Genomic DNA, 136586 nt, shown 5'->3' with positions numbered 1-136586 from the left:
CCCATTGCCTCTCTCCCTCATTGTGGGGAGCCCCCCACCCACTACCCTGTCCTTACCCTAACCCCATTGCCCCCCTCCCCCCTCCCCTTCTAGCCCTAACTAAGGGAGCCCTAAAAGCCTAAGCTAAGAGAAAAAAGACAAGAAAGGTCAGAAAAAAAGACAAAGTACAAAAGGAAAGGATTTACAGGAAGGGGGTGCCATATAAAGAAAAAGAAAAATACAGAACAGGACGGGATGTCTAAAAAGAAGGGGGTGCCATTTAAAGAAATATGAGAAGGAATAAAGAAAAGAACACAAGAGAAATAAAGTGAAATGATAAAGAACAACAGAGAGAATAAAGAACAACAGAAATATAAAGAGAAAGATAAAGAATCACAGAAAGAATAAAGAACAAGAATAAAGAAAAACAGAAATACAAAGAGAAAGATAAAGAAAAACAGAAAGAACAAAGAACAACAGAAAAAGATAGAAAAAGGGAGAGCTAAAGCAGAAAAAACTGAGAACAAGAAAAAATAAGAAACAGAAAAAGTTAAGAAAAACAGAAATGAAAAGCAAGAGTATAAAAGGCCCAGAGTGGCGAAATTGAACACAAGAAGCGGGTGGGCCAAGCCTGAAGAAGGCTCAGAGAAGCCGAAACGTCGCGAATGGCCCACCACAGTGCACTACACCCGCTTAGGGTAATTTTTTGATCAGGGGGCACCAATACCAGTCCCATGGATGGACCGTGCACCTAGGTTCCGGCATAGCCGGGCCTATTCTTTCCCCACACCCTAACCCTACCCTAACCCTAACCCTTGACTTTAATGCTGGTGTTTTTCTGAAATATTTCTCTCACTTTAGAAGATTCAGTTTAGTACAGTGAGTCCGCACAGCTCTTGCTGATCATCAAGATGTTTTTAGGCAAATGTGAGAAAGTTTTTGTTCTTTTTGGCCAGTCAATAAATAATTTTGAGTTTAATGGTTATAAAGTGTTTAAAGCAGGAGGCCTGAAACTGTCTGCTGTAACCTCAGTGTGCGGGTTTATTTGGACCATATAATATTTACAGTAAGTTACTGTAGCAGCACGTCTTGGTTTGAGTTTATAGACTTAGTTTATTGTTTTAATAGAACGTAAAAATGTCCTTATAACAGTCCCACCATCATTTATTAAACATTGTCATTCTGTTCAGTCCAATAATTTACTGTAGAACTCTTTAGTATTGAAAGCCCTACATATACTGTATTTTTGAGATTATAAGGCATATTGTCAATAAACAAGTCTGTTTTTAAGGCAGATTAAGCCAAACAAAACAGTCAGATAAGTAAAACTTTATTCAAGTCATTCACAAACAACTCTCAACACTGTTCAGTTGTAACACATAAAATACAGAACAATACACTCACGTTTTCAGTTCATTCCTCATCCACAAATCCATCAAACTCTTCATGGGTTGATCAGTTTGAAATCTGCTTCATAAGCATGTCTCTTAGCACGTGCCAGGCCCTTGTACACACACCATAATGTTATGTTGAAGCACCGTACGAATTACTCTGCGAGGGTCCTGACTATGGTAGCCATAATGCTCTGACAATACATCAAGCAGCGCAGCTTTGTAGCTTACCGAAGTATTACTAAAATATTTGACAGAATTTTGAGCACTGTGTACCACAGAAATCCCGCTTGAGGTCAGTAAGCATAACCAGAATCGATACACTAGGCACATTGTATGTTTTTGAGAAAATGACAGGATTTTAGGTGTGCCATATAGTCTGAAGAATATGGTAAATCCAAGCATATTGGAAATACGACTAATTCCAGTCCTTTTGTGTCTTACAGGTGACCTGCTGCAGAAGATCCTCTCTCTCTCTCTATCATTATAAGCAATTCTGTCTATCCTATCACTCTCCCAACTCTATCTAATTTGACAGCCATTCTATCTTGTATCCCTCTATCTCTACCGCTCTATCTAATTTGAAAGCCATTCTATCTTGTATCCCTCTATCTCTACCGCTCTATCTAATTTGAAAGCCATTCCATCTTGTATCCCTCTATCTCTACCGCTCTATCTAATTTGAAAGCCATTCTATCTTGTATCCCTCTATCTCTACCGCTCTATCTAATTTGAAAGCCATTCTATCTTGTATCCCTCTATCTCTACCGCTCTATCTAATTTGAAAGCCATTCTATCTTGTATCCCTCTATCTCTACTGCTCTATCTAATTTGAGAATCCAAGTTTTGAGAATCCTTTCAGAATCCAATTTTCAGAAATCCAAGTTACCAGAACTTGATCTATCTGTTACAGAATTCTGAGAGATCTCTGCTCTCATTGCTCTTTCTTTCCTGTCATTAAACTCTCACATTCAGTCATTTTGCTGGAAATTACAAGTTGAATATACAGTAGTAGAATTACAGTAGAACTTTTAGTAGAAAGTATTTACACAGTACTACATTTGTCATTTTAATTTTGCATTAGACTTTGGAATTAACACTGCTAGTTTGGCTTACTTTGATCAATTATATAAAATATCACCTCTTTGGTGGTGTTTATTAAGTTTATTTGTAATAAGATAATCTGGTTATTTTGTAATACATACATTCAGATAAATAATAAATTAGATCCAAATACATTTTGCTAGTCTGTTTCATTGGCTATAACATTTGACTGCAAGTTTATAGTATTGTTATTTAAGGACAAACCCATTTTGTCACTCAGTGTAAGTATTCAGTTAGTATTGTCATCGAGAAGCGCCTGAGGACTTCCTGTTTCCTGACTGCTGCAGAAAATCCAGCTGAAGAATCCTCATCACCTGTCATCTTATCACCACACCACCAAAGCTCCATATATTTGATTTCAATTTTAGATATCTGAAAGATTTACATAAACTCCCCTAAGAGCTAAGACTTTTATTATAGCCTGTTGATTGTTGAGATTTATTCTGCATATCATTTTACAGAAGTTGTAATTATTTACCAGTCTGGTTAAAAAAAATATAAGTAAAATTATAGTTTCTAAAAGAGCTACAATAAAACAGATCAAATTGTTTCCAGAGAACTTTGAATTTCCTTTATTTTGAGTTTGGAGTACAAATCAGCTTTTTAACATCTATTTATATATTCTTAAAAACATTTTAAGGTAGTATAATAGTACATTTCTCAGATTTAACAGTAACTTGAGTTATACGTTTTCTGTTTCAAGGTTGAGTTTTGTTTACATTTGTGTATAACCACATATAAGCTCCAGGTTGTACTTCAGCAAAATGCCAAGAAAAGGTCAAAGGTCGCAGTCTCAGAAGCTTAGACGTCAGAAGGAGAAAGAACAGGTGAATGTTTCTCAGAGCAGTGAGCAGGTAAAGGTGTGTGTTTCAGCTTTTCCCAGCACAGAAGTGCAGAGCAGTGTTCAGACAGCCACAGTGTCTTATGCAGATGTGGTAAAGAGAAGTGTTCCCTCAGTGTCTGTCCCAGAGCCTGAAGTTATGCAGGTAATCCAGACTAAACCCCAGCTAAAATGTTTGCTGACGATACAAACATTTTTTGCTCTGGTGATGATCTGCAGAATTTATTGGAGGATATGACTAATGAAATAAGTAAAGTGAAGTTCTGGCTTGATAAAAACAAATTATCATTAAATTTGAATAAATCTAAACTTATGTTATTTGGAAATAGTAGTTTAAATACTAATGCAAAGATTCAAATAAATGGTGTTGATATTGAAAGAGTCAGTGAAAATAAATTTCTGGGGGTAATAATAGATGACAAACTTAACTGGAGAGCTCACGTAAGATATATTCATTCCAAAGTATCACGAAGCATTGCAGTACTAAACAAGGCAAAACAGGTATTCGACAGAACATCACTTCATATTCTCTACTGTTCACTGGTTTCACCATACTTAAGCTATTGTGCAGAGGTCTGGGGCAATAACTATAAAACCACATTACATTCACTTTTTACTCTTCAAAAGAAAGCAATTCGAATCATCCACAATGCAGGTTATAGGGAACATACAAACTCACTATTTTTGCAGTCTGAAATATTGAAAATTGACGATATAGTGAAATTCCAAACAGCACAAATTCTATTCAAAGCAAAAAATAAAGAACTGCCAGGTAATATTCAGAGTATGTTTTTTTTTGAAAGAAGGAAGTTATAATTTAAGGGGTTTTTGTAACTTCAAAACAATGAAGGTACGTACTACAAGAAAAGGCTTTTGTGTTTCTGTTCAAGGAGTGAAACTATGGAACAAACTGAATATGGAATTAAAGCAATGTCCAAACATAAAACTGTTCAAAAAGAGTTATAAAAATATGATCTTCTCGATCTATAAAGAAAAGGAAAATATTTAAATTAAGTGAATGTCTCTATTTAAAAACAAACAAACAAAAAATTCATGATGTGATATTATAGTATATAGTATATCAGAAATCTGTTCACTATTTTTATTACAAATTATATCAGTAAGGAAGCTGACTAAATATTCACTGATAATTTATGGGACAGGGGTGGGATTAAATAAGTGTATACTTCTTCCCACTCCCTTTCAACATGTAAATTAATCAGAATGTTTTTTTGTATGTAATTTGTATAGTATATTTTTTTTCTCTCATTTCTTTTCTAAATGTACTTGTATATTGTTCACATGTTGAAATAAATTACCAATCAAAAACTTTTGATCTAAAATGTAGCATCATTCACACAATGATTTCATAATCCTCTCACACACACACCTTTTAAATAAACTAAACTCTTATAACATCACTCATGCATCTCTTAAATTAAAAACACTTTCAAACTTTAAAACATCCTACTTTACATCACCAAAGAAATACCTCTCACACCTTTATTCATCATTCAAAACCTTCTAGTCACCGCATTCACACACTTAAAGTGTGACCAGAGTTGAGGAATATAACTCAAAACACACTTTCCTAAGAGTATTTTAGACATGCTTGTCATAATCAAAAAGAGCAAGTAAAAAACAAACAAACAAAAAATTGAAACCTCCATTAATTCTCACCGCACACACAAGAAATTAAAAATAAAACACACCAGCAACTATTGCTGGAGAGAAGTTACTACTGAAAGTAATATGTTAATCTTAAGTATACACAGTGCACTCAATATATTTATATATCTACATCCAACTTCAGTCAATTACTATACATCCCCTACGGCAACTCAAAACTTTATTTATAGTCCTCTAATAAACATAAATGGCATTTTAAACACACACTCAACAATGTTTGCAGCAGTATTTGTAAAACTAACTGTGGCTTAAACAGTTCACTGCTTACTAATTTGCATTTTCACTCACACACACACATCTAAAAATAGCAGCAGGCAGTCAGTGCATTACTGACTCGACACACAGAGATCTCTCACACCAAATTTTCTTATTCTATATTACCACGACGTCTTATATTTACAACCACTGTCAGATCTGTCAGCTTTAGCGCCTACACAATTTCGACAAATTTAAAATAACCGCCCAGCGGATGAATTCCCTGAGTTTTTTGCGACCAATTAACCAGTATCTGTCCAACAGTTTCTGGCCTCATCTCTAAAGTCCCTAACACAATTTAAAAGCGTCAACCAACCCAAACTTTGCCTGAAGCTCTATTTTTTGGCGTTTCCCAGCCAAGGCTTACCCTGAAGTTTTAAGTTAAAGTTACACGCCCGAAGTCCAACTTCTTCTGACCAAAAAAGCGCAGACTACCGTTCCAAACGGTAAGGAGACTCTAACTCCTAGCTATTTTGGAGGTTCCCAAGTTCTCCCCGGTTGCCAACCGTACTAACCCTATTCGCCGATAGGTCAGGGCCAAGCGTCCTTGGCCGGGAGGGAGCATTACCTCCGAGAACTGCGCTTCCTAGAACCCCCACGGTTCCGTTCTAAGATAATTTATAATACTTTGAAACAACAGTAAAACACCCAACAAAGTGTATGACTGAAGCAGGTCCAACCTTATAACCAAAAAATAAGCAAATTCCCTAACATACTAAAATCATTAAGCAGTCCAACTGCTTCCCACGGTCTAACCGTATTAAATCCTTTTAGCGGTCCAACCGCATTCAATCATTACCAGCAGTCCAACTGCTTTTAAATCCTCAGTACTGTCATGAGATTCTCATCAAAATCAAAGCAGACATTTACCGGCAACTTTTACTGAATAGACATTTAATTTTATCATCCAATTCAGCACACTTCAGATAAAATCAACAGGCCTGTGCCTACCTCTTTTTAAAGGCGCCTGTCCCCTCAGTTTGGTTGCCGGGTCACGCCTGCCTGTCCGACCACAACGGACCATACATCACCGTCTACACCTCCAATCCTCCCTCCTCAACCACCGGACGAGCCCCCAAATGTTAAGGTTCACAATTGAGGAGGGAGAGTACAAACCACCCATGGTCCAGAAGGTCTTGGTCAAACAATGATTTTAATGAACACACGTGTGGGAAGACACTCTGTACGCAGACAGCCAGTAGTCCTCGACTTAATCAAAGCATGAACAGATATTTTATAGCATCAGGGTTTGATTTACTGACGCCCCTTCATGCGTCACAGATACATTTTATACATAGATCAGATCAACACCACAATGGCTTTTAACCTAGAAGATCATCTTCTATTTTCATGGCTGGTACTTTCCGTTCTTGTCTTAAAGTAAATTGTTCCTCTTTCTTGCCGAGACAACAAGGACGGTTCCTCTTTTACCGAGACACTTTTGCAGTTACAACCAGACATGACTAATCTCTCCTCTAAATAAATTTAACTCATGTGTGTGTGTCACGACCTCACATGCTCTTTCTCAATTCACCTGTTGCACTTCTGACCTTTCACCAGACCAGAGGCTCACTGAGATTATGTGTATGTCTTCTACTAAATAAATGTTTTAACCAAGAACTTCTACTTAAAAGCTTAATATAAAATGATCTGATATATAAGTGTTTTGTAAGCATGTATTGCAATTCCTTCTATGGCTCCAAGTCACTTGCACAATAGATTGTCCGAACATCGCGCCGAACAAAGCTTCCGACCCCCAATTAATTGACCGAGCTCCAACTCTTTAATAAGCACAGATATGCATTGTGTATAAAATAGTCATAACTGCTTAAGGCCTTCTTAAAGCTATCTGTTACATTGTTAAAGCCTCGTCTTAGCCTGCTGCTCAAAATAACTTCCACTTCTGCAAAACTCTCCAAGCCTGTTTCCTGTCCTGTTACTTTTAGCCTTTCTGAAAGACACACTGTTTAACCCCTGAATGCAATATAAACTCCAGATTATATTATTAATGCAATGGTAATGATGACAATTATTTAACAATAGCAGTAAAATAATTTCCCTGCTCCACAGCACACTTAATAAATAAAAAGATAAAAATGAGGATTAAAAAATAACTTAAAAAAATAAAATAAAAAGATAAATAACTGCAAATAAGTACAAATAAGTAACTGAAGACACGTGTGGTCTGCAGATGTCGATGTACATGGATGTACAAAGGAGTTTAATGTGCAAAATGAACTTAGTGTGCAAAGTGACCTGATGTGCAAACTGCAGTTTGAGGTCGGTCAGCTGTTCAGGAGTCTGATAGCAGTGGGGAAGATGGAGTTGTTGAGTCTGGATGTTCTAGATTTCACACTTCTGAACCTTCGACTCGAGGGCAGAGGTGTGTCTCTCCTCTAGACTCTGTGATGGTAGCTGCTCTGCAGAGAGGGCAGCGGGGTCCTGATGATCTTCTCCACAGTTGTTTTCACTCTCTGCAGGCGTTTGCGGTTTGCAGTAGTACTGCCGTACCATGCAGTGATGCAGCTGGTCAGGCTGCACTCCACAGTGCAGCTGTAGAACCTGCTGAGGATCTTGGCCAACATACCAAATTTCCTCAGCCTCCTCAGGAAATACAGCAGCTGCTGAGCCTTCTTGACCAGCTGTGTGGTGTTCAGTGTCCAGTTGAGGTCCTCACTGATGTGGACGCCCAGGTACTGCTGCTCCACCTCTCCACTTCACGCTCCCGGGTAAACAGCGGCTGGTGAGGCCTCTTCTTCTTCCTCATGTCCACTATCATCTCCTTTGTCTTATCAGTGTTGAGGGTGAGGTTGTTGTCCTCACACCGTGACACCAGACCAGCCTCCTCTCTCCTATAAGCCACGTCGTCCTCTCCAGTGATGCGACCGATCACTGCAGTGTCATCCGTGAACTTCAAAATGATGTTGTCTTTGTTGGAAGCGACACAGTCATGGGTGACCAGGGTGTAGAGGATGGGACTCACATACAAGGTCTTAAATAATCAGGCCCCATCTTATCTTAATGACCTTGTAGTACCATATCACCCTATTAGAGCACTTCGCTCTCGCTCTGCAGGCCTACTTGTTGTTCCTAGAGTATTTAAAAGTAGAATGGGAGGGAGAGCCTTCAGTTTTCAGGCCCCTCTTCTGTAGAACCAGCTTCCAGTTTGGATTCGGGAGACAGACACTATCTCTACTTTTAAGATTAGGCTTCAAACTTTCCTTTTTGCTAAAGCATATAGTTAGGGCTTGACCAGGTGACCCTGAATCCTCCCTTAGTTATGCTGCAATAGACGTAGGCTGCCGGGGGATTCCCATGATGCATTGAGTTTTTCCTTTCCAGTCACCTTTCTCACTCACTATGTATTAACAGACCTCTCTGCATTGAATCATATCTGTTATTAACCTCTGTCTCTCTTCCACAGCATGTCTTTTATCCTGTCTTCCTTCTCTAACCCCAACCAATCACAGCAGATGGCCCCGCCCCTCCCTGAGCCTGGTTCTGCTGAAGGTTTCTTCCTGTTAAAAGGGAGTTTTTCCTTCCCACTGTTGCCAAAGTGCTTGCTCATAGGGGGTCATATGATTGTTGGTTTTTTTTTTCTCTGTATCTATGAAGCGCCTTGAGGCGACTTATGTTGTGATTTGGCGCTATATAAATAAAATTGAATTGAATTGAATTGAATTGACTGACGACGCAACCCTGTGGGACGCCAGTGTTTGTCTGCCAGTCAAAAAGTCCTGTAGCCAGTCACAGAGGGTGGAGGGTGCAGGCTGAGTGTAGCCAGTCACAGAGGGTGGAGGGTGCAGGCTGAGTGTAGCCAGTCACAGAGGGTGGAGGAGTCACAGAGGGTGGAGGGTGCAGGCCGAGTGTAGCCGGTCACAGAGGGTGGAGGGTGCAGGCCGAGTGTAGCCGGTCACAGAGGTTGGAGGGTGCAGGCCGGGTGTAGCCGGTCACAGAGGGTGGAGGGTGCAGGCCGAGTGTAGCCGGTCACAGAGGGTGGAGGGTGCAGGTCGAGTGTTGCCGGTCACAGAGGGTGGAGGGTGCAGGTCGAGTGTAGCCAGCTTGTGAGTGAGTTTGTGTGGGATCACAGGATTGAAAGCCGAGCTATAATCAACCAAAAGTACCCTGATGTAGGAGTCATTGTTTTCCAGGTGGGAGAGGTAGTAGTGAAGGTCAGCTTTCCCACAAAACAGCACAACCAAGGACTCAGAAGCACAACATAAAATACACCAAGTTAAAATGCTGGGTCACAAAGACCCGTGACAGACTCACCTTTAACTGCCCAAGACTTTGAATCTTTGGACCAACTTCAGGGATGAACTCAGTGATGTCAGTAAAACAGAAAAGGTTTTCAAATCAAGCTCACTGGGTGTGCTGCAGAGTATATAGTTAGTGTAGTTGTTGTTTTGTGTGTCAGTTCTACTACTAAGTGTCACAGTTGCTGCAAAAAAGCCACCAAGTAATAATAATTTACCTTCAAATCGTTCCTCCAACTCATTTAGTCGCCATTCAAGCAGTTTGTTTCTTACAAAATCATCCAAGAAATGAACCTGAAAGATAAACTGTAATATTTAACCAGACTAGATCTTTGTAACACATTTCTGTGTCATGTTGCTGTTCCACACAGGTGCAGACTGTGGAAATCTCTGTGGCCATGTAGTGGTGAGGTTGCTACCCAGTGTGGTTATGGGGTTTAAATAGAGCGGCTATTGGACGAGTTTCACCAGTGTCACCAATTTTCTAAAGAAATATATTTCAGAAGGTGCTGTTGACATGAAAATCTCACCAGATGTGGCAACAACCCATCAAATCCACACATGCAAAGTAATCAAACCACACGTTTCCATAGATTATGTGTAATAAAGAGAAATAAGACAAGGAAAAAGTCTTGAACACACTTGCTGCAGTTTGTTTAATCCTTTGTACAAAAGCCTTTGTGTATGATGACAGCATCAAGATGCCTCCTGTGTGGACAAATTAGTCGTACGCATGTATTCTGTGCGCTGTGGGCGTGGCTCTACACAAAGTGACAGATAGTCTCCGAGGTAACCACCATGAGATGCTCAAATGCTCTTAACTTGCACATCACATGTGCTCAGATGTTTCTCCACATCAACAGGGCCCCTTCTATAAACTGTGAGGATTCAGGTCAATGGCCGTTCTATCAGCTTTATCTTCTCACTCTGAACCCAGCTGGCTCTGTTTGGGATCATTGTTTGCTGAAATTTCCACCCTTGTTTCATCTTCATCAACACAAATTTTCCACTAGAGGGTGTATTTACAAATGTACTTAAAATGTCTCAGAGTTTATGAAAAATCTAATATTAAACAGTTCCTAAAATAAGCACACTGGTCAACTGGCTAATTCATTTCTTTTATTTTATGTCTTCAGTCTCCTATGAATGTGGAGTCAGTGTTTCTTCCCCCAGATTTATATTTGAATTTGAAGTTGCTTTCAGATCATCTGAATGATCAAAAAGATCAGACTTGGTGCAGATACATTTGAACGATCCCTTTCCACATCTGATCTCTGCTCTTGTTACAGTCACAGTTTCCAGGAACCTGCACAAGTGTGACGTGCTGGAGAAGAGGTTTGTTTGGCAGCCTGACAGTCACACACTTCACAAGACCCTAACATTTGCCCATACTAATAAAAGAAATACACAATATATCATGAACTCAAAATGCTGGGTCACAGATCCAGCCCATGACACTGACAGTCACACACTTCACTAGTGGCCAATACGTCTTTGCCTTATTATCTCTTTGTCTTGAATCATTACTTGAAGAAGAAATGACATAACTAAAAGTTTATATTAAATAAACTGAAAGTAACAAACCCAAAGCAACAAATGAGTTTTGCATCAATCATTGGTTTTTCATTTGAGATCTACGTAAGAATGCTAATCACAAACTGCTAATGAACTTCTACCATGGAGAGCCTTTGGCTGCACACTGTGGTTCAGCTGCTGTGGAGGACAAGAGGAAACTGCAGCGGGTGGTGAGGGCAGCAGAGCGGCCCTGGGCCCAACACTAACCCCCCTCAGAGACATTTATATACTGGCAATGTCGTCCTCAAGGACCCCCTGGACACTCACTCCACCCCCCACCCTTCCCTCTGGTAGGTGCTACAGGTCAATCAGGTCAATGACAAACAGACTCAATAAAAGGTTTTACCCACATGAACTTACAATGCCCCACTGTGTGTGTGTAGAACAAAGATGTGAAGCAGCATAAGACTCACATGTGATGCTGTCCTACATGCATAGAACTAAGAGACAAGGTGATCATGAAATAAAGAAATGTCCCATCACAGATGTTTTGCTCACAGCTGTGTTCAGCTCACAGAATAAAGAGTTTGAGTCCCTCACTGACTCAAACTCCTTCAGTGACACTTCCAGCCTTGCAGATTAGTTTGCTGATCCTGATGCATCTCTGGAGCTGATGCTGTCCCCCAGCAGACAACAACAACATAGATGCACTCACTAGTCCACTTTAACCTCTAATCACATCTCTGACATCTGCAGGTTGCTCCATAGAGACTCTTGTGCAATGCCAGGTGTTTGTGTTTGTATTTGTCTATAGGTACACATTAGATATGACCATAGACGCACACACACAAGTGAACACAGGAGCACAGATGGTTTCCACCTGCTTCCCTCTTTCTTCACACAACTGTGAGGATGATGAAGAGGTTTCAGGACGAGGTGGTCAGCAAGCACAGGATAAAGCAGGGCCATGAAACTCTCTCGTGCAGCAGATGTTTAATCAGACTCAGCTTTAGGCTTCTTTTTCCACCTGGCAGCAAAGTAACAGCTTCACTAATGTGAACAGTCACAATGTTAAACGTTTCTATATTTTCATATATTTTATACGTCATCTGTTGATGCTGCAGAATAAAGTCTGTTAACAGAGTGCAGGATGTGTAGAGCAGGTCCAGCTCTCCCTTTACTGTGTCCACTTTCATCAGCCCCTGTGAAGTGACACAGAGTGCATGTGTGTCTGACAGATGGAACAAATGAACACACACTTTTAGAGAAATCTGAAAAAGAAACACGTGCTTGGGCTCCTTCTGTGCTCGTCTTTATTAATGCTGATCTTTCTTTCCTGTTTGTTCTTTGGCACAAGCTTCAGTCTTTTCTCCCAGGGCTCCTTCACACTTACCGTATAAATACACCTACATTCATTTATACACAAACATCATGAAACAAAGGGGCGGCTTTGTAAAAGAGGACATAAGATCCTCTCTGAACAGCACATATCAAACACAGGACTAAACAGGATATACTAAGTCTGTGGTGTTTTCATTATTACTTGCTAAGTATTTTTCCAGTGGTTTGAAATGTGACTCAAGTCTGATTCTTCTACTGTATGTGAACTCTAAGCAGCTGCATTAAACAGCTGCTTTTCAAACGAGGCTCAATCCTATGACTCTGTGAATGTAAACTTTTGTCACCTGCATAAATAACAATACTTGATCTAGTAAGGACTGCAGTGCTCCTATGATCCCAGCTTATAGATGGAGGCTAGCATAAGAGGCTCACCAGCTAAAGCAGCACACCTGGGTCTCCCAGCCTATTAAAAGCAGCCCTTTGCTTCACCTGCTTCACTAAACATTATTATTATTATTTAAGCAGAGTGGTGTGATTTATGTAGGCATCGCTGTGTGACAGGATGGCTTTTCTTGCACACCCACTGTTGTGGATAGGCGTAGCTTTGGGTCACATGGTGTCGGTAATAGTAATAGTGATCGCTATATCACCTGTTCACGTCCCGAGGGAATTTTTGTGAATGAGTGGGTGATGGGAGAAGTGGACTTTTGCTGAGCGCTCAAGCTTAGAATGTTTATTTATTTGTCACATGCATAGTTATACAAGTATAACACACAGTGAAATGTAGCCTGACACGCTCCTCGACATGTGCAAAAATTGGGGGGGGGGGGGGGGGTGTAGAGGAAGAACATTATATATATATATACATACATATAGTATATACACTGGGTGAATGTGCAGTAGTAGCAGCAAGCAGGTGAATTCTGTACATTAATATGAATAGACATCTGACTATTTTACAGGATAGACAATATAAACATATTTAAAATTAAAGGAATTGAAATGTACATTGTGCCTTGGTTTAGTGTCTGGAAGAGTCCTGTCTCAGTCAATTATAGATGATGTGAGAGGGCAGGTGTGTGTGTTTAGGGCACGGATGGCTTGGGGATAGAAGCTCCTCTTGAGTCTCTCTGTCCTTGCCCGGAAGATGCGGAACCTTCTACCAGATTGCAGAAGTTGGAACAGTTTGTTGCCAGGATGGGACGGGTCCTTCAGTATCTGCGCTGCTCTAGTCCGGCATCTCCTGGTGTAGGTGTCCTGAAGCGGGGGGAGAGCAATCCTGCAGCAGCGTTCTGCTGTACGGATCACTCTCTGGAGAGCTTTTTGGTCCTTCGGATTTCCTTTGGAGTTTAAGGATTTGATAACAAATAAAGATGTTTTTAATCTGGAACTTTGACTTACGTTTTGAACAGCGGGCGCGTCAACATTATTCCCCTATTCAGCTGCTCGGCGACTCAAAGGCTTGACAGTCGCCAATACCCACCAAATGAGGGCGCACATGCTTCCACGCCCACTGGTGGCTGCACACATCCTTTCAAGGAAGCATTTCATTCATCCCTAACAAATGGACCAAAACACTGTGCAGCGTGTTCAGGTTTGAATGTGGCCCTGGCCTCTCTCTGCATCCACCTGCATCGGCCTTCTTGTGTGTTGTACCTCCAACAACCCAACAGCACATCCACTCCCTGCTGAACTGCTTGGTAAAGTTTGAATCAATTCTACTTTCTTTGTAGGTACATTTCATCTGTGAACTCCTGAATTCCTTTACAGCAAAGGCTGAAACTCATTGGAGGTTATGTCACATGAGAAGATTTGATTATTTTCCAGAATCTTTTAGGATCATTCAGATGTTTAGTTTTTGAAGGACAGGATTCTGATTTGGCCTTTTTAATGAAGGAGGCTGAACGATTTCCGAGCTGCCACAAATCAGCCAATCTGCTCCAGATTTAGTTTCTCTGGCCTGAGCAGCATCCCTGTTTTTAAGGAGACTGCATAGCTGAGGAGGAAACCAAGGATTGTTTCTGCATTTCACTCTAAATCTGAGCATGGGGGCATGCTTATTTATCATTTTGATAAACGTGTCATAAAAATAATTGCATGCCACCTCACCATTGGTGATCAGGTAGATTCTGTTCCAGTTATAGTCCCATAAATCATGAAGCTTGCTGACAGAAAAGCTTCAAATCTCCTTTGAAAGCTATTTGTGGTCTTGATTCTGGGAGCTTCAGTTGTCTGACTCCAGCTGCCACACAGTGGTCACTGATATCATTTGCAAAAACCCCAGTGTGACAATATTTATCAGTGAAACAGAAATCAGGAAGTTACGACTTTTCTTTGAACATTAGCTAAGGCTAAGCTGTGCTTTATACCACAGGTGGGAAAAGAGGAAAGAGAGTATATTATCCTTAATGTGTTAGGAAAAAAGAAATCTGATACCAAACTGATATAACCACAATAGTCACATATCAAGTAACCAGAGTACAACAGTCACTGTGCAGGACTTTTATTGTGAAAAGTAGGAAGAGGAAACAGTTTTCATGAGCAAGCTTTTCTGACGTGTGTATTCAGTGGTTGAGAGGAGGCGGCAGACAGCAGGACAGTCAAAAACTCCCGACCACACTGGTGCTGGGAATCCCACAGTGCTCGTCCTTTAATAAACACTCCTCACCAACAAGGCCCAGCTGAACGGCTGCTGTCTTATCATACATGAAGCGAGCAGCGTTCATACAACAGAGGGCAGGGCACATGCTTGTGACATCACTAAACATTAAGTTGTCTTAAAGAGACACCACACTATTGCGACTGTTACACATGGAAACTTCTAAGCATAACTTCTCTCCAACAAACGTGGAATAACAGGAAGATCCTTTATAAACACAAGTCACTTCTTCTTCTTTATATGGAGGAATTAACTGGAACCAAACTTGGCTGCATGGAGAACAATTTAAAGGAGTTTCTTATAAAATACTACAGAACTTTAAAATTCAGAGACGAAGCCAAGAAGACACTGCAGAGGTTTCAGCCTGATGTGAACTGTTCTGCTTCTTTCTGTGAGTTACGCACTGAAACTATTTATCATCTATTTGATCAGAATATAAACAGCAGCATCAGAGTTATTTCTAACAGCAGTCTGTTTCATTATTGATCCAACAGCACAGATTTATCACTGATCTGTTAAACCTGATCACTTAACCCTTTCACACACAGTTACAGCTATTCAAAGGCTGTATTTGTGTCAGTCTTGATGGTATACTTGCACATAAACCACTACACTGGACACTGATGTGTCCCTCCATACCCTGTCAAAACCTGTCATCCACCTAACTGGACATGTAAAAAAAACTCTTTGCAAAGTACACGTTTAAATGAAGTTCAAAAATCTTTTTTCATGCCTAAAGATGAATAAAAACACTTAAGAATAAAATCCTGATTGGGGTTGTCATAATTCATGCGTGAAAGGGTCAAAACTAGAAAATAGATGGGACAGACATGACTGAGGGATAGGAGAGGGAGAAAGAAAGATGAAGGAAAAGAAAAACAGAAGGGGAGAGGGACAGTGAGAAAGGAAACTTAAAAAGAGAAAGAAGATATAAAATCTCCTGGATCACCTGTTGAGAGAAAAAGAAGAGAAAACAAGCAAAAAAAACAGAGCAACATACTAAACACAACACCATCATGTTAATCTAGCTAAGTGTAAACAGCAGTAAATACTAAATATTGAATGTTGTTGTGTAGCACACAGGACCGACAGCGCACAATGTGCTTGGAAATAGCAGCCAATAGAGGTGTAGTTTATGTCTATGAACAGTGAACACCCGTGTGCACACCTGTGTGGATCAGCGCACTTGTATTCAAATGGTTTCCACATGTAATGGTCTGCTAGAGAATGTAGAGAGCCATAGCCCCGCCCCCCAAGGCATGAAGCAGGCATGGAGGAGATCCAGCCTCCATGCCTGCTTCTGTCTGTCCCGTCTGTAACAACTGAAAATAAAATAAATAATAACAGCAAAGGTCGATCAAATGGACCAATAAAGCAAGGCCGTGATGATCTATTTGGCAAAGTAAATCCATTGGGTCTCCTTGTTGGTCTTCAGACAACAATTCTGACGGCTAAAGAACCAAATGGGAGGCAAAAAAACAAACAAACAAAACAAAAAAGTAGAAAATAAACGATCACGTTTTGAGTTTTGAGGAAACCGCACACCCAGAGGCAGCGTTTATCACAGCCGGAGACTTTAATAAGGAAAACCTGAAGAAAGTCTCACCAAAACTCCATCAACACATCCTTTTTAACACACGTGGAAACCGGCTACTCGACCACTGTTACACCTCTTTCCGGGATGCGTACAAAGCCCTCCCCCGCGCCCCATTCGGCCAATCAGATCACTGCTCCATCCTGCTCCTGCCCGCCTACAGGCAGAAGCTGAAACAGGAAGCTCCAACCCGGAGGGCGGTGCACTGTTGGACGGACCAATCGGAGTCTGCGCTGCGGGACTGTTTTGATCACGCAGACTGGGAAATGTTTCACGTGGCCGCCAGAGACATTGATGAGTACACAGACTCAGTCTGTGGATTTATCAGGAAATGCGTGGAAGATGTCGTCCCATCCAGAACAGTTAAATCCTTCCCAAATCAAAAACCCTGGATTAACGGACATGTTCGCGCGGCACGGAGCACCGCCTTTGCCTCCGCGAACACATCGGACTACAAACACGCACATTACCAACTCCGGAAGACGATCAAAGCAGCCAAACGTGAGTACAGGGACAGGGTGGAGCAACAGTTTGACAACCCTCGGAGTATGTGGCAGGGACTAAACACGATCACAGACTTTAGAGGGAAAACCAGCACACCGCAGACCACGGCCTCTCTGTGTGAGGATCTAAACGTATTCTACGCTAGATTCGACACAGCGAACACCATGAGACCGGACAGTGTGCGCACCGCGGATGACGTCAGTGCGCACACTGTGTCTGAGAAGGATGTGCGGAAGTGCTTCAGGAAGGTGAACGCACGCAAAGCTACTGGTCCGGACGGGATTCCCGGCCCCATTCGGCCAATCCTCAGGTCATGCGCGGCTCAGCTGGCTGGAGTGTTCACGCACATCTTCAACCTTTCCCTCTCTCTGTCTGTAGTCCCAGCCTGCTTCAAAATGGCCACCATCGTCCCTGTACCCAAATCCTCCACCATCTCCTCATTGAACGACTGGCGACCTGTAGCCCTGACCCCCATCGTAAGCAAATGCTTCGAGAAGCTGGTCAGGGACTTCATCTGCTCTGCACTACCCGACTCACTGGACCCTCTACAGTTTGCATACCGCCACAACAGGTCCACTGATGATGCCATAGCCCTGACACTACACACTGCCCTGTCACACCTGGAGAAGAGAGACACGTATGTGAGGATGCTGTTTGTAGATTACAGCTCAGCATTCAATACCATCGTTCCCTCGAAGCTGGACAGGAAACTGCAGGATCTAGGACTGAGCAGCTCCCTCTGCAGCTGGATCCTTAGCTTCCTGTCTGACAGACGCCAAGTGGTCAGACTGGGCAGCATCACCTCATCCCCCGTCACACTGAACACTGGTGCTCCACAGGGGTGTGTACTGAGCCCTCTCCTGTACTCACTCTACACCTACGACTGCACAGCCACTAACAGCTCCAACATCATTGTGAAGTTTGCGGACGACACTACAGTGGTGGGTCTTATCACCAACGGTGATGAGACGGCTTACAGGGAGGAGGTCAGCGCCCTGACCCACTGGTGTCAAGACAACCATCTCACCCTCAACGTCGCAAAGACAAAGGAGTTGATAGTGGACTTCCGGAGGTGCAGAGAAGTACACACCCCCATCACCATCAACGGCGCTGCTGTGGAGAGAGTGAGCAGCTTCCGGTTCCTTGGAGTACATCTGGCTGAGGATCTTACGTGGTCAGTACACACAAACAAAACAGTGAAGAAGGCGCAGCAGCGCCTCTTCTTTCTCAGGAGACTGAAAAGATTCGGCATGAGCCCCCGCATCCTCAGGACCTTCTATCACTGTGCCATTGAGAGCATCCTCACTGGATGCATCACCACCTGGTATGGCAACAGCACCGCCTACAACCGCAAAGCTCTCCAGCGAGTAGTGCGGTGCTCTGAACGGATAATTGGAGGTGAGCTTCCCTCCCTCCAAGACATCTACAGGAAGCGCTGCCTGAGGAAAGCGGGGAGGATCATCAAGGACTCCAGTCACCCCAGCCATAAACTGTTCAGACTGCTTCCATCAGGAAGGAGGTTCTGCAGCATCCGGTCCCGTACCAGCAGACTGAGAGACAGCTTCTTCCACCAGGCCATCAGACTGCTGAACACTTCATAGACACCTCAGCTTCACTACTGGAACTTTTAACATTATGCACTCCATACTGTACAGTAATGCCACTGTTTTGCACATATTCAACTCTGTATATTTTATATATTTTATTATTATTATTATTATTTTTTTTTTTTTTTTTTTTTTACTATTTAATTTGTAAAAATGTGTATACACACACACACACACACACACACACACGCGCGCGTAGGAAAATATTTAGTATACACATCCAGAAATGCATACAGTATTATATATTGTACATATATTTATTAGTTTCAGGTTGGCCATTCTTGTATTTTGCTCGTTTGTGTTGTTGTGTTTGCACATCTCTGTTGCTTGTGGGGCTCGCACACAAGAATTTCACTCGCATGTGCTGTGCCAGTGTGCCTGCACATGTGATGTGACAATAAAAGTGATTTGATTTTGATTTGATTTGAGTTGAAAACAGTGACAACAGATACAAAATCACATAGTTCATAATAAAATGACTGCTGTGAATCTTCTAAATCCAGTGGATGATGTTCAGGTTGTGTTTGTGCTGATTACAGAACCATGTGATGACTGCAGTGAAGAAGAGCAGCATATACTGTCACACAGCCCCGATAGCAACATGACTCTGGACCAGATCTGTAGACCAGGTCTGGACTGGAGTCCACCTGTGCAGTGGAACAGATCAGGATGGGATCTGTTTGTTGTTGTCACCTCTGAAGAGCTTTGACGTTCAGTTTTAGACAGATAAAATCATTATTTGCGCCTAAGAAAGATCCAGTGTTTCTGGTCTAAATGTGTCATATAAATGCATAAACCACAGGATTTACCACTATGAGCTCCTGTCTGGCCAGAGTGCCGTTAGCCCCCTGTGTGGATGTTATAGCGTGGACAGGGTGAAGGCCAGATCAGTGAAAGATAGAAGAAAGCAGAGGAATAGAAGAAAGAAAAGGGACAGAAAAGAAGGGTGGTGGGGGAAAAGTCGAGGGTGAAGCAGATGTACACAATGGGTCTCCACCTGCTGCCACAGATGGAGCTCCCACAGCCAGGGGAAGGAGTACTAGTGGTCCAGTGCAGCGGCCAGCCAGCCACTGCAGAGGCCGGCCACTTCAGAGAAAGCCAAAGACGGGACCCTGGACCCCAAGAACCACCCGACACCTGGGGGAACCCCGACCGTGCAACTAAGAGGAACAAGCCATCCCCAGAAAACAACCCTCATAGGAGCAGGCCAGCAAGTCTCGCACCAGTTGTGACATCACATCCTGTGTCGTGCGACACAGTCGTTGTGGTGCGTTGGTCAGTATCGCTTAATGTTTGTAACTTGATGCATTGTGCCGTGGTCGTTGCAATCATGCTCATTTTTCCACCATTTTAATGATAATCCTGCACCGAAGCTCAGAGACACACGAATACACAGAGTGAGATGTTGAAGCAGTTTGAAAACTTGAATTTGTAGAAAGACCTTTGCATAAAACACCCTCAACAAAGTCGTGGCTTCCAGTTTTGGCTTCTCCTTATCAGCTCGTGTGACGTGATCCTGTCTGAATGGTCTAATTTAGGAGAATAGTGCAGCGCCTTCTCCCGCCTTAACGACAGTTAGAAACGACTGCATCTGTGTGCTGACGAGATGAGTTAAATGACCATGTGGCGGGTATGATGGTGCCAGGAGTGGTTCCAGGGGTGGCGCCACAGGGGCACTGGTCCCAGCTGAAATTTGATTGGCCCCCTGAAGTGCCCCTGTCCTGTCACTCATCTGTCCTTTGCGGGAGTGCTCATCAGATTCAAATCCAAGTCCCAACACTAGTGGTGCTAATGAGAAAAATAGGAATTTCCAGTGTGAAATCTTACAGAAGAAGAAGATTTGAACATCCTGCAATGAAAGCTTTTCAACCGACAACTGGTTAGAGTCTACATTTTGAGAAGTTTGTTGGTATGTCATAAATCTGTATTTACCCACAGCTGTCATGTAGCTTAAGTCTGACAAACATTAAATGAGCCCCAGTGCTCCCGGTATCGGTGCAGAGATCCCGTTTAATCGACTGTAACACGAGCTTTGTAATATAAGTCCCGGCGTGTGTGGTACCTAAAAAAACCTGAATCTCAGCTAAAAGCTCCTTTAAACCATTTCTGCAACCACCAAATACAGCAAAAGCAACAAACAGTTAGGAGCCGTTATGTCATTTCACAACAAACACAAAGCAGCCTCGTTAGTGCAAAACTGCGGCCAGGAAAACATTGTTTAAAAGCTGAGATCTCAGATTCCAAAACTGCAAGTTTCATCACACTCTGACCAAAATTCATCGAACCAGCTGAAAAAGCAGACCACAAATATGCACAGCGTTCAATAAAATATAACGTAAAATTCGCTCCTTCCAACGTGTGAACATCCAGTCGGGACTCCAGAACCTTCCCTTCCTCACTCGATCTCCCACAATGCCTCAGAGCCGTTTCCCGTCAAAAATCACAAATTTTGCCTGGCTACAGACATTTGATTGGACCAGGGTGAGTGTTGTAAATTTATGGTTACGTGTATTTATTGCTCTGCAACTTCTGATTGGTGGACCTGACGTAAAAACAGTGATGTTAACTTGATTCTCTTGGCTAAAATTATTTTAAAAAGAGGGTCAATCATGCAAATCTGCCAATAGAAGCCAAAGTTACAGCCCCTCAGAGTTTAAAGAGAAAAGGCACGTTTCCAACACTCGCTTATGCAAAGGGAAACAGGCCCACAGTGCCTGAGTGTGTGGGTAATTCTTCAAATAATATTCAAAAGCAAACATTTTTAAGCATGTAAATAAAATTATTCTTTAATACCTAAGAAATGAAAACTGGCAGATGGTACCAAAATGTGAAACGCCTGGCTATCTGTACATTTAGTGCTGTAAGTTTTCAGTGTTTACCTTCAGAAGCATAAATCTTTGCACAGATAATGTTCATATGTGGATTCCTGGTTTTCTGGAGTTAATTGTGACCTAAAGCGTATTTTTAAAGTGGTTCCAGGCAATAAAGCCTAAAAATAAATACATCTACTTCCTTTTTCTGTGTTCCAGCCTCAGTGACTCTGACACAGTGCTGTAATATTTACACCTCTCATGAAAACAGAGTTTGTAGTTGCAGAGAAATACTCTACTCATTTTGGGCATTTACGAGCAGGAACCTCAGAAAGCCCCTCGCTGCTTCACTGGTTAAGAAGCAAAGCAAACATTAGTTCACAGTAATGTTAATTAAGGCCCAAAGTTTAGGAAAGAATGTCAGCACTTCACTAATGAATGTAATGCTGATTCATGTACTCGTTTTGTAATGTGCATGTTGTGCGTTGCTATTTCCCATATTCTTTGGCACTGTAACAGGGCGGCCCTTAGCGGCTGGAAACACAGTGAGACGGACCAAGGCAAGTGGAACAAAGTATTTATTTGCTATACAGCTCTCCTTACAACAATTAACTTGTCAAGCTTCTTCACAGCACAAAAATCCATCCTCTAATGACAACTGGCAGCCTTAAATATGTTCAGCTGTCACAGACTTAACCATTATTCCACTCTCAGGTAAATTCTTAAATCCCAACCTTCCACCACAGTATACAATATATTAATTAGAATAAATACATTTTCACATTTACATATTAATAAATATTTCACACTTCAATGTTACACCAAACCCAATATTATAAAAACCCAGAAACCCAAGCACAAAAAGATTCACCACACTCTCTTTACCAATGGTCTCTCCCGGAACCTTTAAATGGTGTCTGGACCCCCGGGGAAACATTTGCCCAAACACCTTGAAGAGGACACAGGCAAGAAAGGTGAGTAATCATTAACTTACACTTATTTGCACCACTTTTATTCCTAGATTTCACACACACATTTGCATTAGTTTTCCTTACTGGTCAGTAGTGATGGCCAAATGAAGCTTTCTGAAGCACTGAAGCTTGTATTGAAAAACGGTTCATTACTCGAAGCTTTTCAACACAGTCCTCTCTGGTGACATCTGGTGGCCAAAAATATGAAGAGCAGCTTGAATCCACAAAATAAAACCAACCGCTTCATTATGACTGCTCACTCTACAGAGTGGAATCCTGTCTGATATTGGGCCTCCGTTGTGTTGCTTTGAACGTGTATTTTTTGGTGGTTAAGAAAATGTGTTTTATTTGTTTAATAAATAGTTTTGACCAGTAAACTCCTTGTTTAAATATGCACCATGGTGTGGTCTTTCTTTGCTTGTGACTTCTTGATGTTGGTAAATACAATAATTGAAAAATACCACGTTACATATATATATACACATATAATAATGTAAAACACATTATGGAGTATGCTTCCGCTGTGAGGTCAGGTCAGGCCTCCATGCAGGTATGCAATTAATCGCCGGAGGGGTGTATTTATAAATAATATTATATTAAGGAAATTTTCCCAGACATATTTTTGACCTGGGGGTAGAATTGATTGTGAAATGGAAAAGGAAAATGCTTATGAACTTGCAAATTAAAAACATGATGCATTTAAGGTAACCCTTTTCCATTTGTATTTAAGAAGAAAATTTGTTCCACTGTGCGATGGCTGAACCTGTTCCTTTTCGTGGAGACAATTTCTCCTGCCTTAAGGGAAATCCCTTCACATGGCACAGAGGAGGCTGGAGTGCAGAGAAACTGGTAGAGATGCAGTTATACAGTCTACCTGGGCCCCACCAACTATCAGCTAAAGAGAATAAAGAAATTCAATTGCTGCACATTTGGCAGACTAACATTTTCAGATTAATTAAACAATAAAATATATATTTTTACAACATTACATGTAAAGAGTCAAGTGGAAGTTTTTCTAAAGTTATTTAATGATATTTATATTATGGAAGCAGATTTTTGACATTTTATCTTTTTCCCGTTTTCAGATATAATAAACACGCACAAACAAAAGCAAACAGCCAGAACACAAAGCTGGAAAACCCACCCGATTGACAAAAATCAACTCAAAATTCTCCCACACAACAGAACCTCCTCTATTCCTCACTGGCTCCAAATCTCTCAGTGGAATGATCAGTGGTTCGCTATCTGTCACCATTAAAACACTCCACAAATCCCGCGAATGATTTGCTTCCTTATAAACCATTGAATCAGATACCGAAGCAGTTCGAAAGTCACTGATCACGTGACTCTGGCCAAACGAATCAAGCTTCGACACAGTGCTTCTGAAGCAGTGTGTTGATTTTTTTGACACACGCACCGGAGCTTCAGCTTCAAGCGGACCATCACTACTGGTCAGCCTTAATCTCAATCACCATTCTTCTCTCCTGACAGACAACCACCACATTCCTTGACGAGGAGCAGCTGTGCAGGATCTGAAATAAGGCTACCAACTGATTTTAAAATTCCCAATAAATAGTCAATAAATATTTAAACTTCTTGTGTGCAAATCCATGCTTAAAGTGCTTGATAAGGTGCTTTTAATAAAGTGAAAGGTGTGCTCTAAAGTGCTATACAGATAATATAAATAAATATAGTAAGGGAGTCCTCTTCCTTACAGGCACTGATAGATGACATGAAGAGTCTCAGGCAGGACCTGAGCCTGCCAGCTGCTGACAGTGAGCAGGGAGAGAGCAGCAGAAGCTGGTCAAGAGCAGGGCACCTTCAGCCCCCTTCATCAGGTCAGAAATCATTTGGGTGTCTGTGTGAAATGTCTGATTTTTTTAAAATCTTTTTTGTAGACATATTTATTAAATGTTTAACAATTATATAGAAGAAAGACAATGTAAAGAACAAAACCTTTGGCCCCTAAACACGGTCAGGAGTCACAGTCGAGTGTGAGCTGCATGTATACAAAGAAATAAGAAGGAAACAGCAGTTGGAATGAGCATTGTACATGCTGTTGGAGTAATACTTTGCTCCTCTATGAATACTGTGGCCTCTTGATGGCCCCACACTCAGAAACATAGATCCACCACTTTCTTTTCTACTGCACTGAGGTCTAGCAGGACAAGCACAGAGATGAGTCCACTGTCACCACCACTTGTCTTTTCCAAACCATTAGTCCTGTTATTGCACCTGTTGATGTGGGTGTGGCCAATGAAATGTCTCCATTACTTGTGTTGACACCAGGGTGTGACATTCTACAGGTGATGGTGGCACACTGTTCAGTCTTGGTTTTGGATCCTGATGTGTGGAGTCAGGGCTTTGGCCACAGCTACTTTCCCCTGTAGAACAGGCTGCTTACAGCACCCCCTGGTGGTGTTAAAGTGGAGAAGAGCCATGAGTGAGAGATGATCTCTTTCCTTTGGCTCTGCTGTTTGTCCTCATATGATCCTTCTTCCTGGCAACAGTGGGATGCATAAGTTGGTTGTCATGGTCACTGCAGTGTCCTCTCCTGCTCAGCCAGAACATTGAGACTTCTGATTTCTTGGGGACGGGAATGATGATGAAGGATGTGGGGACCACCAACTGCTTCAGGAAGAGGTTGAAGATGTTGGTCAGCACATGCTCTAAAACAGGGGTGCCCAATCCCGGTCCTCGAGAGCTACCGTCCTGCAGCTTTTAGATGCATCCTTGTTCCCACACACCCGAATCAAATGAATGGCTTGTTATCAGGCCTTTGCCAAACATGATGGCATGCTGAAGAGATCAAACAATTTGATTCAGCTGTGGTGGAGTAGTGATGCATCTAAAAGCTGCAGGATAGTAGCTCTCGAGGACTGGGATTGGGCAGCCCTGCTCTAAAACATGACCTGGAACACCCCCAACACATCTGGAGAGCACTGAACTCTGAGAAAGCACCAAGTGTGTAAATCCTTGACTCCATAACCACAGACTGGGCCCTCTTTAAAAGCTGGAGAGGAAATTCTCACTCACTGGGACACCGATCTGCACCACGGAGCGGTCCCATCAAAACATTATCTCAGGACACCACGAGCAACACACTGGAGGGGAATCATAGCCAGAGACTCAACTTTGTCTCTGTTTTCTTTGTACTGTTGTAGGGTCTTTACCTTACAAAGGAACAAAAACAGAAGGTAAAGAGGCGGGAACAACAATCCTGGGAGATTGCCAACAAGCCGACTGTTTTCTGAAATCACACCCTGCACCGCACTTACGGTGTGTTCACACCGACGCGACCAGAGTGTCAGGTTTACATGTAAAGTCAATGTAGCCTGTAGTTGTGTTTGTAGACTTTCTGCCCAGTTTGACCCATTTAGCAGAAGTCAGCCTGTTTAAGGCTCTGATATCTATTCTGTGTGACTTACAGCAGTTATGACATGGTCTGGTTTGCTAGGCAACCTGAACAGCGCGACGAAGGCTAGACCGTCCCATTTCACAAGCCTCTCACTTCCGCACTTCTCGTACTTATAGTACGCGCCGTATGTAGTACGCGTGCGGTTGCTGGATTGGGACACAGCCTGGGCCTGCCAGAGTCAGAAATGAGGATAAAACAGGAAGTTTGACAGCAGTGATCTGCTGCGACCGGTTGGGGTGAGAGAAGGAAGACAGGATAAAGACATGCTGTGGAAGAGAGACAGAGGTTAATAACAGATATGATTCAATGCAGAGAGGTCTATTAATACATAGTGAGTGAGAAAGGTGACTGGAAAGGAAAAACTCAGTGCATCATGGGAATCCCCCGGCAGCCTACGTCTATTGCAGCATAACTAAGGGAGGATTCAGGGTCACCTGGTCCAGCCCTAACTATATGCTTTAGCAAAAAGGAAAGTTTGAAGCCTAATCTTGAAAGTAGAGATAGTGTCTGTCTCCTGAATCCAAACTGGAAGCTGGTTCCACAGAAGAGGGGCCTGAAAACTGAAGGCTCTGCCTCCCATTCTACTTTTAAATACTCTAGGAACAACAAGTAGGCCTGCAGAGCGAGAGCGAAGTGCTCTAATAGGGTGATATGGTACTACAAGGTCATTGAGATAAGATGGGGCCTGATTATTTAAGACCTTGTATGTGAGGAGCAGGATTTTGAATTCTGGATTTAACAGGAAGCCAAAACAGGAGAAATCTGCTCTCTCTTTCTAGTCCCTGTCAGGACTCTTGCTGCAGCATTTTGGATCAGCTGAAGGCTTTTCAGGGAGTTTTTAGGACATCCTGATAATAATGAATTGCAGTCGTCCAGCCTGGAAGTAATAAATGCATGAACTAGTTTTTCAGCGTCACTCTGAAACAGGATATTTCTAACTTTAGAGATGTTGCACAAATGGAAGAAAGCAGTCTTACATATTTGTTTAATATGTGCGTTGAAGGACATGTCCTGGTCAAAAATGACTTCAAGGTTCCTCACAGTGTTACTGGAGGCCAAGGTAATGCCAGCCAGAGTAAGAATCTGGTTAGATACCATATTTCTAAGCTTTTCAGGACCAAGTACAATAACCTCAGTTTGATCTGAATTAATACATAGTTGAATTCAAAAAGTGCTTCAGTATATCATTTACTGAAACTTGGCAGACTGTTGATGCATTGGTTAGCCCAAAAGGCATCACTTAACCCTTTGACACATAATGGTCACTATAGTGCACAGCAACTCAAAGGCTGTTTTCTTGTATTTGTGTCAGTGTTGATGGTACACTTGCACATAAACCACTACATTGGACACTGATGTGTCACTCCATACACATCATTTGTCCACCTAAGTGAATGGTTAAAGTGGATTTTTTTAAAAATGAAGTTCAAAAATCTTTTTTTTATGCCTAAACATTAATAAAAATACTATTTTTTTTTAAGGTTGAGGTTGTGTTTTGGCCTTTATTTCAACAAAGAGAAACAAAAAGATGGTTGTATGATTCCTGCGGTGAATAAATCAAATTTGACAAATTTGGTAGGTTTCGATTGATTTTGATATACCTTTATTAGTCCCACAAGGGGAAATTTCATGCAAAGAGATTGCTTCTCTTTCAGGAGGAAGGAGGCTCCAGAGCTGGTTGGAAGGAGGGGGAGCATCAGATCAATAGTTGCATGCTTTGATGGTGGTTCCACCATCACTATTGCATTTGTTCTCCCACTTGGTTGGGTTTAGTCCATTTTTTGGGGCTTTTTAAAGCATCCTTAAATTTCATCAAAACACCCCTAAAAACATAAATGAACAAAAGAAGGAGTGATGTGATGTGAAGATAGACGTCATTCAGTGGAAAGGGCCCAGTAACCAAATGAGCTGCCAGCTGATACATACCTGTGGCTGCATTAAATGTGGCTGGAGTTCAGGGGGCACTTCTACTGAGCATTTAAGACATACAATGAGCTTCTCTGCAATCTGCTATGTGGTGAATTATAATACAACTTTTTAACTCAACTTATAAAGTTGGTAAATAACACGAGTTCACAAATGGGCAGAGAGCAGAGTCAAGTAATGTTAAAGCGGCTCTCTGCCCAGTTCTGCTTGTCCGGGTGGATGGAGTGAAAGTGTGATTTTTCTGTCTGTACTCAATAATGCTACTTCAGCTGATGATTGATTTGGGGGACCTGAGGGAAAGAATGTTACACCTTTCTGCTCTTATTTGCTTTAATAGTTCTTCAACTTACTTTGGAAAGTTCTGATCAACACGACTGAGCCGTTTGTTATTCTAACTTTGCATAACGCAGCACTGCGGTGAACTCATAGCTACACTCTGTGCCATCATGTCTGTTCTGGATGCTGATGGTTTTCTCTCTAACACCAGAACTGCCCCCTTGTGGCAACACACAGGAACTGAAATGTTCAAAACAATCAAATAATAAACACTCTGTTAGTCCACCGAGGACAGTTTGCCAACCTGGTTTTTCTCTCTATTTTTCCCAGTAATCTAACATCATCTATGGATCACTGTTTCCTGATGTGCTAAGAATAGTTTTCATTGTAATCCAGTGACGTGCAGTGACTTTTACAGAAAGGCAAGCAGAGACGGTGTGTATCTTCGACTGTTTAACAAGACAAATTGGACCAGGTTAAACAATATTGTTTCCTGCTGTACGTCTTTGATTCTTTAATGTATGCTGACACCCTCCTGCAGCTTACTGCAGTCTGCTTGGCTGTCTTCGCTGTATTTCTTCCACAGGCAGATTTGTGGGTCAGATCTCGTCGAGTGTAGAGCTGCTGAGCCCGGGCTTGCTTTGCACACCTGTAAGTCATTTGCTCATCTAAAGGCTCTGTATTTAGGATCAACTCTCACTGTGGGTCTCTGCCAGCTTGTCCTGTTACTATGTGGTAAATTGTTGTTTAACTGTATCTTGTTCCTGCTAAGTAGTAAGTCCTGTGTTTTCCTCGTAGTCTAACTACTGCCTCGCGGGTAAAACTGGGCTGTATATCCTCCATAACTACAGCCTTCTGCTACTTTCCAGTAAACCACTCTCTTCTGATACTCACCTGCCTGCCCACCCTCTCTTTTTCAGATTCCAGCCTGCCCGCTGACATTCTGTCTCTCAAAAATACCTCCCCAAAGCTAGTGATGGCCAAATGGAGTTTTGAAGCATTTTGTCCATTTGGTTAAAAAAGAAGTTTATTTCTCACAGCTATATGTGCCCACAACCCCCCCTGCTGATCAAAACCTTTATTGTCATTTTAACAATTTGTGATGGCCTCTTGGTTGTCAGCTGGGGAATAATCATTGCCAAGAATAGAAATAAAAACACCTCAGTTTGATTTTGTTTGGTTCACTCATTTGTCCAATGTGATTTTGATTAATGTATGTCTGCAGGGAAGGGGTAGTGAAGTGGGTCGAGGAGGCAGTGTCAGAGGCCAGTGAGAGGTTGCCCTGGGTTTGGTAGCACCTCGTTCTTTTGGGGCAACCCAGGCGCAACTTGGGCACGTGCGTGTAGTAAACCCCGGGCGGAAGCATTTAAAACAATGCGGTTCTTTCACACCAGCTACACTAGAGGACTATACCTGGTCTGAACCTTCATGTTCAGAGAACACTCTCAGGTATATCTTGAGGATCTGCGTGTTCATGTGATTTATATTCTTTGCTATATATATGCAACAACGTCCAATGTTACATGTTAGTCAACTTCATTTACATTAATTAACCTCCAGCTTTCGAAACTTAAGTTTTCATATTTCCTTGAACCACTTCAATGCACCTTTTCTAATTCGTGTTTTACCAGGGGTCCGCGAAGGCGCTTCGTTGGCATTTTACGGCCTCCGATTGGTTCGATTTGTGTTATTTGCACCACGTGACACCAGACATGGCCGCCAGCGAGCCGAGTAAAGACGGTAAGTGTGACTTTTTAAACGTGTCCGCGGCTTTATTGCTGATATCTGGTGGTCTGCGTGCAAAGCTTTGGGTGTCGGTGACTCTCCGAGTCTGTGGGAATTCACAATCAGCAGAAAAAAGGCTAAAAAAAAATCAGAAAAGCAGGCGGGAACCCGCCCGGCTAAGCTAGCAGGCTAGGGAATAGCTCAGAATCAGAATGGGGTTTATTGCCAAATGTTGAGCAGGTTTACAACATTAGGAAATTGCTGCGGTGCTTCAGTGCAAACATACTGTTATAAATAGCACTTAAATAGACATGAAAAAATAAAAGTAGGGATAAGAATTAAAAGTGCTACGTAGAAAGATATATACATGAGTGCAGGTGGTGATCAGTGCCAAACATGGAATGATGCAGTGAACACAGCGTAGGGTCATGTGTTAGTGGCGGGGACAGTCGTACGTTTATTGTTCATGTGTCCAACAGCAGAGGGGAAGAAACTGTTCTTATGGCGAGAGGTTCTGGTGCGAATGGACCGGAGCCTCCTGCCTGAGGGGAGCAGGTCAAACAGACTGTGTCCAGGGTGAGAAGGGTCAGCTGTGATCCGAGCTGCACGCCCCAGTGTCCTGGAGGTGTACAGGTCCTGCAAAGATGGGAGTCTGCAGCCAATCACCTTCTCAGCAGAGCGCACAACACGCTGCAGTCTCTGTTTGTCCCTGATAGTGGCTCCAGCGTACCACACGGTGATGGAGGAGGTGAGGATGGACTCGATGATTGCGGTGTAGAACTGCATCATCGTCCGTGTTGGCAGGTTGAATTTCTTCAGCTGCCTCAGGAAGTACATCCTCTGCTGGGCTTTCTTGATGACGGAGGTGATGGTGGGCTCCCACTTCAGGTCCTGGGTGATGGTGGTACCCAGGAAGCGGAATGAGTCCACAGAGGTGATGGGGGTGTCAGTCAGGATGATGGGGGGGAGTGGGGCTGTGTGCTTCCTGAAGTCCACAATAATCTCCACTGTCTTCTGGGCATTCAGCACCAGGTTGTTGTGGCTGCACCAGGACACCAGACGTTCAACCTCCCTCCTGTAGGCAGACTCGTCCCCGTCCGAGATGAGTCCAATAACGGTGGTGTCATCTGCAAACTGGGCTGCTAACTCTGATTATACAGCAATCTCTATATTCAGTCAGTATCCTCAGTCTGACAACTGCGAAGTTTATTCAGGATTTAACAGCGTGTAAAGTCTGAGCTCGATTAATGAGTTATTTAATCAATTAATCAATTTTTTTAAACTTTTAGATCATAGTTTTGTCCCCACGGGTGATGAAAATAATTGTATACAGACAGATTTTTGTAGATCAGAGGGAAATGCTTCTTCATGCCAGGCTGTACATTCTCGCTTCCGCTTGGTTTTGACTCACCTGGTCTGGAGTAGAGTGTGTGTGTTGTATATAAGGTGTAGTCTCTCTTCTGCTTTCTCAGGTAAGGACTCCGAGCCGCTGGTCTGCCTGTTCTGCTCTGAGTCCGTCCCACCGCCGCAGAAAGACGTCCTCCTCAGACACCTGCTGATGGAGCACAAGCTTGTCATCGCCGACGTCAAACTCATGGCAGACGTCCCAAAGTACGAGCCACACATGCTCCGGCTCACTCGTTTAACTCTCGGGAACACGTTTGGATGTTTTTAGCATTTGGAACTCGATCATTTCACCAAAGACTTCCTGTAATTATTTGGGGTGATGGGGGGAAACCCTTACCTTACAAGTATACATATATACAACAAGTCCAGCATGTCCACGCCTGTTAGTGTGCTGCCTTTATGAACCGTGACGAAGTGTTTCTGTGCGCCGGTAAACCTGGCTGTGAGTCGGTTTTACTGAGGAGTTTCCTCCATCAGGTACTTGCTGTACTGGAAGGGCAGATTCCTCGAGCAGCCGCTCACAGATTTCTGCAGCGTCATCAAAACCAACTCCACGGGCCCAGTCGGTGAGTTCACTCAAACCCACAGAGGACCTGACCTTTCAAAGTGAACCACGTACACTTCCTCCAGCTCTGATTAATGACTCATTAAAAACTCTTCTTCCTCGCTGACCTGACAGAGGAGCAGGAGGACTACTTCCTGCTGTGTGACGTCCTTCCAGAAGACAGAGTCCTCCGAGAGAAGCTGCAGCAGAAACGACTGGTGAGGAGACGTGAGACTCGGAGCATCCTGAGTGAATCTTGTGCTGCTGAAAGTTTCGTTTCTTTTAAACTTTATTTTGAGGCAAAGTCTGAAAATCAGGCAAAATCAGAAAAATTGCAGATTTGAGTGATGATTTGACACGCTTTGTGTCGTTGTAACCTCTGCACTTTAAATATCTGAGCACTCTGAGGTAGTTTTCTGAAGAATTCCTCTGAGCTCTTCTTCTGTGCTCCCACAGGAGGAGGTCCTGGAGCAGCAGCCGAAGGAGCGAGACGACAGCAGCTTCCATCGTCTCTGCATGTTCTGCAGCGAAGAGTTCACGGGAAACAGGTAAAGTGCCGCAGGATTCCCATCAGTCCTGGAAACCTCACGTGTGTTAGATTAAAGCAGACAGAAGGCAGAGCTTCCTGAAATCATGTGACTAAAAGCTTCTTTGCTTCCTGTAGTCATCTCTTATGATCCAACCCCCAAAAAGCTGCTTTGATGCATAATTCCATAAACATCATTCAGTGACATGTCTGAGCCTGAACCAAGAAGCTGATCTGAGACCAGTGCAGCTCCTCATCCTTCTTCCTCTCCTGCTAAGGGTCAGGTCTCAGACCTGTGCAGGTGTGTGCTGGTTCATGAATGGCATGAAGGTGTGACTGGCTTCTCACTGGTGTTTACCACAGTTCTTGTGTGGATCTGTGTCTTTACCTCCAGTTAAGCTTCCATCCATCCATTTTCAGTCACTGTGTTGGTTCGCAGATGCTCGGCCTCCCTCTGCACAGCCACCACCTCCAGCTCCTTGTGGGAGGACGCCGAGAGACATAACCCGTGTCTATGAGGTGCCGTAAGGGACATTATTACTGAAATGCTCTCACACACACTACTGAAACGCTCTCACACACACTACTGAAAACCAAGAAGATTTCAATTGAACAGGAAGGTACTTTAGCTGCACAGGAAGGTGAGGAAAAACAAATAACACATTAATGCACAGCTAACACCGCGGTGACATCTACAACAGTCTGTTAGAGGTATAATTGAAAAATCTTTTGCCTTCATCAGTGACTATCCAAACATTGTTGTAGGGTAGCAGCCTATTGCAACAAGTCGGGGCATCCTGGCTATGCTAGCTGCCCGTATAATCTGGAAAGACTGTGTCTGACAGTACCTCATCTACAATGAAATTACATCGGATCCTTGTAATTTTTTACATACATTCTTTGTTGTTTGAGGTGAGAACCAATGAAGAAGATGTTGAAAGATTTTTTACTTGTGCTCTGCAATGTATTGGGGCGCTCCAAAATGAAAATTCGGACAATATCAGACAAGAGCGGCTTTATAGAGAGCTAGATGATCATACACGAACTCCATCAGAATTTCTTGCTGCTGTATCTCGATATGATCCCAATAATAGGGTTGCCACCAACCTACTAGGATCCTTGTATAGATGCTTTTGCAGCTTGCTACAGTGGGGCAAAAAAGTATTTAGTCAGCCACCGATTGTGCAAGTTCCCCCACTTAAAATGATGACAGAGGTCAGTAATTTGCACCAGAGGTACACTTCAACTGTGAGAGACAGAATGTGAAAAAAAAATCCATGAATCCACATGGTAGGATTTGTAAAGAATTTATTCGTAAATTAGGGTGGAAAATAAGTATTTGGTCACCTCAAACAAGGAAAATCTCTGGCTCTCACAGACCTGTAACGTCTTCTGTAAGAAGCTTTTCTGTCCCCCACTCGTTACCTGTATGAATGGCACCTGTTTGAACTCATCATCTGTATAAAAGACACCTGTCCACAGCCTCAAACAGTCAGACTCCAAACTCCGCCATGGCCAAGACCAAAGAGCTTTCGAAGGACACCAGGAAAAGTATTGTAGACCTGCACCAGACTGGGAAGAGTGAATCTACAATAGGCAAGCAGCTTGGTGTGAAAAAATCAACTGTGGGAGCAATCATCAGAAAATGGAAGACATACAAGACCACTGATAATCTCCCTCGATCTGGGGCTCCACGCAAGATCTCATCCCGTGGGGTCAAAATGATCATGAGAACGGTGAGCAAAGATCCCAGAACCACACGGGGGGACCTGGTGAATGACCTGCAGAGAGCTGGGACCAAAGTAACAAAGGTCACCATCAGTAACACACTACAACGGCAGGGAATCAAATCCCGCAGTGCCAGACGTGTTCCGCTGCTGAAGCCAGTGCATGTCCAGGCCCGTCTGAAGTTTGCCAGAGAGCACATGGATGATACAGCAGAGGATTGGGAGAATGTCATGTGGTCAGATGAAACCAAAGTAGAACTTTTTGGTATAAACTCAACTCGTCGTGTTTGGAGGAAGAAGAATACTGAGTTGCATCCCAAGAACACCATACCTACTGTGAAGCATGGGGGTGGAAACATCATGCTATGGGGCTGTTTTTCTGCCAAGGGGACAGGACGACTGATCCGTGTTAAGGACAGAATGAATGGGGCCATGTATCGTGAGATTTTGAGCCAAAACCTCCTTCTAGAGCAGGGCGATATGGCCAAAAATATTTATCACGATATATATTTGAAAATTTGCGATAACGATATAACCGACGATATAATTGATGCGAGACAAAATACAACTCCACAACATTACTAGTGCAAAAAGACAACCTTCCATTTATTTTCACTTAAACAAGAAGCTGGTTTTTATGTACATTAAAGCTTTATAAAAATGTAACAGTGCAAATGCAAATTCCTTGCTGAAAGTTTAACCAAAAGGCATTTCCAGTAGAAATGGGCTGACATATCCTGAGCATAACCATGTATAATATCCACTGAAGTTAAAAAGAGGTGCTTTGCAACATTAAACTGCAGTGTGCAGTACACATTTTTCGGACCATAAGGTGCACAGGATTATAAGGCACATTAAGCGAAACAAAGCAGTCAGATAAATCAAACTTTATTAAACTCATTCTTCTTGCTTCCTCCACTTCTGTACCATTGATTCATTAATGTTGAATTCTCTGGCAGCTGCTCTATTCCCATGTTGTTGCAGTATATTAATGACTAACCTCGTATTGTGGATGGATTATCTCAGTTGTTCTCCTGACTGAAGTTTGGTCCGTTTACAGCATCCTGCCATGCGATTGCATTTGTCTCTAACCATGAAGAACCTTCACGTTAACTTTTATAAGTGGAAAAGTGTTAGTGTTCGTCCTCCAGCTTCACTGCTTATGTTATGCTAACATAGCTGTGTCGCTAGCGATCACGTAGCACATCATTATATACCAGCTAGCCCAACTTCAGTAACCCTACAAACGTCACTGCTGTTTAGTTTCCTGTCTTCATTTATGCTGGAAGTGACAGCAGAGCTGTACGTTTGATTTTTTTTTTCAGAAATCTCTCAGTCAGAACATGCTATATCATGCTTAGGTAACTAGCGAAACTAGCGAGCTAACTTCCGCTAGCTTCCTGCTAACTTCTAACTCCGTTAAATGTAATAACTTTTGTTTTCATGGATGCCTGGAAGTTAAACTTTATAGTTACACCTGGTAAAGCAGCAATGCTGATCGTTTTATTAAAGATGAAAGAATTTAGACAGTTTTTAACTCTCAGTGATGCTGCAGTGTTGTTTGACCTGAAGCATACGGAGCTTAGGACCCAGATTACTCCCAGATTTAAGAGCATCTTAGTCCGACAAATACGACAATAACGACGGCCGCTTGCATGTTCTGCAAAAAAATGTGCTTTGTTGTGTATCTGACGGACAAACACCAAACCAGTTCCACATCACTGAAGTTGCACCATTTTTACAAACCAATTCTGGTTCATCTGTTTCACTCAACGACCGGCCATGTGCGTATGAAAACAAAGGCACTGCGCATGCGCGTTTTACTCCCATTCTATCGCGATATTTCATTTTCCTATCGTTGCCTAACATTATACCGGTATTATCGTGAACGGTATAATATGGCCCAGCCCTACCTCCTTCCATCAGTGAGAACTTTGAAGATGAAACGAGGCTGGGTCTTCCAACATGACAATGATCCAAAACACACCGCCCGGGCAACAAAGGAGTGGCTCCGTAAGAAGCATTTGAAAGTCCTGGAGTGGCCTAGCCAGTCTCCAGACCTCAACCCCATAGAAAATCTGTGGCGGGAGTTGAAAGTCCGTGTTGCTCGGCGACAGCCCCAAAACATCACTGCTCTCGAGAAGATCTGCATGGAGGAATGGGCCAAAATACCAGCTACTGTGTGTGCAAACCTGGTAAAGACCTATAGTAAACGTTTGACCTCTGTTATTGCCAACAAAGGTTATGTTACAAAGTATTGAGTTGTATTTTTGTTATTGACCAAATACTTATTTTCCACCCTGATTTACGAATAAATTCTTTACAAATCCTACCATGTGGATTCATGGATTTTTTTTTTTCACATTCTGTCTCTCACAGTTGAAGTGTACCTCTGGTGCAAATTACTGACCTCTGTCATTATTTTAGGTGGGGGAACTTGCACAATCGGTGGCTGACTAAATACTTTTTTGCCCCACTGTACATGAATATGATGCTAGACAGAGATCTGCTTATGTGACCCACAGATTGTTACCCCCAACCACCTTGAGTGGTCATCCAGGTCGGCCACGATACACTATATCTGCTGAACAGATTTCTCACTTTGTTTCCATTGGTATGACATGGCAGAGAATTGCATCATGCTTTGGAATAAGTCGAAGAACCCTGTACAGACACAGACAAACTTTGGGAGTTGAGCCATTAAGCTATGTGGATATTTCAAATCAAGAACTGAATGGCCTTGTGACGGATATCCTACAGAACACTCCAAATGCAGGGGAAGTATACATTCTTGGAAGTCTGAGATCTCGTGGCTTAAGAGTTCAACGTTGGAGGGTCAGACAAAGTCTACAGGAAGTGGATCCTATTGGACGTGCATTTAGACGTCGTCATGCGATAAGGCGAAGGATCTATAGTGTTCAGGCCCCCAACCACTTATGGTAAGTTCACTGGTTTGAAACAAATGATCAGGCCTTGTGTTTAAAAGTATTAACACAATCATCTGGGACTCTCCTCAGCTCTTACTGGGACAGTGGCGCGGCTGCCCCTCTGTTGGTCTTCCTTGGTCTCTTGTGTTCTGGGGGCCTCTGGATGTCTGGAGTTTTGATCTCCTCCATACCTGCTTCATACCCTGGAGGACGGGGCTGTGGCTCCCCCACACCCTCTAGCAGATTATTACATGGAGAAACCTTTGGAATGCAAGCATGCTGATCCACACAGGTGTACACACGGGTATTCACAGACGCGGACTAAAGCTTTCTTGGCTGCTGCCTCAAAGCACATTGTGCGCTGTCTATCTTGCGTGCTGCACAATATCGTTTATTATTTAGTATCTACTGATATTTACTGCTAGCTAGTTTATTGTGATGGTGCCTTTTTTTTTATTATGTTGCTCTTTGTTGTTTGCTTTCTCTTCTGTTTTTTTTCTCCATACAGGTGACCCAGGTGTGTTTTTTTTTTTTTTTTTTTTTCTTCTTTCTTCCCCCCCTTCTCACCGTCTCTTCTCCCCTTTGGTTTTCTTTCTCTCCCTCTCTTTCTTTCATTCTTTCTCCCTGTCCTATCCCCCAGTCATGTCTGTCCCGTTTGTAGCAACTGAAAATAAAATAAATTCATAATTATAATAAAGGTCAATCAAATGGACCAATATGGCAAGGCCATGATGATCCACTTGGTAAAATAAATCCGCTTGGCATCTTTCTTGGCCTTAAGACAACAATTCTGATGGCTAAAGATCCAAACGGGACACAAAAAAAAAAAAAAAAAAGTATTAACACAATACATTAAAATTAAAGGTCCTTCATTCAAAACATTACTGAAGTTAATCTGTATGATCAGCATAAGATAATAATAATAATAATAATAATAATAATAATAATAATAATAATAATAATAATAATAATAATAATAATAAAAAATAACGATAACCAAAAAAACTGAAATTGATATAAGTATGTTAAATATTTGGGGGATTCATAGTACATCAATTTAGATGTTGTCTAATGTATATACTGTTGAGTTGTTTAATCCTTTATTTCACATCACAATTTTAATCTCTAACATCGATTGTGCCAGGTAAACGTAGTGTGGAAAAAGACATTTTATGCCACTGTGTGTATGTGTGTGCACGTGCAAGCACGTGTGTGCTTGCACGCAAACTCCTCCAGCATAATGTGTTCATACCCTGCCAAAGCCGTAAGTGTTACCTAATGCAAAATCAAACTTTCTCCTTGAACAGCTGGTATGAAACATGCAGTGGCAGCCTAATGCAGTTAACACACGTGTTGGCAAGAGGGAAAATTGGTGTAGAAGAGAAGTCATCGTCTCCTCTATGAATGAACTCAATCGAGGGTGCTGGGGAAAAGCCAATAGGTGGCACCGCAGTTGCTCCAGTTGCAAAGGCCAATATCTTCTGTAATTTGGAAGGTCCTTCTTCTTCTGCATAAAACAGAGAAGGAAAAAAGTGTTAAAAGGTTATTTCATTTGGCCAACATAAATTGTCAGTGAGTACTAATCTAAAGCAAGAATCTTAATGACTGTTATTGCAATGACTATAGAGCATGCTTTTCATCTTTCAATAGTCTCAAAGAACTATGTAAAAATGTTACTACAACCAAGAGGGTAATGTGGTGTTATTGTTATATGAGTAAATGGTAAATGGCCTGCATTTGTATAGCGCTTTTCTAGTCCATAGGACCCCAAAGCGCTTTACACTACATTCAGTCATTCACCCATTCTCACACACTGGCGATAGCAAGCTACATTGTAGCCACAGCTGCCCTGGGGCGCACTGACAGAGGTGAGGCTGCCGGACACAGGCGCCACCGGGCCCTCTGACCACCACCAGCAGGCAAACACGGGGTTAGTATCTTGCCCAAGGACATTTGGCATGCAGCCAGGATGCAGCCTGGGATCAAACCACCGACCTTCTGATTAGTGGCTGACCTGCTCTGCCGCCTGAGCTACAGCCAGCTACAGAGTATGTTATTTAAAATAAAGATTTCAGAAATGCTAACCTATAAATCGTTACATCTATTTATTGTGCACTAAAGTGACAATTACCTTCTGCATCTTGGAGATAGTCTCTCCAGAAGGTAACAACCATCTCCTCAGCAGCTCTTCTGTTGCTTCCTTCTGGAGATAGATGAATGTTGAAAAGATCATCCACCTGGTCAGCAGTCAGCATTTGTGGCTCATAGCAGAACAGAGGGCGAAAACTGTCTGGATGCCTCCTCATTTTCTCGAGAACCCCAAGAGTTTTCAGACCTTCACAAAATCTGGATAAACAGCACAAAGAAATTTTATTCAATAATTCTGCAAAAGAAACTTGAACATAAGTTTCTTGGTGTGATTATAGATGATAAATTAAACTGGAAGTCTCATATAAATCATATACATAACAAAATTTCAAGAAGTGTCTCAATCTTGAGTAAAGTAAAACACATTCTGGACCACAAATCACTCCACATTCTCTATTGTTCCCTGATTGCACCGTATTTGAATTACTGTGCAGAGGTTTGGGGCAATACTTAAAAATGTTCGCTATCATCAATCTTTATATTACAAAAAAGGGCCATAAGGATAATCCATAAAACTGGTTACAGAGATCATACAAATCCACTATTCTTAAAATCAAAAATTCTAAAATTCACAGATCTGGTTCATTTTCTCACAGCACAAATTATATATAAAGCAATAAATAACCTGCTTCCTGACAATATTCTAAAAATGTTTTCTAAAAGGGAACGGGGATACAATTTGAGGGGGGAATTAAATTTAAAACATCCTCGTATCCGTACAACATTAAAAAGTTTTTGCATCTCTGTGTGTGGAGTGAAGCTGTGGAACAGACTAAGTAAAGATATGAAGCAATGTCCAAGCATGGCGCAGTTTAAAAAGCGGTTTAAGGATATGGTTTTTACAGGGTTTGTTGGTATGGGTATATGTATGTATGTGTGTGTGTGTGTGTGTGTGTGTGTGTGTGTGTGTGTGTGTGTGTGTGTGTGTGTGTATATATATATGTATATGTATATGTATGTATGTATGTATATATATATATATATAATTGTAGGTTGTGTATCCTTCAGGTGTTAATGGGGTTATTGAAAATGTGTATATGTGTGTATATACGTAGGTATGGATAGATAGAAACATATATGTGTATATATTAAAAAAAAAAAAAAATTACACATAACATATAATATAATTACAAGGAGGTATTTCTGTAGTCTATTGATACTAGATAGTGGAAAAGGGGTGGGATTAAATAAGCTTATGCTTCTTCCTGCTCCTTTTTGAACATGGACGTTATTTGGAGTTGTGGTTGCTCGTTTTCCTTTTGTTTGCTTTGTTCATTTGTCTCTTTTAATTCTATTTTTTTTTTATACTTTTTCAACATGTTCAAAATAAAGATTCAATCAATCAATCAATCAATCAATTTCATGCTTCTAAGTTAATTGTATATTATCAATTTGGCACAATCAATTATACTAGGTTATTAACTGGCCATTTTGATTAATAGGTAAGATTTTTATCACCATTTTAATTAATCTGAAAAACACAGAATGCCCAAATACCTTTTGAAATGGACCTTGAACCCTGTGGATGACCTGAAACATGACAATGTCATGTACCAGCAGATCCCTGTCTCTTAGTGAACGCATAGGCCTCAGGCATCCTGCATTGGCCAAGTAATCAAGCAGAGGTTCTTTTGACTTTTCAAGGTCCTCAAGGGTTGTACTTTGAGATATCTAGCATCACAAAGAGCAGAGGAAGGGCTTGTTATGGAAGTAGTCTTATAACCTATTAGAAGGAACCCAGCCAACAGTGGTCTACACAATCACAATATGCCCAAGCGTACATTGGAAGTCAAATGACTACACATATTTTTTTAATATGTTTACAATGTGCTTAAAAAAAATGAGAAAATATACTCTTTCGTCTACCCTTATCTGCTGAGTCTTAGTTTAATACAGCAGCAACATATAAAAACTTGGCATTCAGCAATGGCCAGACTGATCCGGATAAACACTCCCTGCAAAAGAAAACTGGAACACAAACTATTTCCAATTCACTATAAGATTTATAAAATAAACATATAGAGACCTTTTTGACTTTTTCAAAGAGTTCCAGGTCAGCTATGTCTTCCAGGGCTGGATTTGCTGAATTTCCAACCAGAAGGGAAAATACTGTTGGTGACAGAAAGTTAGGTGGTGGACCACCATGTACCAAGCTCACTGCAATGGCTCTGCCAGAGATGTAGTACCAGTCCCCTCTGAGAGCTGCAAAGCAACAGAATAAAAGGAAAAGCAAAATTGTCAGTAATGTTGCCTGTAAAAATAAATATCAGTTAAACAGTTCCCGTATTAATCTTAGAAAAATAGGTAATTACCAGTACTGTCAAGAGCCAAGTTCTTGCAGTTTTCTTTCCCCTCAAACATGGCTGACCTGGCAATGGTGTCCATCAATAGTCTCAAGAATTCCCTCCTTGGCCCACCTAAATCAACCCCTTCCTCATTTTTCCCCATATCATCTGAGAATTTCACACAGATCATCAAGTTGGGATCATAAGATAGCCTTTGAAAACCACGCAAGGCTCCCTCCCACACAGCAGAGCGATTTATATTAAATTTGCACTGCTGTTTTGTGCTAATTTTGCTTGATAGTTCCAGCAGTATCTCTTGAACAGGGACTTTTTGTGCACTAAAAAAAGAAAATAAAACAAAAAATAAAATATATCAGCCATGTAGTCATGTTACAGAATTTGAGAATATGTGTCACACTGATCATAGAGAGTTAAAGCTTTAAAGGTTTATATTGATTTGACAATTCTGGAAAGCCCAAATTATGTCTCAAACTCAAATTCTGTATGTTTGTTACTCACATCTGATTCTCCAAGCTCGCAATTATAGCTTGATTTAAATCCTCATCATCTGAAGAATCGCCAGAAAGCGATGCCACGAGAGTTAAATATGAAGAATAATCTTCATCATTAACGCTCATGGCAGGCATGTCTTCACTTCTTGCATTGAAATCTCTGCTTTGACTGCTTGTGCTAGGTTTGTCATCACTTCTTGCCATGTAGCCTTCATCACAAATGCTGTTCCCATCACTTCCTTGCTTTGCTCGTTGCCTTTTACCAACACTCCTTCCAATACAGTTGGTCTTCTTCATCACTGCTAGTGCCAGGTTTATCACCTTTAACATGACTTCTTAACCTTGTAGTGACTTGGCTGCTCATGTCTTGTTGGATTTTTGAACTATCAACTTCAAAACAATCATTGTCACTGTCCTTATCAGTTGCACAACTGCTTAATGCTGATTTGGAGCTGATGTGGGAAGGATCTTTGTCTTCATCTGATTCACTCTTCAACAGAGAAAGACCAAAAACATATATCAAAAGCAAGTAATTATAGCTTATCTTAAAAATATTAAAATAAGAAATATCCATATTGATTGCTCCCAAACACTTGTTTTAAATAAATATATTCTATTTTGGTAGAAGCCCAATTGTTGACATGGTTTTTTCCCAAATCATGATTACTTTTCATTCTTTTAGGAACTTACTAAAAGTGTCCTTGATGGCCTTACATAGAGGGCTTTGGTGACACCAGCTTATTGCCACAAGCCATTAGAAACTCGAGGCTACAAAAAATAAATAGGGAGAACAGCAATTGCTAATTAGTTAAATATTTTATTATATTCTGTTCTGTTTGTGTGTATGCTTTTATGACTTTTAAATTCTACTGGTATAGTTCATATGTTTTTATAATGATGAATAATATTTTAAACTTCTTTACTTTGGTATATTATCTTTAAGTACAAGTCATTACATGAATACACACAGTAACAATAAACAATAGTATTTTACCTGACATCCTCTGGAAGGCGTTCACCAAAGCTTTCCTTGAGGTGTTTCACGACAGTTTGGTTGTCCCAGGTCTTCTGGAATTCAAAAGCACTGAGGATGTGCCCATGTTTGTGTAACCATAATTTTGAACCTTGTTTGCACACTACTCCCCAGGATGGAGTTGGAAGTAGTATAACATCTTTGTTGAAATGGTCATGCTGCTGGGCCATAGCTCTGAAATATAAATATAACTATTAGATACCATAAACAACAGCAAGTGATGACTAATAATACTGAGATGCAGAACACTATCCAATCCCCTACACAGAATGCTTTCATAGACAAAATTGTTGTAGTTAGGCAAACATAAGGGTTAATTTTATATACTTTTTTTTTTTATACTTTTCCGAGAATACGTGCTTCTTTTGTGGTTCGGATTCCTGACATTTCTTTGGAGGTGGAGGAAAACCAAAGTAATTGCTTAAAGGAGCGTCTTCGACATCTTTAAGAGTTCTAAACAAATGTCTGTCCTCCTCCAGAAAATCCTATGTACGCAAACACGCGTTGCAACTTCTTATCTTGTGCGCGTCTTTTGTTTTGACAGCGAATGCTCACCTGCGGACCACTTATGTGCAGCCCTGGTTATTTAGCTCGTCATTTTGCAGCCACAGAAATTCTTTGTCCATGAAACCATAAAGCTGCACTTTCTTTTTGCCTTATAGTTTGATTTGTCCTAACTTTTCCGTTTTGTGGTAAGCTTTTCTTTGGCTGTCACTTCTTCACCCTGACCTGTCTTATTTGGCTCAGCAGAACTAAAATATATATACTGCTGCTTTTACACACACACACATAAGCTCAGCGATTCTCTGCGCGATCAACCTCTCACATGTTTAAGCTTGCTGCGGGAGATTTCACTTGTCATGTTTGCGTAGTAAGCTAACGATTAATAAGACGATGTCAGAGGAATTGGTGCACAAATTATCATCACTCACAGATCAGTGCTGTCGCTCTCTATACACAGTTCGCGCGATTGCAAAGTGAAAGCAAAAAACAAGCGCAAATTCAAACGCGACTTCAATATGTCACATATTGACAGTGGCTCACCGATGCCAATGACATAATTACCCAGCTACATTTCTGAAAGAATGCAAAAGCATTGACATATATTTTTCCTTCCTACGATAGCCCGACGGGCAGGGCAGAGAGAGATTTTGTTACCTTGGAAAAATCGCTAGCCCTGGGACGTCGGGCTAGCGATTTTGCGAGCCCTGCAGTATATTCTTAAATATCAGACTATTACATATGGCCCCATTTCAGGCAAGTGAATACAAACTCATTAAACTTTGTAACTACCTTTTTCTTCTGGTGCCTGATGTCCAGCTGCCGAAGCATTGCCGAGTTTGATAACGTGGTGCAGGTGCACATTCTCTCCTGACTGTAGATGTCGCTGGCATGGGCAAGCTGCTACGTTGACGTGAGGGAAAGAGGGATGTTAAGTGACTATCCAGTCCGTCCACACTGGTACTTGCAACAGGTTGCTGCCCCACGACTGTCGCATTTGACAAAGTTCTGATGGTCTCTGCTGAGGCTAATATACTGTTGAGTAATGCGGCTGCTTCACTTAGGCTACTAGCAGGTTGCTGAGTAGACAACTGTGTAGTGGTTTGAAGCGTACCACTTTTTCCCTCACTTTCCTGGTCTGGACACAACTTCCTGTTCAACTGAAACGCCTTCCTGTTCAACTGAAACGCCTTCCTGTTCAACTGAAATGCCTTGGATTTTCAGTAGTGTGCGTGAGAGGGTTTCAGTAGTGTGCGTGTGAGAGGGTTTCAGTAGTGTGCGTGAGAGGGTTTCAGTAGTGTGCGTGTGAGAGAGCGTTTCAGTTGTGTGTGTGTGTGTGTGTGTGTGTGTGTGTGTGTGTGTGTGTGTGTGTGTGTGTGTGTGAGAGAGGTAAAATTTCAGTAGTGTGTGTGTGAGAGCGTTTCAGTAATAATGTCCCTTACGGCACCTCATACGTGTCCGCTCCGGGTCTCCTCACATTTGGACATGCAGCGGCCCATGGCGAGGGAGGCTGCTTCCCTCTGTCTGCCACTATGGGCACGCTGCATGGATCTTGAAGTCTTGTCCAAATGGGAACTTCTGGACGAAGCCCAAAGGACTGCAGTGCAGTGCTAACAGTGATGATGTCAGCTGATGTTTTCTTTTGTTTATTAAAAATGGCTCCACGTGCTGTTTCCAGGTGGTCTCTGCTGAACCACATGGCCAGAGAGCATTCCTTCAGCATCGGACTGCCGGACAACATCGTCTACTGCAGCGAGTTCCTCGACACGCTGCAGGACAAACTGGACAGGTACGCTAATCGTTGCTTTTTATTCACAGCGTTAAGTTTTGTTTCGCGCGCCTTTTCATTTTGCTCCCCTCGCTTCAGTCTGCAGTGTCTGTACTGCGAGAAAACGTTTCGAGATAAAACCACGCTGAAGGAAAAAAGCTCACCGCCGCATCAGCGCCAAAAACCACGAGTACGACCGCTTCTACGTCATCAACTACCTGGTAAAGCCCAGCGACACACTCGCCACACGCTTCCACGTCAGGATAAACGAAGCAGTTCTGTAGAAGCAAACGCACGACCTGAATGTATTGTTCCGATTTTAAAGCGTCCCTCCTGTCCTGTCAGGAACTGGGAAAAACGTGGGAGGAGCTGCAAAGCGAAGATGACCGTGAGCTGGCGGATGATGAGGATGAGTAAGTATCCTCATGTAGCTCTGTGAGGACGGCATTAACTAAAGTGTCCTGATGCATGTCATACACACTGCTCTGTGTCGTGTTAAAGGCAAAAACCGGGCCGGGCTGCACTTGCATGTAATACCAGTTTTTTACCACCAGATGGTGCAGTTACTGGGTGTAACGTTTATTTTAAACCAACACGACATCACCAGTCTGAGCACGCTTGATCTCCAGCGCTAACCAGGTGCTGAACCAGGTGCTGTGAGCTCGGGGTAGCTGTGGATCAGGAGGTGCAGCGAAAGGTTGGAGGTTTGATCCCCGGCTCGATCCCAGATACTGAACCTTGGGTTGTCCCTCCTGAGAATATTCTCATTTATTGCGTCAGCCTGGATACAAAAGTTTAAATCAAGTCCACTTCCTACTCCTCCTCTGATCCTGTGTGAATGCTTTCAGTCTTCAGCTCGTTTCATCTCCGTATCGTCCGCAGTGATTGGTCGGACTGGCAGGCTCATCCGGTCTCTGCAGTGTGTCTGTTCTGTGATCACCAATCGGAGACGTTGGAGCAGATCTACGCGCATATGAAGGTACGGGAACGTAGAAGTTTCAGAGAAGGAAAATATCGTTTTCTGCTTTTCATCCCTGAAACGATTCTGCAAAGCATTCTGGGAGAACGGAGACAGTGCACACTAACAGGAAACGATCTGCTTCCTGAGGTCTCTGCAAACGCATGAATCCATCGTAAGCACAAAACATGGATTTTACTCAAAAAGTGCCCTCACACACAGATGGACCGAAGCTGAAGAGCCTTTTATTTTGAAAAGGTTCCAAATAAATACATGATTGTCAAAACTTTAACAAGTGTGTGTGTGTGTGTGTGTGTGTGAGACCTCCTGCTGACCAAAAGGATCATAAAAGCAGGAAGCTTACAACAGAAGAAACAGATCTGTCAGGATGCATCTGCAATAAAAGCTCCCCCAGCACAGAGTGGCTGGAGAGGTCAGAGACAAAGGAACGTCTTGATCCTATAGGTTGAACTCAGACCGTACAAATTTAAGAAACACAATGACAACATTCAACAATTAGACTTAACACTCGTGAACAATAAATCAAATCTAGGATTGGACGTCGACTGCAGTCAGATTTTGTCGTTGATTAAACGTTCTGATGGTTTAAAGTTAGAACCAGTTTCCCAAACGTGACTCTAAGTTTCTGCTCACGAGTGACGAGTTTACCTGAGAGGCAGAAAAGTTTCTCTCTGCTTTCTGGTTTTGTTATTTATGAAGTCTGTAACCAGCGTCGCGGCGTTGCGTCACCCTGACGTCTTTCTGTTTCGTGATTGTTTTGCAGGAGGCTCACGGCTTCGACCTCCTTAAGACCGAGCTCGGTGAGTGAAATCTCCGTGGTCATTCGAGCGCAGTTTCCTTCTATTTCTTCCTTCTGAGTGTTTCTAATGTTCTGTCCTCCCTCAGACCTCAAGTTCTACCAGCAGGTCAAACTGGTGAACTTCATCCGGCGGCAGATCCATCAGAGCCGCTGCTACGGCTGCACGCGGATGTTCGACTGCCGGGCGGACACCCTGCGTCACATCGCGGCTGAAGGTCACGTGATGAAACTGCCAGAGATGTCCGCCTGGGACCAGCCGCAGTAGGTTTAACGAAGCGCCTGCAGAATTGACCAATGAGAGCGCGGGCTTTAAAGCTGGCGTCCAGCTGCTGATGAACGTGGTCAACGCCACAGATGTTTACACTTCATTTGGAGTATTTTTATCAGCTGATGAAAATGGCGTCCTTTTTTAAGTTGGGACTAATTTGAGCCTGAGCACTAAACTTCGTCTCGCTCCGCAGGTATTACTTCCCCACGTACGAGAACGACGCTCTCCTGTGCACGCTCTCTGACAGCGAGGAAGGCGACGGTGGCGAGGAGCATCGCGGCGAGGAGATCCCGGTCATCGCGGAGGACATCTCTAACCTGAGAGTCCTCAAGCAGCTGCTGAAGGAGCGAGGAGGCAGCAGCTAGGACCACAGACGGACACGTGTCATACGTTTGACTCAAAGTCGTCTCTGACGTCGGCTGAGCTCAGCTCATGGTGACCACATCCCACATGGCTGGAACGCAGCCGCACGGGTTTGAGTCCGGCCCTTTCCCTCTCAACTATTTCCTGTACGTCTCTACTTAGTAGAGATAAGAAGGTTTAAAAGAAGAGTCCTCTCCACAGCAGGACACGCGGACGCCATGATGTCCGCTGAAACGTAATTGCTCTGCCTCGTGCAATGAAGCTGAAACATGCGTTTTCTTGAGTATGAATTTCAGTACTCGAGTAAAAATGATTTTCTTTTGTAACTTGTAACTGAGCTGGATTCAGTGCTGTGGTGGACGAGCAGCTCATCGTCAAGAGAAGACGAGAGACTCTTTATTGTCATTGCAGAGTCACACTAGGAACAACAGCACTACACAATTGGAAACTGTCCCGCGTCGGCACTACGCACAATCAATCAACCTTTATTTATAAAGCACTTTTCATACACAAATGCAGCACAAAGTGCTTTACCTGGTTAAAAGCAGCCCACCCCACCCCGCCCTCCAACTCACTGCCAACACAAACAACACGACACAGGAACCTAATAAATGAAAAGAATGAGTGTATGTTTTACTGCACATTGTTATTATTATTGTTGTCCCCTCAAAAAGTCCAGGGACTTCTCGTGCCTGAAACATCTGTCCTACTTGGCGTTTCTGTTGTTTTTCTGCGTCTCGTTGCCGAGCGACACCTGCGTATGGTGGAGCCGAACTGGAGCAGAGTTTCCACCGCGTCCTTCGCGTCCGGGCTCACGTTCACGAACATGCAGCACTGAGGAGAGAAACGAGAGGTCGCTGCAGGAACTCACCAGAGGTGGGACCAAGTCATTGTTTTGCAAGTCTCAAGTAAGTCTCAAGTCTTTATCCTCAAGTCTCAAGTCAAGTCTCAAGTAATGTCAGGCAAGTCAGAGTCGAGTCTCAAGTCACTGGTGTAAAAGTCCAAGTAAAGTCACAAGTCTGAAACTTTGAATTTCAAGTCCTTTCGAGTCTTTAAAAAAAAAAAACGAAAAAATAATGTTGCAGTTATGCTAAATGTAAATATTAGACCATGTAATTTTAAAATCTGTGTTTTTCTCAACACATGACAAAATAGTGAACTTAGAAAATATACACAAATTGTGAAATTGCACCTCTTTAAAATGCAGCTCAATTAAACCTAGCTCCAAGAATAATTTTCACCGACAGTTCTGAGATAAGCTGCATGTTATTCTTGGATGCGGTTGTAGGACCGGCTTTAAAATCGCATGACAAAAATATCATACATATTAAAAAAAACTGTATCACCAACGTAGCCTGGAAAACATTTGCTAGTTAGATGAAGTCAGCTATCTCATCTTAGCATATTTATATGCATATTAATAATCATACGGTTCTTGGAGTGAGTGCATACGCTCATGAAGTTTAGTAACTTCAGGTCACTGCAACAAGCCCAGGTACAGTTTACCGACGGATGGGTGCAGGACCTTGAAATGCACCGTGTAGAACGAAAGACCATCGTACGTATCATAAGTTTACCAGTCTCACAAATTGTCGTCATAAATACACATTCCTTAACAGTTTATTAATAGGACCTTTGAGCTCAACGGTAATTAATTAGTAGTGGAAATAATTTCTGGTAGCATCACAGAAATGTAGCAGTGACAATAATACTGTATGCTGTAATCGTACTGGGCAATTAGTGATACAAAAAACCTGTTTTATCCTGTGAATAAAAGTATATGTTTTTGTCAATGTACCATAATAACAGAAGCGAAACGCAATATTGTGTCAGGACAATTCACTATTTATGCACAATAAACAAAGGAGCATAGCGCGACAATTTCTGTTCAGCGCCAGACTTGCTTGTAACCTATATCACCAGTTATGTTATGAAAATGACGTATTAACTACAACAGCAGACTGACCTTTGTGTAAATGCTTGGAGCAGACTAACCTGTGAGCTGGAGGGTTCTGGGACGTTATATTTGGTCTTTGAATGGCTGCAATCCAGTCGCCTCTTTGTTACTTCGGAAACATGGCTCGAACAATTTCTCTTCAACGATGTAATCCGATAACAACCGATCTCTTTACCCGTCGGCTTCCCGTGGCTGTCATGCGACCAGCTATTGCAGTTAATAATACAACAGCTTCTTGACATTTTTGTGTTTCTTTTTATCGCTGTGTGACTGATTTCAATTGAAAGCCTGCGTGCGCTAGTACCTCTTGCCACGAGTTCCCAGAATCCTTTGCGGTTTTACCCCTGAATGACGTCACATTTTCAATCTCTATATAATATGTATGTTAAATTTTATATTTGGGGTGAAATATCAAGTCTTTTCAAGTAAACCGGTTCAAGTCCAATTCAAGTCCCAGGTCATTGGTGTAAAAGTCCAAGTCAAGTCACAAGTCTTAGAACATTTTTTCAAGTCAAGTCTAAAGTCATAAAATTAATGACTCGAGTCTGACTCGAGTCCAAGTCATGTGACTAGAGTCCACACCTCTGGCAGATGGCCCCGCCCCTCCCTGAGCCTGGTTCTGCCGGAGGTTTCTTCCTGTTAAAAGGGAGTTTTTCCTTCCCACTGTCACCAAAGTGCTTGCTCATAGGGGGTCATATGATTGTTGGGTTTTTCTCTGTATCTATGAAGCGCCGTGAGGCGACTTATGTTGTGATTTGGCGCTATATAAATAAAATTGAATTGAATTGAATAGAAGTAAGGAAAGTGTTACAGCATTTATTGGAAAATATGCTTTATGTGAAGGCAGAAAATGATGAATTCCATGTCACGTGTCTGTCCTGGGCTATATTCTAGACCGCAAACGGACCAAGAGTGACCTGGTGGCTGATAAATCTGCAGATGAGTTTCCTCTCGATAACCGCCTTGGCTAACATGTGTGATGTAGAGGAGATGGTGTTTGAAAAGTAATAACATATTAATACATTAGCAAGGAAAGTGCAAATGATGACAAAAAGGGGACAGCAGCTCTGACAATGCTCGGACTAATAAAGAAGCAAATTGATCAAGTGCAGGCTCAGGAGCGCTTTCAAATCATTATCTGTGAGAATGTCTGAATCTAATACGTTTCACAGGCTGCTTTGTCAACACTCCACCTGCATTTTTCAGGTGTTCCCTGGCTGGGCAGCTGCTCAATGGACTACCTGGTCTACCAGTTCTAGAACTAATAGATGTAAATGAGTGCTGACCCTCCAGGTATGCATTCAGCACTCTAGACAGTGCAGTACAGTTTCATGTAAATATCTGCCCTGTCAACTTTTAATGGTACTTTATGTGCCTACCATGGCGACAATGGGTAATAGTGAATTAGTTTAAATCTGGAGAAGACACTTGAGAAATGACTACTAAATCCAAGGAAGTCAGCAGCCATGTAAATTACTCACAGCTGACTCAGGATTCTTTTGAGGGCAATTTTGGTGCCACCCAGCACGTTAACGTCATGGTCCAGGGAAGTGTTGTGCTCTGGTGCTTTTGGCCTGTGTTGGGCAAAGTCGCGCTGGCCCAGTCTCACCTGCAAGCCATCGGCAGCAATCCTGCATTTAAGGCCACTCCATCCACTCTTCACCAGAGACATGACTGAGGAGACAGACTGGCCAAAACACATGGACACAAGACTGACTTTACAGGGAGATGCTGAGGGAAAGACACAGAGACAAGACAGAGACATGAAAGGGACCAAAAAACAACCAAGACCACCTAAACTAGATGTACTGATAAACTCACTACAAGACACTTAACTAGGAAACACAAGTAGACAGTAAACAATACTGAATAAACACGAGTCAAAAATCCATAAACACAAAAACACTGCATCAACGACCCAAGTACTTCAAGCCAAAGGTCATAAAAGGGGGCTAAGCAAATCACTTAAGACCCCAGCTGTGACCCCAGCTGTGACCCCAGCTGTGACGCTTGGTACAGTCAAAAGTCCACCAGGAACTGATCTTGATGAAATAACAATTAAGCTGCATTTTTTTCTGCTTGTTTTAAATCATTTTCGTTAATTGCATTTACTTTCGCTTTTTAAGTTCTTATTTTCATGGCTATGTAATTACCAAACAAGTGCGCAGGTGAGATCATTTGGTTGTTCACTTGACTGACTTGTTCTTATATCTTTATACTCTAGCTAGCCCATGGTCAAGAAATGGCCCGCCTGCTATTGCTTGTAATCTCCTTCCATCACCAACAGGGGATCACAATCTCAAAAAATTCCACATATTGATGCAGTTGAGAGACGTGTAGTCTTTTCTAAGGTAATTACAAGGTAGGGCACACTAGCGCCACCAAGGGAGGAGGGTGGGCGGCTTTAAGTGTAAAGCAAGGGTTGTCAAAAAGTGGACTGAATGTCATGGACATTCCCCATCTTTCAGTACCCAGTGAGAAAATATTGTATAATCTCTTCTATAATGTGGTTGCACATCATTCTTGCATCTAATGCTTAGTTTTCTTATCTCAGCTGTAGTTCTGTTACAATTTGGAGAACCATCCATGGAACCAGGTGGGTCAGCAGCCACGTCCCCTTTATGTTGTTTGTCCAGAAGAATAAAAAATAAGTAAACAAAAATAAATAACATTTTCTATGCACACTGTGTTTAATCTGTGTGATGATGCTGCGCTGAATTTTTAGACATTCCTGTGAACAACAGTATATAACGTTAACGTGAGGAAAATGAAGGGCTCGCTCAGAGTCAGCGATCTGAGAGCCAGACCAGCCAAAAGCACTCCTGCACCGTGAGTAGGTGGGTTAAACCATACTGACTTGTTTCAGGTGTCAACGTCTTGAATCTTTCTTTGGCACAATGAAGATGATTTGGTTCAAGTTTTACAGAGTTAATCTTGGGTTTCGTTCTTTTGGGGTCTTTTTGGGTGTTTCTGGTCTCTTGTCAGTTAGGTTCCTCTGTGTCATCCCCGTGTCTCCTGTGAGAGTCTGTCGCGTCCTCTGTGTTTGTTTCAGGCTTTGCTTCTCCTTTCTCTGTCTTTGTCAAGGTCTCTCTGTCATGTCTGCTCGAATCAAGTCCACACATCTTAGTCATAGTTTCAGTGTTAGTACTTCTGTTTTATTTTGACTGTCTCTTGAGTTCGGTGCGTTCAGTTTTGCTTCCCCTGTCTCGTTACGTCTGATTTGTTCCTGCCATGTTCCCATGTGTTTCCACTTCGCTCTTCACCCCACAGTGTCGTCTCTGTCTTCCTCAGTCCTTGGTCAGAGCATGTATTTCCGTGCACCAAGTTTTCTAGTGTCTTTCCAGTTTAGGTTTTTTTCATTGGTTTGGTTTTCTTGTTTCGTCTATGTTTGGTAATCAGCCTTTGTTATCGTTACTCCCTGCCTCTGTTTGTCTGTATTTGGGTTCTCCCTCTTTCCGCAGTTGATTTCTCATATAAGAGTTGAACATGATCCAAGTTCACAGTTTTTGGTTCTCAGCCGGGGTCTGCCTGTCTTTGTTTTGTTGTCAGAAACTTTACATTTAATTCAGTAATGTGATATCACGTTTTCATGTACAAGATGCAAACAAGTATGGTTTCAGTGTCATACTGGAACCACTGAAAGCCAAGAGGTAAATGGTCTGTATTTGTATAGCGCTTTACTAGTCCCTAAGGACCCCAAAGCACTTTACATATCCAGTCATCCACCCATTCACACACACATTCACACACTGGTGATGGCAGCTACATTGTAGCCACCCTGGGGCGCACTGACAGAGGCGAGGCTGCCGGACACTGGCGCCACCGGGCCCTCTGACCACCACCAGTAGGCAACGGGTGAAGTGTCTTGCCCAAGGACACAACGACCGCGACTGTTCAAGCCGGGGCTCAAACCGGCAACCTTCCGATTACAAGGTGAACTCCCAACTCTCAAAGTAGCTGAAGATAAAACAGAAAAACATGAATGTGATTTTCCTGGATTACAAGGCGACCTCCCAACTCTTGAGCCACGATCGCCTCGTAGGTTTTTACTGTATGATGGGCAGGTGTGTGGTCCAGTGGCTCACTGGAGGTTATCTTGGAATGAACACAGTTCTTTGTGTTAATGAGTCATTCAGCAGCTGCCATGTCCGTCGCCTGTGCTTGATTGAGAAGAATGATTCTCAAATCGTACACAGTGATCCTAAGTGGATCCTTTGTGAAGAAGATGGGTTTAAATTACATTGCCAGTCTCTCCAGAAAACCCATACTTGTAGTCCACATATGGTTAGAAAAAACAAAACAAAAACCCCACACTGCACTGCAACTGACTGAAATGAAAGGCTTGGGTGGAGCTCTGACTGAGCTGTCTGTGAGGTGGAGATGGGAAGGCGGTGGGTTGCACGAATGAGAGTCTAAGTGGGAGAATGAGGAGACTGATTGGCTCAAAGAAGGCAGGCAAGAAGAAGATTGGACTAGAGCAGAGGTGTCCAACTCCAGGCCTCGAGGGCTGGTGTCCTGCAGGTTTTAGATCTCACCCTGGGTCAACACACCTGAATCACATGACTAGTTCATTACCAGCCTCTGGAGAACTTCAGGACATGTTGAGGAGGTCATTTAGCCATTTAAATCGGCTCGATCCTGCAGGACAACGGCCCTTGAGGCCTGGAGTAATGGTTGAGAGTGAAAACGTGGGAAAGTGGTAGTGATGTGAAGAACAGATAAGCAGGCATATGAGTCATTACAGACCTTCCTTATTGAACTTACACATAAACTTCATTAGATTTTTTGTGTCTGCTAAACATTTAAGAACTTGTATAGAAATTTGACACCTAATCATTGCAGGGAACGTTGACCTCTTTCAGGTTAAACAAATATCCTGCTACAAAGCATCAAACTGATATTTAAACTGTCGCTACGAAACGTTTACCTCAAACAAAATGAGTGTAGGCCGATTACATCGCTTTCTTTTGTGGATGGGAATGAGGGCAACCATGAAATGCTGGAAATGATCTTGTCAGAACAGGTTTTCAGAAGTAGTTAAAGTTGATTGGCGATTTTCATGACAGGTGAGGGTTATGCATGATTATTTATCTGTTGTTTGTTTTCTTCCCATATGCACCCCTCCCACAAATGCACACAAAAGTACCCACATTCAGTTGTATACACACTTACATGCAGTGTGTACGTTTCTGTGTATACATGTACATGTCACGTAGGACTTCCAGTGTGCCTTGTCTTGCTCTGTCTTGTCTCTTATTTAATCTTGTTGTGTATCTGTCTCTGTTGTCTCGGGACTAGTAAACAAAAGTATAGCACAGAATACACTCACAGGCCACTTTATTAGGTACACCTGTTCAACTGCTCACTCATGTGTATGTGTCAATCACATGGTAGCAACTCGGTATGCTTAGGCATGCAGACATGATCAGTCTGCTAAATTTGAGAGGAATACAGCCAGACTCCTTTGAGCTGATAGGAAGGCAACAGTAATTCAAGTAAAAACTACAGTTACAACCAAAGTAGTGTCTCTGAACACACAATACATGGACCCTTGAAGCAGATGGGCTGCAGCAGCAGAAGACTGCACCTGGTGGCAACAAGCTGAGACTACAGTTTATATGGGCTCAGCAAAATAGCAAAAAATTAGAAAAATGTTGCAAAGTCTGGTGAGTGTCAACTTGTGCTGCAACATTCACAGTAGAGTTATAATTATGCACAAATGACATGAAAATATGATCAGGGTGCTGCTGCTGTGGTATCAGGGATATTTGCTTGTTGCACTTCAGGTCTCTGAGCTTCTATACATATATATGCAACAATATTAATATGCATTACTTTTATTGTTCATAATTATACATTTAAATATAAAAATACACTTTTAAACATGAGTTAGTTCCATAATCCATGAGGGGAAAGTGGAAGCCAAACCAGCCACTCTAGCCATTTCACGTTGACCAATACCTGTTAAACCTGAGCAAGCACACCCCTGTGCAGAGGTTGTGCAGCAGAGGACAAACAAACTTTGCTTAACCTACTTTTTTTGCATGACTGTTGGAGCTGGGATATTTGGTTATACTCAGACTGCTGTGTGACTTTCTGCTGTTGTTCATGAGATGTTTACCACCCAGAGTTCTTTCTCTCTGACTGCAGTCTTGTGATTTCACACAGACCATAAATAAACTTCAACTAAAGTCATTTTCCTCATTTACACGAGTGCTCACTCCAAAGCCGAATCCTGGCTTGCAGCACGTGTTGGTGACCAACACGGCACCGGGAGGAGGGGGCCAGGCCTGCCACACGTCAAACACTTTCTGCTTCATCATCCACCCCCTGTCCCCAAACACGAGAGCTCCCACTCTGACTCCAGTAGATGAGTGTCTACAGCGGTGTTGTGTGTCTGTAATAAATGTGCCTGCCATATTTGGTATTTGTCTTGAGAGAGAACAGGAAATGCCAGATTTGGAAAACCTTTTAGACAAAAACTGCTAAAATGTAAAGGTCCCCTTTCCTTTCTGTCTTCTAGCACTGATATTAAAGCATAGCAAGAACATAAAGTAGGCCTGCCCTTTGTTTTAGGACTACAAAGTGGGATGATAAAGACAACAACGCATGCGTGCAGAGCTACTCCCGTTCATGCGGACCGGAAGTTGCAAGAAAGTTTTACGCAGAGGGACTCATCCTGTCCGCACATCCTATCTGTGGTTTATCGTCAGCGTTTGGTGCTCTAGTTAAAGGACGTTGCCCTTGTTAAACTTCAACCGGGGAGGTCAGTTTATGTACTTGTGTTCTCCTTGAGCCGACAGCATCTTAGCAGCTGGAGGGAAACAAGGAGGATGGAGGTGAGCGAAGTGTCTTTGCTAGTATCTTTGAGTTAGCTTGTTTCCCTGTGAGGAGGTGAAAGCCTCTGTCACAGCCACGGGAGCTGCTGTAGTTGCGCTCGCCGTCGTACCTGTAGCACATATTGGCCCTTTAATTAAAATTCCGTGTCTCCGCTTTGAATTTATCAAAGCTGCTTTTTACAATGTGATGTGAGCGAGCTAGCAGAGGAGAGGAAATGGGAAGAAGCGCGAGGCGTTCAACTGTCGGCGCGAGAATGACTGAACAGGAGATTCTGCATGATAAATAAAACCTGTGACATAAGTCTGTTAATGCTCAGGACCTGTTCCACACACGGGGAAAAACAAGCAAGTGTTACTCATTTGCATATTATTATATATAAAATAATAAATATAGATTTAATAAATAATTAATGTAAATATCAAATACAGAACTGTCTTCTAACCTTTCTAACAGTCGCCTGCTATTCTCACAGTAGTTTCATTCACTATTTATCTGCATAGACAGAGATTTGATTTTTTTGTTTTTTTGGATTGACTTTGAAGGCACCATGTCGAGCTGTAATCCAAGTACTTAACCAGACCAGCTACGTGGTTCCTCTTTTATAAACGTTACCCACATGCATGGCTTTGTTCCTCGATCGTGGTCCATGATGACGTGTGGTTGCAAGACTTCTGGGAGAGAGGTTTGCCTGTAGCTGTAAAACACTGCGCACCTACCCTGAGGAAACTCTATGCCGTATGATTTATTCAGCAAACCTTTCCCCCAGTACACCAGACTTAATGCAAGCCATTACATAAGCTGGTCAGAGACCAAATATTTACTCGAAAGTTGCAGCATTGCAAATCAAACTGAAATCTTTGTCGGCATAGCAAAGGGCTTTCTTATTATCGTCACCCATGCTTGTAGAAATCATAACTATCTTGTCATGTCTTGTCCTCGCTTGCTCTGAAAAGGTTTAAGGAATGAGGATATACCAGCCGAGAAGAAAAAGCGGGAGAGAATAAACTACACGGGACAGATTCTACGCCAGCCCTCCGGCCTCTACCATGGAGCAAGAAGAAGAAGAAGTGGTGGCTGCAGCAGCTCGAGAGGATGAAGACTCCCAGCTGATTTACAGGATCGAGCGTCCTGTCTACAATGAAACTCTGATCCAGGCACAGCTTCTTAAACGTAAAGAAGACACCACCACAAATTGTCAGAAGCTGGCAGAAAAGTTCCAGTAAGTCTTTCTCTGGACATTTCCTGTTAACATGTCGTTGAACAGATCAGCATCGACATAGATCCACACACAAGATCCCAGTGTGCTGTGTAAACTGAAGCCAGAAGCCAGTGGGAAATCTGTGGGAGTTGATGTGCAACCTTCGAATGTCCTTTATTTGAGTGGAAAAATAAGACGTTTATCACATTAAAATGCAAAAAAGCTCCAACACTGATCTTCAAATAGATTATGTTGCATTCTAACATTTAAAAACAAATGAAAAAGTTATTCAGAGCTAAACTGCACAAACCCGGGATCCTCTGTCCCTGCTTTCTATTTGGGAACTGATGCAGCTGGGCAAGCAAAAAGGGGGAGAAGTCGGGGGTTAAACAAGCCGCCCGAACAAGGCTGGGAAATGACATGTTGATGCCAGCTCACTGGCAATTTGGGACTGAGACAGGTGGGAGGGCTTACTGAGGGGAGCTGAGGAGGAGGAGGTCTTCATACAAAAGCAGAGATGTGCTTTGGAAGCGTACAGCGAGCAACCCGGGAGTTAGTGAAGAACGGGTCTGCACTCATAACCATCCACAGGACGCAGGGGGTGTGACAGAGCTCAGGGTGGGAACCGACACAGTGACACGTTAGTCATTTCTAGAGATGCTTTCTTGTCATCTTGCAGAGGGAACAACAAACGTGTCATAAAGTTGTAAAACATTGATGTTTCTTAAATAACTCTTGGCTGTAGTGCAGAGTGAGGGTGAATGTTGGGGCTTAAATCTGTAACAGCAGAACAAATATTGCTACATCACTGAAATGATATTTCTGTGGTGTAAGAATGAACAAATATCTGTTAACCAGTGTGAATCACGTGGTGCTGCTATTAAAGGTATAGGAGGGATATTGTGAAGCACGAGTCATACCAAAGTTCAGCTAACACGAGGGGGCTTCTTGAATCCTGCAGCATGAAAGTGACTCCAGAAAAACTTTGTCTGTGGAGGCTTTTAAAAATCTGCTTGGTGTTGAATATCCACAGGTGTTCTTCAGAGAAGGCCAAGGCAGCAGCTCTGAGCTTCATGCCTATTCTCTCATGGCTGCCGTCGTATCCAGTCAAGAAGTACCTCTTTTCAGACGTGGTCTCAGGTCTCAGCACGGGAGTCGTGCAGCTTCCACAAGGTCAGTGAACTGTGCAGCAGCGCCGTGTGAAGCACCGAGGCTGCGAGCAGGGCCGGCTGCGGCTCCAGAGGAGCAGTTTCTGCTTCATGCTGACTCTGTTTTGGCATCGCTGACACTTTGACACTGTGATGGAGTCACTGAACCTCCAGGATTGTTTATTTGGAAACGTGTTATCTTCCCTGCTCCACAGGACTAGCCTACGCTATGCTGGCTGCGGTGCCTCCTGTTTATGGTCTGTACTCCTCCTTCTACCCGGTCCTGCTGTACACCTTCTTTGGCACGTCCAGACACATATCAGTAGGTGAGAGAGCCGTCTCTGTCCTGACCTCATGGCCCTGTGTGACCGGCTCTGCCCACGTACAAGAAAACAGTTACAATATGCTCGTCATTGTTCCATAAGCTCCGCCCTCTTATGTACTCCCTGCCCCCAACACACACACAGCAGAAAATTTCATGTTCTGTACAGAGGAGAGAAATTAAAGGTGCCGTCGCCACAGTGATCCCCGACCTAAATATTTATCAAAATATTTATTTATTGTTTGAAATCGATCCAAACAGACACACCCTGATCTGACGTCTCCTTTCAGGTTAGTGTTAAATGTAAAGTTGGTGTTAAGGTTCTCGCCAAGAAAGAAGATTTTAAATAAGATGTATAAGAAGAAAATGATTGTATATGAAGGAAACTGCTGCTTCCTGGATGTGGCACTGATTGCTAGCTTCTTCATTTTCCAGCGTGATGTTCGTTTGGAATAAAGAAACCATGGAAGCAGCTCCTGTTTCACTGCAGCTGTGTGCTCGGCCACGGCTGCTTCCTCACGTCTAACAGTATTTCCAGTAATGCTTTGCTGCCTATTATGAGGATAGGAAACTATAGCTGATTTGTTTCCAGCCTGACTCTCCTGACATTGTCCAGAATTTGTCTCTCATTGGCTCCACCTCTGTTCCTCATGTCTGCTTTCAAAAGATGGTGACGTTCAGACGCACCGAGCTGTTTTCTTTTCTCGCTTGCTTTTTGAGAGAAAAGACAAATGTAGTTAAGATGATGTCATTTTTACATGGTTGAGCTTTTTATAGATTTCTTAATCCACATTAATGGTGTCACATCGAAGTCTTGCAGGCGACGAGTCACTTTCCACACAGCTGTGTCTGTAGTGACTGTGAGGTGCACTGGGTTACACAGTGATTCAGATTATGAGATGAAAGGTGTGGAGGAAATGTTTGGATGTGTGCTAACTGTGTGCTTAGCTTTCACGGGAGGATTGTGACATTTCAGCGACCTCACCCTGTGACAGCTTCCTTTCCTTGAAATGGGTCCAAGTCTCAAATGCCAGCTGTGACCTATGAGTCCCTCTGACTGTTGGACCCAATGAAGCACCTCGCAGACAGGAAGTGTTCCTGTAAAACTGTCACATGGTGAGGAAACAACACGTCACATTATGGCAGAATAAGACACAGATGAGCCTGATGACAGCGCACACTTGATGAACAGCACCAAAGTGCTGCAGTGATGTTTGGTTTAGTGCAACTGTGTGTGGCAGAGGGTTTCCTGAAAAAGGACAGGTGCGATAAAAATATTACGTTTCATTTTGTTAAAGCCAACTGTGCTTTTATTGAACCTTCGTGGTCCTCTGCGTATGTGCGATGGTTTGGATATTTCTCTGTGAAGAACAGAAAGAGCTGAAAGAGCTCCGTGGTCCCACAGACTAAACCCAGCATCCTTTCAGACACAGTGCTTCATGTCTCTCACACTTTGCATAGTGAGATTCAGTTTCTGCCTTCCAGACGAAGGCTTCTGCTCCCACAGGGCAGATGATCCCGTCACAGCTGTGTTACTTTGTAGGTTACAGTTTGTCCTTCTGTTTGCAGTAGTTTGTACCGTGGTTCTGTCTGTGTGCACGCGAGGGTGGATGACTCTATCTACAGGTGCAGGTTCTTAAAGCAAATAAGAAAACCCCGTTATCACATGATAGACGAGGTGTGTGTGTGTGTGTGTGTGTGTGTGTGTGTGTGTGTGTGTGTGTGTGTGTGTGTGTGTGTGTGTGTGTGGAGTGACGTCATGTTAAGACTCCATTCATATTTGACTGACATCCACCGAGGTCTTCAAGCTCCACTAGTGATTTTATTGGTTAAAAACTGACAGAACCTTCTAACTTAAACTGTCATTCATACATGTGTGTTGATATTATACAGACAGTGCTGTATACATGCTGCTTTCCTTCTCACTGAGTGTTTATGGGGACTGTAAATATGACGTTATTACCTGATCTTCAAACGTTCCTAAAATGTTTTTAAAATTCTGATTAACATTGAGGAAGTGATGCTGGGGCTCACATCTGCATCCAAATGTCACCTTTGACCTCTACCTTTAAAGTAAATACTGCCCACAGAGGCTTAACCTTGTGCTCTGGTTTCAATCCAAGCAGGTTTAAATGTTTTTAGTCTCTTAGGCTGCGTTCACTCTGCAGGTCTTAATGCTCAATTCAGATTTTTTTGATCAAATCCGATTTTTTTGTCTGCTCGTTCACACTACAAATAAAATGTGACAGCAAACGCGCTCTAGTGTGAACGCTCAAAGTGGCGCATGCGCAAAAGAAGATGTCACACACAACGCGCTCTGTTTAGACCCAGAGCAAACAGTATTGTTTTTTGCTTTAAGTTATTTTCTTATTTACATAATAATGTCGATAACCTAATAATGATCCTTATTGCTGTTTCAGAGGAGCGCTGCTTCAAAGGATAGCTGCAGATTTCTGTCAGAATCTGCAGATTATACAGTACAAATTAAATGTTCACGTTTCTCCAACGTTGTCTTCCCAGCAGTTTCACTGACATCTACACTGGATGGCCAGGAAGCGTTCACCATGTCTTCTCCGGCGCTGATAATTGGCGTCTGTCTCGTGTCAGTGACGTAAAAGACGGATTTAATGCGACATGACCATCAAACAGCAGTCGCTTTCTAAAACATCGGAGATGTATTGGATTCAGGACCACATATGAAAGTGACCCAGATCGGATTTGTGCCGTTCACACTGTCACACCCTGATTGGATAGATGGTCGCATAGGGTAGAGATGGACCGATCCGATATTACGTATCGGTATCGGTCCGATACTGACCTAAATTACTGGATCGGATATCGGAGAAAAATAAAAAATGTAATCCGATCCATTAAATATCACGAAAGCACCTCACAAAACTTGCAACACGCCGTAACTCACCTCAGAACGTTAGCAGTCGGAGCAGTATGCATCACGTGATAGAGCGGCTGTGGCATGCGGGACCTGTCGGTGGTCTGGATAGCATGTGGAGCTTCGCTAGCAACCTGGCATTTCATCTCCGACAAAGTTATCCCCGAGAGAAGTAAAGCAAGTGTGTAAGTCCATCTCTGAATGTTTGTAAAGCATTCCTGCGTTAAGCTTAACAAACGATATATGGAGCGACTGCCTCTTCTTGCTGCTACTTCAATCATGAAACTGCTTAACGATCAGCTGATCAGCTTTTCTGTCGCGAGTCCGTGTCTCTTCTTTGTTTTTGGTCCACTTTGCACCAGAAAGAGGAAACCAGCGGCTGAACAACAGAAGCACGTTTAAGCTTGATCAGCTGTTGTTAGAATGTATTTAATATTACTTTCTACTCGAGGATCTTTTTCTACGTAGCTGACGCTGGTAACTGTGCAGGGGCGGATCTAGCAAAGTTTAGCCAGGGGGGCCGATAGGGCATTAACAGGGAAAAGGGGGCACAAAGACATACTTTTCTTTCTTATTCTCATTTAAAATGTCGAGCTTTTAATAAATAATTATCTGACACCCAAAGTTTTAATTTGATGCAAAATGAATAGAAGTCCATTACTGTATATAGTGACTATTAAGTCTAATATACCCTAGTAAGCTATAGTACTTTTTCCTTTGGGAAGGTACCATCTGTGCAGTCTGCAATTTTGTTGAAGAAAGATGTTGAATCTATTTAATATTTCTTGAAAAATAATTGATTTCTGTGCATTTTTTTTCACACTGCATCAAATTAAGGTTGATTACGTCGATTAAGCATCATGAGGTGGAGCGTGAGGGGTGGTTCCCTATTTTTTATTTATTTATTTTTGTTGTTGCTGGGAGTTGGAACCCTATTAGTTAGGTTGCTTAATATTTATGCTAAGTACTCTTTAAAATACCAGAATAGGGAGGATGGTGTAGGTTTAAGTTTATTAGATTGATCAGTATTGCTGAACTATGAAACATTTTTTTTTGCATACAGGTATAACAGAATAGCTTTAGTGTAGTTGTTGTTTTAAACTTGAGTATGAACTTATACAAAATGCAGCAAGATATTTTAAAAACAGTTTTGTTGATTAAAAAAACACTATATCGGATTCATATGGGTATCGGCAGATATCCAAATTTATGATATCGGTATCGGACATAAAAAAGTGGTATCGTGCCATCTCTAGCATAGGGTCAGAAAAATCGGATTTGATGCGCTTTCGCCTGCAGTGTGAACGTAGCCTGAATGATAATCAGCATGTACCCACATCATTTTTGTGAATTCGAAAGTTTAGTAAATGTTAAAACAAAACAGCAAAAACTGCAACATTATAACCCCTCAGAATGTGTCTCCTGTGGAAGGTTTTTAAAATCTGAGCTTGACAGATGTTGTAAAACTTCACTTTCTAACATCTTCCACAACTGGGATTGTAAAACTCGCTGCCTCTAACTATGTAAAGACTGACATAAGCAGCAGGACTGAGATTTCATTAAACCCAGCCTCAGTTGTCTCACCAATCTGGCTGCTTTCTTTTCTCCAACGCTGTCACGCTTGTCTCGATTGTCAGTTTAAATCCGTCCAACAAATGGGTCCAATAAACTAGACCTGCTCAACCCTTTGAAGCTGAGGAGCTAATCTGCAAAGATTGTAAATCACCGCTGGCCAAAATCTGGCCTGACATCAGGTTGCTGTGGGAATGATGACAGAGAACGAGAGGCAGGACGGCCTTTACCGTCACAGGGTGGTGAGAGGAAAGGCCGGTGCGAGCACAAGTCTGCAGTTTCTGTGCTGCGTTTGAGCGCTCGTTGTACTCGACATCAGCTTTGACCCCAGCCTATCATAGCGCTGCGTTTGTGTCGATGACCTGCAGGTACCTTTGCTGTCATAAGTCTGATGATTGGGGGCGTCGCTGTGAGGGAGGCACCAGACAGCATGTTTATGAATATCAATGCTACTGGATCCAACGCATCTGATGCCATCAACGTGGAGCTTCGTGATAAGAGCAGGGTCCAGGTGGCCGTGATGGTCACAACCCTGGCGGGACTCATCCAGGTCAGCCTCCCACCTGCAGAGCAGCCGTGGCTAATCTGTTTATCCAAAGCAGCAGCAGCATGTCTGAATCACTGTTGATGTATCAACTCGATTTTAACTGTTTCTGTATTAAACATTGTTTTTCAAAAACAGAATGACCCCCCTCTTCTTCTGCATTCCTTTCAGATTGTTTTAGGTCTTCTCAGGTTTGGCTTTGTAGCAATCTACCTCACCGAGCCCCTGGTGCGAGGCTTCACCACAGCAGCATCCATGCACGTCGTCATCTCCCAGCTGAAGTACTTGCTGGGGGTGGAAACGCAGCGTTATTCTGGGTTTCTCTCTGCTATTTATGTGAGTTTTGAGAGGCCCTGTCTTTCTCCTTCCCAGAATGGTCAATGAATCGCTAACACTCACCTTTCTGTCACTGCAGAGTGTCAAAGCAGTGCTCAGCAGAATCACCAGCACCAATATTGCCACTTTCCTTCTGGGGCTCGGGTGTATCATCTTCCTTTACGTGATCAAAGTTCTCAATGAGCGCTTCAAGAAGAAGCTGCCCATTCCCATTCCTGGAGAGATCATTGTGGTCATCGTGTCCACGGGCATCTCCTATGGTTTGTCGTTATCAAAGGAGTACAAGGTCCATGTGGTTGGGAACATACCAACAGGGTAGGCCGCACACTCTATTTGTTTAAGTGTCTTTTGGTTTAAGCTCGTGTTCTCTACACGTATGTGACAGAGGTCTACAGATGTTGTCTTATTGGTTACAGGCTTCGCCCTCCTGCTGCCCCAAACATCTCGCTGCTGCCCAATTTGGTCACAGATTCTTTTGCTATAGCGATTGTAGGATTCTCCATGGACGTCTCGCTGGCCAAGATCTTTGCCCTGAAACATGGCTACAGTGTGGATGGCAACCAGGTGAGTGTGTCCACGGGGTGAGCTGCCGATGAGCCTCTGGCCTGTGTGTGACTAAATGTTTGGTTAGGACACTTTGGGTCTTCTGGATGACGGGACGTCCTCTAGCTGTTTGCTGCAAATCTTGTAAAGTTATATTTTTATCCTGCGCGCTGATATTGGAAATGCTGCTCACAAAAAGGTTCATTGTTCCAGTTTGTTGGAACGTGTTCATTTCATTGAACACTGAGTTGTTTGGAGCGTTGTGTAGTTGCCTGACTGTACTATTCGTTGAAGACTGAGCAAAGCGTGTCCTCCAGTGACACATAGCTGACAAATAAATGCAGGTCACGCATTTAGCAAAGCACGACTGTGGAAAATATACGGGTCGCATTTTCCTGAAATTGTCCAAAGCTGACGTGTGAAAATGTTGTTGCAGAAGGACTTTCCTCTCTTTTTCACGGTTTTCCTCCACGTGTCCACTTTCAGGAGCTCATTGCACTCGGTCTGTGTAACTTCATCAGCTCCTTCTTCCAAACGTTTGCCGTCACCTGCTCCATGTCAAGGAGTCTGGTCCAGGAGAGCACAGGAGGCAAAACACAGGTGACACACACGAGCTGCAGGAGTGATTACACTATCTAAATTGGTGCTGTAAAGCTGTTGTTAGAGTGAGAGGTGTGTTGATGGAGTTATTGCTTTTTATGTGTGCTTTAGATTGCAGGGCTCCTGGCGTCGCTGCTGGTGCTGGTGGTGGTGGTGGCCGTCGGCTTTGTCTTCGAGCCGCTCCCTCAGGTGAGTTCCTGTTTGATGTTTGGGCGTGACCTGTGAGCCTGCACACACCTAAATGTCGTCTTTGGCTCTCGTTTGCTTGTGTTTCTCAGACTGCGCTGGCTGCCATCATCATGGTCAACCTCATAGGGATGTTCAAGCAGTTCAGAGACATTCCCAGTCTGTGGAGGACCAGCAAGATTGAACTGGTCAGTCTTTAAAACCAAGCTTAGCTGACTTAAAGTGCACCGTTGTTCTGAGAGGTGTGTATGTGAACCCGAGTGAATACACAGTGGAGAAGCTGAGGTTGCAGACAGAAGTGTGACTATAATGTGCAGGAGTGGAAACGATCAGATAAATGCACGTCGTCTGAAGACATTTGCTTATGTAAAAACTGCTTTGGTCTTGCAAAACGCTTCCTCTTCATGCTAGTTTCATGTTACTTTCTTTTTTGTCCTCTCAGGCCATCTGGGTGATCGCCTTTATCGCTTCTGTGCTGCTGGGACTGGACTACGGCCTCCTGGTGGCCGTCACATTCGCCATATTGACAGTCATATACAGGACACAGAGGTAATGATTCGAATATGTGTTTTTCCTTGAACTGAAGCTTAAAGGCAGCTGTGAGAGTTTTCAAAGAGCAGGTTTGATTTGTGCTCTGAGCTGTTTTCTTTCTCTTCCAGCCCTAAAACTTCCATCCTGGGTCACGTCGCTAACACGGGGCTCTACTGTGACGTCGACGAGTATGAAGAGGTAAATGTGTGAGGAGAGAAACCTGCTCCGTGTGAAACATCCACACTGACCAAGCCGGCTGTTTGTGTTCTCAGGCGGCTGAATATGAGGGGATTAAGATCTTCCACTCCAACTCTTCAGTCTACTTTGCTAACAGTGACCTGTATGTGAACAGCCTCAAGGAGAAGGTAGCAGTGTGTTTGAGTGTGTGGAAGCAAACAGAAACCCTTTTGTGGGGGAAATGTGTGAAGCACTTATTATCACCTGACTCGGTCTGAGAGGAGCAGCGTGAGCGTGTAATCATCTGGTGGTAGATGCGAGCAGAGCTCTACTTTGAGATGAGCAGGAATCCGTTTGCTTGTGTTTTCACTGTCTTGGCTACAAATGAAGGTTTGCAGTTGTAGCCTGTTCACGTTACAGCTGAAGCTTCAACAGTTCAGTGAAAACGTTTCTACGTTTGTCATTTCTGCTTTTTTGTGTGTTCAAATAACTAAGAGCAAAGAATACATTTTAACTTTACTGTGTGAATTAAAGGTTTATCCAGTATCTAAGCACCGTGTGGGAAATATTCCCAGCCTCTCCCAGTCTTAACCTAAGGAGTAACTGTGCCAGCTTTACCAGCAACACCTGATTCCTAGGGATCAGTCTCTGTTGCTACTGTGGTGGCATGTTGAGTCCTTAAAGGGGAAAAGAGTCCCGTTGTAAGACCATGGACTGAGCTCAGTGTTTACGAGTCACAGCCATGCCTGATCGCCTCAATAACACAAAGAGACGCTACAAGAGCTCAAAAAGCAACACGGTGCCACGACCAGCTGCAAAGGGTAACAGGGTCATTACGTTACTGCTTCAGAGCTTGGACAGTTGATGAAACTATGAATTCTGGGTAATTACGTTTTCACCTAGGTGCAGGTTTGGATAGCTTGTGTTGGTTAAACAATGAAATCACACGTTGAAAACTGCATTTTGCTTTTACTCAGGTTATCTTTGTGCAAGATTAACGTTTGTTTTGTGACAAATCAGGTGAAGCACAGATGTTACTGAAAGCAGTTGATCATGTGCTTCATGCTTATTGTGTTAAAGTAAAGACGTCGATATGTGTTTGTTTTGTAAACATTGTTTCAGTTCTCATTTTTGTTTTTCATATTCAATTCAGCTTTATTTACACAGCGCCAAATCACAACAACAGTCGCCTCAAGGTGCTTTATATTGTACAGTAGACCCTACAGTAATACAGAGAAAAACCCAACAATCATATGACCCCCTATGAGCAGCACTTTGGCGACAGTGGGAAGGAAAACCTCCCTTTTAACAGGAAGAAACCTCCAGCAGAACCAGGCTCAGGGAGGGGCGGGGCCATCTGCTGTGATTGGTTGGGGTGAGAGAAGGAAGACAGGATGAAGACATGCTGTGGAAGAGAGACAGAGATTAATAACAAGTGTGTTATGTAATGTAATATGAATAATTATCAGAGAAAATGCCAAAATAAGAGGTGAGGTAATGGTAGAGGTAAACGAGTGAGGGAGAATGACGTGCTGAGTTGGATGTTAACAGCTCTGTTGTGATTATGTTGATCTTTACAGACGGGGCTAAACCCTGAACACTTACAAGCTGCTCGGAAAGCCCAAAAAAAAAGAAAGGAGAAGACGAACAGCAATCGGTCGTCTCCGCTGAAAATCTGTGCCAAGGTGGGTCGCTGTTTGTCTTTTGTCTATCCAAACTTTGAGCTTTGTCAACAGGTTAAATACACACTCATGTGACGGTCGTGTGTGTGTGTATATATAATATGTTTTGTGGTGCTGCTTTGTTTCTAGTACAAGGATGAGGCAGTGACTCATGACGTTTTGTCCCAGAGCCACGTGGCGGAGGATCAGAAGAACGGCCAGTTTGGCGACAGACATGGCGACTCAGAGGAGGCGGTCTTCCTTGAGCCTTTCAGCACAGTCCACTCCATCATCCTGGACTGGACGTCTGCAACTTTCATCGACTCAGTGGGAGCTAAAGCCATCAGACAGGTTCTGGCCCTTTCTCCAGCGCTGCACTGCACAGGAGCACCAGCTGCATATTTTCACTGAACTCCAGTCACTGTTTCATGGTGTAGAGCTCAAATACTAAAAACTATTATCTCTTTGTGCAGGTCATTAAAGAGTATGCCGCCGTAGATGTCCGGGTGGTCATAGCTGGCTGCAACAGTAAGTGACTATTAAGACTTTTCATTAGATCTGAAAATATCTGTGCACATGCTCTGTTTTATACGCACTACGTACAAAACGCAATTAAAACCCATCCATCCATCTATCCTCTTATCTTTACAAATTGCTGTGGGGACTATTTGTGGACCATGAACTGTTCATGAAACCAGTTAGAGGACTGGTGCTTTGTTACACATCGTCCTGCAGGAGTTGGTACACTGTGGTCAGAAAGGCATGGACGTGGAAATATCCCTCACACTGTAGCACCACTGATTCAATGCAGGAGGAATCCATGCTGTTATGGTGTTTGTACCAAAGTCTGCTACAGAAAGCCTGTGCATACTGCAACCTCAGGTTTCTGTTTGTCGCTGGGCGATGTGGCGCCCTGTGGTCTGATGCTGCTGTAGCCCATCTGCTTTCCAACACGAGGTGCATTCAGAGAAGCTCTTTGGTGGTAACACATGGTTATTTGAGTCACTCTTACCTTCCTGTCACGCTCGACACATCTTCTCCCAGAGAACTGCTGCTCGCCTGTTACGTTCTCTTGTTCAGACCGTCCTCTGTAAACCTCAGAGATGATTGTGTTGGAAAGTCCCGGGAACTTCTAAAGCACACCTGATATCTAGTCATGCCATGTTCATTCTGATGCTCGCCTTGAACTCCAGCTGATGTCTGCATTGAGCTTCTGCCATGTGATTGGCTGATTTCGATGTTTGCATGAATGAGAACATAAGGTCTGTAAGTGGAGACCTATAATAAAGACAAGTTCCACACACTGGGGTCATAATGTAAAGGATGGAAACAGGCAACAAGCGCTATGACAGAACTCTGTTGAAAGTTTTGGTTTGAATGATTAAGCCTGTGGGTCCTGACAGACCTGTGCAAACACAGCCTGTGGTTCACAGACTGAAGCCATTCCTGCAGTAACAAACAGGACGCTCCTGTTCTGCACATTTGGGATTGAAAATGAGAAGATATCATTTGGAACCAAATGGTAAACATGTCACACGATATATTTACAGTTCACTTTCAGTATATTGGCTCACGAGCGCGCAGGATGTTTTCAGAGTGGCAGCTAGCCAGAAGAAGGCAGGGATGAAGCTGCAGCGGCTCGTTTCACACTGTAACAAAGCTGCTGTCCAACAAGTGAACACAGCAGGTTGCTTTAGTTGCTTTGTGTGCCCTGTAAATGGAACAAAGGTATCACTGCAGGAATGTCAGTGTCTGCACAGAACGTTTATTAGCCCCACTGCAGTGAGTCTTTCCTTCACTAAAGTCTGTTTGTGTTCAAATGGTTTGAAAGTGGTTGTTGTCATTGATGTAAATACTGAGCCTGCTGCATGCTTCTCTGCAGGAAACCTGCTGGCTGAACTGGACACCTTGAAGTTCTTCACTAAGGACCTGACCACAGACTTCCTGTTCCCCACCGTCCACGACGCCGTGCTCCACTGTCAGCACTCAAACTCTCACCCGTCTGTGGCTGCGGACACGACCTGAGAGGATGGGACGTGGTGGCGCTCTCACAACCTCACTGTGAACTTGTTTTCAGCTGAAATATCAGGAGTGTTTTTCAGTCTTGTTAAAGTTCCAAAGCAGCAAGAACATCGTTTTAATCAGAACCTTCAGGATGTGGCGTCCAGCCTGATTTCTCTGCAGTGTTGATGCTGCACTTTAGTCATGTTGTAGTTCTCACTGTTTGCTGAAGTACTTTTTAAAGCTGCAGCTTTGTCTACATGATGTTAGCAGGTACTGTTGGAGGCCTTGTTGTAAACATGTAATACTGACCACCTCATTATCACGCTGGTACCAAATTGTTACCTATAATCTGTCAATATGATTTTTGTTATTCTGATCTGGAATGACCTTTCCAGTCTGTTTGCAGTGTCATGTTGCCGTTACTGTACACTTGCATTGGTATGACTCATATATGAATGCAGTGGACAGCTTTAATTGTGCTGTTAGTGAACGACACAGGAGGCCTTTCAAGCTCCCTGTGCTTATTTTGTTAAACACTGAAACTGAAATCTGGAATAACTTTTATTTTTTAGTGAACAACAATAACAACAAAACAAAATCCTTTTGACTCTCTTTTTTTTGACAAAGCCAAATCAGACACAAGCACACACTCAGTTGTAGGTCATGTATCTGGGCGTGGCGCTGAACTTGGCGTATGATTTGATGACCTTGTTAACGGCTTCCAGGAAATCTTTCTCTGTGGCGATCTTCCTGCGGGCCCTGATGGCAAACATTCCTGCCTCGGTGCACACGCTGCGGATCTCGGCACCTGAAAGGAAGCACGATTTAAGAGAGTGCTCAGACTTTCAGAGAGCTATTAAACCTGTAGACGACCTTTATCCCACGCTGTCAAGCCATTCAAAACAGTTTGACTTGGCTGAAATACAGGATCGTGTTAAAGGACAGCCAAGACTCAGACTCTCATCTACTTTAACATAACATACTTCCAAGTTTATAAAGGGCAATAAGAAACCTTTCCAAGTAACAGGTTGCCCCCGTGTGGTCATACATCAGTACTACACTAAGAGGTCTGAACTCTTCTAAACTAACAAGAAGTCGATAAACAAATTGGAAAAATACTGGAAGTTTAGTGCAGCGGTCCCCAAGTTTTAATTTATCTCTGACAATATTTTCACAGACCGGCCTTTATGATGTCGCAGATCAGTAAAACAAAATAAAACCAGTACTGGTACCAAACACCGGGAAAACCAAACATTTCACACCCAAGCCTCAACTCTTACGGCTCGGTACCGGTCCGTGATTTGGGGACCGCTGGTTTAGTGTCTCTATGACAACGGCATTCTGAAGGAAAGGACAGCTGATGTATGCCACACCCACACGAGCAGGAAACACTAAAACAGATAAAGACGCAGCTGAGGGAGACTGTGACTCGACAGGAAGTAACGTCTGCTCTGCAGTCTTACCGGTGCTGTTGGGACAGAGGCGAGCCAGCAGCTCAAAGCGGATGTCTCTCTCCACACTCATAGAGCGGGCATGGATCTTGAAGATGTGGGTGCGACCCTGCAACGGCGGGTTTAAAGATGGTTGAATTGGACAGAGCTACATCAGAGAAGTGTAACACAGTCCAGTTTGAAACTCACCTCAAGGTCAGGCAGGCTGAACTCGATCTTCCTATCCAGACGTCCGGGCCTCATCAGGGCCGGGTCCAGCGTGTCCGGCCTGTTGGTGGCCATCAGCACTTTGATGTTGCCTCGAGGGTCGAAACCATCCAGCTGATTGATGAGCTCCAGCATGGTCCTTTGGACCTCGTTGTCTCCACCGGCGCCGTCATCAAAACGAGCACCTGGCAGGTTCAGAGGGTTACACGCTCAGAATGGATTTCTCTTCACGCTGGATTAAAAGGGCTGCTGCACGTCAGTGGATGTTTTTCTTTTTAAGTAATGAGACTAACCTCCAATAGCATCAATTTCATCAAAGAAGATCAGACAGGCCTTTTTGGTCCTGGCCATCTCAAAGAGCTCACGCACCATCCTGGCGCCCTGTGAACGAGTTCAGGAAAAGTCAGACGTTTACGAGAATCAACCTTCCTGATCTGAACTGCAGCTAATCTTTCTTTTCGTGAGCGCACCTCTCCCACGTATTTCTGCACCAGCTCGGAGCCGATGACTCTGATGAAGCAGGCGTCTGTTCTGTTGGCCACAGCCCGGGCACACAGGGTCTTTCCGGTTCCGGGGGGCCCGAATAGCAGCACACCTTTAGGAGGCTCAATTCCCAGATTGACAAACCTCTCAGGCTGGTGAGAAGAAAAAGACGACAAGTGAGCTCCCATGTGCAGAAGACAGTTGCTTCACTCGTGCCTCAGTGGTGGTTCTAACTTTGGAACACTCACATGGAGCAGCGGAGTTTCAACCACCTCTCTTAGCTTCTCAATCTGCTCCTTGCATCCACCAACATCACTGTAGGTCACATCAGGCTTCTCTTCCACCTAAAGCAAGTGGGCCAAGGAGTTATCACATGCAAGCAGACAGATAACCAAACAATCACAGAGTATCCTCGCCTCCCAACCTGCATCATGGTGACAGTGGGGTCGATTTTCGGAGGCAGAGGAATGTGGATCTGATACTTGTTTCTGTCAACCCTGGAAAAACAGAAAGGACACTAAACTTAGCTTACGGCTGACGGAACCTTCTGGAAACTGTAACACCTCTAAATCATGTTTCTGCCTCACCCCACTCTCATGCCCTCCTCGATGTCAGTTGGAGCCACCTGGTCACTCAGGTCCACCACAAACTTGGCAAACTGTTTGACGTTGATGATGTATTTGGGATCCTCAGAGTCTGCATTGATGATCTTTGTGCATCTTTCAGAAAGAAATAAAGAATCATGAAGCTACATAATGGAAATGCTGTGGAAGGAAGTAGGAAATAGAGCAGGGCGATATGGCCAAAAATATTTATCACGATATATATTTGAAAATTTGCGATAACGATATAACCGACGATATAATTGATGCGAGACAAAATACAACTCCACAACAGTACTAGTGCAAAAAGACAACCTTCCATTTATTTTCACTTAAACAAGAAGCTGGTTTTTATGTACATTAAAGCTTTATAAAAATGTAACAGTGCAAATGCAAATTCCTTGCTGAAAGTTTAACCAAAAGGCATTTCCAGTAGAAATGGGCTGACATATCCTGAGCATAACCATGTATAATATCCACTGAAGTTAAAAAGAGGTGCTTTGCAACATTAAACTGCAGTGTGCAGTACACATTTTTCGGACCATAAGGTGCACAGGATTATAAGGCACATTAAGCGAAACAAAGCAGTCAGATAAATCAAACTTTATTAAACTCATTCTTCTTGCTTCCTCCACTTCTGTACCATTGATTCATTAATGTTGAATTCTCTGGCAGCTGCTCTATTCCCATGTTGTTGCAGTATATTAATGACTAACCTCGTATTGTGGATGGATTATCTCAGTTGTTCTCCTGACTGAAGTTTGGTCCGTTTACAGCATCCTGCCATGCGATTGCATTTGTCTCTAACCATGAAGAACCTTCACGTTAACTTTTATAAGTGGAAAAGTGTTAGTGTTCGTCCTCCAGCTTCACTGCTTATGTTATGCTAACATAGCTGTGTCGCTAGCGATCACGTAGCACATCATTATATACCAGCTAGCCCAACTTCAGTAACCCTACAAACGTCACTGCTGTTTAGTTTCCTGTCTTCATTTATGTTGGAAGTGATAGCAGAGGTGTACGTTTGATTTTTTTCAGAAATCTCTCAGTCAGAACGTGCTATATCATGCTTAGGTAACTAGCGAAACTAGCGAGCTAACTTCCGCTAGCTTCCTGCTAACTTCTAACTCCGTTAAATGTAATAACTTTTGTTTTCATGGATGCCTGGAAGTTAAACTTTATAGTTACACCTGGTAAAGCAGCAATGCTGATCGTTTTATTAAAGATGAAAGAATTTAGACAGTTTTTAACTCTAAGTGATGCTGCAGTGTTGTTTGACCTGAAGCATACGGAGCTTAGGACCCAGATTACTCCCAGATTTAAGAGCATCTTAGTCCGACAAATACGACAATAACGACGGCCGCTTGCATGTTCTGCAAAAAAATGTGCTTTGTTGTGTATCTGACGGACAAACACCAAACCAGTTCCACATCACTGAAGTTGCACCATTTTTACAAACCAATTCTGGTTCATCTGTTTCACTCAACGACCGGCCATGTGCGTATGAAAACAAAGGCACTGCGCATGCGCGTTTTACTCCCATTCTATCGCGATATTTCATTTTCCTATCGTTGCCTAACATTATACCGGTATTATCGTGAACGGTATAATATGGCCCAGCCCTAGTAGGAAAGCTAAGAATATTCCCGTCAGATTAACAGGAATGTCGCTCGAAACATCCCAAAGGGAAGATCAGCGATATAACACCACACTTTACATTTTGGTGATGTTAAAGTCGAACATTTACCTTGCTACCTGCAGCGGCTGCTCGCTCTGCAGTGTCTGCTTGTCAGCAGCTAGATCCCAGAGAGCCGGTGGAGCCAGGCCTGTGTCAGACTCCTTGATGCCTGTGCAATTAAAAAAAAACAAATCAGACACAAAGCATCTTGTGCAGCCCTCCAAAGTACCAAAACCGTCCATATATACTCCTCTGATAAAGCTGGACAACCGTTCCAAATTTAAGATGATCCATTTTCAACAACAATGCAGCCCTTTGCATTTTTTGGAGTTAAAGTCAACTAGACATGCCTTTTTAAAATCTAAACTGGCCCCATAGCTGTGGGTTGTGGTAGAAAAGGTGATCTCTCTTTGTGTGTTAAACTAGCCCAGAGTACAGGCTGGCACTGGGTGGCTGGGAAAGGCCAGCTAGACAGCTGCATCTGAAGTGACAGGCCGTGCAAGCACCAAATAATTAAATCAAGGAGTGAAAATACATGAGATTTAACTGGCACCTAATGAAACTAAAATGTCCAAATGTATTTGTGCAACAGTGTTATTGAGTCCTGTGCATGTTGCAGGATAATCAGTTAATATGCACAGGACCATGCAGCTGCAGTTATCATTGTGTCTGTAACTTGGGACGCACAATTTGCTAAACTTGCTGATTTTGTATCGTTTCTGGATGCGACAAAATTCATTCAGGATCAGGCTTTTTAGTTCAGAAGCCTTTTCTGATTTGCGTCTCCTGCTGGAATCAACGAGCGACCTTCCACTTGTCAGCCTAATGTGTAAACCACTTCTATGGAGCTACCAAATACTTCCTGTACTACTGTTGGTTGTTAGAAATGAAACTGAGAATATCTGAATACATTTATAAGTTGTAATGGTGAATTCCAAGTAAAGAAAATCTAAGAAAGCCGGAGTAAAACCCCTGAGTTTGACCCAGTACTTGAAATCTGGTCAGACACAAGTGGCCTCCTAAGCTGGAATTTTTGAAGGTTTAGAAAGTTAGTTCGGCAAATGAGCTTTTCAAATAAATGCCGTTTTATTGCTTATGTCCGGTTTAATCACCAAGCCCAGTAAGAAGCTTACTGAGAACATCTTACTGCCCTGCTGTGGCACAAATGTACTTCTGAATTCGTCGCTCACCCGTCAGCTCGTTTATCTTCTTGAGCAGCTGCTGAATGTCATCTTCCACTTGTTTGATCTGCCTGGAATAGGTACTCTGACCCTGGTGGTGAACAGCAAGCAACACATTCACTCACTGTGGAATCATTTCCTTGACACTTGCTTGGTGTCGTGGTTTGAAAGCCATACTTACATATGTTTTGAGCAGAGCGATGTCCCCTTCATCCAAAGCTTTAAAAAAAGAATCACAATCACATGAATGCGTTTGCACTCCGACACTGTTGTCGGACTGAGCGATGCAGTATACACAAGACTTTTTATTCCACCATCAACACATATTTATAACAACATGGTAACAAATACATTCAGCAGGAGCAAACTGTTTTCAACGAGCTAAGCTAACATTAGCAATGTTGCTAGCTGATATCGGCGCTTCCTTTCGGGAAATAATATCTTAGGGTTTAAAATAAACGATTTTAGATATACCTCTAATAGGGGAGTCACCCTTCTCCTCTTCCTTAATCTTCCTTTGGTCGTCTCCCAGATAGTCCGGCATGTCTAACGTGTGAACAAACTGCCTGGTCACGAACAATCAGGACTGCTAAACTCTACAATTACACAGCAGCTTTGGACTTCCGCCGCTATGCGCAACTTACCGGAACACACAAGCGGGAATTGTAGTGAGGATGTACCAGCTTTACGGGTTTAAAAAATATAATATTATCATGTTGTTCTGTTGGGGGCTACAGGAATCTTGTGCGTATCATTTTTACATCCTAATTATTAGAGAAACTGTATGACATGTTTAGCTAGCGGGGCCAGGTTTTAATCTACAGATAAATACCAAAACAAAAACGGCGGAACTACAAGTGACGAGGCGCGATGAGACACCCGGAGGTTTTAGCGGTGTGACAGCAGAGCTCGTTCTCGGATTGGCAGTGGCAAAAGGAGGCCCATGTGGTAGAGAGCGGGCCACAGACTGTAGCACTTTCTAAAGGTCTCACTTGATCATTCGGGCATCTGAATGTTCGCGTAACCTGCTTTGAAAATGCTGCTGGAAGCGTTGGATGGGGACGAAACGGTTGTCTACAGAGCAGCTGCCGGTAAGCACTGAAGGAGGTCAGAGGGAGGCAGCTAGTTGAGCAGGCACTCTTACACACTGATTGCTGCTCTGCGTGTTAGCATGCAGCTAAACAGAGCACACAGCAGGCTAACATTGCCGGCTAATTTGAAGCTCGGTAAAGTCTCTGCGTTTGTATTAGTTAGCCGTGTTGTGTCTCGGGTTATCCAAACGGCGTTTGTCGCCGGGTTCACTCGCTGCCGCCAGAGCGTCTCACCAGCTTCACCGGTTAGTTGGCTTCTACTTATAATTATTATTATTAATGACAGACTAGTTTGGAATTTCACAGCCTTTCATGTGGAGCAGTACCTGGCTGTTACGTAAGGGCTGAACGACTGTGACAGGCGTGAAGGTGGACACACGCAGCGCTCCCTGTTACTGACTGACGGCCGTTAAACTTGACGGTGTCGCCGCACAGCGTGTCACATGTCGGTGCTGCTGATTCATCTCCAGTAATAATGCATTTTATACTTTTGTAGCTTTAAAATGACAAAGCAAGAGAGAGGCGACATGTTCAGTCAGTCACTGGGAGCGCTTCCTTTGGGACCTCTCAGCTGTGGGAGTTCTTGTTTGGAGGATCCTGAGTTCGCAGTGAGACTTTCCACCATGTTTGGGGCAGTGATGGTTGTGACACTCGCACTGTGCTTGCAGACTGTTCCCACCTCAAGCATATGACCCTGTCCTGTGTTCTCTGCATCGGCTCCATTTTTGCACTGATGATCAGCTGCATTCATGTATATACCAATCTGCTCAGCACTTTCAATTTTTATTTTATGTTTAAGTGTTTGTCTTACAGCATGTTTCACACCAAGTACCGCAGCAATTTCCTAATGTTGTAAACCTGCTCAACATTGGCAGTAAAACCCTTTCTGAGCATAGTCTGCTTAGTCTCTCTGAAGCTCTTTGCTGCCAAACAGCCTCTTAGTTTCCCAGCCGTCAATCATAGACTGTACATAAAAGACAGCCATAGCTGCCAGAGCCCTCCACCTTGGAGTCTTTCTAATGTAAAGCTTTGAAAAGTTGCAAACGCTTTAGCCCTAACATGCTAATTAACGCCTGAGGCTTTGCTAAAAATCTCTTGGCAGTGTTCAAGTTTAAGATAAGTAATGATTCGAAGTACTGAAACACTTAGTTTTACAGTGTCGTAGTAACAAAAAAGGGAGCAAAGCTGCTTCATTTACCAAAATGTCTCTTCCTCCTCACAGCCTCTGCACAGGTTCAGGTGGAGCCCGTGGGTCGGTGGTTCGAGGCCTACATAAGGAGGAGAAACAGAAATGTGTCGTCTTCCTTCCAGGAGCTGGAGGAAGAGGAGGAGTCCTCAGAAGAGTCTGCAGATGAGGAGTTTCAGCTGGAGGAGTACTCCATGCTCCGAAAACTTGATCCTAAAGACTGGAAGGTATGTGACAATACATCTCAGCTGTTTGCAAAGAGATCCCTGCTTTCACATCGGTACTAAACGGTTCTTCTGTCTTAGAAGACAAACAAATATGGATGAAACATTTTTACTGAAATGTAACAAAAACTGAAATCATCAAAGTTCTGCTGTGATCCTGTTTATTAAAACATGATGGGGAGTTTGTTCAGCTGACCTGAGGGCATGCTCTGTAAGCAAAGTAGAATGTGTTGGGAATTTCAGAGTGAGGTTCCTGACAGCCCTCTCCACTTCCCTGTGATGTGTTTACAGTCTGGAAAAACTATTCAGTTGAACCGGTGATGGTGCGTGTTTTGCAGCACAGCCAGTTTTCCAAAGCCTTCGATACTCACTGTCTGTGGACGCTTATCTTTGGCCGTGTGTGTGTGTTTGATGGATGCACTGACACGCTGCACAGACGTGCTTTAATGATGCCTGAGTCGATGATAATTCACGTTAGCAACCGCTGCTTTGTTTGAATCAGTTAACGGTGTTGTGCTTTCCAAACAGAGGAAAATAATCCAGTTTGATGGATGAACTCTTTACTTTCTGCTGTTTCAGGGCTTTGGGTTTGTTGCACACCAGGCACATGCAGCACGTCATCAGGCCCCGTCAGGGCTGGACTTGCTTTTGCCTCGTTCTCTCAGCGGAGCGTGCATTTCCAGTGTCGTTCATTTAATTGTCTGAGATTAAAATGTGGTTCATCGTGAAGTCCTTTGAGTCATGTTTCTGAAACACACAATTATCCATTTCAAGCTTTTCTGGTTGTGCTTCTCAGTCTGACCTGACGTTTCAGTGGTTACGGTGCCGTGTGCTTACAGCGCAGTAGTGCATCTAATCTGTGAGTCACAGAACATTAGTTTAATGATCTCATGGTGAGGTGTTAACACCTGTGCCAGATCCTGCAGTCAGTGCCACTAAGACTTCGATTCACTGCATTAAGATGAAGCTGAAAAACCCAATCACAGGTGAGTTCTGAAATGCCTCGCAAACTTAAACGGTTTTGGTTCATCGCTACAAACGACAGTGAGCACTTCCTGTAGTGAAATGTATTCCACGTTAAAAATAAAGCGTTAGTTACAAGTAGACGGATACATGTGAAGGCGAGTTTTTTCTTTTGACTTTAGAGTTTATCTGGAACGAAAAGGCCGCACGTGGATTGTAGAAGACGGTGCAGATGTAATGTTTTAAAGTAAACCCATATTTACTGTACGGTGTTGGGACTAAGTGATTATTTGAAGCGGTGATCTGATAACAGGTGTAGCTGTTGGTGCTAACAGAGTCAGGGGAACAGGAACCCTGAGGGACTCCAAAGAGTTTAAGAGCTGCAATAATGTCGTTGAGCGTTACTGTCATGTGACACAGCATACTCTCCTGTAACCTGTCAGAATCAAGATCACTATGCTGTGCTTGGGCTCCCACACCTGAGGTACAAGGCGACACAGAAACAGATCAAAGCTGCCCGTGAGTATGTTCCCACCTACACGCGTGTTTCATGTCTCTGGTTTGTTGTAATGACGCAGTTTGATCCCAAGTCTCTGCCGTTTATCTGCAGACAAATCGATTGTGCTGAAGCACCATCCCGACAAAAGGAAAGCTGCAGGGGAGCAGATCGTGGAAGGAGACAATGACTACTTCACCTGCATCACTAAAGGTACGCAGTGCTGCAACTAATCGTCAACACAGACATTGTTTCTGGAATCTGCTGAACTAACTGACCCACCTGTTGAACCTCAGCTGTGGAAATCTTGTCCGACCCCGTGAAGAGGAGAGCCTTCGACAGTGTAGATCCTACCTTCGACAATTCTGTGCCTTCCAAGAGTGAAGGGAAAGAGAACTTTTTTGAGGGATTTGCTCCCGTTTTTGAGAGAAATGCCAGATGGTCTTCCAAGAAACATGTGCCCAAACTTGGAACCGCGGAGTCCTCTTTTGAAGAAGTGGATAATTTTTACTCTTTTTGGTAAGTGGAAGAGTGAGAGATGCTCCTTTGAATGAAAAAACGAGACAAACACAGGGTAAAGGTTCGTTCTTTTCTCTTTGGTTAAAGGTACAACTTTGACTCCTGGAGGGAATTTTCATACTTGGATGAAGAAGAAAAGGAGAAGGCTGAATGGTAAGCTCCCGTCTGCCCTGATGAAGCAGGTGTTAGCCCTCTGTCGTCTAACGCGTCAACTCTCCCCCCGTGTAGTCGTGATGAGAGGAGATGGATTGAAAAGCAGAACCGAGCTTCGAGGGCTCAAAGGAAGAAGGAGGAGATGAACAGAATACGAACACTAGTTGGTACAGTCACACACTTCATTAGCAACACAAAGCCCTGAAGTATTGAGCAAATAGCTGCTGCACGTACAGAGATGGTCTGTAAAAAGAGGCTGCAGTGTGACTCATCGTCTGTCATGCTTCACTGCAGATACTGCCTACGGCTGCGACCCTAGAATAAAGAAATTCAAAGAAGAAGAAAAATCCAGGAAGGAGTCTGAGAAGAAAGCCAAAGCTGAGGCCAAGAAGAGAGAGCAGGAAGAGAAGGAGAGGGTAGGTGTCACTCACGGCGGGGAAGGTCGATTGGCCTAAAGGTGCGACTGTTACGTCCAACGGTAAAGCTAGCAGCATAGAATCATCTCATTGGGTTGGTGCTGTTAGCTGCTCCTCTAGTTAGACATGGTGATTAAAACAATCCATGCTGAGTTTATTCCTGCCAGTGCAGACGTGACAAAGGGAAAATAAATCAATAAATGAAGGAGGGTTACTGCAGGACAAATGTTCACACAGCTTCCTGTCCTGGTTCAGGCGCTGTAATTCCTCCATCCTCTCTGTGACCTGGATCACGAAGGAGCAGCTTAACCTGGAGCTGTTATGAAATTTAAAGAGTGGATAGTGTTCGCTTCTGTTTACCAGAATCTGAGCAGTGGACAGTATTGGACAGTTTGGTTTTCTTATTGTCATGTTTGGACAAAAACACCACTCAGTGCTTCACACTGTGGGTAATACACATATTTCCAGTCAAAGAAGCTTCTTAAAGCTGCTCAGTTCATGCTGTGAGAAGATGCTGAGCTTCAGTTGGTCACAGGCTCAGGTTCTGCGTGTCTGACAGGCCCGGCGGGCGGAGCTGGAGGCAGCTCGGCTGGCAAAGGAGAAGGAGGAAGAGGAAGCCAAGCAGGCCGCCCAGCAGGCCAAGAAAGAGAAGGAGATCCAGAAGAAGGCCATCAAGAAGGAGAGGCAGAAACTCAGGACCATGTGCAAGGTAAGCACCTACAGTGTCAGACGTGTTTGTGTGCTGCTGCTGCTTGGTGCATTTTCACTATCTGATGCTGTTCCTCTCCACAGAACTGGAACTACTTTGCAGACAACGAGGCTGACAGTGTGAAAATGATGGAGGAAGTGGAGAAACTCTGTGACCGCCTGGAACTAACAAGGTACGAGTCAGTTTTAGCCAAAGGGCCGCCGTCGCCAAAGGGCCGCCGTCGCCAAAGGGCGTGATGCTTTTTGTTTTCTTGCTCGACTTTGAAGAAACAAACTGGATTCAGGTTTCCACCATGAGATGATCCTGGATGAGCGTAAAGCTGTTGATAATGTTGGTTACATTTAAACAGCTTACCATATAATGAAAGGAATGACCTGGGATATCATCTGTGAAACATCGGGTCAGGTTTGCTCATCTGCAGCTGAAAGCTTTCAGTGTTGGAGAGGAACCCTTTGCAGCTGCAGGCAGGAGCAGTTCTCTGGCACACAGAAGAGCCTGTGGTTTCATTACAAGTGTGAAGAACTTGGTGGTTTGACATGATGTGCCAAACTACAGGCTTGAATTAAGATTTAGTGTAATTATTATTTCATAAAGCTTCAGCAGTGCATTTGATGAGATGTGACGCATGTGTGTTGTTTCTTTCCAGCCTACAGTCCCTCAATGAAGAGTTGGCTTCGGGCTCTAAAGAGGAGAACAAGGCAGCAGTAGAAAAGCAGGTAGAGGAACTTTTTCTTTGTAGCGCCTCAGGTTTGAAGCCGGAGACCATCAGGAGCCAGCACGTCGACAAACAGGTTGCTGCTGTTTCCTCAGGTGCAGGAGGTGAATGCTCAGCTGCAGAAGGAGAGGGAGGCTGAGATCCAGGCCAGGCAGGCGGCTCGCAGCTCTGAGCAGGCCAGCGGGGGAGCAGGCGGGGGGAAGGGCTGGAACGAAGAGGACCTCCAGCTGCTCATAAAAGCAGTGAACCTGTTCCCTGCTGGAACCAACGCCAGGTGAGCGCTCGGAATTACAGCCGGTGTCAATCGGGGAACTGTGTGTCAATAAAGCTTGTTTCGTGTTTCCTAGGTGGGAGGTTATTGCTGACTATATGAACACGCACTCCACCAGCGGCATGAAGAGGACGGCCAAAGACGTCATCAACAAAGCCAAGAACCTGCAACGACTCGGTAAGCTCACAAAGAAACCTCAGCTTACCACGGTTTTATCTGTAGGCGCATGGATGCTTTGACCTGCTGCTGTTTACGGTCTCATCCACAGATCCGGTGCAGAAAGATGAAATAAATAGAAAAGCATTTGAAAAGTTCAAGAAGGAGCACACATCAGTGCCGCCCTCCATCGACAACGCTGTGCCCTCAGAGAGGTTTGATGGTAAGTGAGGCTGGGGTAGACACACACACCTGATCGATTCTGATTGGCTCCATCACCAAGCAGAATGTCAAAGACGTGCTGTGGATCAAATGTTATCAAGTACGTCTCCTCCCTGTGCTGATCGTGTCAGTAATAGATTACACGCACACGTCAGCGCTTCTGTGAAATGACTGAAACACATTAGCTCACTGCATAAGCACACAGGCTACCACACATCCCAGTGATGCTCGCTGTGATCAAACACGATGTTACAGTGTAACGAGTCGGTGATCTTACTAACATCCTTTGAACTTTAAATATGCCTGTACATTTTCCTGCACCATATCAGAGCCAATTTTACAATAGTTACGGGTCAAAGTATCTCTCAAGATTTTAAGAATAATAAATATCTCTTAAATTGTTTGCAATAATGAAGCATTTCAATATAATGTAGACAAAAACGAAAAATAACACGATAGTTACGGATCAGGACTCCCCGATCCTTACTGCGCCTGTGCAAAGTTGGACCGTGCAGTACAGGGTACGAGGATACCGCCACCTGCTGACCGAGCGAATGAACCCTATTGTAAACTGAATTAGCGTCAAGCGCGTGTTAAATCTGATTTAGTGACAGTCGAGTGTGTTTATGCTCGTCTGTGAGGAGAGGATTGTTGGAATAGTGATGATGATGTGCGCTGTCACTGTCAGTTGTCAGTAAACACTTCATCTGGCTGATGAATCTTCACGTGACACATTACTAAGTCAGTATTATTAAGTCTGTAAGTAGGCGCCATTCTTTCTATTTTACGGCGCTGTTGCTCAATCGGGGGACGAGAAAAGCATGAATTTGTTTGTAAACGGATTCTCCATTGTTTAAATGTCCCGGGCAGTCGAAAAGCAGGCAGAGCTGCTGAGAAATGCTAAGAGCTAACTGGGCGCTAACCGTGTCACTTAAATACATTAACTCTCGCAATGTTGGCAACGAGAGGAAGTGACGGAAGATTTGCGCATGCGGAGTACTGATCAGGTTTCCGGTACGGATCCGGTAGTGACAGCGTCCAAATTCAGGAACCGCATCCTCCTGTGCCCGCATTTGTAGGCCGATTATGTTACAGCGACACGACAAAGGCTGCACAAATTCGAAGACTCTGACAAACGCGGCCTTCATTTCCCCAGATTTGAAGGATGGGTCAGGTGTATACTTCGTGGCCCACCTATCCCAGAATTCATAGCGTGGCCTTGCCAATTCCAGTTTCCAACAATGGCGGCAGCTAGTTAGTTTTAACTTTACTCTTATTATTCTTTCTGGGTCACAAAATAAACGTTTAACATATTTTCAGGCGAGAATGTAGCTGTGTAAACCTCAAATATCTGCTGAGTTTATCAAGACACCGCATATTTTCAAAAGCGCTCCGACGTCTTCGGAGACGTCTGTTACCCACTAGCTCGATAGCTAGCCGGGGGCTAGGCCCACTAGAGCCGTGAGAACACCGGACTCCCGGCAAATCGTCTTCAAATGTTATTGTTTGGCCTTTTTTCAGTATTTTATTTGTTCCTGAGTAAATCTGTTTGGCTGAGATTAAAGTTTTAGTTTTTACACAGCTGAATAAACGTCAAGCAGACAGCTGATTATCAGAAGTGTGAGACTCTGGAGAATATACTCCGGTGTCCTGTTATATTTTAGAAAGCAAGGAGTTTATTAAACTTCACCGAAACAATCTGCAAATTTCATTAAAATTGAATAAACTATCATCTTGTCTTTATTTTTAGTTAGCACCTTAAACACTTAAAGCTGTAAGCTAATGACAGTTATATAAGAGCAGATGCTGCTGGTGCAATAAGCTGTATGCTGTATGTCCAATGGATGATGATGTGATTAGTCGACTATCAAAGTAATAGTTTGTGGCGGCCCTAGACCACACCTACTGCAGCTGAGCTGGTCTCTATTTGGGGCACAGCTACTGTAGATGGCTCGTTTTTGTCCCAGTCGTTATTTAGTAGCTGATGTAATGAAAACATTCAGTCGTCAGCTGTGAGCTTTTGAGAGTTCCTGACGATTGTGTTGTCACGTGTGGCCCCTCAGCCTCAGGCAGTGATGGGAATGCTGCCCCCTGGACCACAGAGGAGCAGAAACTTCTAGAACAAGCCCTGAAGACCTACCCGGTCAACACGCCTGAGCGCTGGGAGAAGATCGCAGCTGCTGTGCGTGGACGAAGCAAGAAGGACTGTATGAAGAGGTATAAGGTATGCTGCTGCCGTGGTCTGTGCTCAGAAGGCTCGTGTTTTGCATTAAAGTGTTTTTACTGCAGCGTGAAACTCTGCAGCGACAAACTGAGGAACTAACACGTTTCCTTTTTCCTCTGACAGGAACTGGTGGAGATGGTCAAAGCCAAGAAAGCTGCTCAGGAACAAGTGGCAGCCAAAAATAAAAAATGACAAGAACCACGCGTTAATAGAATCTGTTATTTTAACATTATTGTGTTGGTCTTTATTTTATAATAAAAAGAAGGAAAAAATAACGTGACACGACTTAAATTTTGCATTTGTCCACTTCCTCAGCATGTCCTGCTCAGCTTCTCATCCAGAACATCCCACTGCGGATCTGGTTGTAGTCGGGCAGCTGTTCGATTGGACCTGAGAACAAACAAACTTATTGCTTATCTGCTTTAACATCAGGCAGAAACACGAGTTTGAACACAGACTGAGTTCCAGAGACGCTCTGATCTTTGACTGACTGCATCGTCACACTTGAAGCTACGCTCACTTCCTGTTTTGGCTCAAGATTTAAACCCAGAGTTCTGATAAACCATTCTTTTCTTTACAGGCGACAGAAAACTGATTAAAATTGTAAATCAGGGCTAAAAGCTAAAACATCAGTCTGCATAGTTCAGCCGTCACAGTGACGATCACTTGCATCACCAGCAGAGTTCAAACTGGGATTCACTCCCCACACTGAGCCGCCGGCTTCCTTTTATCGTACACTCCGAGTTTCGTTAGGTTCAGCCTCTGCAGGCGTCCCGTGTTTGAAAACGTACCGACAGCTGCGATGGCAGGAGCTCTGTTGTAGATGTATTTGGTGCACACGTCCTTTATGGTGCTGGCGTCGATGGCCTGTGGAGAGCCAGAGACAAACATGGTGGAGGATCAGGGCAAAAAGAGCTTTTCAAACATTATTTCAGGTCGTGCTTAAAGACACCGGCTGGGACATTACCAGATTTACATTGAGGTTTTCTCAGCCTCACACAGTTTATCACTGTGACTCTGTTATTGTTCTGGTCTTACTGCTTTAAATGTAAAGAAACCTGGCCTTATGAAAAAATATACTCTTATGATGCATTTTAACTTTAAATATGGAAGCAGCAAATAAGCACACGTGACGAGTGCCAGAAAGCTCAACGTTCCTGGGATCTCACTTCCTCCTCTGGTTGCAGTTTTTCTACGTTCAACAGTCACAAAGGTGGAATTCAGCTGCGACGTTCTGCGACACCACGCGCTAAGGACGCATCAACGTGGAGGTGTTGGAGACGCGACGCAGTCTCACCACTATAATCTGTCTAAACAGGTTACCATGGTTACCAGGTAAATAAAAAGTGAAGTACAGGCCTCAGTTTGAGCTGCAATAACAGAGGCTGTTAGACTGTAAAAATGAAAGCTAACAGAGCCAACCGTAGCTGCTGGATACTAAGAGTACACAGAGTTATGAACTTGTACAAAACGCAGCCCTCAGTTGGATTTCCGGTAACAGTTACTGACAGCAGAAGAACCTGTCGACTCACATCAATGCGGGCTTCCAGCTCATGCAGAGGGATCCTGCGACTGTAGCACAGCATCTGTCTGCCGATGTCCTCGCAGATTGGGGTGGATCCTGGAGGAAGCAGATCAACACGTGAAACCAGGCGCCGCACGACTGCACGCTCTACAGTCACGCTGCCTTACCGTCCAGATGCAGCAGCATGTTGGTCTTGAGCAGGTTCTTGGCCCGAGCTACCTCGCTCTCCGTCACACTGGTACAAAGAGAAATCCTGACAGGAAGCAGCGACACACAAGCGTTAAACACGTTCAGTCAGCAGGTTTAACCTTCTTTAAAACTGACGACTAAACTGATCTGAGCGCGCTCACCATTCCATTTGAGTAAAGTGCATCATGTCGTTGATGGTGCCGGGTTCACACACCATGTAGAGTCCCCAGAGGCCTGTGTCTGTGTAGCAGGTGTTGAAGGACTGGAAGCTATGGCACAGGTTCCCCTGACAGGCCATCTGAGCCAGCTTACTGGATAGATTCTAAACTCAGAGGACATAGAAACAAACGGTTCGCTGAATAAATGCTGAGCACGTATGTGTGGTCAGTTTTTATTTAAAGATGGCGAAGAAGAGGAAGAGCATTTAGCAGCAGCACAGAGAAAACAACACGTGCCACATCCAAGGTTTCCTCAGTACTCACCACGCCTCCACCAAACGAGCGGTCCCAGTTTCCAATGAGCGTGTTGGCTACCATGAGTGGGATTGTGTCGGGGTGAGACCATCCGACAGCCTCCATGGCGATGGCGATGTGAGCGAGTGGCATTTTGTCGTCACGGACTCTGATCTGAAACCGTAACAGAGTCCTGAAGCATTCACCAAATTAAAGCTTTTTTTAATAACTTGAAATGAAACTGCACCAGTTTCACAGTCAACGAATGATAGAAAGCACACAAATACTTAACTGAGGTCTACTGGAAGTAGAGCAGGGCGATATGGCCAAAAATATTTATCACGATATATATTTGAAACTTTGCGATAACGATATAACTGACGATATAATTGATGCGAGACAAAATACACCTCCACAACATTACTAGTGCAAAAAGACAACCTTCCATTTATTTTCACTTAAACAAGAAGCTGGTTTTTATGTACATTAAAGCTTTATAAAAATGTAACCGTGCAAATGCAAATTCCTTGCTGAAAGTTTAACCAAAAGGCATTTCCAGTAGAAATGGGCTGACATATCCTGAGCATAACCATGTATAATATCCACTGAAGTTAAAAAGAGGTGCTTTGCAACATTAAACTGCAGTGTGCAGTACGTATTTTTTGGACCATAAGGTGCACGGGATTATAAGGCACATTAAGCGAAACGAAGCAGTCAGATAAATCAAACTTTATTAAACTCATTCTTCTTGCTTCCTCCACTTCTGTACCATTGATTCATTAATGTTGAATTCTCTGCAGCTGCTCTATTCCCATGTTGTTGCAGTATATTAATGACTAACCTCGTATTGTGGATGGATTATCTCAGTTGTTCTCCTGACTGAAGTTTGGTCCGTTTACAGCATCCTGCCATGCGATTGCATTTGTCTCTAACCATGAACAACCCTCACGTTAACTTTTATAAGTGGAAAAGTGTTAGTGTTCGTCCTCCAGCTTCACTGTTTATGTTATGCTAACATAGCTGTGTCGCTAGCGATCACGTAGCACATCATTATATACCAGCTAGCCCAACTTCAGTAACCCTACAAACGTCACTGCTGTTTAGTTTCCTGTCTTCATTTATGTTGGAAGTGATAGCAGAGCTGTACGTTTGATTTTTTCCAGAAATCTCTCAGTCAGAACATGCTATATCATGCTTAGGTAACTAGCGAAACTAGCGAGCTAACTTCCGCTAGCTTCCTGCTAACTTCTAACTCCGTTAAATGTAATACATTTTGTTTTCATGGATGCCTGGAAGTTAAACTTCATAGTTTCACCTGGTAAAGCAGCAATGCTGATCGTTTTATTAAAGATGAAAGAATTTAGACAGTTTTTAAACTCTCAGTGATGCTGCAGTGTCGTTTGACCTGAAGCATACGGAGTTTAGGACCCAGATTACTCCCAGATTTAAGAGTAGGGATGGGTATCGTTTAGGTTTTATCCGATACCGGTGCCAAATCGGTACTTTTGAAACGGTGCCGGTGCTTAAACGGTGCTCGAACCGGTGCTTAAAGAATGGAGAACACAAACTTTGTCCAAAAACCTCTCATGTTCAGCTGTTTTTTTTTTTTTGTAAAAAGATAATGTTAGCCTTTTCTGCAGCTATGGGGCATATATGGTATATACTCTTGGCTGGAAGCAGTGCTTAAACAATGGAAAAAACACAAACTTTGTCCAAAAACCTCTCATGTTCAGCTGTTTCCCAGTTTTTCTTTGGTCATTTTAGCCTTTTTGGCCAGGGTGAAGGGAGTATCTGCCATCAAACAAGAAGGCAGCCGCATGTAGCTATGATGATGTTTGCTAGTTCACCTTACATGCATTAATGTAATAACGTGGTTAGCCTACTCAACGTAAATTACACACGAACAACATTAAGCTACTCACGCAGAGAAGAACGGCTGCTGCTGCATCATCATCCTCATCATTTCTGCTACACTGGCAGGGCTAGGGGCCAGGACTCTATTCTTCGGGTTTTTGGGGGATGTTGCTCCGGGTCCGATAACTGGCAACCCACCCAACGTGCACAGTGTGAGGTCTCGCAGCAAGCTATCAAATACGGCGCATTTCTCGGCTTTAAAATAAAACACTATGCGTCGCCAGGTGTTTCATCGGATTTGAGGAGTTACCTCCTTTGACAGTATCACAGTATCAGCTTAAAGCACTTGTTGCTGCTGAGTTTGCATATTTTGCTGTGAAGTACAACCAGACTTTTGACCGCTTCGCCTTGGACATTTTTAATCTGTAGCTCTGCTCTAACTGAACGTACGTACCTGGCCCCGCCTACTATCCTCGGAAACGTAAAGTGATTGGCTAGAAGTGTATCACAGCTCAGGGAAAAAAAGCACCGAAATAAAGCACCGAAATGTGCGCTGCTTTTCGGTCTGGTTACTACCGTTTGTCAGAACCGGTGCCATCATGGCACCCGACACCGGTACCCATCCCTATTTAAGAGCATCTTAGTCCGACAAATACGACAATAACGACGGCCGCTTGCATGTTCTGCAAAAAAATGTGCTTTGTTGTGTATCTGACGGACAAACACCAAACCAGTTCCACATCACTGAAGTTGCACCATTTTTACAAACCAATTCTGGTTCATCTGTTTCACTCAACAATCAGCCATGTGCGTATGAAAACAAAGGCACCGCGCATGCGCGTTTTACTCATATTCTATCGCGATATTTCATTTTCCTATCGTTGCCTAACATTATACCAGTATTACCGTGAACGGTATAATATGGCCCAGTCCTAACTGGAAGTATCTACAGTTCTCAGTGCTGTGATACAGGCCGGCAGGAGTTAGTGGGGAACTGTCAACGCTTTTGTTTTGAAGGCAGAGCTGGGTTAAAGAGCAAATCTAATCTGTGAGACGAGCAGCAGACGACAGGATGCATACGTGTATATAGAAACTGAATTCATGACTGTTTTTACACGTCTTTTAAACCACTTTAAATACAACTTGAAAGCAAACTTGTTCTGGTTACTCCTCTAAACGATATCTCACCGTCTCCCCGAGCATGTCCAGCTGCAGTATAATCGTTCATTTCAGGGAATATCCGACACATCTATCGCCTTCTTCATCTAAAAGGTTTCCATTAATGAAAGCCTGATGCCGTGTGAACTAGAAAGCACAGCCTGCATGAACCTGCATGAACCTGCATGATGCAGTCACACTGGATGATCCAAGTCCGACTGAAAATCTAAACCGTGTGCAGAGGCTTTCCCAGTCTGAATTCATTTGCCTGACTATTGATCTTATTGATCTTAGTCTTTGGCGCCAAAGAAAAACGATTACAGGTCACCAGAGAACTTCAATCTATACATCTAAAAACCACAAACCAGGCGAGAAATTTGGGTGTAGTGATGGATGCAGACCTAAACTTAGAAAAACACATTAAGACAATAACAAAGTCAGCTTACTATCACCTCAAGAATATATCAAGGATAAAATATCTGATGTCTCAACAGGACCTGGAAAAACTAGTCCATGCATTCATCTTTAGTAGGCTTGATTACTGTAACAGCATCTTTACAGGTCTACCTAAAAAATCAGTCAGACAACTACAGCTCATTCAGAACTCTGCTGCTCGAGTCCTCACTAAGACCAAAAAAGTGGACCACATCAGTCCAGCTCTGAGGTCTTTACACTGGCTGCCTGTCCGTCAGAGGATAGACTTTAAAGTTCTGATGCTGGTCTATAAAGCTCTGAATGGTTTAGGACCAAAATACATCAGTGACCTCCTGACCCAGTATGAACCATCCAGATCCCCCAGGTCATCTGGATCCGGTCTTTTATCAGTTCCCAGAGTCAGAACCAGACACGGAGAAGCTGCATTCAGCTTCTATGCTCCTTATATCTGGAACAAACTCCCAGAAAGCCTCAGATCAGCTGAAACACTCAGTTTATTTAAATCCAGGTTGAAGACTCACCTGTTCTCAGCTGCATTTGAATAAAGCACCAAATCCACACTTTAAGCTTAAATTTCAAAACTTACATTTAACTACTGATTTTATCTACTGTTCTGATTTTATCTGTTTTGATTTTATATACTGTTGTTTGTTTGTTTGTTTGTTAATTAGTTAGTTAGTTTATTTGCTTGTTTTAATCAATTTTAAATCATGCTTTTTATTTGTTCTTGTTTCTAATGTCTCTGTAAAGCACTTTGAATCACCTTGTTGTTGAATTGTGCTATACAAATAAACTTGCCTTGCCTTGCCTTACTGTGATTTGCTTTGATTCCTGGAGAGGTTGTGGTTTGTATGTGCCTCAGAATCTTGTATTGCCTGAGCTAAGTTCTGTTCTGGTTCTTGTGTACTTGTTCTTTTTGTCATTGTCTGTTACTATGAACAAAATCCTAATAAAAATATATTAAAAAAAAAAAATGTGCAGAAACTCACGTGCCATCTGACTAAAGTCATATTCACTTGTAGACCCATCTGAACTAGATTTAAGGCATCTTAAGTAATATGTGTGTTTTAAACATTTTCCAAGACGTGGACATGTCTGAGCCACCACCCTTCATTTGCATCCACCTTAGAGACAACCGTGTTACTCTGATACACTCGATCTCATTCTTTAAATAACACAGTAGCTGCTCTGTGCTGATGTGACGCCCCGTTATGCAGTAGTGAGAAACTAAAGTTAGCCTTACCTCACTTCCTGTGAAATGGCACGGAGGAAGAGCCGGGGCTTCGCCTTGATGTCTGCTGGGAAGTTTTCCAAAGTGATACTTGGCCAAATCGATGAGCTCGTCATGACAGACACCTGATCAGAGAGGGAGCGAGTCCTGGAGATCAGATCAACTTTACTCTGGTTCAGAATTTATTGCATACTTTGAGCAGTGCTCATGCATCAGTGACTGTTTGTTGCAGGTTTACAGAAAATGTTAACGAAACGTGAGCAGAAAACAGCTCTAACCTCCAGCAGCAGCCAACACTATTCTGGGTCCTTTATAGTGAGCGGTGATATACTCCACCAGGTCTCCTCTGTTGATGGTCCTGCGTCACAAACACACAGCAGGAAGCTAAGCTGTGCAGGATGCTTTCAGCAAACCTCAGAGTACTTTGTGTTTTTTAGGTGTTTGGTCTCACTTGATGTTCTCAGTGGGGCCCAGGATGGTTCTTCCCAGCGCTGTGGACTGGTACGCTGTAGCATGCAGATAATCAAAGACCACCTCTTGCAGATTGGTCTCCACTTCCTGCATCTCTCGAAGGATCACCCCTCGCTCCCTCTCGATCTCCGCCTCTCCCAGCGTGCTGTTCTGGATGATGTCAGCCAGAATCTCCACAGCTTTGACACAGAGAGATATTTTATTGTGCTTTAACACATTCCAGGTTTTTCGTTTGAGATGTTGCCATGTAACATTCAGCCCCTCTGCCCTCCCGTACCTCTCGGAAGATCCTTGGAGAAAGCTTTGGCATAGTAAACAGTCTGCTCGCGGGATGTGTAGGCATTGAGGTGAGCCCCCATGTTCTCGATCTCCAACTCCAGATCAAGCTGAGAGCGTTTCCTGGTGCCCTGTCACACATTTATACAGACAAAGTGAACAAAGTCTTGAATGTTACTTTCATTTATAAAGAAACTCTGAAATATTACATTTATGTCATTATTTTGTTATTATACTGCTGTGAACTATTAGAATGCATTCTTCCCTCTCTGCATAGGCCAGATACATTCAAATAAAGACCACTGCTTTAAAAACTTTGCTGCGTAGCTGCCATCTCACCTTAAATGCCATGTGCTCCAGAAAGTGCGCTGTGCCGTTATTTCGCTCGTTCTCATAGCGACTCCCGGCATCTATCCACAAGCCCACCTGGAACAAAGCAGGAATTAATATACGCTTCCACAAACTGCTGCTACTGTACCACAACCCCACATCTCAGCCTGTAGTGGCAAAGCTAGCAGATGCTAACATTTTTTGTCATGCCTATTACATTTGGCTGGCTGCTTCACAATGGTTATGGTATTTTAACAACATATTTACGTGCATGTATTAAAGCAGCCTGTTTTAAACTGTTTACTTCCAGCTTACTGTGCAGGTGGGGAGCCCCGAGTCCTCAGATGCCACCCGGAGTCCGTTCTCTAAAGCAGTCACCTTGGTTTCAGGAACATTTAGCGCCACCTGGTGAGCAGCTTGGGTAACCAAGAGTCTGTGCGGTCCAGCAGTGAACTACGGGAGAAGGACAGCCAGTCACCATGACGCTTCAAAACTTAGAGCGTTACGTTTGCTGCTACCAGTCAGCGATAATGAATGAATCTGCCCCATTGGCGGTTCTGTTACACAGGGACATCCAAACATCACAGTAAGAGTTGATCACGTGATAGCTAAGCTAGCTTAAATAGCTGTTCGCAAACAAGCCGGCCATGCGCAGAGCTTTTCCTCTATGACACTGAGCACTGGCAGCTGTCACGGGCATATCAATTAAATGAGAAACTCCAAACATGACTATGAATCAATTCTTCTTACCCTGCTTATCGAATTCTTCTTCAGTAAATGTCTTTGTAAGAAAAATCTCCCAGCAGACGTGAGGCACTGTACGGACATTGCCATATTGTTTATCTGTAACGGTGCCGTTCTGCTGACGCAACATCCGCCGGAGATGACGACTTACTTTTTTCATAGTAGGGAAAAAATACCACAGGATTTGATGACAACCGCACAAAGAAATCTATTCTTACACTCTCCTTAAACCAATAAAAACAGAGATAAACACACCTGAACAAATAACTTTATATTTCAGACATTGATCAACCTATTATATGGAAATATGAAAATTGCTGCCACACGACTAACTGCCTATGTGACCTATTGGTTTGCACGTTAGCTGTAAATAAAGTATTGAAGTAATATATATTTACATTTAGGATACTTCTCAACCATATTTGACGTGGTTCGTTTATAACGAACGTTCTAACGTTTAATCGCTTTTGTTTATTTTGAAAGGGTGTCAGAATTTGAAGGCGGAAGTGTCGGTTTAGCCTAGCGCGGATTTTTTTTCTGTGAGTTTCAAGTTGGTCTGTCAGCTTCTTCCTAGCAGTTCAGTGTGTGACTGAAATAGTAGAGCAAGGCTGAAGTCCAGCTGTGTACAGAGCAGAAGGCCTGCTGCTGTAGCCTGCACTGGAGGTATTTCCTCTGTAACCCGGACTTAATTAATTCTCTGTTGGGTTCAACGGTGTCGTTAGCCGCTAACGGTGCAGCGTTAGCTGTTCACGCTAATTAGTGGCCTCAACTTTAGCCGATGTAATAAAACAGGAGTGTACGGCCATTAGCTTCGGTGTGGCTTTCAGACAAGAAATGGCGGGAGGCAGAGATCTCATGGACGGTGACCTGGAAGATGGAGAGATCTCTGGGTCCAGCTCGGATACTGAGATGGGACCAGCCACAGCAGCACAAGAAGCTCGACCCCAGGTTCCCCCGGCTTTCTGCGGCCAGTCTTTCCAGAACAGAGCCTATGCTCAGACACTTCCAGCCGCAGCTTATCGCAGCACAGGTAGGACGGCAGAGTCTAGTGACAGTGACCCGGAGTCCTCTGACGAGGAGGCGGCTGTTTGGCGCCGGAAACGCCAGAAAGTGTCCAGTGCTCCACAGCCGCCTGCATGCAGCGCCCGGCTAGGGCCGACCCCTGTGCCCGCCCAGGGGACGACGGGTGGCCGCAAGGTGAATAACATTTGGGGCTCTGTAGTACAAGAGCAGTGCCAGGACGCTATCACTGCAGAACTTGGCATATTTGGCATGGATGGTGTTGGCATGTCCACCAGGAATGTGGAGACTTATAATTTCGTCCTAGCTCGGAAGATAATGGAGAAGGAGAGGGAGATGGAGGCACAGTCAAAGGAAGGAGGAGAAGTGAGCATGCTGGATGCTGAGCTGGAGGAGTACATGAAGGGTAGGGGGTCAGAGGAGAACACAGGAGGTGATGCAAAGAGAAAGAGACCTGCAAAGGAGCGGCTGGGCCCCAGAGCAGAGATGGACATCAAGGGCCGCTATGAGATCACAGAAGGTGACCCAGATGATAAGGTGATAGAGGAGATTGCGTTCAGGCTGCAGGAGCCCAAAAAGGAGCTGATCACTCGAGTTGTCAAAGTAGTTGGCAAGAAAAAAGCCATAGAACTTCTCGGAGAGACTGCCACCCTGGAGGAGAGTGGCGGTGTGTACACCATGGACGGCAGCAGGCGTCGGACACCGGGTGGGGTGTATCTCAACCTGCTGAAGAACACCCCCAGTATCACCAAGGCCCAGATCAAGCAGATATTCTTTGAGGAACAGGTGAAGGAGTACAAGAGCAAGAAGGCTGCCCAGAAGAGGAGGCGACATTTGGTGGCCAAAAAGATGAAGCAGGCCATCGGCACCCTAAACCTGCAGGAGCATGATGACGTCTCCAGAGAGACTTTTGCCAGTGATACCAACGAGGCTTTGGAGTCTCTGGAGGAAGCTGCAGAAGACGAGGAGGCTCAAGAGGAAGCTGCTGTGGGCACTGAGGAGACAGCAGTGGTCTACAACGCTGCAGACCTGGAGGTGTTTTGAAAATAGCCTGCTGTCTGAACAACGATGTTAATGAAACACTGAAAGCACTGAATATGTGATTGATTCAAAATCCACACTGGTGTCCTTTTTTGTTTTTTGTTTGAAACCTTAGCAATAAAAGCAGCGCTTCTGTTAACAAATAGTTACAGCATGAACATGTTGATTGGAGCTTTTGCCGTTCAAATGTTGTTTTGCCTTTTAAAACCAGTCCTTCTCAACAAAATGATGTTGTGAGAGTCAAATTCATAACCATTTGTTGCTGTAAGTGTCATTATACAAACAGGTCTTGAGTTATTACTTTCATGGATGCACCTCGGTCTGGAAAATAATAAAAGTGGTGACTCAGGTAAAAGAATTAAAAAACTGTAGGGTTCTTTTTTTGTGCACTCACTTCCAAACACAAAATAACATAAATGTTATATAAGGTGAGTTTTAGTATCATCAGATCAGGATTCCTGTACTGACATTCATACCAAGTGGGGCTTCTCAAAGAAAACAAAGGCATTGAATGGCTGATGTAAAAGTGCTGAAGTGTCCACTAGATGGCAGCCATGTTCCAACTTCTGCAAGAGTGGAGAGCCCTTTTAGTCCAAGGCTGTATATAGAAAGAACCCTTAACCGTTCCGTACAGCATATATAAAAACGTATAATATAAAAGAATAACTCAAGAATTAAACTGAAAAATGCAAAACTGCATGCATATGAAGTGCTGCCTGCTATAGTAAAGGTTAAACTACCAGGTCTCAGGTGTCCTGTTTAATTTGTATAACTCTGGTACAAATGTACACAGTCTGCCTGGCTCAGGCGTGTCAAACATATGGCCTGAGGGCGAGAATCAGGCACACGTGATTATGAAAATGTAAAGGAGAAATTCTGTTTTTACAATGAAAAATAAATATATTCATCCATTGAGCACCACAAATGATAAACGTCCACCACGTTAGACCTTTCACATTTGTCATTCTTTATGCAGGTGGTTAGGACAGAGTGTACTCGTAAATGACATCCTCATCTCCAACTTAAACATCTCTGCACTGATGAAAATGTCAGTTCCTGCTTTTGTTTGGGGTTTTTTTTTGCGACACCACTACTCAACGAGTGGTGTCTTAAACAGGAATCCTAAATGTCAGCTGAAGAATGATGATTTCTACAAGAAAATCCTGAAAAACCATCGGCTCACGCCCTGAAGCTGAAGCACATTTAGGTTATGCATCAGTACAATGATCACACGTCAGCAATTAGTTTTTCACATAAGACCAGGTGGGTTTGGATAGCATTTTTTTCTTTAATACATGAATACACCATTTACAAACTGCACTTTATATTTACTCAGGTTATCTTTGTCTAGTATTAAAATTAGTTTGACAGTTATGCAAAAACCAAACACGTTTGATTCAGAGGAATCAAATATATGTTTGTTTTTTTAGAATTTGTGAAACCTGTGCTGTGCTTTCAACATCTGCAAAGGCCCAAAACCTGAAATCTGAAGACACAAATCTTCGTTGAGGTTCACTAACATTTTGTTTTACAAAGTCTCGCTTCTAAGTGTGAATGGTTGTCTGTCTCTGTGTGTTAGCCCAGGGTGTACCCCGCCTCCTGCCCTAAGACAGCTGGGATAGGCTCCAGCCCCCCTATATATATGTACAAAAAAAACAAGCTCAAGCTCCCAGGCCTCTGGTAGAGGACCCGAGCTTGAGGGTCCTGCAGTATCTTAGCTGTTCCCAGGACTGCGCTCTTCTGGACAGAGATCTCCGAAGTTGTTCCCGGGATCTGCTGGAGCCACTCGCCTAGCTTGGGAGTCACCGCACCTAGTGCTCCGATTACCACGGGGACCACCGTTACCTTCACCCTCCACATCCTCTCGAGCTCTTCTCTGAGCCCTTGGTATTTCTCCAGCTTCTTGTGTTCCTTCTTCCTGATATTGCTGTCATTCGGAACTGCTACATCGATCACTACGGCCGTCTTCTTCTGTTTGTCTACCACCACTATGTCCGGTTGGTTAGCCACCACCATTTTGTCCGTCTGTATCTGGAAGTCCCACAGGATCTTAGCTCGGTCATTCTCCACCACCCTTGGGGGCGTCTCCCATTTTGACCTCGGGACTTCCAGGTTATACTCGGCACAGATGTTCCTGTACACTATGCCGGCCACTTGGTTATGGCGTTCCATGTATGCCTTGCCTGCTAGCATCTTGCACCCTGCTGTTATGTGCTGGATTGTCTCTGGGGCATCTTTACACAGTCTGCACCTGGGGTCTTGCCTGGTGTGATAGACCCCAGCCTCTATGGATCTTGTGCTCAGAGCTTGTTCTTGTGCTGCCATATATATACATATATATATATACATATATATAGGGTTTTGGAGTTGACGTCACGCCGCAGTGCACTGTGGGATCGCTGCGCCACGTCAGTAGGCCAGGAAGCAGAACAAGCGCACAGTGTTGGAGTGTTGGAATCGGGACTGCCAGAACCATGCTCAAAATCAGCGCAAAAGACTGGGGCTGTAAGGGGCTGTATCGCGACCGATTGTGCCCAGACGCCAAGAGACGGTACTTTGAAAAAATTGCGTGCATCCGTAATGTGGACCCGTATGAAATAAGGAAGTGTAGTGGAAACCCAGACGACCACTGTGACCGCGTTGTGTGGACACAGAGAGACCTTGCTGTGATATGCATCTTCCCTGATGTGGATTTCTGGGAACCGCGCTTAAAGCAAGCACAAGACTTCTTTCGTAAAGTGTGCCTTCCTGAACTTGTTGGGAAATACTTCTCCAAACAACGTGCTGCTCTAAATAACCTGTAATGTTTCATTTTGTGGTTCAAGATTAATGCCAGCTGTGTGTTACCATGTAAATAGTTTGCATTTCATTTTTATGTGATTGCTAAGTACATGTGAACAGATCAAGAATAAAACAAACAAACAAATATACTATTCTTTTTTGTTTTATTAAAACAACTTCACACAAAGTACAACTATTTACAATGTACTGTACATCCAAAAAAACAGCTTTAAGAATACTCAACAGGAGCAAGTGTCATTTGGCCCTGGTTTGACAACAACACTGGGGCACATATTCACCAAAACAGCAAACCTTAACGATCTTATCAAGAAGTGTTGTCTTCAGCCTCACATGATAAGAGTAATCGGATTGGCATTGTAGTGTGTAACATTTTGAACTTGTTGCGCTAACTACCTATTACTCGCTCAACATGAATTCTCAGGTGGGCAATTGCTCTTGTTTGTTCAACGTCCCTTGCATCAAGTGACAGTAGCCTTTTGTGAAAGCTGGAATCTTGACCTCCGCACACATCATTCCTACAGCATTTCTGATGTCAAAGCCTCTGTCAGCCAATACTACGTCCCCTGGTAACAGCTTTTGAAGAATGCCACATCTCTCTGTGATGTGTTTATCTGATGCAGGACCCCCCATCCCCTGGAAATGAAAGAAATATCTCCATGGGGTGTAATCCCGATGAGGTATTTATGGTGTGTGTACCCTTGTAATGAGAGTATGTTTGTGCACGTGCCTTTAAATTAGATGGTCTTTCTGTTCGAATCTCAAAACAGTCAACAATGTTGGCTACTCGTTTTCCAAAAGTTTCAGTAAACTGTGGAGGCATTGTCGCCTGCAGACAGTGCCTCTCAGGCCAGTGCACCAGTGCTCCTAAGCGGGCATACAAAACATCAATGGTATCGGTGAAGACAGAAGACAGTGTTTTGTGGGACACATCGAATGGATGACAAAGATGCTGGACTGGAAGATCAAGTCTCAGACGCATTAGTGTGAGTAAGAGCATTTGGAAACCTGTCAGTTTCTTCGATATTGGCAGGAAATCTTTGACAGTGTTGAAGAGGGACATTAAGACAGCATAACAATGTAGTCCAGTGTAATATCTTACTTTTTCAGTATCATCCTTTAAGAAACTTTCATTCAGCTCTGTCTTTTGCAACTGTGATTGAAGCAGTCTGTTCTCCTCTAGCAGCCGGTTTATTTCTGCTCTGCTCTGTTCATTGCACACACAATCCTTCGTCTGCCCTTTAGCTTCCGTGACGCTGTCTGTCCAATGACCACTGTCTGTCCGATGACCACTGTCCACATTTGCAGCTGCTACCTCAACCTCCACTTGTCCAACACAACTGCTGTCCACTGCCTCCATGACATTGTGATTTTGTTGTTGGTCTGTCAGATCTTCATCGATCACTTCTGCACGGGGCACACCTTCAGACTCTGCAGCTGCATAACTGAAGGCCTGTAAGATAAAATTAGACATAAGGTAAATGTACACCAATATTCCAATGACAGGTGTGTTATTCATCTGGAAGTTATGTGCGGATTAGTGTACAGTGATAGCAATTTAGTATGTTTTTAGAGGGGGGGGGGGGGGGGGTTACCTGCAATGGGTGCTCTTTTTCGCTGTTTCCGTTGCATACGCCTTGAGTGCTGGTCCAAGTCTGACACAGGTATGTCGCCGTGCCCCATGTGCAGTGTTGGTGCCCAGTCTGGATTTGTTACATCCATTTCATATGCTGGTTTGCCTGCAATAATGCCAAATCATAAGCAACTCAGTCGACATGACGTGGTTCTGCAGCATCACACATTAGCATGTTTTATCTCATTATCTATGACCTCAGCACATTGAAAGTAACACTAAAAGCCTTTCAAGAGTGATATGAATTAATTTAGAACTCACCGGAAAGAAAATGCCGTGAGCAAACCAACAAAAAGCTGGGGATTGCAGAGAACTCGATATCCCCTCGTCTCACCGCTGCAATCCAAGCCTGACGTCTTTGTTTAGTCATATCGGATACATGGGATCCCTCACGTTGCCTCCAGGATGGAAAACGATGAAAAGAGAGCCCATTATCCAGCTTCTTGCCTTCACGATCGTGTGATCTAACGTTGCAACCGACAACACAACACGTACGATCCATAGCTGAAATGGTATCCTTTGGCTGGCCTACTTGGCCTACTAGGCTGGCCACATATGTGTGTGTATATATATATATATATACACATATATATATACACACACACACACACACACACACATATATATATATGTGTGTGTGTGTGTGTGTGTGTGTGTGTGTGTGTGTGTATATAAAAAAAAAAAAAAAACACCCAGCACGCCCCTGCGGGCGGTTTATCCTTCAAGCTCGGGTCCTCTACCAGAGGTCTGAGCTTGAGGGTCCTGCGCAGTATCTTAGCTGTTCCCAGGACTGCGCTCTTCTGGACAGAGATCTCCGATGTTATTCCCGGGATCTGCTGGAGCCACTCGCCTAGCTTGGGAGTCACCGCACCTAGTGCTCCGATTACCACGGGGACCACCGTTACCTTCACCCTCCACATCCTCTCGAGCTCTTCTCTGAGCCCTTGGTATTTCTTTGTGGATGTTGGGTATCGAAGAATCCATAGGTCCGTCATCCTATTCATGTAGCCCCTGCCGCCGGGGTTACTTGCGTAGTAGCATTCCAACAACGCCCTGTTTTCGTCTCTTGCCCACCGATGCCTTCTTGTTCCAGTAGCCCACTTTTCGTCAGGGTGCCCTGGTTCCTCAACACCTGACGTGGACCTTGTTGATCCGGGCGACGTCCGAGCCGGCATGCCTTCATATTTATCTGTCCTAAGCGGGCATACAAAACATCAATGGTATCGGTGAAGACAGAAGACAGTGTTTTGTGGGACACATCGAATGGATGACAAAGATGCTGGACTGGAAGATCAAGTCTCAGACGCATCAGTGTGAGTAAGAGCATTTGGAAACCTGTCAGTTTCTTCGATATTGGCAGGAAATCTTTGACAGTGTTGAAGAGGGACATTAAGACAGCATAACAATGTAGTCCAGTGTAATATCTTACTTTTTCAGTATCATCCTTTAAGAAACTTTCATTCAGCTCTGTCTTTTGCAACTGTGCTCGAAGCAGTCTGTTCTCCTCTAGCAGCCGGTTTATTTCTGCTCTGCCCTGTTCATTGCACACACAATCCTTCGTATAAAAAAAAAAACACCCAGCACGCCCCTGCGGGCGGTTTATCCTTCAAGCTCGGGTCCTCTACCAGAGGCCTGGGAGCTTGAGGGTCCTGCGCAGTATCTTAGCTGTTCCCAGGACTGCGCTCTTCTGGACAGAGATCTCCGATGTTATTCCCGGGATCTGCTGGAGCCACTCGCCTAGCTTGGGAGTCACCGCACCTAGTGCTCCGATTACCACGGGGACCACCGTTACCTTCACCCTCCACATCCTCTCGAGCTCTTCTCTGAGCCCTTGGTATTTCTCCAGCTTCTCGTGTTCCTTCTTCCTGATATTGCTGTCATTCGGAACCGCTACATCGATCACTACGGCCGTCTTCTTCTGTTTGTCTACCACCACTATGTCCGGTTGGTTAGCCACCACCATTTTGTCCGTCTGTATCTGGAAGTCCCACAGGATCTTAGCTCGGTCATTCTCCACCACCCTTGGGGGCATCTCCCATTTTGACCTCGGGACTTCTAGGTTATACTCGGCACAGATGTTCCTGTACACTATGCCGGCCACTTGGTTATGGCGTTCCATGTATGCCTTGCCTGCTAGCATCTTGCACCCTGCTGTTATGTGCTGGATTGTCTCTGGGGCATCTTTACACAGCCTGCACCTGGGGTCTTGCCTGGTGTGATAGACCCCAGCCTCTATGGATCTTGTACTCAGAGCTTGTTCTTGTGCTGCCATGATTAGTGCCTCTGTGCTGTCTTTCAGTCCAGCTTTGTCCAGCCACTGGTAGGATTTCTGGATATCAGCCACCTCCTCTATCTGCCGGTGGTACATACCGTGCAGGGGCCTGTCCTTCCATGATGGTTCCTCGTCTCCCTCCTCTTTCTTGGGTTTCTGCTGCCTGAGGTATTCACTGAGCACTCGGTCAGTTGGGGCCATCTTCCCAATGTATTCTTGGATGTTCCTTGTCTCATCCTGGACTGTGGTGCTGACACTCACCAGTCCCCGGCCCCCTTCCTTCCGCTTAGCGTACAGCCTCAGGGTGCTGGACTTGGGGTGAAACCCTCCATGCATGGTCAGGAGCTTTCTTGTCTTTATGTCAGTGGCTTCTATCTCCTCCTTTGGCCAGCCTATTACCCCAGCAGGGTACCTGATCACGGGCAGGGCGTATGTGTTGATGGCCCGGATCTTGTTCTTACCATTCAGCTGACTCCTCAGGACTTGCCTGACCCTCTGCAGGTACTTGGTGGTTGCAGCCTTTCTAGCGGCCTCTTCATGGTTCCCATTTGCCTGCGGGATCCCCAGGTACTTGTAACTGTCCTCTATGTCTGCAATGTTGCCTTCTGGTAGTTCAATCCCCTCAGTTCTGACTACCTTCCCTCTCTTTGTTACCATCCGACTACACTTCTCCAGTCCGAACGACATTCCAATGTCATTGCTGTATAGCCTGGTAGTGTGGATCAGTGAATATATATATATATATATATATATATATATATATATATATATATATATATATATATATATATATATATATATCTGCCAAAGGTGCTACTGATGGGTCAAAGATCAGAGTACACTTTGGCCTATAAATTGATTCCATGGTTTCTATTTTAATGCCAACTGCTTATTTGTACTATGCTTTCATTTCAGAGTGCAATTAAAATAACAAATTTCCCACGTGTGGGACTAATAAAGGTTATCTTATCTTATCTTATCTTATCTTAATTAGACATTAAAATGCACCATTTTCAATTTGAAAAAAGTGGAAAAATTGAGGATTTCTAAAAGTTTTGAGTAGTGTAGCTTTTCAGTGAGAACTTCCTTTTTCATGACTGTAGCTGCTGAGTGAGGAGTCTTGCTTTCTTAACACTTGTGCTTAAATGTTAGTACTCATTCATTCAAAGTCATGATCAATCTTAGTCTTTCCTGTTTATCTTTCCTGTTTTTTCAAAGCAATTCCCAGATTCTTTGGAGGATTTTCCAGCTAATTAAATTTTTGACAGCACACGGGATTTTCATTGGAATGAAAAAATAGGTGGCTGAAAGCAAAAATGTGAAAAACCAAAACAATAAGATAAAAGAGTCTAAAAGGTTCCATAGTACTGTGTATATGTGTACAGAATATATGCTTAATAAAGCAGGTGTTTCACCTACAGAAGGAGCAGTAAACTAGCGTACAGTTCCAATATTTGCCTAACAAATCCGAGTTCTTACTTGACATAAACATGCCTGAGGAAACAAATGGCCCCCGCTAAAGCAGCTGCATCTAAATCAAAGTAAAAGTATACAGTCTCCCCACACAGCTCTGGGCAAGAATGAAAGCCTTTAATGGTGGTGGTGGATTTGTCAGCTGAAGCTCTTGGAAATGATCATTATCTCTGCTTGTGGCTGCCACATTAAAGGCCCAGTGTGTTGGCAGAAACATGTTTGATAATCCCACCACTTATGGCTGTTTTCATATTTGCTGGCAGATATATCTCCTCTGATAAGCTGTCACTGCGAACATCACGATTCCATGTGGCAATTAGGCAAGCAGATAAGGGTTCACAGAAGGTGCAGAGATCAGTTTCCTGCCATTGACTTTTACTGCCACTTCTTCTGCTCGCAGGCAGGCCGGAGCATGTGAATGCATCGTTTGGTTTAATGGGTAAAGCTGATCAAAGCATGATTTTCAAAGCCTTACTCATATGGAATTGTTACATGCAGTCTCTGGTCTCGGGACCTCTGTATCTGTCACCTGGCAACAAACTTGTTGCCTGGATACAACACGCTGTTTCCACTGGATTAAACAGGACGGGGATTGAAAGACCTGTATCTCACGACAGGCTGGGGTGGAAGTGCTGTGTGATGTTAGCACTGTCACTCCAGCAAATGAAATGTTGAGTGCTGCATATTAGCATGTCTTTGAGATCCACCCACAATCATCCAGCTGTGCTATGAATGAATGGCTCCCTGCCTGCTATGCAAAGACTTTCTTTAATCACTTGACCAGAAGTAAAATGCAGTCTCTGTTTATCAGAGCTAATTTTGGACACGCTGATGGAGAGGCAGAAATGCCACAACCACAATTACACCATGGATCTGCCATCATCCGTCCCATTCCTCTGTTGGACATTCTCAGTCTAACAGACAGTGGCTACAATTTTCACCTTCACTCTTTAACAGTTGCTCAGGGGTATATCAGGTGCCCGTTCAGTGGATTCGAACCCCCAACCTTCCGATCATGGGGCGACCACGCTACCTACTGAGCTATCCAAACCTTTAATTAACGACAGTAAATTAGATAACGTGATCAGAGTGGCTCAACACTTTGGCTGAAGCAAAGGTGAAGAGACAATGGATCACATTCCTACATGTGTATATCAGCTTTGAGGATGGCTTCTCTCCAAATATGATTCTGTTTTCCTCTTTGATTACTGAGAAATATTCTGCACATGGTTTATTACTAGTTTATTTTCTATTCATACCTCATGCGGGGTTCACAGTAACTGGCAACGATTTTCAGATTTTCTATTCTCACGTGCTTTCTAGCAACTTGGAACTTGGGGTTATATGTTGCCTGGAGCAGCTGGGGACTGGACCACCAACCTTCTGACGAGCAGATGAGCTGTTCTACAGAAGCTTAACCTGCCATGCACCTCCTTATTAAAAACCTCATCCAGTGCCACATCAGGGGCCCTGACGTGAAACCCAAAGCTCGTCCATCCAAGACTTTGCTCAACCTACATGAAACCTGCCTCCCTCTAAATGTGAATTTTATTTTGAAAATCCAGTCTGTAATCTTAACTATGATCCATCTGTATGTCCACCTGTCTGTCTGCAGTTAAACTCCTACACAGAGCTGTATTTATAGGGAGGCATGTTAGTATCAGAGAGTCCTGACTGTACAGGACAAATGGACAGCCACATTGTGGTAATGATATGACAGTCCAGTCAAACTAAGCATGATCACAGTGGCCAGAAAAAAGAGGAACAGGCAGATAATACACGTAAAAACTGATAACTTCATCATCACATGACAGAAAATAATAGTTTGTCCAAAAAGGTGGATTTGTCACCAAAGTTACATTTCCGTGTTTTTATCTGAAGTGCTGTAAAATTAGTGTTGATGTATCAAACCAATGAAAGTATAAGTTTGAAAAGCATCATTTAGTTCAGTTCAGTTTTATTTATATAGTGCCAAATTGCAGCAACAGTTTTCTCAAAGCACTTTATATTTTACAATAATACAGAAAACAACAACAACAATCCAATGATCCACCTGAGCAAGCTCTTGGAAACGGGGCGATATCTGTCAGCTCATAGCAAGAGGGTTTCTGACTTTTCTGTGTGAAATTTGAAATTTCTTCCTGGTCTCCTTTGGGTTCTCTGATTTCCTCTCACAGTAACCTAACACGCACATTAGGTTACGTGGTGATCCCAAACTGGCCACAGATACCAGGCATACAAGCACTTCAGGCACCGTATGAATGTAGTTGTGGCCTGTAGTCTAAAGCAGCGGTCCCCAACCTTTTTTGCACCATGGACCGGTTTATGCCCGACAATATTTTCACGGACCGGCCTTTAAGGTGTCGCGGATAAATACAACAAAATAAAACTAGTACCGGTACCGAAAAAAAGAAGATTTATTCATAACACACTGAAAAGACCCAGGAAAACCGAGTTAACGATAAAAACGATAACAAAATAACGCTGAAAACCGATAAAAACCCTGAAAACTATACATTTCACACCTGAGCCTCAACTCTCGCGGCCGGTACCAAACGACTCACGGACCGGTCCGAGGCCCGGGGGTTGGGGACCGCTGCTCTAAAGCATGTTCAGTCAATAGTGAGATTGGAAAAGCTGCCGGTTCATTCCACCACACATTTGACATCATAACTTTACAAAATACATTCAAAATAATAGAAGAAGACAATTGGAAACATTTCCTGATGCTGTTTGAGTAAATGACACGAACTAATCTGGATCCAGTCTCATCCATGTGGATCCACTGACTCAGCTGATGGGTAGTGTGGAGTGAAGTCTTGGTCAGCCTGCAGTGTCAGACACTTAGTAGTCAGGTTTCAGTGGTCAGCTGACTGCAGACTCCATATACCATCACAGTTTAGCGGTTAGTTTAGAACAGAGAGACTATTGGACTCATCAGCTCTCATGCTGCGATACCTTTAGAGTATACAACCAGTGTTGGGGAGTAACGGAATACATGTACCGCCGTTACGTATTTAAAATACAAAATATGAGTAACTGTATTCCGTTACAGTTACCGTTTAAAAAGGTGGTATTCAGAATACAGTTACTTTGTTGAAATAAATGGATTACACTGCGGTACTTTCCTGTTTCATATTGTGGCGGGTCAGGACTGTTTGGGTTTTGTTTGACAGCTACGTTCTTTTGTTCCAGGCGGCAGCGTTACGGTTGCCATGGTTACAGGGCGACACTCTCTCTCTCTCTGCGACTGCGTGTTTCCTGGGTGAGAGAGCGCCTTTTCGTTGTTGTTGTTGTTGTGCTAAGCTAACAGGCAGAATGCTACAAGCATAGCTCTAAAGAATGTAGCATCATGGGCAGTGTAGTCCGTGCTGCTGGGAGAATGGACTGCCATACACGTTATGGGTCTGTGAGCGCGAGGAGGGAGAAAAAGGGGAGTGGAAAACTATGAGTTGTCATCGAGGAAAAACGGGAGCTGGAAGCATGTAAATATAATAATAACCACTGCAGCCAAGAAGAGTGCCTGACGAGCCCAGCTGTAAGTAAGCTGTTAAGACTCGACTGTACACCGTGTTCGTGTTTTCCTCTGAAAACAATAAGTTCCGTTGGAGCAGCCTTTCAACGCCTCTCTCTGTCAAGAAAAGTTGACCCACACAACAAAGTAAAGCTATTTTTCGGCTACGAGCCGACAGGGACCCCGCCGTATTAGTCAGAGGTCCCTTTACTACAGCTCGGAGTCGCGGACCTTCAGTAATAGTAATAAATCACACAGCAATAGTACATTCACGTTGTTGTAAAAAGCATGATAATATATTAAGTAATCCAAAGTATTCAGAATACGTTACTGTCATTGAGTAATGTAACAGAATACGTTACAGAATACATTTTGGGGCATGTAATCTGTATTCTGTAATGGAATACATTTTAAAAGTAACCTTCCCAACACTGTATACAACCAATCATGTGCATACAGAAATATTCAATATGATCTTTGCAGTGTTATCCTTTTATCTCTGCAAACATCTCTGTGAAAAAGCAGATGCTTCACACTCGCGCTCCTTATTTCTCAATAATCTTTAGTTATTGTCACAAGCATTTTTAAGTGTATTTAAGCATTTTTGGGGGGTCATAAGTGAATTTGACCAGTTTTGTAGGTTGATTGAGCTGGCCACAGTGAGTGAGTGTCTGTTTTTGGATCAGCAGTAACCAGCAAAAAACTAAAGAGGATCACTTTTCATATAATTTTAATAATAATAATAATGATGCTGCCTGAGAACACATTTTTGAGCGAGTACAAAGCCGCTTTGTGTGGATATAACTCCAGTGTCACTGATGCAGAGGTGTGGACTCGAGTCACATGACTTGGACTCGAGTCAGACTCGAGTCATTAATTTTATGACTTTAGACTTGACTTGAAAAAATGTTCTAAGACTTGTGACTTGACTTGGACTTTTACACCAATGACTTGGGACTTGAATTGGACTTGAACCGGTTTACTTGAAAAGACTTGATATTTTACCCCAAATATAAAATTTAACACGCATATTATATAGAGATTGAAAATGTGACGTCATTCATGGGTAAAACCGCAAAGGATTCTGGGAACTCGTGGCAAGCGGTACTAGCGCACGCAGGCTTTCAATTAAAATCAGTTACACAGCAATAAAAAGAAACACAAAAATGTCAAGAAGCCGTTGTATTATTAACTGCAATAGCTGGTCGCATGACAGCCACGGGAAGCCGACGGGTAAAGAGATCGGTTGTTATCGGATTACATCGTTGAAGAGAAATTGTTCGAGCCATGTTTCCGAAGTAACAAAGAGGCGACTGGATTACAGCCATTCAAAGAGCAAATATAACGTCCCAGAACACTCCAGCTCACAGGTTAGTCTGCTCCAAGCATTTACACGAAGGTCAGTCTGCTGTAGTAGTTAATACGTCATTTTCATAACATAATTGGTGATATAGGTTACAAGCAAGTCTGGCGCTGAACAGAAATTGTCGCGCTATGCTCCTTTATTTATTGTGCATAAATAGTGAATTGTCCTGACACAATATTGCGTTTCGCTTCTGTTATTATGGTACACTGACAAAAACATATACTTTTATTCACAGGATAAAACAGGTTTTTTGTATCACTAATTGCCCAGTACGATTACAACATACAATATTATTGTCACTGCTACATTTCTGTGATGCTACCAGAAATTATTTCCACTACTAATTAATTACCGCTGAGCTCAAAGGTCCTATTAATAAACGGTTAAGGAATGTGTATTTATGATGATGATTTGTGAGACTGGTAAACTTATGATACGTACGATGGTCTTTCGTTCTACACGGTGCATTTCAAGGTCCTGTACCCATCCGTCGGTAAACTGTACCTGGGCTTGTTGCAGTGACCTGAAGTTACTAAACTTCATGAGTGTATGCACTCACTCCAAGAACCGTATAATTATAAATATGCATATAAATATGCTAAGATGAGATAGCTGACTTCATCCAACTAGCAAATGTTGTCCAGGCTACGTTGGTGATACAGTTTTTTTTAATATGTATGATATTTTTGTCATGCGATTTTAAAGCTGGTCCTACAACCGCATCCAAGAATAACATGCAGCTTATCTCAGAACTGTCGGTGAAAATTATTCTTGGAGCTAGGTTTAATTGAGCTGCATTTTAAAGAGGTGCAATTTCACAATTTGTGTATATTTTCTAAGTTCACTATTTTGTCATGTGTTGAGAAAAACACAGATTTTAAAATTACATGGTCTAATATTTACATTTAGCATAACTGCAACATGCTTTTTTTCGTTGTTTTTTTTTAAAGACTCGAAAGGACTTGAAATTCAAACTTTCAGATTTGTGACTTGACTCAGACTTTTACACCAGTGACTTGAGACTCGACTCTGACTTGCCTGACATTACTTGAGACTTGACTTGAGACTTGAGGATAAAGACTTGAGACTTACTTGAGACTTGCAAAACAATGACTTGGTCCCACCTCTGCACTGATGTCCTTTCATGCAGCCATTGATCAGCTGTTACTGGCATCTTCTGATGCATTTCCTTTCAGTGATGTTCCTCAGGGGTGACGTGGGAGGCCTCTTTTAAGCAGCCAACTATATCAGTGCTATTTATGACTGTCTCATTACAAAGCTTCAAACATGTGCGACATAACTGCGATCAAAGGCTTGACTTGAATACTCAGACATACAGTGGGTCAACACTTCTGCTGTGTCATGGGAAGACCTAAATTACAATTTCACAAGACAAAAATATCTCTCTTGATTTGTGTAAGAAAGGAAATCTGAGTTGGTGGTTTTGGGCGGGTGTCGCTCAGTTGGAAGAACACAGCCGACACAGCCGAGGTCAGCAGTTTGATTACAGCTGCAGCTTCGTATTCAGATATGAGTGGAGGTATATTAGTGGGCACTGAGTGTGAATGGGTCTGATGTGTGAGTGAAATTCCCACAGTTAACTAAAGATCAGTGGCTATTATGGAACTGTACCTCACACACAAGCAGTCCCGTGTGAGAGACCAGGCACATGGACTGTAGCACAGGACAGTCACTTAGAGATAGGGTGAGAAGTTCGGCCATCCGGGAGGGGCTCAGAGTAGAGCAGCTGCTGCTCCACATCGAAAGGAGCCAGCTGAGGTGGTTCGGGCATCTGACAAGGATGCCCCCTGGGCGCCTCCTGGGTGAGGTGTTCCAGGCATGTCCCACCGGGAGGAGGCCCTGGGGCAGACCCAGGACACGCTGGAGAGATTATATCTCTCGGCTGGCCTGGGAACGCCTTGGTGTTCCCCGGATAAGCTGGAGGAGGTGGCTGGGGAGAGGGAGGTCTGGGCCTCTTTGCTTAGGCTGCTGCCCCCGCGACCCGGCCCCGGACAAAGCGGATGAAGATGGATGGATGGATGGATGGATGGATGGATGGATTTGATTCTGATTCACAAGGTCCTGAATCGATTTGATCCACAATTCGATTTGATTCAATTCGATTCGATTCGATTCGAATCTGGGAAATTTTGCCTCAGACAGTCAGAAATATTATAATTCAGATCATGCATCAGTACATTCCCATATTTTTGTATCTATAGAAACAAAGCTGACACTTGTGAGACTTTATCAAAGGTGTGAGCATCACAGCAGATGCCTTTGTGTCAAAGTAGCTGAAGATAAAACAGAAAAACATGAAGGTGATTTTCCTGGCCTGGATTTTATAAAAAGATTCTGCATTAGATCAAAAAAGAAAGAAAACCATGAATCAACACATGAACATTACCTGATGCTGCTGAAGTGAAGCAGAGCAAAGTTACAGAGGTTTGATTAGAGACACAGCTGAGAGTTTTGCAATTATGCATAATTTAAAAAGTTTACATTTGATCAGTAGCCTATTGAACAGCAGAAATTAGGGTTTGTTGGAAGTAAGTAAAAGGAAAAAAACAGCGGCCGACAGCCTGTAAACAACGGCAGACTTGTGTAACAAGCAAGTTAATAATGCAGAAAACAGATTTTTAGACGGGAAACTGTTCTTGAAGTACACTGAGTGTCATGATTCGGCTGTGTGCAGGCTGGATGAGGACCCAATCGCAAACTCACGGAGGCAGGAATTAACTCAAAATTCACAGCTTTATTGTTGGAGAGCAAAACCATACAAACTAAACTGGGAAACTATAACGTAATAGACGGAGAAACACACGGCCATGAATGAGGGAGAACGCGACACAGAACAGAGGGAGACGCGGACATAAATACACAGAGGGTTAACGAGGGAAGTGGGAGCACGGCTGACACAGATAATCGTAACGAGACAGGGCAGGAGTGAACGCAACATGACGCATACTGACGAGAGACTGTCAAAGTAAAACAGGAAGTACACAGAGGTTCAGACAGGAGGAGAGAGAGCACAGACATAACGGGCTGGGGAAAACATTGAATAAAACACAAGGAGGGGAGACGAGGGCTCACAGATACACAGAGGGGCACACAGGGGGTAAAAGTCACAAGGGGAAGTCAAATAAGGAACAACTTAACAGAACAACCTAGAAACCAGGACATAAATAAAGAACAAAACACAAAACACACAAAAACTAAGAATACTGTGCCAACATGGCCCAGGATCATGACACTGAGAGAGAGAGAGAGCTGTGCATGAAGTGTAATTTTATTGTGGTGGAAGCAAAACAGAAAAGTCAGAGGGAATAGTGATGGGATTTCCAGCTCTTTTTAGAGAACCGGCTCTTCAGGTTGTTTTGTTGCTTTAATTAATTTATTATTAACAATAATTTTAAATTATGCACAAAAGGAATTACTAATGTAAAAAAGTGGTTTTATTTATATATGTTTATATATAAATATATGCGGTGGCCCCTAGAGACAAAACACGTACAAACTACAAAACACATTTCTAGCGTTAACTGAACTTCAAAACAGAGCTACTAGATCACTCAAATTACACAATTGAAAGCATATGTGTATTGTTTGTGTATTTATACACAAGCATTCATATATATTCAAATAATTTAAAAAAATGTTCATTTACCTGTTATTACCACACACCAAATCCGGTCGTTGGTACTTCCTGGCTTGTGTAGCCACGAGGTAACAAAAGCTCAACACTGCCCCCTAGCATCCTGGAGCACCTCTGTTGTGTTTTGTACGTGTTTTGTCTGTAGGAGCCACCGTAAATATACTTTTATTTATTCACTCCACATAAAATCTAATAAATAAATCATATAATACAAAAACCAACTATTCACATTTCAACTTTTAACTATTTAAATTTTCAGCTCTTTCCTTTTAAACAAATTTAAAGTGAAACAACACAAAACACTGCAAACCACAACACAATTAAATATAAACTAAAATATGAAAACAAAAAGAACATGCATGTTCTCTGTCATATGGGCCTGCATGAATAAACTTTCTGAATCCTTTATCATCCGCAACTGAAAATAGCTGTGGATGATTACTATAGAGATTGACAGACCACGTGACTTTCACTCATTGCATGCCGTGAACTCGTGGCAAAACAATCCAAGTACCTGCATCAAATGCAAGCATTTGCAGCACCGCAAAACGTTCATTCTTCGGTTCCAATAAATTCTTGCTTTTTCTTTGCCACCCAAAAAGTTATGTACAAAACGAAGGAGAACAATGCCGGTCCGTACAAAGACTTGATGAAAGTCAAAGAAAAGATACGAGGAAAAAAAATCAAACCAGTGCACACAGAGGGACAAAATACGTTAGCGTGCTGCCCAACTTTCACCAGCTCATATTTATAATTATACGGTTCTTGGAGTGAGTGCATACACTCATGAAGTTTAGTAACTTCAGGTCACTGCAACAAGCCCAGGTACAGTTTACCGGTGCAGGACCTTGAAATGCACCGTGTAGAACGAAAGACCATCGTACACATCATAAGTTTACCAGTCTCACAAATCGTCGTCATAAATACACATTCCTTAACCGTTTATTAATAGGACCTTTGAGCTCAACGGTAATTAATTAGTAGTGGAAATAATTTCTGGTAGCATCACAGAAATGTAGCAGTGACAATAATACTGTATGCTGTAATCGTACTGGGCAATCAGTGATACAAAACAACTGTTTTACCCTGTGAATAAAAGTATATGTTTTTGTCAATGTACCATAATAACAGAAGCGAAACACAATATTGTGTCAGGACAATTCACTATTTATGCACAATAAACAAAGGAGCGACAATTTCTGTTCAGCGCCAGACTTGCTTGTAACCTATATCACCAATTATGTTATGAAAATGACGCATTAACTACAACAGCAGACTGACCTTCGTGTAAATGCTTGGAGCAGACTAACCTGTGAGCTGGAGTGTTCTGGGACGTTATATTTTGTCTTTGAATGGCTGCAATCCAGACCATCCGTCGCCTCTTTGTTACTTCGGAAACATGGCTCGAACAATTTCTCTTCAACGACGTAATCCGATAACAACCGATCTCTTTACCCGTCGGCTTCCCGTGGCTGTCATGCGACCGGCTATTGCAGTTAATAATACAACAGCTTCTTGACATTTTTGTGTTTCTTTTTATCGCTGTGTGACTGATTTCAATTAAAAGCCTGCGTGCGCTAGTACCTCTTGCCACGAGTTCCCAGAATTCTTTGCGGTTTTACCCCTGAGTGACGTCACATTTTCAATCTCTATACCTTTCTAATGTGACGTTGTTGTCCCTGGCTCTTTCTCTCTCTCTCCCTCCCGCTCTGTTCCTGTGCTACTGCCAGTGTAACTACCGCCCCTCCCCCCTCTGCCCAGCAAAGCACAAGACTGCGTGAGGAGTGAAGCGGGAAAAAAGTGCGAGAGAGAGGGTGAGAACCCCCCCACGGCTCCCAATAAGGAGTTGGCATCGTTCACTTCAAAGAGTCAGAACTAAGAGCCGTTTCGTTCGCAACAGACACATCACTACTATCACTAAGAGTGAGTTCATGATGATGTTTATGTGAAGCGTAGTTTGGATCTTCTTTTGCTGCTGGTTCCGTTTGGAGAGAGATCAAACTAACAGCTTTAGAATCAGCAAAAAAACACAGGCGTAAACACAAAACCGCCGAAACATCAGAATCAGCGAGCTGTCGGCTTTCAGCCCCGACTGTGTCCGTGCCGTCGGTGAGAAAGGCGACATCTCACTGATCCTGATCTGTCGGCGGGTCCGAGCTTTGTGTTTACGTCTCCGTGCAGAATCCGTGTTCCTGCTCTCTTTTACTGTTTTAGCTGTTTGGTGGTTGTTGACATCAGAGGCGGAGCCAGACATTTGAAACACCCGGGGCTTAGCCCTAAAGGGTAGTATACATGTGGGATTTTTTTTTTTTTTTTTGGGGGGGGGGGGGGGGGGTGTAGAAATGACTGAAAGATTAATTGGCTCTGTTTTGAGTTTTGTTCAAAAAAGAAGGACTTCATATAGGGAAAAATATATATCACATGTGCAGGACACCTTAGACTAGTTTTTTAATTAGGCAGCAAGGCAGAACAAAGTCGGGCTGTATCAAGACACGAGGACTAAACCCCAATTCAACCAGACCCAGAACTGATCCGGAATTAACACAGGACTACAACAGTTCAAAATCAGGACTACTGAGGACTTAACCAAGACAGAACCAGAATCAGAACTAGATGATAGTAGCACTAAAAATCATCATAGACCTGCACTACACTTATTTTTTAATTCTACCAAAGTCCACTATTTAGATTGAGAAAAGTTTATATAATTATTTAGCCTTGTTGTGCAAACAAGCCTGCATAACTTACGGAGCCCCCCAGGGGACATGGGAGAAAAAAAAATTAGGGAGGGAAAAAAAAGAAGAATTAGGGAGAAAAAAAAAATTAAGACGGACTTTTGCGAGATCTCGCAAAAGTATTGCGAGCGCTCGCAAAAGTATTGCGAGATCTCGCAATAAGTATTGCGAGCGCTCGCAAAAGTATTGCGAGATCTTGCAATAAGTATTGCGAGATCTCGCAAAAGTCTGTACCATAGACCTCCAAATCAGCACTGAAACCTTAGAAACAACCACAGCGATGGAGGACACACACCCATTTGAGCGATTCATAGATTTTTACTTTGAGCTTGGACTAAACTATAAAGACATTAAAACTGTGCTTTGCATTAGACACAGTTTTCATATAAGCGAAAGACATCTGAAGAGAGTTCTTAGCGCAAGGGGACACACTCGCCACAAAGCGTACTCTGACCTGGCCGTCTTGGTTGAATTTATAGACAACCAATTGCAGTACTCTGGGCAGCTTCACGGATACCGATGGATGTACGCTAAATGCAGGGAACATGGACTACGCGTGAGGAAAGAGGATGTGCGCTTGGTTTTGAAGGAGCTGGATCCCCGAGGCGTCGCACTGAGGCAAGCAGTACGTTTCAGGCGGAGGAACTATTTTTCAAAAGGGCCGAATTTCATCTGGCACATGGACTCCTACGACAAACTGAAGCCATATGGCATCTGTATCAATGGTAGTATTGACGGTTTCTCGAGAAAAATAATCTGGCTTAATGCATACACAACAAATAGTAATCTGAAAGTGATCGGGGGGTATTACATAGAAGCGGTGCAGCGTTTAAAGGGCTGCCCTAGAGTTGTGAGGGGCGATCTTGGAACTGAAAATGGCCATGTTAGAGGCTTTCAGCGTTTCCTTGTGCCCGTGGCTCCTAACGACACCCCTGAGAGTTACTTGGAGGGAGCAAGTACCGCCAATCAAAGGATTGAATACTGGTGGCGTTTTCTTCGCAGCCAGTGTCTGGAGTTCTGGTTATCCTTATTTGCAGACATCAGAGACAACGGGTACTTTGATGGTGGGTTTCTGGACAAAAACCTCCTTCAGTTTTGTTGCATGGGACTCATCCAGGTGAGTTAATAAAATATGTTTTGTTGCGTGCCTGGATGCATGCGTGTGTGAGTGAGAGATAAAGGAAACTGAGGAAGTGAAACGTCTCCTGTACTCGTTTGTGGTGTTCCCATTATCACAAATGTGGAAGCCAACTGCTCAGCCTCTGTGTGGTGGTGGTGGTGGAGGACCCCCATCTTTTTTTTCGGGCCTCCGCTTTTTTTCTAGTGGCCATAACGGGTCACATTTGAGCATACAGAGTAAGCAAATATGTACTTGTAATGTGCTCAGATAATTTTAATAAGTGCTTACAGAAAGACAATTAATGTAGCCTCTAACTGCAATTGATTTACATCGGACAAACAGACCAAGCACTATGGCTCATAATACAATTACACCTTACCTGTTTGGACTATATTTTTATATTTCATTTTTACTTGCTGCCAGGAACGTTTGGGGCCTGTTGGGTTGCACCTGCGCTCACATCACATCACAAAATAAAATGTATAAAATATAAAATAAAATATAATAAATAACGTGTTAAATGGGTGGAAATCCCTAGATCAATGTTTAAATTAACACTCACGCATTGACTCTGTCGGCTATGTTTTGCCATGCATGCTCCCTTTCTTTTGCAGCTGAGGCTGTGTTACTTTTTTTCTGCAAGATTTGCATGTTATCGGCATATGCTGCCATCAGAATTTCGGCCTCAAGCGCTGTAAAATACATTGACCGCGCCTTCTTTCCCTCCGTCTCCATGGTGACTCGCTTAATCTGTGCTCCACTAATAAGGGCTTTATGTATCCTCGTGCGTGCGCTTAACTTGGGGTTAAAGCAACTCCACGTTGATTGAACTAATTGTTATCAGCCTTTCTGAAACCGAATATTCCGAGTTGGACAGTTCGGGGTTACTCAACCCTGAGTATCGTTTTTCACTTCCTGAAATAGGGCCCTGTACCAGGTTTAGGGAATGGAGAGACTTGCAGGAAGAAAGAGACAAGACAGGGAGAAGCGGGTGAGAGGAGCAGGGAGTAAATGAAATCAAAAATTGTGTAAATACTATAATTTCGGTTTAAGCAATCGGCCGCCTTAAGGAAGAGCTCAACAACCAAGACTACAGTAACATCTATGTTGTTTATGTTGACATGTCATATGAAATTTTCTTATCTATAATATTAACTATTTACAATTTGGAATTATTTCGATTGGGATATCAAAATAACTTACAAATACAAAATACAATGATCAGTGACATAAAACAAATTGATTATTATGAGGTGAGTAGATGAGCCAAGCAGGTAGTAATAAGACTAATAGTACTAATGTAAGATATCACAGCATAACAGTAACCGTAGTTAGTGTGTGAAACACTTGTACAGATGACATTAGGTAAAGTACATGATTACAAAAATGCACATGATTGTTTAAAAATAATAAATTGCATAAATCTAATAAACCTTCCTCTCAGTGAGTGAGTTGTCTCATCGTGATTTGCGTATATGTATATACGTACATGCGATCGCATTTCTTAAATTTCTGTATTCTTTTTAACAGGATGAGCTGGATGACACTGCACAGGTTTGGAATACACACTCCATCAGGCCATCAGCAAACATCAATATCCCCAGTGGTCGACCTAATGTAATGTATACATTACCTGAGCTCTACGGGACAAGAGACTTCCTTTGCCCCACTGAAGAAGAACATGTTGAAATGTGTAAAACTGAGTGTGTTTTTCGACTGACCAAACCATGTGACCCCGATGTATATGAACTGTGCAATATCATCATGACTGAGTCCCATCTGACTCCACCAACCATATCAGGCTGTGAACTTGTACATGCATTTAAGAGAGAACATCATGGCATTAGTGTAAATTGCATACAATGCAGCAGAGAACATTACTCAAAATTGACCTGTGATATGTGCGAAAGCTAACTTCTGGATGTTAAACAGACTGTAAACTGTAAGCTTTCTAGTACACAGTCATTTATGAGAATATCTTATATAGAAATATTTATTGTTGTGTTCCAGGAGGGTCAGTGAACTAAAGTATAAAGGGGAGTCTCTGCCTGTTAATGATATTCTGAGTGTTCTTTAGCACAAAAACACTAATGTTCTGTCAAATGTTATCAAGTTCCATGTCTATGTGTATTACTTCGAATTACTTTAACTGTGTATTTGGCTTGATACATGGATCAAAACATAAGACACATCTTAATTTAATGTGTTAGGAGTTTTAATGTACAGTGTTTAATCAGATAATGGTGGTTTATGTTGAGTATTTTGTAATAATTTTTAAATGGTGAGTTGGTTTTTATTTACACCATCTGTATTTGTTAATGATGGGAATGTTTAGTTGTTGATATTGGCTAGAATACTGTTTAAAATCGAAGAGATATGATATTATGCCTTTCTGCTTTATATATATTATAACGCCAACTGTCACATTGGCAGGCTACATGAAATGGTACTAAGGGGCATCATGATCTGAGAGGGGGCACCTTGGCATTTTGCTGAACTCCAGTTTCTCTGGCTAAAAATATAGTTATTTCATGTCATTTTTGCTTCTTTTTTTTTAAACTATTTATTCTGATTCCAGAAGAGCTTTAGTTTTTTAATGTTGGTTAAACAAAACTGAAAAAATAAAGAACTAAATAGAGACCTTTTGAACTCTTAGAATTTCTAATAGATATAAACATTCTTTTTTTGTCACTGAATTTATCTGAAGCTTATTTTATCAGCTGAATAACAAATTCTTTGCACCCACCTGTTCTGTTGATGAACAGCAATTTCATTCGAATGCTATTTTTGCAAAACTCACCACTTCTGAAAGGATGATATGTGTTGTTGAACTACCGGACAAATAAACTGAAATCTAATCAATTTCTAATTATTTTTGGACTATGTAGTACAGACAACTAAAAAATTGCAAATGACAAAAGCATATCGACAACATCTGTGTATTGACTGCCTGTGTTCCCAGGCACTTTAATTTCAGAGAAGGGTAGACAGAAGTGCATAATCTGTCAAAAATGTAGCAATACTTTATAATTAACCATATATACTATTTAATCTAATTAGAAATCCTGGCCTACAATCTTGTTTATCCTAGAAACTGTTAAATCTGATTATCATTGCTTGTTAATTTGTAATTATATAAGACAGTATAAAGAATTGTGAATCATCTGTATGTCACATTATGGCAAAGTCCTTTCAAAAAAAAAAAAACTTGTGATGGCAATATGATTTTTAACAAAACAACTAGTAAACATTTTGGAAGCTAATCAAGGGAAAATAGGACTTATTGTTACAAGATGATGTTTATAGGCCACATCAGCTTTAAGAATTTGTAAACAGGGTCTTATCATTAACTTTCAATAACTTCTTTCGCAACCATAGTGACATTCTTTACTAATATTAATGGACTTTTCACCCTAAAATCAAATTTACAAATTTTTCTGTTCGCTAGCTGTAGTATTCCTTAATCCACACTGTTTTAGTGTGAGTTGCCCAATTTTAGAGATATTGACTGTACAAGCCTACCCCTCTCTTGTTTCACATGGTACTTAATGCTTAGTAGCAAAGTCCTTATGTAGACCTTATGTAGCTTCATGTTGTTTTTCAACAAGGAAGAGATCTCTACAGCTAATATCTCCCAAAACTAGGCAACTCACGACAAAACATTCTAGATGGATAAACAGCAAGCCAATGTGTGTCACTGCGGGGTATGCAGGTGTGTTGAGAGAACGTACCCAAAAGCAGACAACGAGAGAGAGAGGACAATCAACTTAAAACAAAAGCAAGCCTTTATTCTGGCTGATGGCTGGAGTAAAAGAAAATAATGACAATGTGTACAGCAAATTTTGATGTGATCTGTCCCTCTAACGCTAAACACAAACCTTGTTTTCAACAGAAGTTAAAGATGTGGTCATTTTCAAAGAATTTTAAACAATAAAGAGTCCTTGTGAAATCTGACCTAACATACAACTAAACCATCAGAAAATTAAATTTGTGACTGCTTGTTATACGGCTGAATATATCAAATGCTTCAATGACAAAATGAAACAAGACAGAATTTATGAACTCAAGGATAATCATACAAATAAAAATTACAGCTCTAACCATTAGTACACTCATCAAGTTCAAATGATGTCCATTTCAAAGTAATTGCTGGAAAGGACATTGTCGAACTCTGTGCGAAATTCAGGATAAGAACTGTAAGTGCATGGCACTTCAAGGGTAGCTCCACAGGTGTGAGCAACAGGCCTTCTGTTGAGCCCAGTTTCAGCATTAAAGCACACCAAAATTTTGTCAACACATATCACAGAAGATCCTGTGCAGAAGCGCAGGATTTTTTCAGCTTTGGTTCCATCAGCGTTTTTAACATAACGCTGAAGATGGTTAAACGTTGTTTGTTCTCCGTGAGACAGCATGATTTTTGTTGCTTCAAATAGCTGCACTAGTCTTTTGCCTGTGGCCTTCTTTGTCTCATACAGAGATAACACACTTTCCTTGTCTGCCAGTTTCAGCTGCAGATGTGCCATGGGTGTGGAGAAGCAATCCATTATATACTTAGGCTCTTGGAGAATGGCCTTATGAGCCATTGTTTCAATGGCAGGCTGCATGTTGTTCTTAGGTGGTAGGAAGTGGGAACCCATCCTTGTAAAAAGGTCAAGCAGGTCCTCTTCATCATTTTCATCCATTGTGCCTTGGAGAGCCTTCTCAACAGCTGATCTCTCAACAGGAGGCAGATAGTTGAGAAACGATGCAATCAGAATGTCTACATCAACTGAGTCCATTCCGTGGATGCAGGCTAAAATGAAAGCCCTTGACAGCCTCACTGGAAAGACACCATGGTCTAGTAAGCCTTTCACCCATATCTGCCCAACTGCTTGCCATTCAGCCTCACTAAAGTCTGGCCTCAGCCTTGGAACTCGTTCATTTTCACCTTCACACTGTTCCAAAAATTGCTCCCAAAATGCAGTGTAAACCTCCCTTGACACCCCAGCATCATCAACAGCATTTTCATTTACAAAGTTCATCTTTAAAGTCACATTCAGAATGCGACTGTCTATAAATACAGCCAAAAGATCATCAACAACTTTTATCCTGCGAATTGATACATGTAGGGGGCTCTGTGGGTCTCCTGAATTTGATGGGGAAAGTTGGTTGCTTGAATCTAAACGCAAACCTTGTGCAATGAAATTCAGTCCATGGTCCTGAGTAAAAGACAAAACATGCACATTCCATAAGAAATGCAAATGAATTGTACAGATTACACAATATCAATGTTCTGAAAAAGTTTGAAATTTATTTGTCTAATTTTAGTGGGCTGTACATTCCCAAACCATGGTTGCACTGACAATTTATATATAACATTAACATTGTGGCCTGATGGATGTCCTTGTATGCCTCACAGAAAATTATACAAGTGTTCTTTACATGTATGAGAAGACTCACTTATGTGCAAAATAGGTAGAGAACACAATAGTGACACCAAAACAATGTCTCACTGCTGTGTTATGTAAATAACTTGATTTCAAGACTAAATTTCCTGTTTAATCTTATGTTAATGTAAAACACTGGAATTGTCTCTCAACTGACAATATCCTTTTAATTCAAATAGACCCACAAACTGCCATATCCTCAGAAAATAGCATGACATTTTTGGCATCTCTACAGTATGTAAAGGTAGGTGTTTATGGTTGCCTGAATTGATCCATCTTACCTGTGCAATCTGGGGTGCTTCCTCTTGTATTGACTGCATATGGGGTGTGGGCAAGCCATTAGCTGAAGACAATGGTAGCAGGAAACCATCCATAGGTAATCCATTTGTGTCGGCATTCTGAGAAGGAAGTATTGCATTAATTGACAACAGACACCTTAACCCTTCAAGATTAGAAGACTCTTCTTCAATCTTCTACCTTGGCCTATTCTAAGTCATGAATGTTCTTAAAAAGTCTGCAAAATATGTCAATAGGTATTAAGAAATAGAACAAAAATACACCACTTTATTTTCAGCCTACATGTCTCACTTACAAGAGTAAAAAGACATATTACAGTGGAATCCCACAGGTTTTTATCAGATCTTGATGTACTTATTGCTACTTAAAATGTTGTATTACTGCTGCAAAAAAATCAAGTTTTAAACAAACAAGAGATGAATTCTGATTAATAGAAATTGAGCAATTCTTTCACAGTACTGTGAGTTATTTCTTTTAAGATCCAAAAGAATATTACAGAAAATAACACACATGCTTAAATTTTGTCCAAGCAGGAATGCATGATCAGCTTTTTTAAAATCAGAACTATGCAAGTTACTGAATTTGATTATTAATAAATTTCCATATTTTGTCACACTTGAACCATATCAACCACAACTGTCCATGGTCTTACCTGTCTGAGATCCTCACTGTTGACATAATTCAGGGTTATCACGACTGTGTCATCACCATCTGCTCTGACAAGATCCTCTTCAGGATTCCATACAACCGTATCCGCTTCGTCTATGTGTGGAAAACGACATTCCAAATCTTCTGGAAGTTTGTCCCAGGACTCTAGTTTGAAGGATTTGTTAGGAACTATACTGGTCAGATCAATAATTTCAGAGCAGTGGTCAGGGAAATCATGATCACTTGAGTCAGTCTGCTGCCGCTGTCCCACGACAGTGTTTTTAATGTCTGTTGGGGTTGAATGCATATGATGGGATTTTTCTGGACTTTGTGTTGTCACTGCCTCACAGAGTGATTTCAGTTTTTTTGGATTGGGTTCCATCTGGAAATTGTGAATCTGTGAACCAGAAAACAAACACAAGACACAAACGAAAATAATTCAATTATTTTTTCAGCAGCCAGTCATTTTGTACATGTTAATGAATAAAAAGCTGTAAGTCTTTCACAGATGTATTAAATGTACCTTACCACACAAGTCAACAACAAATTCCTGGAATAATTTCATCCTTCAGAAGTGCAAATATTCGTAGATGTACATAAAGCACTTGAATAAGACAACTCTTTATTGCAGTTGCACAGTCAAACCTAGTACAATAGTACAACAAAATTAGAAAATGTCGCATGTTACCACCGAGCACTACTAAACACAACAAAATACAGTAACTTTAAAGTGATCATTATTTTTAATAATAACTTTCTTATTTTAACAAACCTGTTTGCCAGTGTCACTGTCAGATGAATCCCCATGTTCAAGTAGATCTGGGACAAAATCATCTGTCTCACTGTCAAATCCAAGTAATGTCACCGGTGAATCTTCTTCAGTTATGCTGACAGAAAAATCCTCTTCAGATGAGGACTGAACTGTTAACAATGTTTCATCTTTCGTGCAAATGTAAAATCTCAGGAGCTTCAATATGGTTTGTTCATAAAGTTTGCCAACAGTGTCATCTAAAGCAATCGGATTTCTTTTAAAATCACAGATATCAATGACAAAGTCTTCAACTCTCCCTTTTGGCGAGTACCCATCTGGAAAAAACAGGTCCTTTCCCATTTCCAAAATCTTAGCTACAGTTGTAGTTTTTTCCACAGTTGCATGTCTTGTTCCTCCACCATTTCTGGTTCTCACTTGACGGTATTCATTACTGCTTAAATGAAGCCATCCGATTTCTATTTTTCTGCAGGTCTTCTCTGCTGCAGTATTTCTCTGTCTTGCCATCCCTTCACTTTGCTTTTGGAACACACCTGATGAACCACACAGCACTCCTTTGGTTTTTGATCTTACTTTCCGTGCCGCAATTTTATCTCTTAGGTTCTGCAGAACAGTCTCTTTATCCGTGCTTTACTTAGTTTGTTGACAGAAGGACTGGACAGCTAGTCTGTCACCATATGTCCTTATGTATTTTGCCATTTGTCCATCAGTCATGACGGACAGCACTGCCTTATCCACCTGCAGACATAAAACATTAGAGAAATGGTATTAATATACTTTTACTCTAGGAAGCCACACTAGCACACATGGAATACTAACTGTATTAGAATAGAGTTCTTAATCACTGTTCATGATCATTATCAAAAGTTACTCTGTCAACTTCTGTCTTATTACTTTACTGTTGCTGTGTTAGTATTAGTATAGTAATAGTAGTAGATATTTATATATGTTGGGAGAAAACCCTGCAAAATAAACCCAGGAGGAATAGAGACACAATGAGACAAAGTTACTTTTTTATGCTTAACGTGTACACGGGTGAGCTGCTGGAAACAACCCACAACCATGGACAGTGGCTTGGCATTTTTATTGGCACAAATCACAGAGACAGTGAGAACAGGATAAGAAAATAATAAACAGATAAAATAAACAACTCCATATATGGTGCTAGTCTCGTCAGCTGAGAGCTGGGAGAGATAAAACAATATGTCCCCGAAACAATATGTCTTTGCTGGGAAAGTCTAAAAAGACACTTCTAAACTAATCTAACCACAGACAAAGGGCATCTTTGTACATTTAAAAGAAGGTAAAGAAACATAGAATCATTTTTCCTGTAGCAATATACTACGTTACTAAAAAATATTTTGCTAGTAAGGTATAAGTAAGGTAAGTTCCACCAAGTATTTTGTGCCATGCTGTCCATGTTACCATGGTAATGGCACAGCCAGATAACAACATCCAAATTCATGGGCTGCAACCTCTTTTTTTTTTTTTTTTAAAACTGTATTTATCACATTGTCCAAATTCATGGGCTGCATCCTCCTGAGGACGCTTTTGTAGACCGATTATGTCACAGCGATGCACCGAAGGCTATCCAATTTCGTAGACTCCTCTTTTTTTATTTGCACAGAAATGTACAACAATTCTGGCAATCTCTACAAAGATTCTATTTTAAATTCGTAAACTCCTCCGAATGCAGCAGACAAATGCGTCCTCCTTTTCACCTATTTTTTTTTTTTATTATTCAACTTTATTAAGAAACAGTATACAGAACATGTATACAACCAGAACAAAATTAACATATGCCAGGGGGTGTAATACAAAGAATTACATTCACTTTTCACCGAATTTGAAGGATGGGTCCGGTGTGTGCTTCGTGGCCCATATCCCAGAATTCAAAGTGCGGCCCAGCCAAACTCCAGTTTCCGGTAATGGCGGCCGTTAATAAGTTTTAAAATGACCGTTATTAATCTTTCTGGGTCACAAAATTTTTTTAAACATATTTCAGGGGAGAACGTGGGTGTATAAACTTGAAATATCTTCTCGGTTTATCAAGATATCGCATATTTGCAAAAGTGCTTCGACGTTTTCCTTGATGTCTGTTACCCACCAGCTCGATAGGTAGCCGAGAGCTCAAGGGTCACTAAAGCCGCCAAGAACGGCACAACTCCCGGCATATTATTTTCAGATCACCGCGGACTTTAGCTACTTAGGCTAAACTTAATATATAAAACACTTAGACAACCTAAAAATGTTAATGTTTGGCTTTTTTCAGTGTTTCATTTGTTCGTGAGTAAAACGGTTTGGCTGAGATTAAAGTTATTAGATTAAATTCGATAAAATAAAACTTTATTAATCCCCCGGGTGGGTTCCACATTGGTTTTACAGCGCTTAATCAACGTCACACAGAAAACTGATTAAACAGAAGTGCGAGATGGTCGAGAATTTACTCCAGTGTCGTCTTATATTTTAGATAGAAAGGAGCAGACGGACGAGCTTATTACACTCCACCGAGACAGCGGTGACGCTAATCAGAAGGCTAGACGTCCAATTTCCCCAGCCGTTCTGAGAACCCGGCCCACGTAGACCACGAAGCCCGAGTCCTCGGGAGGATGCAGCCCATGAATTTGGACACGATTTGAAATTTCAAAACATATGTGCACTTAACGAGTTATGTTTAATGAACCTGAACATATTTACAAGAATTAACATTAAAGGCCTGCATATACGACCTCGGTTTTTCAACAAGTTACTCGCCTTTTGAACCACGGTGTTTAATGCTTTGTTGTTTATACGTACTTTGTCTTGTTGCATGTGCATGATGTCGTCGTGTGGGACCTCTCTTGACCGCAAGAAATGTTCTAAATCCTCCTCCATGTCCGCACCGTATGGAGCCCCGTACCGTAGCACCGCACCCTTCAACTGAAACGCTATCAAAAAGGAGCGGGATCTTTTGCGAGATCTCGCAATACTTATTGCGAGATCTCGCAAAAGTATTGCGAGCGCTCGCAATACTTATTGCGAGATCTCGCAATACTTTTGCGAGATCTCGCAAAAGTCCGTCTTAATTTTTTTTTTCTCCCTAATTTTTTTTTTTTCCCTCCCTAATTTTTTTTTCTCCCATGTCCCCTGGGGGGCTCCGTAATAACTTAATAAATGTAGAATTTGAAAAATAACAAACCTAAAAAGAAACACTAGGTACGAGATACATGAGGACCTATGATACGGTGATACTTTTGGTAAACAACCATTTGACTAACATGTGTGTCTCACCTGCTCTTGTTCATCTGTTCTGTCCTCATTCTCCATCTCCCTCTCTGTTCCTCTCTCTCCCTCTTTGTGCTGACAATCATTAAATATACAGTTGAAACCACATATTAATGTACTCTTCAGATCAAAACACAAACACTTTTTTAATTGTAACATCAAATCAGACTAAATGTTTATTTTTTAGATAAATATAAAAACATATTTGTTAACTTTAAAGTAAAGAGAGAAACTGTCTGTATTTCTTAATTGTAAATGGCACCAAATTGTATTCAAACTTGAGCCACACTTATGGAGCTCCACGATTCTTTTCCTGGTGTTTTGGTTGACATCTCTTGATGTTCCCATGTCACAGAAACAGGCTCTGTGTTTTGTCTTATATGCATCCACAGCTGTGCCACCAGTTTACTCACATGGACTCTACTAACCTATCAGAAGCTTCTTCAGCTCAGAATGGAATCGTCTGGAGTTTCTTATTAATTAACAAACTTAGTGTACATGTGCTCCTAAATTTGATGAAAGTGATAAAAAATAGAAGCTCTGTCTCTCTTTATTCTGACATTTAACTAATTCAAAAGATATTTCAATATTTATCTAAAACAAATTGATGTTGTACAGTAAAAATGTTTTCTCCCTAAAGTGTAAATATCTGGTTACAAATGTGAATATCCTGCTGTGTACCCTCTTGTTTTGCATAGAAATATACTGAACAACATACAAAGCATAATATATAAAATAACATTTACCTGAGTTTTTTCTTTGAAAGAAGCCTCGAATGTCCATTTTTATATTTCAGTACATAACTGAAACCGATTTAGTCGGGAGGGTAAGAACTGAAAATATGAAATAAACACACGTAAGCTAAGACTCTAAAAACAATAGCATTTGTTCGGCTTTTCATTTCGCCATTTGTTGATTCACTTGAAGAGCGAGTAACGTAATATTGGTCAAGTGATCAGTTTGATATCAATCTTTCGTGATTCACCGTCATTTGTACGGTACGAATGATTTGCTTTGGTACCTGGTCAAACTTAAGCTCTCCTTAGTATGGCTGGCTCCGTTTCTCCAACAGCGCACTCACAGGCACAAGAGCACCTGGCTGTAGCCCCGCCCCCTCGCTCAGTCGCTTAGTGCCGGAGCTTGGATCATACCAATATCAGGGGGGATTCACGCACAGTCGTAAATTCCCACAGTGTGCATTATGTGCTTCGAATATTGTGTGTACTTTTTGTTTTATACAGTTGTCAGCCAGGCATCTAACTATGAAAAAATTACACTCCAAAAGACCCCGGGCTTCTGACAAAACAACCCGGGCTTAAGCCCAGTAAGCCACCCCCACCCTCCGCCCCTGGTTGACATTTTGTGAGGTTTAACCTGAGATTCTGGCGTTTTGGGCAAAATAAATTTATATTAAAAAATCGATTCAGGATTTTAATGAATCGATATCACGTTATCCAAGCCAGAATTGATTTTAATTGATAAATCGATAATCAAAACCCACCCCTAGTCACAACCTGTGGTGACTATGCTCATAGACGAAACCAGCATACCTCACGTTATTCTTCCAGAAGAAGAGTTACTCTTTCAAACAGCCCCAGCAACAAATGTCAACTCAGTCATTGTCTGGGATCAGCCTAAGCCAAACCCTTTGCTATTAGAATAACCTTTGGTTTTAAATGATTATTCTCCAGAGTCTTGGCAATCAGGGAACAAAGAAAATAATCATCCTTTGTCACACGCAGAGACGGATCACAGTGTGTGTGTGAACAGCAATGAGCTGTTTGGCTCAAAGAATGTGAGCAGATAGATAAAGAAAAGCAGCTGCTCCTTTCCTGATGGGAGCCCCAATGCCTTTTTTTTGATGCTCCTCAACAAAAACATTTAAATATTAATCACAGTTTGGCTAAATAGAAGGAGCCGCCTTGCATCAGTCACATGATGAGCATTAACCAATACTCACCCTTGACAGCAGAGAGCGCTGGTTACGAGCTTGCAAAGAGAACGCACATTTTTTGCCACCTGGGGAAAAAATGTGTGGGAAACACAAAAAGTAACTGGGAGATGCAGACTGATGCAAAGGAAACCAGTCAGTTTACAGCGTACACTGTACGCTACAGCACACTCTACACTCTAAGAACTAAAACTGATAATTACTTAAATATTTTGGTGCAACACTTTTACACTCAAAAATAATGAGTAAATGCAAAAACAATCATATCTCTTAAATACACCTTATTAATTGAGTAAATCCAACTAAGATGGAATAAGTTGTTATGAACAATTAAAGATGTTACAGTAACATACAAAATTGAGTAAGTACAATTGAAAATGTAAGTTAAAACTGTCATGGTCCTGGGCCATGTTGGCCCAGTATTCTTAGTTTTCTTGTATGTTTGTATTTTGTTCCCTATTTAGGCCATGTTTCCTGAGTTGCCCTGTTGTGTTGTTCCCTAAGTGTTTTCCCTTCGTGGCTTTTATCCCCTGTGTGCCCCTTTGTGTATCTGTGAGCCCTCGTCTCTCCTTATGTTCTATTCCATGTTTCCCCAGCCCGTATGTCTGTGTTTTCCCCGTGCTCTCCCTCCTCCTGTCTGAACCTCTGTACTTCCTGTTTGACTCTGCCCGTCTCCCGTCAGTGTTATGTTCACCCCACCCTGTCTCGTTATGGTTATCTGTGTCAGCTGTGTTCCCCGTGTGTTCCCACTTTCCTCGTTAACCCTCTGTGTATTTCTGTCTGCGTCTCCCTCTGTTCGGCGTCGCGTTCTCCCTCATGCTGTGTGTGGTTCTCCCCGTGTCTTCTGGTATATGTTACAATTAGCTTTTCCCAGTGTAGTTTAGTTTTGTATTGCTTTGGTATCACTGCTTTCGTTTGTCACCTGTCAGCAATAAAGCTGCATTTTGAGTTTATCCCCTGAGTCCGTGAGTTTGCATTTTGGGTCCTCATCCTGCCTGCCACACAGCGACCATGACAAAAACAACAGTAACCAAAAGTTCAAACTACATAAAATATTAATTAGGAAATGCTGAAATGCTTGGCACATTTAACCTACACCATTACAATTATTTGTTTTTAAATAATGGTTCAATTTACTTAATATTTTTAAGTTAACTTAAGCAAAAACGTTAATTACAATTAAGTGGTTATTTTATTTATACACACACACAGGAAAAAAGAACCACGTCAGTTCAACATTGTTCACAATGATTTATTTTAAACAGCTTTTTTGTGAATCACACATTTAGCAGATTCCTTCTCTGAACACAGTGAGCTGAAATCTGTTCTACATTCAGTGGATAAAACTTGGATAAAATTTCAGTCACAACAGCCTTATTTAATAAAATTGCATCCAAATTGGCATGCTTGATAAAACTCTGTAAAACTGGCATATTGATGCTAACAACAAGAAAAATGTACCTGCCATACAAAGAATAAAAGTGGCTCAAGTGAACGCAGTGCTTTACCTTTTCAGAAAAGGTCAAATGACAAAAATAAAATTAAGATCCCAAAAAAATATAAATCCTGAAAAAAAAAAAACATTTGCACTGTGACATAGTTTTTGAACATCTTATTTTGATTCCAAAAAATTGGGAAGATTATAACTAAAGAGTGACCAAAAAACATCCATAATTTAAATAAAAAGGTTTCAAAAAGGATTGCACTAAAAAAAAAAAAAAAACCATACAGAAGATACTCTCCCATTTACACCTTAATGTGAATCTGGAAAGTTAATACAAAAACAGTTTATGGTACAAACATTATTTATGAACAGGAATGTCAACACAATGTAATGCCGCAACTGAACCTTTTGATGAGCATTACATGTCACTTAACAAGTCTAGCACTTTAAGAACAGCCCTGTGAAATTTTGTCTACAATGAACAGAGGTCATTTTTCAGTCTTTGAACCTTGACAGAAAGGTTTCCTGGATCCAGCTCCATGAACACTTTTTGAAATGCTTCAAATGTGCATTTGAAATTCTTGGGGTATTTCAGATCCAGAGCATAGCACAGTCCCAAAAGATAGCAACAGGCTTTGCTCAGATTCCCAAGTTTGCCCAGAACAGTAACGCCTTCAATAACAATACCCACATCAGTAGGTTCGCCTGACCTGTCTTGATTCTGCAGCAGGTAAATCTTCATCACCTCCTCAGCCAAAGCCTCTTCAACAAAGACAGCATCAGCACCGTCCTTTAAAAAGAGAAACAACTGTTTTAAGCGCACATATTTCCAAACATTGAAACAAAAAGTTTCATTTGTATGACATCACCGGTACTCATAATATGTGGACACTGTGCTCCAAAATCTTATAGCAATAGCAAATGCAAATGCTATTCTTTTGTATGCTTTGAAGTGTTTTTTTTTCTTTAGAACAGTATCTTAAAACTTTTCTATGATCTCACAAGCTAAAATAAACTACTAATATTCCTAAAACAGATTTATTGCACCAACCTCAAAGGTTTTGATTAAGGCACTTGGATCCTCTCCCAGATGGTCAATGAGACATCTGATGATGACTTCTCTTTTTTTCTCGATGGAATTTCCACTCTGTAAAACAGGAAGTCTCAACTGAGGCAAAATTTGCACATTTAAAACATGACTTACGATTTCTAGCTTAAACATAACTATTTTTTTTCTGTTGTTGACCTGTTTTCACACCCACCATCAAGGTAAGAACATCTGTGGAGCTAAGATATTGAAAAGAAACCTAAGAAAAGCCGTTTTTAGTGGAAGGGCCTCTACAGAGGTGGAGGCGGAGCCAGGTTGCCCTCTGAACCATCGTCTGCCAGGCAGCGATGCGAGAGGAACACACTGCTGAAGTGGCGCACATATTCAGAATCGCGTCAGCGGCTTTACAGAGAAAGCCTTTCAGCTCCTCTGGCAGCTCTGCTTCCTCCACCTTCCTGGAGATGACAAACGCTAGCAAGGCAGTGTTGTTAGTCACTGCAGCTGACTGAACAGTGCATTGATGTGCGCGATCAGTGAACCTTGCTATCAGCTGGTCAAGTTTGGCGGGATGGGCCGGTCGCTGTCCAACGACCTTGGTCATTTTGGTGCCGAAAACTGAAGCGAGCCTCGGCTCTAGAGGGGGAACAGGCGGAAAACTCCGGTCTGTGACGCCCTCTGTGAAGCCCTAGGTAGAGACCGGCGCTCTAATCTTCGCTGGCTCTGCTGCTGCCTCAGAGAGGTAGGTCATCACCGCCAGGAACTGAGATGGGATCTGGTTCAGGGTTCAAGGTTCTTTATTTGTCACATGCATAGTTATACAAGTATAACACACAGTGAAATGTAGCCTGACACGCTCCTCGACATGTGCAAAAAAATTGGGGGAGGGGGGGGGGTGTAGAGGAAGAACATTATATATATATAGTATATACATTGGGTGAATGTGCAGTAGTAGCAGCAAGCAGGTGAATTCTGTACATTAATATGAATAGACATCTGACTATTTTACAGGATAGACAATATAAACATATTTAAAATGAAAGGAATTGAAATGTACATTGTGCCTTGGTTTAGTGTCTGGAAGAGTCCTGTCTCAGTCAATTATAGATGATGTGAGAGGGCAGGTGTGTGTGTTTAGGGCACGGATGGCTTGGGGATAGAAGCTCCTCTTGAGTCTCTCTGTCCTTGCCCGGAAGATGAGGAACCTTCTACCAGATTGCAGAAGTTGGAACAGTTTGTTGCCAGGATGGGACGGGTCCTTCAGTATCTGCGCTGCTCTAGTCCGGCATCTCCTGGTGTAGGTGTCCTGAAGCGGGGGGAGAGCAATCCTGCAGCAGCGTTCTGCTGTACGGATCACTCTCTGGAGAGCTTTTTGGTCCTTCACACAGCTGTTCCCAAACCACGATGTCATGTTCTGTGTGAGGATGCTCTCCACAGCGCCTGTATAGAAAATCCTGAGGATCTTTGGAGAGACCCTGAACTTCCTCAGTTATCGTAGGTGGTACAGGCGCTGCCTAGCCTTTTTGGTCTGGACCTGAATGTGGGCAGCCCATGTCAGGTCTGAGGAGATGTGGACACCAAGATACTTGAAGGACTGCACCCTCTCCACTGGAGCTCCATTGATGATGATGGGCTTGTAGTCTCTGTGCTGACCCCTTCTGAAGTCCACCACCAGCTCCTTGGTCTTGCTGACGTTCAGCTGGAGGTGGTTGTCCTGGCACCACGATGCCAGATTCTTCACTTCATCCATGTAGGCCGCCTCATCGTTGTTGGAGATGGCACCCAACACCACTGTGTCGTCAGCAAACTTCACAATGTTGTTGGAGCCGTGGGTGGCCACACAGTCTGAAGTGTAGAGGGAGTAGAGCAGTGGCGAGAGGACACATCCCTGAGGTGCTCCTGTGTTGATGGTGATGCTGTTGGAGAAGCACCTGCCCACCCTCACCACCTGAGTTCTGCCAGTGAGGAAGTCCAACACCCATGCACACAGACGGCTGTTGAGTCCCAGATCCCTCAGCTTTGTGAACAGTCTGCAGGGCACTATTGTGTTAAACGCTGAACTGTAATCAACAAACAGCATTCGCACATAGTTACCCTGTTTCTTGTCCACGTAGCTGAGAGTGGTGTGTAGGACGTGGGCGATGGCATCCTCTGTGGATCTGTTGGATCTGTAGGCGAACTGCAGCGGATCTGTGGTGTCTGGGATGGAGGAGGAGATGATGTTCTTCAGCAGCCTCTCAAACACCTTCATTACTACCGAGGTCAGTGCAACTGGCCGGTAATCGTTCAGGGATGAGGGTTTGCTGTTCTTGGGCACAGGGATGATGGTGGATCTGAAAAAAAAAAAACATTTGCACTGTGACATAGTTTTTGAACATCTTATTTTGATTCCAAAAAATTGGGAAGATTATAACTAAAGAGTGACCAAAAAACATCCATAATTTAAATAAAAAGGTTTCAAAAAGGATTGCACTAAAAAAAAAAAAAAAACCATACAGAAGATACTCTCCCATTTACACCTTAATGTGAATCTGGAAAGTTAATACAAAAACAGTTTATGGTACAAACATTATTTATGAACAGGAATGTCAACACAATGTAATGCCGCAACTGAACCTTTTGATGAGCATTACATGTCACTTAACAAGTCTAGCACTTTAAGAACAGCCCTGTGAAATTTTGTCTACAATGAACAGAGGTCATTTTTCAGTCTTTGAACCTTGACAGAAAGGTTTCCTGGATCCAGCTCCATGAACACTTTTTGAAATGCTTCAAATGTGCATTTGAAATTCTTGGGGTATTTCAGATCCAGAGCATAGCACAGTCCCAAAAGATAGCAACAGGCTTTGCTCAGATTCCCAAGTTTGCCCAGAACAGTAACGCCTTCAATAACAATACCCACATCAGTAGGTTCGCCTGACCTGTCTTGATTCTGCAGCAGGTAAATCTTCATCACCTCCTCAGCCAAAGCCTCTTCAACAAAGACAGCATCAGCACCGTCCTTTAAAAAGAGAAACAACTGTTTTAAGCGCACATATTTCCAAACATTGAAACAAAAAGTTTCATTTGTATGACATCACCGGTACTCATAATATGTGGACACTGTGCTCCAAAATCTTATAGCAATAGCAAATGCAAATGCTATTCTTTTGTATGCTTTGAAGTGTTTTTTTTTCTTTAGAACAGTATCTTAAAACTTTTCTATGATCTCACAAGCTAAAATAAACTACTAATATTCCTAAAACAGATTTATTGCACCAACCTCAAAGGTTTTGATTAAGGCACTTGGATCCTCTCCCAGATGGTCAATGAGACATCTGATGATGACTTCTCTTTTTTTCTCGATGGAATTTCCACTCTGTAAAACAGGAAGTCTCAACTGAGGCAAAATTTGCACATTTAAAACATGACTTACGATTTCTAGCTTAAACATAACTATTTTTTTTCTGTTGTTGACCTGTTTTCACACCCACCATCAAGGTAAGAACATCTGTGGAGCTAAGATATTGAAAAGAAACCTAAGAAAAGCCGTTTTTAGTGGAAGGGCCTCTACAGAGGTGGAGGCGGAGCCAGGTTGCCCTCTGAACCATCGTCTGCCAGGCAGCGATGCGAGAGGAACACACTGCTGAAGTGGCGCACATATTCAGAATCGCGTCAGCGGCTTTACAGAGAAAGCCTTTCAGCTCCTCTGGCAGCTCTGCTTCCTCCACCTTCCTGGAGATGACAAACGCTAGCAAGGCAGTGTTGTTAGTCACTGCAGCTGACTGAACAGTGCATTGATGTGCGCGATCAGTGAACCTTGCTATCAGCTGGTCAAGTTTGGCGGGATGGGCCGGTCGCTGTCCAACGACCTTGGTCATTTTGGTGCCGAAAACTGAAGCGAGCCTCGGCTCTAGAGGGGGAACAGGCGGAAAACTCCGGTCTGTGACGCCCTCTGTGAAGCCCTAGGTAGAGACCGGCGCTCTAATCTTCGCTGGCTCTGCTGCTGCCTCAGAGAGGTAGGTCATCACCGCCAGGAACTGAGATGGGATCTGGTTCAGGGTTCAAGGTTCTTTATTTGTCACATGCATAGTTATACAAGTATAACACACAGTGAAATGTAGCCTGACACGCTCCTCGACATGTGCAAAAAAATTGGGGGAGGGGGGGGGGTGTAGAGGAAGAACATTATATATATATAGTATATACATTGGGTGAATGTGCAGTAGTAGCAGCAAGCAGGTGAATTCTGTACATTAATATGAATAGACATCTGACTATTTTACAGGATAGACAATATAAACATATTTAAAATGAAAGGAATTGAAATGTACATTGTGCCTTGGTTTAGTGTCTGGAAGAGTCCTGTCTCAGTCAATTATAGATGATGTGAGAGGGCAGGTGTGTGTGTTTAGGGCACGGATGGCTTGGGGATAGAAGCTCCTCTTGAGTCTCTCTGTCCTTGCCCGGAAGATGAGGAACCTTCTACCAGATTGCAGAAGTTGGAACAGTTTGTTGCCAGGATGGGACGGGTCCTTCAGTATCTGCGCTGCTCTAGTCCGGCATCTCCTGGTGTAGGTGTCCTGAAGCGGGGGGAGAGCAATCCTGCAGCAGCGTTCTGCTGTACGGATCACTCTCTGGAGAGCTTTTTGGTCCTTCACACAGCTGTTCCCAAACCACGATGTCATGTTCTGTGTGAGGATGCTCTCCACAGCGCCTGTATAGAAAATCCTGAGGATCTTTGGAGAGACCCTGAACTTCCTCAGTTATCGTAGGTGGTACAGGCGCTGCCTAGCCTTTTTGGTCTGGACCTGAATGTGGGCAGCCCATGTCAGGTCTGAGGAGATGTGGACACCAAGATACTTGAAGGACTGCACCCTCTCCACTGGAGCTCCATTGATGATGATGGGCTTGTAGTCTCTGTGCTGACCCCTTCTGAAGTCCACCACCAGCTCCTTGGTCTTGCTGACGTTCAGCTGGAGGTGGTTGTCCTGGCACCACGATGCCAGATTCTTCACTTCATCCATGTAGGCCGCCTCATCGTTGTTGGAGATGGCACCCAACACCACTGTGTCGTCAGCAAACTTCACAATGTTGTTGGAGCCGTGGGTGGCCACACAGTCTGAAGTGTAGAGGGAGTAGAGCAGTGGCGAGAGGACACATCCCTGAGGTGCTCCTGTGTTGATGGTGATGCTGTTGGAGAAGCACCTGCCCACCCTCACCACCTGAGTTCTGCCAGTGAGGAAGTCCAACACCCATGCACACAGACGGCTGTTGAGTCCCAGATCCCTCAGCTTTGTGAACAGTCTGCAGGGCACTATTGTGTTAAACGCTGAACTGTAATCAACAAACAGCATTCGCACATA

General features: G+C 42.9%; 6 protein-coding genes, 1 long non-coding RNA gene and 1 pseudogene across 12 annotated transcripts; 5 read left to right on the top strand and 3 right to left on the bottom strand.

Annotated features, from left to right (window-relative positions):
- The first annotated feature begins 29792 nt into the window (after positions 1 to 29792).
- LOC308399682 (zinc finger protein 277-like) lies at positions 29793 to 48218 on the top strand (annotated as a pseudogene). Its single transcript, XR_013974818.1, has 12 exons — positions 29793 to 29876; positions 31334 to 31472; positions 31746 to 31834; positions 31948 to 32030; positions 32269 to 32360; positions 45150 to 45260; positions 45339 to 45460; positions 45585 to 45652; positions 46122 to 46218; positions 46982 to 47018; positions 47104 to 47278; positions 47479 to 48218. The product of XR_013974818.1 is annotated as a zinc finger protein 277-like (transcript).
- Positions 32445 to 37850, top strand: LOC308399683. The gene is made up of 3 exons (XR_013972238.1): positions 32445 to 32857; positions 36591 to 37004; positions 37083 to 37850. It is a non-coding gene; the product is annotated as an uncharacterized lncRNA (long non-coding RNA).
- Positions 37974 to 45260, bottom strand: LOC308399681 (G2/M phase-specific E3 ubiquitin-protein ligase-like). Of its 4 annotated transcripts, XM_080887047.1 has the most exons (9): positions 44264 to 45260; positions 42932 to 43144; positions 42628 to 42705; positions 41945 to 42427; positions 41453 to 41763; positions 41167 to 41342; positions 40638 to 40811; positions 39124 to 39338; positions 37974 to 38499 (listed from the first exon to the last, which is right to left on the bottom strand). In XM_080887047.1, exons 4-8 carry the CDS (start codon positions 42265 to 42267, stop codon positions 39330 to 39332), a joined length of 993 nt encoding a protein of 330 aa, XP_080743173.1. In that variant the 5' UTR covers positions 42268 to 42427; positions 42628 to 42705; positions 42932 to 43144; positions 44264 to 45260; the 3' UTR covers positions 37974 to 38499; positions 39124 to 39329. The 4 variants fall into 4 exon arrangements, with proteins under 4 accessions (XP_080743173.1, XP_080743174.1, XP_080743171.1 ...); XM_080887048.1 differs by lacking the exon at positions 40638 to 40811 and having other exon boundaries at positions 37976 to 38499; XM_080887045.1 differs by lacking the exons at positions 37974 to 38499; positions 39124 to 39338 and having other exon boundaries at positions 40006 to 40811.
- A 139-nt stretch (positions 48219 to 48357) lies between the features above and the next one.
- On the top strand, positions 48358 to 70758 carry slc26a5 (solute carrier family 26 member 5). 2 transcript variants are annotated; one of them, XM_080887041.1, is made up of 20 exons: positions 48358 to 51956; positions 52160 to 52201; positions 52331 to 52442; positions 57399 to 57664; positions 58677 to 58816; positions 59007 to 59117; positions 63944 to 64125; positions 64291 to 64455; positions 64535 to 64770; positions 64872 to 65019; positions 65485 to 65598; positions 65710 to 65787; positions 65877 to 65972; positions 66227 to 66333; positions 66444 to 66513; positions 66588 to 66680; positions 68073 to 68177; positions 68304 to 68504; positions 68627 to 68681; positions 70036 to 70758. In XM_080887041.1, exons 4-20 carry the CDS (start codon positions 57492 to 57494, stop codon positions 70176 to 70178), a joined length of 2217 nt encoding a protein of 738 aa, XP_080743167.1. In that variant the 5' UTR covers positions 48358 to 51956; positions 52160 to 52201; positions 52331 to 52442; positions 57399 to 57491; the 3' UTR covers positions 70179 to 70758. The 2 variants fall into 2 exon arrangements, with proteins under 2 accessions (XP_080743167.1, XP_080743166.1); XM_080887040.1 differs by lacking the exons at positions 48358 to 51956; positions 52160 to 52201; positions 52331 to 52442 and adding an exon at positions 52468 to 56444.
- On the bottom strand, positions 70706 to 76392 carry psmc2 (proteasome 26S subunit, ATPase 2). Its single transcript, XM_080887044.1, has 12 exons — positions 76234 to 76392; positions 75941 to 75978; positions 75769 to 75850; positions 74648 to 74747; positions 72886 to 73017; positions 72723 to 72795; positions 72547 to 72642; positions 72286 to 72450; positions 72109 to 72196; positions 71798 to 72000; positions 71621 to 71717; positions 70706 to 70965 (listed from the first exon to the last, which is right to left on the bottom strand). Exons 1-12 carry the CDS (start codon positions 76301 to 76303, stop codon positions 70808 to 70810), a joined length of 1302 nt encoding a protein of 433 aa, XP_080743170.1. The 5' UTR covers positions 76304 to 76392; the 3' UTR covers positions 70706 to 70807.
- A 265-nt stretch (positions 76393 to 76657) lies between these two features.
- Positions 76658 to 85379, top strand: dnajc2 (DnaJ (Hsp40) homolog, subfamily C, member 2). The gene is made up of 16 exons (XM_080887042.1): positions 76658 to 76850; positions 78073 to 78263; positions 79667 to 79742; positions 79834 to 79932; positions 80016 to 80238; positions 80326 to 80391; positions 80467 to 80558; positions 80686 to 80807; positions 81367 to 81516; positions 81600 to 81688; positions 82163 to 82232; positions 82327 to 82505; positions 82579 to 82679; positions 82771 to 82881; positions 84944 to 85104; positions 85228 to 85379. The coding sequence occupies exons 1-16, from the start codon at positions 76796 to 76798 to the stop codon at positions 85294 to 85296; spliced, it is 1854 nt and encodes a 617-aa protein (XP_080743168.1). The 5' UTR covers positions 76658 to 76795; the 3' UTR covers positions 85297 to 85379.
- pmpcb (peptidase, mitochondrial processing subunit beta) lies at positions 85323 to 93908 on the bottom strand. Its single transcript, XM_080887043.1, has 13 exons — positions 93776 to 93908; positions 93341 to 93478; positions 93035 to 93121; positions 92697 to 92826; positions 92400 to 92598; positions 92227 to 92306; positions 91961 to 92073; positions 87301 to 87444; positions 86980 to 87140; positions 86797 to 86882; positions 86637 to 86725; positions 85896 to 85971; positions 85323 to 85494 (listed from the first exon to the last, which is right to left on the bottom strand). Exons 1-13 carry the CDS (start codon positions 93857 to 93859, stop codon positions 85430 to 85432), a joined length of 1452 nt encoding a protein of 483 aa, XP_080743169.1. The 5' UTR covers positions 93860 to 93908; the 3' UTR covers positions 85323 to 85429.
- A 359-nt stretch (positions 93909 to 94267) lies between these two features.
- phax (phosphorylated adaptor for RNA export) lies at positions 94268 to 96196 on the top strand. The gene has a single exon (XM_080887947.1). The coding sequence runs from the start codon at positions 94604 to 94606 to the stop codon at positions 95831 to 95833; it is 1230 nt and encodes a 409-aa protein (XP_080744073.1). The 5' UTR covers positions 94268 to 94603; the 3' UTR covers positions 95834 to 96196.
- The last annotated feature ends 40390 nt before the right edge of the window (positions 96197 to 136586 follow it).

Source organism: Rhamphochromis sp. 'chilingali' (assembly GCF_963969265.1).
Source record: "Rhamphochromis sp. 'chilingali' genome assembly, chromosome: 7".
Taxonomy (NCBI): domain Eukaryota; kingdom Metazoa; phylum Chordata; class Actinopteri; order Cichliformes; family Cichlidae; genus Rhamphochromis; species Rhamphochromis sp. 'chilingali'.
Note: the sequence above shows the minus strand (reverse complement) of the source record. Positions and strands in the feature narration are given on the sequence as shown.

Excerpts from the sequence above, each read along its gene's own strand:
- pmpcb (XM_080887043.1), bottom strand. The coding sequence starts at position 93,859 with ATGGCAATGTCCGTACAGTGCCTCACGTCTGCTGGGAGATTTTTCTTA. Across the intron at positions 87,141-87,300 it reads GCTCGTTTGGTGGAGGCGTG|AATCTATCCAGTAAGCTGGC; the intron begins GTGAGTACTGAG and ends CTCTGAGTTTAG. Across the intron at positions 86,726-86,796 it reads CATGCTGCTGCATCTGGACG|GATCCACCCCAATCTGCGAG; the intron begins GTAAGGCAGCGT and ends TGCTTCCTCCAG.
- LOC308399681 (XM_080887045.1), bottom strand. The coding sequence starts at position 42,267 with ATGTTAAAGGTGATAAACCTGGCACTAGCAGTGATGAAGAAGACCAAC. Across the intron at positions 41,764-41,944 it reads GCGAGCTTGGAGAATCAGAT|TGCACAAAAAGTCCCTGTTC; the intron begins GTGAGTAACAAA and ends TTCTTTTTTTAG. Across the intron at positions 40,812-41,166 it reads TCTTTGAAAAAGTCAAAAAG|ATATCTCAAAGTACAACCCT; the intron begins GTCTCTATATGT and ends TTGTGATGCTAG.
- dnajc2 (XM_080887042.1), top strand. The coding sequence starts at position 76,796 with ATGCTGCTGGAAGCGTTGGATGGGGACGAAACGGTTGTCTACAGAGCA. Across the intron at positions 79,933-80,015 it reads CTTCACCTGCATCACTAAAG|CTGTGGAAATCTTGTCCGAC; the intron begins GTACGCAGTGCT and ends GTTGAACCTCAG. Across the intron at positions 80,239-80,325 it reads GATAATTTTTACTCTTTTTG|GTACAACTTTGACTCCTGGA; the intron begins GTAAGTGGAAGA and ends CTTTGGTTAAAG.
- slc26a5 (XM_080887041.1), top strand. The coding sequence starts at position 57,492 with ATGGAGCAAGAAGAAGAAGAAGTGGTGGCTGCAGCAGCTCGAGAGGAT. Across the intron at positions 66,334-66,443 it reads GTCATATACAGGACACAGAG|CCCTAAAACTTCCATCCTGG; the intron begins GTAATGATTCGA and ends TTTCTCTTCCAG. Across the intron at positions 68,505-68,626 it reads GAGCTAAAGCCATCAGACAG|GTCATTAAAGAGTATGCCGC; the intron begins GTTCTGGCCCTT and ends CTCTTTGTGCAG.
- phax (XM_080887947.1), top strand. The coding sequence starts at position 94,604 with ATGGCGGGAGGCAGAGATCTCATGGACGGTGACCTGGAAGATGGAGAG.
- psmc2 (XM_080887044.1), bottom strand. The coding sequence starts at position 76,303 with ATGCCGGACTATCTGGGAGACGACCAAAGGAAGATTAAGGAAGAGGAG. Across the intron at positions 75,851-75,940 it reads TCGCTCTGCTCAAAACATAT|GGTCAGAGTACCTATTCCAG; the intron begins GTAAGTATGGCT and ends GTTCACCACCAG. Across the intron at positions 74,748-75,768 it reads GAAGATAAACGAGCTGACGG|GCATCAAGGAGTCTGACACA; the intron begins GTGAGCGACGAA and ends TTAATTGCACAG.